Source organism: Eutrigla gurnardus, assembly GCF_963514095.1.
Source record: "Eutrigla gurnardus genome assembly, chromosome: 14".
Lineage (NCBI taxonomy): Eukaryota > Metazoa > Chordata > Actinopteri > Perciformes > Triglidae > Eutrigla > Eutrigla gurnardus.
Genome location: NC_139937.1, coordinates 758,861 through 881,434, shown reverse-complemented (window position 1 = coordinate 881,434; position 122,574 = coordinate 758,861). Strand labels below are relative to the sequence as shown.

The 122,574-nt window shown below is 43.8% G+C and overlaps 1 protein-coding gene across 5 annotated transcripts; it reads right to left on the bottom strand.

The window, feature by feature from the left end:
* Positions 1–1,606: 1,606 nt before the first annotated feature.
* Positions 1,607–94,687, bottom strand: LOC311024687 (CREB-regulated transcription coactivator 2). 5 transcript variants are annotated; one of them, XR_014598316.1, is made up of 17 exons: positions 94,486–94,687; positions 65,110–65,211; positions 62,522–62,638; positions 58,556–58,617; positions 52,842–52,910; positions 48,102–48,208; positions 30,019–30,045; positions 26,210–26,289; positions 26,021–26,067; positions 21,920–22,188; positions 17,349–17,794; positions 5,164–5,400; positions 4,893–5,075; positions 4,197–4,268; positions 3,651–3,855; positions 2,348–3,063; positions 1,607–2,311 (listed from the first exon to the last, which is right to left on the bottom strand). XR_014598316.1 is itself a non-coding variant. In XM_084027211.1 (16 exons), the coding sequence occupies exons 1-16, from the start codon at positions 94,651–94,653 to the stop codon at positions 2,873–2,875; spliced, it is 2,382 nt and encodes a 793-aa protein (XP_083883337.1). In that variant the 5' UTR covers positions 94,654–94,687; the 3' UTR covers positions 1,607–2,872. The 5 variants fall into 5 exon arrangements, 1 of the variants encoding a protein (XP_083883337.1); XR_014598317.1 differs by lacking the exon at positions 30,019–30,045; XR_014598318.1 differs by lacking the exon at positions 52,842–52,910.
* Positions 94,688–122,574: the final 27,887 nt, after the last annotated feature.

The following is a 122,574-nucleotide window of genomic DNA, read 5'->3' as shown; positions in this document are numbered from 1 at the left end:
CTCAGAGAATCCGACCGGACTTTCACTAAACTACGTCATTATGATGCTGCTGATAATTGACAGCTGATGATCCGGTGATTGACGTGCGTCTGCGCTGGAGAAACTATGATAATGGACTACAAAAAGAACGTCATCCACTTCTCCCATGTTGTTGGTTTTATAAACAGCTGGTCCACTGACCGGCTCCAGGTCCAGCAGCTCCTCCTTCCTGTTTGACCATTGGCTGTATTTACATTTCATTTGTGGTTTTAGTTCCGTTTTTGTCAAATTTGTAACATGATTGAAATAAATAAAAAATACCATTCAATTATTATCACTGTTCACACACATTTATCATCACAATTCCAATGACTATATGTCTTCATGAAAGGAATTGTTAAATATGCAAATGCACATATCGTTTGTTTTCATGAACAGCCGAGATGTGTGGCACTTTAAACGTTAAAAGCGTGATCATCTTTCCTTTCGTACAGGAAGGTCCGTTGCATCCTATGCTAAAGGAGCTCTGAAAGGAACCATTGAAACTCCTTTCCTTTGCATTTAGAGAATCCGAACGGCTCTTATCATGACGGCCACTTGTTTACTTCCGGGTCACTTCTTCAGTAAGGAACCTTCCTAAGCAAAATAGACTATTCCACCGCAGCCTGCGTTTCCCCTGGAAAGGAGATCATGTGACAGCAGCAGGAGGCAGAGATTAAAAGCTGCGGTCCAGATGGTCCCTTTCCAACAGCTTCAAAGTGTTTACCGAAACCGTTACAGCTAGTGACGTAATGATGCAATGAGAAGATAAACATGCAGGGAGACCTTCTGATGCATGCTGCTATGGTGGGTGGGTAGCACTGTTGCCTCAGCACAAGGCGTTAAATATCAAAATCGCACAGAAAATGTATGTTGTGTTTGTTGCCAAAACTTCCAATCAGTTGCTAGATGAAGTGACAGCCAGGCATTTCCCATCATGCCCTGCTTCCTACAGCATCTGACTCCTGGCTACTTCAATTTTGTGAGGGTATCTTTGCTCTTGTGTGCAATCTACCCAGCATGCATTGTGCAGCGATTGATACTATTCAGGTCTGGCTCATCTCCAACGAGCCTGTTGTCTTCCTTCATCTTCATCATCATCATCATCCTCCTCCTCCTCCTCCTTTAGAAGAAACATAAATACTTCCGGCACATTAATGATGGACTGAATAAACGCTCAAACATCTCCAGACACACAAATCAAAGTTTCTATCAAAACAACCAAAACATGTTTGTTCTTCATCAATGAAAACACCATATATAACCATTTAAATCAATTTTTGTTTGAATGTTAAATTTATATTTTGGATTTGCTTCAATGCTTATTGTTATTTCTATGAAAATGTGAAATAAATGTGATTAGCAATGTTTTTCTTTTTAAATAAATGTTGACAGGAAAGTTAATAAATAACGTATATTTTCCTGGCTGTTTTGTCTGAATAATTTCGATCCACTCATGCGTTATGATACTAATAAGCAGACTGTTCTATGGTGGTTTGGAACCTCTTCAGTAGTGGAGGAACCTGCTTCCAATGAAAAACCTTCCAGATGTTCTCTTGAGAGAACCACGCTCTCACAAACACAAAACTTCTTCTCTCATCTTAAATATTTATATTAAGAAATTAAATACATACAGATTAAGACCATTTAGGATTAAAAAATAAAACTTCTTTATAGTCATCAAAATAACTGTTTGTTTGTACATAAAAATATGTTACTTTGCTCTGAAAACAGGTGCAGCAAGTGCAGGTAGAGGGGCGGGCCTAAGGGCTGTAAATCACAGTGATGGGCGAAAAGCTTTTTTACTTGGTGATGTCACGGTGTACTCCCAGACTGGCAGATGACTCCATAATAAAAATATGAAAATGTGGCACTTTGGGGGTTTGAGAAGAGAAAGATGCTGCCGCTGTTCTCTGCAGGACACCTGGGCCACTCGAAAAGGTGAAGAAGTTGCCTCTCAGAGTGGAACGCTGCAATCAGCCATGACCAATCAGGACGCTTCGTTCCTCACAAACACAAACGTTACTTCATGAGGACTAGAAAATGATTCTTGTTAAGGCCCTGAAGACATAGAAGTGTCTCATGGTTCACAAGAAAATTGGACTTTTGAACGAGAGACGAGAGATGAGACGATATAGGATTCGATCGCAGATCCTGACAGAAACCCTTCCTATTATTGGGATGATGGTAAATATCACCTCGATATTCTGATTACAGCGAGTATCATGGAATAAACTCACATGGGTGCTATCTTTAAAAATGAATGTATCCTTATTCATGCAGGATATATATCCTGCATGAATAAGGATACATTCATTAGACAAACCACAGCAGGTATATATACCTGCTGTGGTTTGTCTCTGAACACGGACACTAAACGTGATTGTGAACGTTTTCAGAGACGAAGCGTCCTGAATGAAGGCTGAAGGATTTAAAGTGAAACACCATTATTTGGATGAGTTATCTCTGATTCTGCATTATACATAGTGATTGCTGCGTTCCAGTCCTCTGGAGGCCCTCGTCTTTCTGTGGAGTCATTTCCAACACGGGTGGACACAGATCCGTCAGTTCACGTGTAACCGGGTGCATCATTGTTCAAGTGTTGCTGCTTTTAAAGCCAACATTACCGTAGCAACGGATTCCTGCATGTTGACCTTTGGACAAGCTAATGCCTAAAAGAGAAACGTCAGGGGTTTCTGGACTTCAAGCACGACGACAGCGCTTTCACTTTGAGTGCGACCAGATTTGTCCCCACCGGAGACACACTTCTGCAGGCCGAAATCTGCAGTCCTGCTCTCAGCCCTCTGTCCACCTCTGTCTTGTTGGATGTGCTCCTGGAGCCCGGGGTAGGGGGTCACTTCAGCCGATCTGATCGGAAGGAGTCCTCCACAGCCGGATCAGCCAGCATCAGGTCTCCATCCAGCATGTCCAGAGCCAGGGGGTCAATCCTGAGTGGGTCGTCCAGGGAGAAGGGGTCCATCTCAAAGCCGGGAACATGAGACAGAGCACTGGCGATCTCTTTAGACAGACCGGGAGGTGAGTCCCCTGTAGGACGCAGGCGGGACGGTATGTTAGTCTTCACATTGAAAGGAAACATCGAAGGGAAAGGGATGTCCTCTAGGAGGAGTTATGTGTCCCCGTCTACCCCCTCCTCCAGCTGTTGTCCTCTAGGAGGATTTATATGTCCCTGTCTTACCACCTCCTCCAGCTAATGTCCTCTAGGAGGAGTTATATGTCCCTGTCTATCACCTCCTCCAGCTGATGTCCTCTAGGAGTTATATGTCCCTGTCTACCACCTCCTCCAGCTGATGTCCTCTAGAAGGAGTTATATGTCCCTGTCTACCACTTCCTCCAGCTGATGTCATGTAGGAGGAGTTATATGTCCCTGTCTACCACCTCCTCCAGCTGATGTCCTCTAGGAGGAGTTATATGTCCCTGTCTACCACCTCCTCCAGCTGATGTCCTCTAGGAGTTACATGTCCCTATCTACCACCTCCTCCAGCTGATGTCATGTAGGAGGAGTTATATGTCCCTGTCTACCACCTCCTCCAGCTGATGTCCTCTAGGAGGAGTTACATGTCCCTGTCTACCACCTCCTCCAGCTGTCTCTGTGGTGGACTGTATCAACCCACCAGTGAGGATGATGTTGGGCACATTGTGCCGTCCGTCCCCGCTGCTGTAGTTCTGGTTGTGATTGTTGAGGAGATGCTGGTCCCCGGAGTCCTGCAGGTCCAGGTGTCCATGGGTGTTGGATGGGAACCGGTTCTTGTCGGTGGAGCTGCAGTTCAGACCTCTATTGTTCAGAGAAAGACAGTCTCCCTGGTTCTCTGCTGTGAACTGAAGCCAGAACAGAAGAAACCACCTGAGTTTGACCTGAAGACCAGCACAATGTGAAGAAAGTGGACCAGCAGAAAAACCTCTCATGAAGTAAAGAGTGGACAAGCTTGGGTTTTCTGAATCACTTCGGCTGCCAGGTTAATGGTGTCTGCCCCTTTAAATGAATTCTACAGCGTCAACGTAAACCCTCAGACATTTAGAAACACAACACTCAATAAGATTAAGGGAGATTATTTAAAAATGATTTCTTTACATGTATATATTGGAATGAAGTGTGTGACCTGACAGTTAAAATGAAGACAAGATGCTGATGACATCATGTTACACCATGTGATGATTACCTGCTGGTTGGACTTCCCTGTGAGCTGGAGACTCAGGTAGGGGTCATCCAGTAGAGAGTTGAACAAAGAATCCTGGAAAAGTAAATTCCTGGTTTACTTTGATTCAACAAAAATGATCCCTCTTTTTATTTGTTAAACGTTCTGCACTTCATTTGTGTGTGTTTAAAATCAGCAACGTTTACAGTCATACAAATGGGTGAGGATGGAGGCTGCAGCGTAGAGGATATATGGCAGACTAGTGCTGCCTTCACTGTCAGAAACAGAAACATTCTGCTGTAATGAATGTCAATGTGAGCAGTTTGTGTGTTTAATCTATGCATAAAAGTTTCCTCTTCACATGGACAGAGGTGTGCTACACTGTAAAGACAAGCAGCGGGACCACAAGGCCAGATGAACACTGAGTATTTAAGTTGATTTGTTGAGTTGCCTCTTAGTGAAAAGCTCAGTGAATTCAGTTGGGCTTTTATTCTGAGAGGTAAAACGGGAAGGAGTGAAGCTGTATTGTGCTTACTCGTTGATTATGTGCAAAACAACCAGAATTGTTGCCATGTTTTTATTTCATTATCTGCAGATAATACGCAACTTGGCTCCATGTTCAGCTTTTTAACTTGAAATTTGAATGTTTATTTTGTTGCTGCAGCCTGAAGGAGATCTGACTGGTCTTGTTGAAGTGATCTGAGTGTCGTAGTCTCTTACACTGTACAGGTCTGCAGCCAGATTGTGGCTGATCTGTTGGAGCTGAGGAAGGCCGCCAGCTCTGTGCTGATCCGCCTGCTCTACTTCCTGTTTGACGTGACACTGGGAGGACCTCTGCACACAGTGGTCCATAGGACTCTCGTTCTTTATCAGCTGAGAGTTGGCCAGTGGCGGCCTCTGTTGCTGCAGAGAAACACACAGTGATCATCAAGGTGAATGGAAGGTGATAAATGAATCATTGACCAGCGGTGTCCCCTGCCCAGCAACCCACCGATCCAAGGTGCTGCTGCATGTGCTGGTTGTGTGCGTTGCGTAGGTTCTGCAGGTGCAGCTGCTGCATGGACTGGTTGGGCGGTGGCTGCTGGAGGCGGTGCAGCTGTTGGTGGTGGTGTTGGCTGGACTGGGAGCCCTGCAGACCGGGGACAGACTGGTGCTGGTGAGACTGGCTGAGTGGATAGGGAGGGAGTCTCTGGTCCAGAGGCAGTTTACTAGTGTCCAGAGGGACACCCTGTTGGAGGGGTGATAGATTTAAATACCTGACAAATAGTAGTGTAACGATTCATGCGATGCATTGATGAATCGAAAAATGTTTACATTAATACATTTTTACTATTCAGCATAAAATATTATGCAGGACTGCTTTTTAATAGAATAAATATCTTTAATAGGTAATTCTGTGGTCTGTTTATTGTTTCACCTTTCAGAAGAATACAGATAGTCTCACTCGCATTATTGCATGTTTATTTCATGGATATAGAATTTTGGTTAAAACTTACTGAATCGAATCGTGGTTTACAGAATAGAATCGAATCGTTCCAAAAAAATATTTGTCCTTGAATTGAAACGCCAACGACTGAATTGTTAATCGAATCGAAGTGAAGCCAAAGATTCACCCCCCTACTGACAAAGTAAATGCATCAGTTGAGGTTTTACTCAGGCAGAACCAAAGGTTTTACCAGGAGACAGATAATTAATATGGAGGCTAACAATGCCCCCACGATGCTGCAAAACCACAAAATAACAGTGCAGTTAAGATTCACTATCTTAGCTGCATTTATCAACTTCACAAACACTTAATTTGACAACATCACACGTCAACATGTGAATATTTATCACAAGGTCGACACTGGAACAATTTATCATGCAGCCCTAGTTGTATTGGTTTTAAATATTTCCATTATCTTAATAATAGCACTGTCAATAGTAGTGATAGGAGTGTATTTAGGGCCCAAGCACTGACAAAGTCGGGTGAACAATTGAAAGAGTTATTATAGGAGTTATTATTACGACTCTTGTAATGGCTTTTTGGGGGGCTTAGTATTAAAATGTCCTGAGTGAGTTCAAATGAATTGGTATGTTCATGTGGACTGGTGAAAGGCCACTCCCTTCACACCGTATCTCCAATTGACATGAAATTTAGCACACATATGCAGCTGAGTGTGCTCTACAAAATTGCGGTAGGGACTACAAACGTCCGCCTACTGACATTTTCCACCATTTTCAATTTTGTGAAAAACATGTTTTTGCTAATTCACCCTACACCGCTGATCTGATTACTACCAATCATCATTAGACCACCCTGATCAAATGTTAGCAAAAGTTTTTTCAAAATATGGTTGACTTCAGAAGATACTGGCCACATCAGAGGGGCGTGGTCCTAGAAGTCAATACCCATAACTCGATAACCTTTCACGAAACACATACATCATGAGCCTGAATGTGAGGCCTACATACAAGGAAAAGCCTGAACAAAACAAATAACAGAAACAAAGGTCCATGGAATTATTCAAAAACTCTCAAACTAAAGCGAAGATCTCGGAATTTTAAGATAAACTGGCGCTCCACCAAACTGGAAAAATCCCACCTAGTCTGGCAAGACAGACTTAAAATGTATAAGAAGGCTCTCCGTAATGCCAGAGCAGCCTACGACTCACCTTTAATAGAGGAAAATAAAAACAACCCTAGATTTATTTTCAGTACTGTAGCCAGGCTGACAGAGTCACAGCTCTACTGAGCCATGTATTCCTACAGATCAGCTTTACTCATTGCGCTGCTCTCGGGCCTCTTGCAGCTCACCAAGCCTCAATTTGTGGCTCACATCAGTGGTAAAATAATAGCTAAGATAATGCAGCCAATACAAAGAATTAATGAAAGTACCATGAACAGCTCTGCATTCATTGCACAAGATGGCAGTATTGCCAAAACCTGCTCAGACCTACACTACTGTGTTGCCAGTTGTTGCAGCCTTTGCAGTGGCTAAAGGGCAATAGCAATGTGGGACACATAAATACATAGTGGGTTGGTATAGGATGATTTTGAGGATTAAACATTAATATATACATATTTGCAGTGCACTACACCATATGCATTAATTTTTCCCACATAGTATTCAGGCATTTAATAAAATTAACTTATGTTGCTAAAAGTTGGATACTGGCAAAAACTGGCAACACTGCATGCTTGTGGCTGTTTCATTAGGTCACGCTAGCCAGCTACGGTAAACGGAGGATGAAAATGGATCAATTGATTATCAAACAAATTTGCAAACCAGATGGACAGAAACAGTGTGGTGGAAATGAGGAAAATGAAGACTCAGTGCATGTAACAGCAGAAAGTCAATACAAAGATGCCGGAGAGGGAACGAGCGGGCAAACAGCAGATGCCCCGTGTACAAAGAGTGTTAGAGCGATTTTTTGGTTTGATATTATGTTTGATTTATCGCTTAAATAAGCAGGATGAATTTGGTTTGGTTACTTGAGTTACTTGTTTGTTTAATCTGTTTCTATTTTATGAAGACACAATTTGCGTTGATCTGCTGGGGATGCCGGAGTTGGTCTGATGAGTGCACCTGTGCGTATTTAGGAGAGGAATCATGGGGGAATGGGATAGACGGGAAGAGGTACAGTTTTTTGACCGCTCAGTGATCACTTAGTGACAGTTCTTTTGGTTTTACTTATATTTTGTCTTTTGTTTTCCTAATGATAAAATCAAGGCAGCAACGTGGACGGGCGATCTTGGCTTTAATTTTTTGGCACCGAAGGGGCGAGCGTGTCCGAAAGCCACATTCCTGAAGGAACGTGATTAATTTTGTTTGCCACAAAATAAGTCACAAGAAAGAGAAAGGTATGAGCAGTACAAGATGAGCATAGGAAATTCCAAGACAAATGGAGAGATGATTTTTTTATTTGTCCTCCATGAGTCTAACCCTTTGTGTTTACTGTGCAAACAAACCTGCTCCGGTTTCAAATGCAGTAATCTGGAGCGACATTTCCAAAAAAGTCCTGTGCACCCGGGAGTGAACTTCGCAAAAGAAAATTTGAGCAGTTCATTGCCTCGCTTTGTGAGCAGCAAAAGCTTGGGCTCTTTTTGCAAAAAGTGATGTCCTTTTCTGTGAGCACATACACATGCAAGTCAACATTCTCAACCATGAACACTATCAAGAGGAAACAGAGAAACAGACACATGCACATCTCGAGGGCCTCACAAGGATTGCAACAACAGACTACAAATACAACATGAAGAAAGTCGAGGAAATGTGCGCCTGCTTCTGCTCATCCCAGTATTAAGATGAGCCTGATTTTAATTAAGGTTGTATTGGCTGCTTACATATATGTATGTTAGGTGGGATGACAAATAAGTTAACAGATATTATTAGTTGGAGCTTTTGGTATTTTGTAGTCAAGGTGGCTCTCCTGTGGACTTTGTCTTGTAAGTGTGGCTCTACTGGAAAAAATAGTGAGGATCACTGCTGTAGACCTTAGTAGTAATGACTTTCTGAACATTAAAGGTACAATATGTAAGAAATCTAAAGCAACTGGTGGAAAAATTATCCTAATATGTCATAGAGACTCAGGAATAATGATCATATAACATACTGAACTCACCAACAACAACAGTACAGCCAAAATATTCGCATTTAAAAAAATCTTTTGCGGACCGCAAATCATGTTTATGTTTTGAAAACATGTTTTGGCACGTGGCGCCACCCACTGGCGTCTACAAATCATTGCAGTCAGCAGAGTCTCAGCTGCCGAGCAACCACGGGTTGCCAGTTTCGACTGAGCTACAGGCGGAGGCAACGAAACCCAAAAGAGCTCGTTATGATTCACAAAAACGCCAAGATAAAAACCGAGGCAAAGCGAGGGTCTATATAGGGGATGCATTTGAACGGTGGAGACAGTTGAAAGCTGAGAGGAATTTGAAATCGGATGCAGAATTGGCTACACTTCTCCTAGACAGGTAAGTCCCCCGCCCCCCATCAGCCTCGCCGCGGCATCCGAGCGCTCTTTCCCAGCCTTGCGCAGGTTGAAAACCTGGCTGCGCAACACTAGGAAGCAGGAAAGACTTACGCATTACGCTAATCATAACTCTACACTTAGTTAATTAATCGCTGTTGTTAGCAGGCGCCATGAGCTGGATACCGACTCACGGAGCGGCTCCCGGTCGGTCAGAGCGCAGCCGACCCCGGCAGTCACCGAGGATCAACAGCTGAGTGGCAGCGGCGAAGAGGCGGAGGCTCCACTTTTATGTCCGCGTCATAACGCTTTTGGTGCGTGTTTAGAACAGTAGGTTTACTTCAAAATGCGAGCATCAGACGCTGTCAGAGCGTTTATGAACAGTGTTTCAGAGCTCCCCCTAAATGTCTCAGGTAGGCTTTCAGGTAATTTCGCAGCATAACACAGCACCTTCCGGGTAAAAAAGACGTACGGCAAAATCTGGAATGAAAAATGGCACTGTTATTTCATCCCCGAATTCCATTCATAAACACAATATCTAATATCAGTTAACGAGTCGTTTTCCGTTTTTAAAACGAATAACGGGATACGAGTCATTTTTCTGTTTTTCGTTCTTTTATTTTGAAGCGAAACACGGGAAACGACTCGTTATCCGGCCGCCCCCCAGCTTGCTGACGGAGGATACGCCAACAGCTCTGGCAACCTCGAGTCTGGAGGGGAGGGGGTGGAGGGGGAGGCGGATACGACCCGCCGCAGTGTTGAGTGTCGTACCATTTTTGGCCACATTCTTACATATGGCGCCTTTAACATTTAGGACATTTAGCAGATGCTTTTGTCCAAAGCAACTTACAATAAGTATATTTGCCGAAAGCAAGAAACTACCATAAATGATCGCCGAAAAAAGTAAGCGCGAAAAAAAAGAAACAAGTGTTAGGTACTCAGCTGAGTAAAGTAGTAGCTGCTGAGCAAGGATACCTTGAACTTGTTTGAAATGTTTTAGCTACCAGAGACAAAATTACTCACTTCTTGCCTTCAATTGGAACCATTTTACCCTCAAACTCAGAATTCTTAGAAATATCATTAAGACCTGATATATATTTAGACTGCTTTTCTCCAATTGTAGTATAGTATCTTAGCTACTGGAGATATCGCGAGATGCTGTGAGAGATCGCGGGATGCAGAGAGACGGATAGACACGCTAGACTGAGAGCAGGGACATGGTGATTATAATGTGTTAATAAATCGAGTTAATAAGAACCTGACTGATCATTTATGGACAACACAACATTTGGCGACGAGGATGATAGTTTGCTATGAAGTCGAAGGCAACAAGACGACACGGATTTCAGGTCTAATACGCCGGGGAAACGCAGACTGAACCACGAGTGACCACCATGTCGCAGGAGGGACAACAGGCTGCTGCTGCACCAGTGCCGCCGGCGCCTGCTTTCCATGCTCAACTAGCCCCGCCAGTCCCATTGAACCTGGGAGCATCGGACTTGTATACGGAATACACGTTATGGAAGGACTCGTACAATTTCTTCGAAGTTGCGAGTGGGACTGTCAGTGCACAGGACGCGGTCAGAAGAGCCACGTTTCTGCATTGCATTGGTGCGCCGACCCAGAGGATTTTCGCTAATCTACCCGGAGACAAAGGTACGCATGCGCAGGCTGTTGCTGCCCTGGATGTATACTTTACGCCACGGAGAAATGTGGTTTTGGAAAGACACAAGTTTAGACAAAGAGCTCAGTTTCCCGACGAGTCGGTTGATGCTTTTGTGAATGGACTGCGGGAACTAGCGAAATCGTGCGACTTCGGCGCACTGGAGAATGACATGATCAGGGATCAGATTGTGGAGAAATGTGCGATGAAGAGGCTGCGTGACAAACTGTTACAGGAGGATGGACTGGTTTTAGACAAAGCATTGTCAACTGCAAGAGCTTTTGAAGCTGCGCAGACGGAGTCTAGATTATTTTCGGAGGCCAGTGGTCACAGAGCCCGGGACAATCAGGTTCACTTCACGACGAGGAGGAGTCGCGGTGACGACACGAAAATGAAACCTAAAGCACACGGAAGAAGCGAAAGCAGAAATGATGACGGTGAGCATGACAACAGCGACACCAAGTGTTTCAGATGTGGAATGTCGTCCCACAGAGAAGATGAATGTGGAGCTCGGACTGCTACTTGTTTGTACTGTAAAAAAACTGGACATTATGCAAGAGTGTGTAGGAAGAAAATATTTGCACAGGGAGGGAAGAATAGTGACAGAAATAGGGATGAAGAAAAGCCCAAATTTCGTAAACCAGTTAGAGCAGTGCATGAACCTTCTGACTCAGAGTCAGATGAGTTTATTAATGCAGTTGATTCGGAAGGGATTGAAACAGTGAAAGTAAATGGACAAAAGCTAAAAATGGTCATAGACACAGGAAGTGGTAGAAACTTCATAGGAGAAGACCTATTTAGAAGAACATTGTCCAGAAGGACAGAACTACGACCAACCAGAAAGAGGTTTTATGCCTATGCCCAGACAACACCACTTAGATGTGCTGGTTATTTTGAGGCAGAAATTATATGGCAGGACAAGGTAGTGAAAGATGACGTTTATGTCATAGAAGGAAAGGTTGAGGCCTTGCTAGGTAGGAAAGCCAGCTTTGCATTGAAGATACTGAACCCTGGAGAAACTGTGAACACAGTAGGACAGACAGAGAGATTCAGTAATCTAGCAAATGAATTTCATTCACTTTTTAAAGGACTAGGTCAAATTAAAGGTTACAGTCATAAAGTTACAGTCGATGAGAAAGTCTCACCTGTAGCTCAGGGTTTGAGGAGAGTCCCTTATCCAATGTTGGAGGCTGTGAACCAGGAGTTAGACAAGATGCTTGACCAAGGTATAATAGAGGAAGTGAATGAAGGATCAGAATGGGTCTCCAACATACTACTAATTCCAAAGAAAGACACCAAGGAAGTGAGGCTATGTGTAGATCTCAGGGAGGTGAATCATGCTGTGATCAGAGAAAGACATCCAGTACCGACTGTAGACAGCATCTTACATGCTGTGCAGGGAGCAAAAGTGTTTGCCAAGTTAGATGCACGGAAAGGGTTTTGGCAGTGTGACTTAGCCCCTGAATCTAGACACCTGACCACGTTCATTACTCACAGAGGGTGCTACCGCTTCAGAAAAGTTCCCTTTGGATTATCGAGTGCACCGGAAGCCTATCAGAAGGCTATGGACTCGATGCTTTGCGGAATGCAGGGCACCGTCTGTTACATGGATGATGTTGTGATCTTCGGTGAGAATGATGAGCAATTGGAACAAAGAATGAGACAAGTCTTCCAGAGATTCACGGACAGAGGCCTAACCCTGAACAGAGACAAGTGCATATTCGGACTACAGCAGATCGAGATACTTGGTCATGTGATCTCAGCCGAAGGAATTAAACCAGATCTAAGGAAGGTGGAAGCTATCTGTAAAGCACCAAGACCTGAGAATGTACAGCTACTTCGCTCATTCCTAGGCACCTGCGGATTTCTGATGAAGTTCATACCGAGCTATGCAAACCTATCAGAACCTTTAAGGAAGTTGACTCGAAAAGGACAGGAATGGGAGTGGACGACAGAAACAGAGAAATCGTTCCAAGCAATGAAGGACGCGTTGGTAAGTGAGCCATGCCTGGCTTACTTTAAGCTGAATGCACCAACAGTAGTCATCAGTGATGCGAGCCCAGTAGGACTAGGAGCAGTCTTACTTCAAACCCAATCAGATGGACGGAACAAGCCAGTGAGGTATGCGAGCCGTTCATTGACTCCAACCGAGCGCCGCTACTCTCAGATAGAGCGGGAAGCTCTAGGTTGTGTTTGGGCTGTGGAACATTTCAGAACATACCTGTGGGGAGGAAAGTTTACGCTACAAACAGACCACAAGCCCCTCATCTACATGTTCAACCCAGAGAAAGCTACACTATCGCCACCCCGCATACAGAGATTAGGCTTGAGACTACAGCCGTACGACTACAAGATCGAACACATAGTGGGAAAATCCAATGTGGCAGATTCACTGTCAAGACTTCCATTACAAGAGACTGAGGACAATGAGTATGTGGAATTGTATGTCGACAGAGTGTTGTCAGTGACTCTGCATGATGTACAGGCCATAACTCTGGAGGACATTCGCCTGAAAACGGCAGAGGATGAAACACTGATGCAGTTTAAGACGATCGTGGAGACAGGAAAATGGCCAAATCCGGTTCCGGAAACCTTACAGCCATACAACAGGTGTGCAGAAGAGTTATGCACATACGATGGACTTGTACTGAGAGGACACAGGATTGTGTTACCGATAGCAATGACAAAACGAGTACTCAGGATCGGACACGAGACGCATCAGGGTGTGGTACGTACAAAACAGTACCTGAGGGGTAAATTCTATTGGCCTAACATGGATTTGGATGTTGAAAGAGACATTAGAAACTGCTCCGCCTGTGTACTCAATCAGCCGCTCCTGAACGATCAACCCCTCCAACCACTTGACTTACCACCGAGACCTTGGACGAAGTTAGGTATCGATCTGGTAGGTCCTATCCAGAACAAGTTCATATTGACTGTGATAGACTACTATACCTCATTTCCAGAGGCTGTGGTGATATCTGACATATCATCAGCAACTGTCATTGCAGAAATGACAAAGATCTTTTCTCGATTCGGATACCCCCTAGAGGTCGTGACGGATAATGGCAGGCAGTTTGTAGGACAGCTTTTTGAGTCGTTCCTCAAGACGTGTGGAGTCAAACACATTCGTGCATCTCCATATTATCCGAAATCGAATGGGAAAATTGAGAGATTTCACCGATACCTAAAGAAAGCCTTCAGAGCGGCCGAGTGTGAAGGAAAGGTGTGGGGGGAGGAGCTTCCTAAGATTCTGATGGCATATCGTTCAACGCCACACAGAGCGTCGGGGGAGACACCAGCTATGCTGATGTTTGGACGAGACATTCGTACAAAGATTCCAAACGTGGAGAAGGGAGATGACATATCACACAACAGAAAGAAGACAAATGACATCCGACACCATCACCAGGAGTACAGAACCAAAATGAAACAGTACGCTGACCAGAAGAGAAGAGCGAAGGAACACAACTTTGAAGTTGGTGACGTAGTGTACATTGCCAGTATGGAGAACGGAAAGCTGGATTCCATATTCAGAGACACTCGCTATGTGTTACTCAAAAACACATCGGACAATTCTTTCGAACTGATCAACACAGAAGATGGATCAAAGGTCATCAGGAATGTCAAACATCTGCGCCACACTCCAGTGGTAATGGACTTTGATGTTCCGGAGCCAACCGAGGCTCGGGTTCTCAATGACAATCTGGACATGGAGTTCGCTCAGATCACTCCAGCAGTCGAGATTCCACCTGAACCCGACTCTGCCCCTGTTCCAGAATGGCAGGTTGTCACTACCAGGAGTGGCAGGGTTGTTAGAAAGCCCGCACGTTACAGGGACACTTAGTAACTGTAAAGTGACTTTGTAAAAAAAAAAAAAGAAAAAAAAAGAAAGTTATGTTCAACTGTAATAATCATCATATTGAATCTGTTAATGAATGAAAAAAAAAAAAGAGTTGTGAACATTACAGTACAGTGTTATTGTAGGCAACAGTAATAGACAGTTAGTCACAAGGGATTTAATTTGATTGTTTGTAATGAAACCCTTTTATGTTGAAGTAGTACTTTAATTCTAAACAAGGGAGGGATGTAGTATAGTATCTTAGCTACTGGAGATATCGCGAGATGCTGTGAGAGATCGCGGGATGCAGAGAGACGGATAGACACGCTAGACTGAGAGCAGGGACATGGTGATTATAATGTGTTAATAAATCGAGTTAATAAGAACCTGACTGATCATTTATGGACAACACAACACCAATCAACCTTAACCAACTAACGTCAAAGATCTCATAATCAAAACCAACAACCTGTCTCCTAGACCCGATACCAACTAGGCTACTCAAAGAAGTCTTACCCTTAGTTAGCACGTCCTTATTAGATATGTATATATGGTATTTACTGGCGGATTGAACAGTTTTAAATCAGAAAAAATACTGTTCAACACCGTCACCAGTCCCATCAGCCTTGATCCACTATCTGTTAACATGAAGCACACTGCCAGAAACGTAAGCGTCATATTTGATTCAGACTTAAAATATATCCCGCACATCAAAAAAGGTTGTCTAGTCCTGTTTCCTCCTTATCAGAACCATTTCCAAAATCCAAACACACACACACACACACTGCGTGGGGGTGCAACTAAGCAGGGTTCCAGACTAACTTTTTGCATTGGTTGCACTGGTGCGCCTAACTTTTTTTTTTTAGGTTCACCAGCACAAAATTTAGGTGCACCCACCTTTTTCATCGCGTCACCTTTAACGCCAAAAAGTCACTTTTTTATCGCTCTCCTTTTACATAATGACACCCCCTCTATGGCCTATGTTGACTGCAGCACCATCAGCACCCAGAGCAAGCCTTTTCTCCAGCCAATCTGCACACTGATGCCCAAGCGCAGCAAATGCTTGCTTTGTGGCAGCATACATTTCTAAAGGATAAAAATATCATACAGGTCACTAGCCTATAGAGTGCAAATGGAAAAGTGTTTATGTGATCTTAGCCTAGCCTACTTATATTTTCACTTAGGCTATTCATTTTAAAAAATATTAGGAATAGGCTACTATACAATTTGCTATTCATTATCTCTCATGCTGTAATGTGGGCCTTCAAACACTGTGCGTGTCCATGCTCCACCCGACATGTCCAATTAACATGTTGACCGCGGTCCCTTTCCGCAAAATGCAGCAGTAGACAATAACGCACTCTTTGGTAGAGACGTCTGTGTCGCCGAATGACGTGTACGTGGCGTTTCCAACCTCCGCAGCGTCTTGTTCTTCAGTGTGTTGGCATTTTTTTCCATCAGACTAATTTCGGTCTTAAATTTTGTGAACGGCAACTCCTCCTTTGCAATATTGTATGCAACGTTGGATTTTAAAATCATTTCAGCGGACCTGACTGATATAGCCTGAAGCTGAAATGCAGCTGGGAGAGGGGCCACTTTATCAACACACTTATCACGGCATGTAGTATGCTTTTTGGACATATTGCGCTTTTTCAACGTCTCGATGCGAATGTTGTTGACTCTTCCACAAACGCACTATTACCGGCCATATTATGACCGCACTCCCGACAACTGATCCCGGACCGGGAGTCGAACCCGGGACCACCGCATCAAGGACGTTGAGCCTCTGTACATGGGGCGGCTGCCCTAACCACTGCGCCACCGGCCCCGCTGGTTGTTTTCTTAATGAAAAAACGTTCAATATTTCTGTCTCTCTTCATTTTCGAAGAAAATCGAAGCGCTCAGCCTCTTATTGGTTTAGACCACAATACTGTCCGGAGAACACAGAGATGCTGCGCTTGCGATTTTTTCCCCCACCCGAGCAGCATTAGGTGCACCATTGGGACCTACAATTTTTTTCAGTCGCACTCATAAAAAATGGTCGCACACTGGAGCCCTGCTCAGCCTTGCATTCTTCAACAGATAACGTGCTATCGCGTTCTCCCTCATTCCTTTGTTCAATCTCTAAGGGCTTGTCCATCAGTCGGAACTCTCGTATGACGTTATCGCTATCATGATCATGTCCATAATTTTGCCCTACTGCTCCTTCCCCTCCCTCCTTTCTCATCTGTACATAAACACAAACACAGATACACGCACACATATGCTTTGCCTGTGTGATGTAATTAGTTAGTAAGTGAAAAAACAATATAACTGATAATGCTAAAGTTAAATAAAGTGTTCTTTTCTTTAAAAAGCTGCTGTCTGTGGTTATTGCTGTTTAAACAACAGCTGGTTAAGAGGGTCAGAGCTCCCTTGAGACGAGGTCAAAGGTTCGGTTATTGGTCCCTGATCCCAAGATTATTAAATATTCTACGAATATTTATAATACTATCAATAATTACAAATAACCAAACCTGCTCCCTTTTGAATTCAAACAAAAAATGCAGTATTCTATAAAAATTAACATTACATTTCTATTCTGACATCCTAAAGTAAGAAGGCAGACTACTTTATAATGAGTGATTCTAAAGGACTGTCGCTCTAACACAAACATGTTATAACATCTCAGCTCAGTAAATTGGTGGATATCCCATGGGATTTCAAACACGGATTACCTGTGTGATGGAGGATAGCGTCGGGGAGATGGTGGGGGAGAACTGTTTGGAGTGATGCCTCCGGGACTCCCCTCCCATGGGCAGGATGAGTGGCGAGAGCTGTGCCCGTCTCCGTGGCGATGTGCTGAGTGACGGCTGGCCCTGTCCACTGAGCAGTGGCGAGTAGGAGGAGGAGCTGCTGAAGCTGGGATTACTGCTGGACACCGACTGCAGGGAGGAGTTACTGAGGGACGAGTGCAGCGATTGGTTGCTGAGGGAGGATGGAAGGGAGGGGGAGGAGCTGAGGGATGACTGCAGTGAGGGGTTGCTGAGCGACGAGTGCAGGGAAGTGGAGCTCAAAGAGTTGGAGAAGGAGTGGCTGCTGAGCGATGACTGGATGTTGGGGTTGCTTAGTGATGACTGCAAGGAGGGGTTACTGAGTGTGCTCTGTAGAGACCCCAGCAGACCTGCAGAGGCAGAACAGCAGTACTGTCAAAATCCACAGAGACACATAAAAACAATATTCTTTACTTCTTAAAACTAAAACATATGAATAATAATATAAACAGTGAACAATCACTATTTTCACTTCAGGTTTATCTGAAAATCACGATTTGTGATAGCATTCAATCTTATACAATATTAATAAACACAGCAGTATGGTCAGAAAGGTTTATTAACCTCTTAAGCCCTGGCCATATTTTCAGAAAAAAATGCAGAAAAATACATACATGAACGTAAATGAAGAATTACTCCACTTTAAAAACGTTCATATGCATGTCCTTTGACATCTAGGGACTTCAGAGAATGTATTCCCAGTGTAAAAAATGTTGTGTCTGCCACTATGCCTGAGTAAATTGGAATAAACCAGTGGAGAAATGTGAAATGTCTATCCTCGCCTGATTTTCCCCCCTATTTGACAGAGGATAAAACTATGCAAACAATGACTCCATGCAGACAGATGCCATTGATTACCTTCAGCAAGTCCTTGACTACATATTTACCCATTTTGATAGAATTTGAGCAAAGGGCTAAGCCTCCACAAAGGTTTTAGTAAGGATACAACCAGGCGGACACTCACTTTGGCACAGTTTGGCACACTTTGTGCCAAACTGTGCCATATGGATTACTTTCCACTTTCCATGGAAACTGTCTAGAAAATACAACTTATGTCCATTAGACTAGTGTAATGCCATCTACTGGAGCTTTTGGATATAACATTTACCTTGTGCTTCATCAATTTTTACCACTGTGCATAATATATGTATAATTAAAATCAATGAAAACAACAACAAAATGTATCATTTTGTCTCCACATGGGAGTTGTTTTATGAAAACAGTAACAGCTATTAGCAGCAATAATCTAATAAAACAACTGTAGCAACAATTGGAACAAGAACAGAGTAAAAGAGAGTGCAGCAAATGCAACTATTTACATGGCCAAGAATGTCAATGTGCAAGAACGTTGATGTGCAAGTAAACAAAATAGACCACAGCCTCGGCCACGACTGGAGGATGCAGATTGGCGCTGGGAGGAACTGCGTGGTGGGGGGGGCATAATCCACATCCTCATCTCCTTCATGATCACTGTTGCATAAAAACAGAGCAATAGATGTTGAAAGAAATATATTCAGAGGACTGACAAATCACATGCATTTCTAACAGCAGAAAAGCATGTAAATGTATCATTGAAGCAGTAAGAGACAAAACCTACTCAAATAATCAGTACACAAACCTTGATAGAAGAGATGACGCCTCAGATGGAGACACGGGTGGCTGAGTGTCTGGGGGGGGGGGGCTGAGGAGATGATGGGCCTGAAGCCTCACTCTCATCTTCTTGTTGGCTATGAAAATGGTGATAATAATTAGTATTTTGGACAAAATATGTAATGATGTATGTACATTCGACCAAAGGAGACAAAGGTAGTGGAAATGTGTAAAAATATTCAATATAATTGAGTAGCCCTGACCTATACTATATTGTGTTTGCACTTGTATGTACTCTCTCTCTCTCTCTCTCTATATATATATATATATATATATATATATATATATATATATATATATTGTACAGTATTTGGGACGACAGACATAATCCAATGTGTGCAAACCAAGACCAAAAGAGACAAACGCAGTGAAATATCTACAAAAAAAAAAGTATTGAATTGAATTGCCCTGCTTTATACTATACTGTATTTACATATAAATCCTCTTCAGCGTATTTTGTACAGTACAGAGCACAGCCTGTCCAAAAAGGCTGCTAGTTTGGTTACCTGTTAGTATCTGTTAGCATGACGTGATGAATGTTTGTTTGGTTAGCATCTGTTAGCAGGACGCAGTGAAATGAGAAGTGGCAGAAAAGTGGACGTGCGCCATTTTCGCGTTTTTGTTACATGCCAACATAACGTTACATGCTTGGGGTTTGAGGTGTGTTTCATTAGGATGGGCTTTTAGCACAAAAATGAGCCATTAGAAAGAAATACAAATACTTACGCGTGAATGGGATCCACGCGCAGCGTAACTGCTTCTTCCTCCGAGCCGTCTGATGAGTCCGACGAGTCCGAAAATTCAACGTCCGACTCCTCTGTATCTCGGCCAAAATTTCAGCGATGTCCTTGTACTTTTTTGCCATTGTCACATTTGCCACAAGAATCACGTAATACAAAAAACAACAACAACAAAAACACTTACTACCGACTGACGCCTGGTTCACACCGGACGCGGAAGCGCCGCGAATAGACGCGTAGCGGAGCCCGCTTCCATTCGGTGCCCCTGTTAAAGGAGTCATCACCTGGTTTTATACGTATCCAGCCCCCCTTGGATCGCTTTGGATCAATTCGTAAAACTTATTAGAAAAAAAAAAAAACATTTTAATCAAACATTGAGCTTGTTCTGACCCTTTTTCGTACCGCGATTTTATCACGCGAGATTACGCGCGAGGTTTTGACTGGTCCGGATGTGCATTGTATAATATGTAATGAGGCGCGCGTTGATTCGCCGCAGGAAGGACAGAGCCGGGGGGGCTTGCCTGCATGCAGACTCCAAAACATAATGGCGGCGCTTCGGCGATTTCAGGTAGCGGACGGGGCGGGGTTGGGTGGTGAAAGAGGGGTGGGCTTATGCAAGTAGCCGCCACGGTGACGTCACCGAAGGCGCAGAATCAAAATCTCGTGCTTTAGGAATGCACACCCTTGTGTGCTATTCCTGTTCGGAAAAAGAGCAGAAGCGAAAAAACGGCGCCACTTTCAAACTCCAGCCTTTCAGGCAAGTTTCAACTGAGGTCAAACACAGATATGCATGTTTTAACAAGAGAAATTGCGATTTCCAGGTGATGACTCCTTTAAGCGATAGTGTCGTTCACACCAGACGCGGAGCGCCGCGAATAGGCGCGGCCGCCCGCGCCGTGAAGCGATCGTTTCGGCGTCTGCTCTACTTTTTGCGCGTGCCGCGAGCGAACGCATCAATTCTGGCAGGAAATCACACAGAAAAACACAAGACAATCCGGTCAATTTTCAAAATAAAAGCAATTTTCAAAATAAAATACCGCGATTGACAAACGCGATCATATTTGTGTATCTAAACTCGCACTGGGAAACAGGAAGAGACAATACATTTAATAAATGTGAAGAGTAGATATATCTGCACTACTACTGTCTACTACCATACACACTCTCTGTCTGTGTGTGTGTCCCTCTCTCTCTCTCGCTCTCTTTCTCTCTCTCAGAGAGAGAGAGAGAATGGATAAATACAAGAAGTGTACAAACTTCTTGGTTACAGAAACATGGCGTATTAATTTTATGGGGTTTAATGAAAAAAAATAGCTCTGAATGAACAACAGCTGAGCAGAAGCGCTTGTCGACCGCCACGGAGAAATACGCGTCTGGTCTAAACAGGGGGGCAGCGGATCGCGCGCGATTTCCGGCGGCGCAGCGCGCCACGGCGCTTCCGCGTCCGCGTCCAGTGTGAACCAGGCGTAAACCTGCCGAGTTTACACTACAACAACAGCTGGTGACGCTGGTGACAGAGAGTTGGCGCCACCCTACGTGCACTGTTCGTAATGGCGCACTGCAAGGCATATGAGCTATTACTTTTACGCGGAGTTTCAATCTCTGCTGGGTATTGTAGTCCATAGAAGGCTTGGTCTCATTCAATATAGGTGTCCCTCCCCTTTCAAAGGACTACAAACATGGTCGCACCACATTGTGTTCTACGATGATTCAAGGCATTTATTTCCTCGGATCACACTTTTTAAATGTCGCGGATTTCACACAAGGTTTAAAATCATCTCTAAATACTAACGTTTTCACTAAAATGCACGTCCGACCTTGTTTTGTGTAAATTAGAGTATACACTTTGATCAACAATTGAAAGTAAACATCGTTGTCTTGTCTAACTACTTTTTTTTACTGTGTTTATTACTGTCTGGTTTTTTTCGGCCCGCCCGCAGCTGCATTTTTGCTATTTAGCAACAGTTTTTCCAGGAAGGCCCCAGTTGATATCAGCAGTAACTTTAACGGCCCAGTGAGACATCTATGAAAGGTCAAGACTGAGACCATTCAGAACAGGTCTTAGTGTGTATGTCCTGGATGTACCTGATGTGTGGTGGTGGAAGTGGCCATTGCCTCCCTGTGCGTTGGCGGTGTTGATGCCCAGATGAGTGAGAGTGGAGGCCAAGTTCCCTGTACTGCTGCCCCCACTCAGAGAGGAGGACCCTGGGTAGCCGGGCTCATCCTGGTCAAGCGGCGTGGGCAGCGGAGAGGGGAAGTGGAGGCTGGACAGGTCGGGCAGCGAGCCGCCGGTATTGAGGACAGATGGGACGCCGTGAGCTGGCGTGGATGGCTGCTCCGGGGATGTAAAGATACTGTGTGGAAACAGAGGCATTATAACAAAAATATCCTAGTCAGCAGTCAAACATAAATATTTAACTGCAGATCTGGTCTCACTCTGGGATCCTTCCTCTGAGTCTCTCTTCACAGCATGGAGAATGATGGTGTTTGAGTAAAAGATGAGTGAAGAGGAACTAATTATTAAAGCATCCTGACATGACCTTGAAGAATGAATCAGATATCAGATCATGCGGTGTGTGATATGCTGTGAAGACACTGATGTTACCCATGTGAGGGAAATTCCTATTTAATCATGTATTTCTGTGGGCAAATGTCTGTCCTCAATGCGTATTGCAGGACCATTTGTCACCAGGGGCATTGCCAAACAAGCCCATTGATGCAGGATAAGACAATGACCCTTTGATCAAATACAACATCTGGGGACACCTGGAGAAGGGGGGTGCAGGATGTCAGACCTGTATGTAAATAGAACTGTATTATAAGTGGCCACAGAAACAGTGACTTCAGTCATTCCTTTGTCGCACTGGGGAATGGCTCATGCTGCAGCATTAAAAGATCTTCAGATTTGGATATTATGTCTACTGGTATTTCATTGCCAAACTCTCACCTGCACTAGACTAAACTGGTATTTCAGTTGCAACGACACCCATTACATCGAACATGAAAGGTCCCCCATTATACTGATTTTCATCACTTTCACACAGTTGTCAGAGGTTCAACAACACTGGATTCGATATGCATTTCCCCAAACCCATCTGTGGTCTAAAAGTTGCTCAAATGAGCTCTCTTGAGAACAGGCTGCTTCTGTGCCTGCACGTTTAAATCCGTCTGTCATCGCTTACTTGGAGAGCCACAGAGACGATACCGCTTACGCTAGCGGCAGCATGAGCCAATGTTTACGTGGATGTATCGCTATGGCCCTATGTGGCTCAGGTGAAGTTGGGGTCCCGTATGGTTGGGACAGATCCTTTTACGGGTGTCAGTGTCGAGGCAAAGCCAGCTTTGTACTGACTAGGGGTGGGAAAAAAAATCGATATTGCAATATATTGTTGCGCTCTCTGTCGCAATAAATAAATCGATACACTGACGGCAAATATCGATATTTTGGGTCTACGGGTTTTTTTAGACTCCCGTCGGTGCGTCTAAGAGTTTACGGTTCTCCGGAGCGGATCCGCGGGGGCCGCCCGCTGCCCGGTCTGATTGCCTATTTACGGGCAGGATTCCGAGCGGCGCGCTAGAGTTTAGAGGCTCACGGACTCACGGACTCTGGCATCGGGTACCCCGAGGCGGAGGAGGAGGGTCCGCCGACGTGACCCGCCGGCTCCCCGCCGGCTCCCCGCCGGCGCTGCCCTCGTTTCCCCCGCTAGGGCAGCACCGGTTCAAAAATGAGCGTCATGCGCGAATGACGCGAATGAAGCGAATGACGCGAATGAAGCGAATAGTCCAAAATGATCAAGCGGCGCGATACACGCATCTCACGCGATTGTATTCGCTTCTATCGCGTCCGGTGTGAACGCCGCATAAGCGTGGCCGTGTGCTGGCCGGTGCTGTGCTTCAAGCGCTTTTCACACAGCATTGAGCTCTGAGGGCATGAGGCCCGACTTCCCAGGTACTGGATGGGTGAACATAACTCTGCACATAATTGGTTGCATACTGAAATGTGCCCAATATTTCATTTAATTCTGATGTTATTCTTATCTTGTTTAGCTATTGTTAAACTAAAACGGGCCCAAGTTTACATAAAACAAGTTGCTACTGACTTTTCAGTATCAGAAAGCACTGTCCTGGTTTACATAAGACATGTTATTAATGTTCATGCACTTTAATGTGTCCAGCTGGACAGTGTTTATTCATTTGTACATTGTACGAAGTTTTGGAATTTATTTTTTATGCATATTTTTTCTTTTTCAGTCACATATCGTGATATATCGTTGATGAAATTTCTTGCAATATATCGAATATCGCAGATATCGAGTATCGTGATATTATCGTTATCGTGGGCCAAATATCGTCACAGTATCGAATCGTGAGTTACCCGTATCGTCCCACCCCTAGTACTGACCCTCGTTACTGAAGTGGTTAGCACACACATACAAGCTAACACGGACCGTAGCCGGCACATTGTCATTAACAAATGAAACGCAACCACTGTCTCTTCTGTTCTTCTGTAGCTGGGACCGAATATAAGCACTCATGTTGATTTGTACGACCAACAACAGCAATTTGAGTGTCTGCGAGCAACGACCCTGCTATCTCACTGCTGTCTCACCGCAGGACACACCGAACTTCACCTCAGTGAGGAACGCCCCCTCTCGGATATCTCCTATCATCAGAGGAGTTCGGCCTATGCAAATGATTCCCTTCGTTACGTAACGACGGGAGCTGAATCTGAACAGCCTGTAGGAGTGCCGTTGTACCAGTGGGTGGGGCTGCAGAGACCATGCAGGAGTCGCTTGTTTTCCCTCATTCAGGGAGTTGACAGGCTCAGGGAGGACCAGTTTATAGGTGTAGAGACCAGAAAAAAACTGTTTTTTATAATATGTGACCTTTAACATCAAGAGATGACGCACAATATCTTGTGGCGAGTGATCGCCGATTAGTTTGGGATCGGGGACGTTTTGTAGTCGGGGTGAGAGAGAAATCCGGCTGGCACCCGCTGCATTTGAACCGATAATGTTTCATCATTCGTGGCCGTAATAAACACTATTACTGCTTTATACATGTTGTGGAAGTCCCGGACACACCGGGAAACTAAACAGCGTCCTGCCGTTCATAGCGGAGGGGATGTTCCCATTCATTGTCTATGTAAGAAGCCGTGTTATGCCGTCGCAGAGCGGTGAGTTTCCAGAGACGGCGCCGCCCGCAAACTCTCGAAAATCTTTCAAACTGAGCGTTGTCAATCTAAAATAAAGCCAGATTCAGCAACTACATAGCTTATTTCTCGCCTAAAATGTTTTCAGAAACACATTTCGCTGAACTATTTTCGTAAAATAAGAGGGAGATGGGAGGCTGCGAGGGAGAACGATAGAGCTCGGAGGAGCGCAGAGGGGAGGGGTTCCCGCCATACAATTATTGTTGTTGCGGTGGTGGACCATTGACCAAGCACACGGCGCATTGAATCGAAGAAAGCTTGCGTTGATTGGCTGCGAGCAAAACCATAGAAACAGTAATTTTTTCTTGATCTGGGTACAAAAAGAACCGAATGCAGGTATCGTTTGACAGGTGCAGTTTCGATACTACTTGGTATCGGGTTGTTTCGGTCGATACCTGAAAGGTATTGAGTAACGATACCCAGCCCTAATGACAATTCACCCATTCATACACACATTCACACACCGACGGCGGAGTCAACCACGCAGGGTGACAGCCAGCTCGTCAGGAGCAATTTAGGGTGAGGTGTCTTGCTCAGGGACGCCAGACACTCAGCTAGGAGGAGCCGGGGATCGAACCAGCAATCTTGCGGTTGCCAGCCAACCCGCTCTACCTCCTGAGCTAATGCCCCCCCCTTGAATGGCTGTGTGTCTGTCTTCACTGTGGGAACATTTATGTATTACCCTTGTTCCTTGGCTCCATCTGCTCTGTTTAAATGCATCATCTTCAAAAATAAAAGAGAAGCAGAGTGGAGCGCCTCTTCTTGGACACTAGGCGCCATGGTTTGTCATCTTCTTGAGGGCACGATCAGCTGAGACACTACGTGTTGCAGGCTCAACGCATCCATAACGCATCACATCCACAACGCATCCCTAACACATCAATAACGCATCACATCCACAACGCATCCCTAACACATCAATAACGCATCACATCCATAACGCATCGCATCCCTATAGCAGCGGTGACACTCACTTGATGCCAGGGACTTCACAGGACTTGGGTCTGGACAACAGAGGCAACTGGAGAGAGAAAATAAAAGTATTTTTGTCTTTCATTTACATTTTGAATCCCTCAAACATAGCACATATGGCATAGTTGCATTTGATAATGTTAAAACTACTTTGATTGAATTTGAATTAAAGAGAAGAATGATGCCTTCACCTTCTTAGTGTCCCACGGTTTGAGCAGTTTTCCCTCATCCAACACATTTTCTTCTATGGGAGGCACCGGGTACGGAAACACTGAGAACAAACATCCAGACACTCTCATCACATACATGTAACTCAAACTGGAACAGTTTAACATTCAGAATAGGGCTGAACGATTCATCTTGATTTAGAACACTGCAGTTATGGAATTGCAAAAGCTATGGTTTAAGACAGCCTTTATGCAGCGCTAAAATGAGTATCGGATTAGATACTAATTTGCTGTAGTGTTGATACCAACAGTGCCGTCTCTGTCGCCGCCTCCTCCAGTTGATGCTCAACTACACAGCTCCATCTCTTTGTAGCAGCTGAAGACATAAACCCTAGTTCACGTTAACGACACTGAGCTGACTGAACACAGCTACCGCTGCTGCTGGAGGGCCTTTAACACCCGTTTTAGTTGAACATTAACAAAGCAAAAGTGCCATTTGGAAGTATTTAGCATACGAGGCTAACGACCAGGGAAAGGCGAGGGATGTAAACAAGCTGATATGCTAGCAATGCTAAAGTGGTGGTGACGAAGTTGTCGAAGCATCTCAAAGACCGACACCCTGGTCTGTATGGTGACTTTCAAGACTCAGTAAAACTCCCGTTTCAACAGCATTGAAGTTTTAAAGGGTTAAGTCAGTTAAGTTATCATTAAATTAGCAGCAAATAATAAACCGTAACTGTAATGGTGGAGCTAGGCAGTCATCAGTCCTGCCCATCTAACATTAAGAGACGGTGTTAATTTAACAGGATAACACAGTGTTAGCCTGCTCTACCAACTCTATTTGATCAGCAACGATAATATGGTGTCAAGTCACCAGAAACCTGAAATAAACAGGACTGTAGTTGAATCCATCAGCATGGACCAGATCTTGATTCACACTGTGGAGATACCTGCTTCCAACAACTTATTCACCAACTGAACGTACGATAGTTTCTGCTCTGAATAGGCATACATACCATTTTTTTTAGACAGAGTACAAGTACAAGTACTTACATTTGGGCACTTGCCAATATCCAGTAGTACTGATATGAGTACTTTATAATGCCATAACAGTTGTTCAGTGTTTCCCCTAGAATTTTTTTCAGGCCCGGTGGTACCCACCGAAAAAACCCTAAACAGACGAGACGCGTGGGATGGTGTATTGGTGCAGTTGGATTAAGTCAGGTGGCACAGCAAGCAGTCTGCAATTCTGCAATTATTATATTTGCATTCAACATTTTTGTTCAACCAGAGTGTATTCAAGATCACAAGGAGAGAGTGACTTATTAAGGTGCTGGTTGATGGAAATGATCAGGGTCCAGAAAAATATGGCTGGAAAATGATGAGCATCACATTAATAGCTACAGATACTGTAAAACACTACAACGACATATGAGTGCATATATTGTCTTATTTTATCAAGTAAAATATAAGTTATAGGTTTACTCAACAGCAGTTAACTCAAAGTTCCACATCTTATCAAAAACAATCCTCCCCCCTGGGGAGGGGGGGCAAACGGGCTTTGGCCGGTTGTACATACGTCATCACGTCCTAATACTACACACACATGGCGTGATGTTGTTTTTAAGGAGCGCCGTCTCTGCTTATATTTCTCGACAACACTCGACCTGCATCAGCGCATGTGCGCACGAGCGGATCTGTGCGAGCAGGCAGCGCGAGCAGGCAGCGCGAGCGCAGCGGGTTTTGGACGGAGACACACAGCGGCATTTTTATTATGTAAAAATAAATAATAATGTAATGTAATAAAATAAATATTATGGACCCTATGGACCGGTTCCGCTCACACCACGAGTCTGAAGAGTGCAACAGCTTATCAAAATACAGTGTCAACTTTCCGTGTTTTCAACGTAGAAAGCGACATCGTGGTGGTTTAACGAGGCGGAACGGCATCAGAACAACATCAAGCGCGTAAAGTACATGAAGAAGAACGTAGCGGGAGCGCGCGGCGAGGATTGTTGCGGCCGCGCGTCTTGCGGAGCAAGTCTGCTGTGCTGCGCGGAGGCGCTCCTAATGTAAATGATTATTGATTTATGAATGAATTGATAGGTGGCTTATTTTTGGTATATTGATTTTTTTTTTGGCCTGGCGGCAGGCCTGTACAATGGTAGGGGAAACACTGGTTGTTATAAATACTTTGAGAGAGAGAGAGAGAGAGAGAGAGAGAGAGAGAGAGAGGGAGAGAGAGGCTGTGTTTATGTAGCAGTTAGCCCCGACATTAGCAACAGAGAGCGTCAGACTGCGTTACAGCTGTGAATCACATCACCTTGCTCCGCTGCCTTTCTGATGTCGCTGCCATAAAGATCCAATGTTGTAGTATCGGAGCACCATTATGATTATGAGTACAAGTACACGTGCACAGTATCGGACTGTTGCTGGTATCAGTGCATCCCTAGCTCTGAATATCAGTCACAAGTTGAGCTGATATGAATGTGAAACTGAATGTGTTTATTAACCACTATTAATTATAATTGATTTCTAATGGTTCAAGCTCCTCAAAAGGAAGGGTTTTCTTCTTGTCCTTTTTATAAATTAAGTCATTGGGCCCTAGTTTCGTAGACTAGGCGTAGTCAGCGCGCAGCGAACGTGCGCCATGCCGAAGGGGTGTTTCCGCCTGGACTTTGCAAGTTTCGTGCACCGCGCAGGCTCGCGCAGGCACAACTCCCGTCACTCCCACCCGCGCAAGTGGGAAAGAGGGAGGAGAAGAAGGCATGAGTGGGAGATGAGGAGGAGACGAGGCGTGGACTGGGATTAATACAGCTGATTCAGATCCTCTCCAATCAAATGAGCTCCTCTCCTCACCTTTAATGCGTTAGGGGAGGTTCAGTGCAAGTTCCGTCACTTGACAACCCGATGACAGAAGCAGCGCCGCCGCCGCTCCCACCACGCGCATCACACGCTGTGCGTGCGTATCATAATAATAACAATACCGATATTATAAAAAACAGGAGAGAGAGAGGGAGATGTTTAGGTCCCAGAGGCTGAGTTTCCGTTACGCGTGCCTTTGATCTGACGTCAGATGTGACGGGACAATCTATATAGATATAAATTCACGTGTTGATTCAATTAGTTGCATTAAATAGTGTTTGTTGTGATTATTTATTGCATTTAAATATGCCTGGAACTGTGGAAACCTGCCTGTGAGGTCTCGGTGACGTGTACGCACTGCGCGCCGGTCAGCCAAACTTCCACTCCGCCAAACTTCCACTCCGCCAGCTGTAATTCGCCTTGAATGAATGGACTTTATTTGGGCCTTGCGCCTTACGCCAAGAGTAGACTAGGTTGGAGCTGGCGGGCTTTCGGCGAAGTCTCGGTGAGGCTTTTTGCCACGAAACTTCCGCTACGCAGAGCTGAATCTGTGACGCCTCCCCCTGCTGCGCCGCCACACCCATCTTGGCGCAGGCGATCCACCAAACTGCCACACTGACCGTGCGCAAGGCTGCGCGGGTCGAAACTTGCATTACGCCGGCTCCGCCACCCTGCGCTGCACCACGAAACTAGGGCCCACAATCTTTGGGTTTTTTAACTCCTTGACAAAAAACTTTTTTTTAACAGTTAACTGACAAGTATTGAGAATAATCAATAGTTGGAGGGGTAGCCAGAAGTTGTTGGTGAACACATTTCACTGACATTCTTGTATGTTGAATTTGTCAGGTAGAGGTGATGAACCACCACAAACTTTGGATTTAAAATGTTATATATGAGCTCATATAGGCAGATCATGTAGAATCTAATGTTGAGGTGATTTTGTTTGGAGCACCGTGCATACAACTCACTTCTCCTAGTCTCTCCATCACTCTGACCTGCAGGACCACACAGAGAGAGAAAGAGAGAGACAGTTTTTACTGATTTAATATTCACAACAGCCTGATTCTTTATCCAGACTTCAACAAAGAACAGGAAACACATCACATCCACAATGAAGAAGAAAGAAAACCATCATCTGACTGAGACATTGCATCGTTCTCACATCATCATATGAATCAGCTGGATTCACCTAGTAAAAACATTTTAGGTTATAAAGTTAATACTGATAGATTCTGCCTTGCCTTGCACATGTTGTTATTGCTAATTATGAACCTCTAATGACAGAAATTAATGAGTTGATTGACAGATGGATGACACTACCAGTATCTACAATTGGGAGAATTAACACACGAAATATGGATATACTACCAAAATGACTTTATTAATTTCAAAATGTGGAATTACTGGGCTGCATAGCAGAGATCTATTATGTTCTTATTTTTAACAGGTGAGTCTCCTCAGTGGACTGAAATGGAATCCCACAGTGTAAAACAACCTCGTTCCTTATACACACATTCAGTGTTACACTCAAAAAAAGGAAATGTCACTACTGTTGGCTATAAAACATAGTATTATATTTTAATTACTCAAAAACAATGAGTTTTTTACATCAACTTGAGTTAGTTGTGGTGTTTGAAAGTAAAAATATGCAATGTCAGGTTTACTTGGCTGTGTTAGTTTCTCCAACTCAACTCTGTAATGTAAAACGGAAAGCACTTCATAAATAGAGTAGTTTGTCCCTTTGAGGACACCGTCCCCAACAATCTCGTTCACGACCTCCTGAGATTACATTACCTCCGCCATTTTCCTTACAATGCACATGGAGAAATCGGCAGCCATCCTTGAAATAGAGGTAAGTAAACATCTCTTTATTGCCATTACTTAATAAAGCAAGGACAATTTCAGGCAAATTTAACCTGGGGCTATAGTTTCCTAATATTTTAGGTCTAAAAGAATGCATGTGAAGAGCAGTAGTTCTGTCTGTATCGCCACAGCAGTGTGTAAGGGGAGCGGACGGATTTTAGGCTCTTTAGTATATTTACATCCCACAAAACTGCAATTTTTTCAAAGATAATGTGAGATATTCAAACATAGACCAAGTAGTTTGTTCACTTTAAGAAAGCTGAAATGTTTGTTAATGGAGCTGTAATACAAAGTCCCACCGCCAAGACGGTTATTTGGACCGTTTTTAAATTCATGTGCAATAACTTTTAAATAGTTTTATATGAAATACACAAAAGAAAAAGAAAACACGATATGCAGTACGTATTTTGGCCATAAACGGTCGCACATCATTCTGCAGTTACATTGTTACATTTTTCGCGGGGTTTGCTACTTTCATTGTCTTTCGTCTCCAACTATGTTAGCGGTCTCTAGCCGTGCTTCTTTGTACTCGTTATATTGATATGTCCGCGATGGATTCGAGCCTTCGCAACATGTCCAAAAAGGAATTTGAATACTGCCGAAGCCCTGAAGAAAGGCCCGCTTAGTTTCTCTGGCCGCTCTGTGTCTGCACTTCTGCAGCTGCCTCCTCTCCCACTCCCTCTCCTGTTGTTGCTTCAAAAATGACACCGACTTTGGGTCTGACCGGCTGATGATTGGCTATTTACGCCTTCAGCGCAGTCTCGGCGAGGCTTTTTGCCACGAAACTTCCGCTACGCCAAGCTGAATCCGTGACGCCTCCCCCTGCTGCGCCGCCACACCCGTCTTGGCGCAGGCGATCCACCAAACTGCCAAACTGACCGTGCGCAAGGCTGCCCGGGTCGAAACTTGCATTGCGCCGGTTCCGCCACCCTGCGCCGCCCTGCGCTGCGCCACGAAACTAGGGCCCAATGTCTCATTTACACATTCACACATATACATTCAAGAAACAGGAACCAAAAGCACCATCTGTAACATTCTCTCATGATAATAAACGATGTTTGAATATCTTACATTATCTTAAAAAAAAAAAAAAGTACAGTTGCAGTAGGCTAGTACATATATGCACCATATATGTAGTTTATTATTGTTGTTATTATTACTATTTTTCTGCATATTCTTGCTTTGAATGGGAGCAGTTGTAATGCTGCAATTTCTCATTGGGGATCAATACAGTATTTCTGATTCTGATTCATATATTATGCAGTCAGTTGTCCAAATTTAAAGTTAGATTAAATTAACCAAGTTGGCAGTATGGTAGGTTGTGGCTATATAGACACAGATTCAATATTTAACTTTTGTCATTTATCATCACAGTAACAGCATTACATACATTAGCAGCTGCAAACACTCAAACACTCATTGGGTATTTACAGGAATGATTGTAGAATTTAAAATCTAGCAGTCAAAATGACCGCTTATGGCTGTTCTAGCAGTTATGGAATTCCGGCCCTTCTAGTGTTAGGAGGTTATTGTGTAATCAGACAAAATCAATTAATAAATTAATTGCAAATTATATTTTTACTGAAGGGGCAGTGGGTTGGCAAAGTAGGGAAGGCCAGGCAAGGCAGTTGAAGGATCTGTTGCATAGGATGGTCTTTAATGTTTTGACTCTAATCTCACTTTCGTTTGTTTACAGATATGAATGTGGTCTTGTAAAGACTGTGGGAAAACTGTTTCAACAAGAGTCCATCTATTGAAACACTACAGGTTAGCTCATGGCAATTTTGGCCACAGACATCCATACCAATGTGCTTATTCTGATTGCCCGTGTGTATTCAAAACTTGGAATGCTCTTCATAGTCATTTAAGCAGGTCACATATTAATCAAAGTGTGGAAAAATGTGTTACTTCAGCTACATTTAACTGTCAATTGTGTACCAGCACCTACATAGCATCAGCACAAGAGTATTTTTGTCACATCAATAACCATCTCAAGAGCCATGAAACAGTAAATTGTATGTTTCATGGCTGCTCTTTCCAGACAAATGTTTATGGTACTTTCAAGTCCCACAGAAATAGAAAACACACTCCATTTTCTCTTCAAGATTTTAAAGTAGGTATCGTAAACACTAGTGAGACAGAAAATTCAGCAGATGGCGACATTGATAATTCAACTCATGGTGGTGAGTGTAATGTCGATTCTGATAGTGATATAGAAACTGGAACAAAAGAACAGGATTTATCGAAGACTATAGAACTGAAATTAGGATCTCTTTTACTAAAACTTGAAAACTATTTCCATGTTCCACGCACAGCAATAGATGAACTCTTTCCAGACAAATGTTTATGGTACTTTCAAGTCCCACAGAAATAGAAAACACACTCCATTTTCTCTTCAAGATTTTAAAGTAGGTATCGTAAACACTAGTGAGACAGAAAATTCAGCAGATGGCGACATTGATAATTCAACTCATGGTGGTGAGTGTAATGTCGATTCTGATAGTGATATAGAAACTGGAACAAAAGAACAGGATTTATCGAAGACTATAGAACTGAAATTAGGATCTCTTTTACTAAAACTTGAAAACTATTTCCATGTTCCACGCACAGCAATAGATGAACTGCTTGCTGAATTACATTATTTGATAGGATCTGCATCTTTGCCCATATCAGACAAAGCAATTCAAGAAACCTTCAGAAATCACAATGTCTCTGTGGACCAGATTGTGATTAAAGAATTGACCACTGCATTATCTTCATGTAATCCACTGTTAAAAGGCATAGCAAAGGATGGCCCATTAGCTACTGCTCATAAACGCAGCAAATATTACAAAGAAAATTTTGACATCATCAATCCTGTAGAGTACGTACTTGAGTCAAAAACAAGACGAACCTTCCAGTATATTCCTGTTCTGAAAACCTTAGAGCAGATACTCAAACAGAAAGATATACTCAGTAAAGTTGTTGATGGTCATTCAGACCAGCATTCTGTAAATGGGGAGTATAGATGTTATCAAGATGGTTGTCACTTTAAAAATAATGAGTTTCTCACAGGTGAGGAATTAAGAGTCATTGTGCCTTTACATAGATGACTTCGAAATGTGTAATCCTTTAGGGATGTCATGAAAAAACATAAACTTTGTGGGGTTTATTGGATTATAGGGAACTTGCTGCCAGTTGGTCAGTCATCACTGAACTCAATTTATCTTGCATTGCTTTGTAAAAGTGAGGACGTGAAAACATTTGGCTATAAAAAAATATTTGAGCCTTTTCTGTGTGATCTTGTCACATTAGAGCAACAGGGGGTTTTCATTGATCATCTAGGAACATTCATCAGAGGTACTGTTCAGTGTGTAGTGGCTGATAACCTTGGAGCTCATGGATTAGCTGGGTTCGTGGAGAGTTTCTCTGGAGATTTTGTCTGTCGGTTTTGTACTGCTACACGTAGTGAAATTCAGTCGCAGGAGGTCAAAGAGGGTGGCTTCAGTCTCAGAACTAAAGAGCTACATCATGCACATGTAGACTGTGCATGTAAACAAGGTAAACCCTGTAGTGGAGTCAAAACTACTGTGCTTTAGCTGAGAGCCTTTCATTCTTTGAGGTTATGGCAGGTTTCCCCCCAGATCTTGCTCATGACCTTTTTGAGGGGATAGTACCAATTGAACTTGCTGAATGCTTTGGATTGCTGTTAGCCAAGAAGTACTTCACTTTTGATGGTTTAAATGAACTAATTCAGGCTTTCCCATACAAGTGGGGGGATAAAACAAATCGCCCTCATTTATTGCCACGTGCTTTCCAAAGTAAAAAAAATATTGGTGGAATAAGAATTGGTGTTTATTAAGACTAATACCACTGATTGTTGGAAAACAAATTCCAGAGGACGAACCAGCTTGGCAGCTAATATTAGATTTGAAGGATATTGTTGATCTGGTTGTTAGCCCTGTACATACCAATGAATCAATTGCATACTTGGAGACTAAAATATCAGAGCACAGATACAGGTATTGTGTCACGCCGGTGTGGTAATGTCTTGTCTTGGGGTTTTGTCTTGTCATTTCCTGTTTTATTTTGAAAATAACTCCCTTCTCGTTTCAGGTCACTTGCCCTTCCTCATGTGTTCCCTGGTCTGATGTCATCCCTGATCCCTGATTGTTGTCACCTGTTGCTCGTTATCCCTCTGTGTATTTAAGTCTGCGTCTCCCCTTGTCTTGTGCCAGTTCGTCCTTTGTCACGTCAAGACCCACAGCCTTACCAAGCCAAGTTTGTATTTTTGCGTTCCTGTTTTTCCATGTGCATTATTTTTCATAGCCTGTTTTTCCTCCCTGTGGAGCGGTCTTTTGTTTGTTCTTTTTTATATTAGAAATAAAAGCCTTTTTTACTGCCGCTGCCCTGCATCTGAGTCCTCCCTCCATGCCCAAGTCTGACAGAACGAACTGGCCAGTAAGGACCCAGCAGAGCAGCAGCTAAGAAATATGGACCTAGCAGCCTTTTTTTTATGTGGCTCAACGCATGAGCTCCGGGAGGCTACCTATAGACTCCAGTGTCTCCAGGCCGAGCACCGGCATGCTGAGGGAGAGGAGGAGAGGCAGTTGGCCGTGGCGAGGGCCAGGGAGCTGGTTTCCGCCAGCCCGTGGCTCAGGGGCTCATTGCCTGCCTGGGTCAGGGGCTTCCTCCTAACCCCTGAGCTCCAGCCATCCTCAGTCACAGCCATGCCACCAGACTATGTTGTAGCCACCGCACAGCTTCCCGGCTCCGGCCCCGACCCGTTTTGGGGTACTCGCCTGGCCCGGGGAGGGCCAAGGAGCGTCCAGCTGGCTAACCGGCAGTTGGCTCGTCAGTTGCCGGCCTCGAGGAGGGGCGGCACGAGGAAGCGAGCCTCCCCGATTCTGCGCTCATCGGTTCTGACGGGAGTTCGTCCGTCACCAGTTCCACCGGAGGCCCGCCCGTCCAAGCCAACGGTCCAGGCCTTAGCCACAGCCAAGCATCCAGCCCAGGCCTTAGCCACAGCCAAGCATCCAGCCCAGGCCTTAGCCACAGCCAAGCATCCAGCCCAGGCCTTAGCCACAGCCAAGCATCCAGCCCAGGCCTTAGCCACAGCCAAGCATCTAGCCCAGGCCTTAGCCACAGCCAAGCATCCAGCCCACGCCTCGGTCACTGGCCTTCAGTCGGCGGCCCGGTCGACACCTGCCAGTGGTCTTCAGTCGGCGGTCCGGTCGACACCTGCCAGTGGCCTTCAGTCGGCGGTCCGGTCGACACCTGCCAGTGGTCTTCAGTCGGCGGCCCGGTCGACACCTGCCAGTGGTCTTCAGTCGGCGGTCCGGTCGACACCTGCCATTGGCCTTCAGTCGGCGGTCCGGTCAACACCTGCCAGTGGCCTTCAGTCGGCGGTCCGGTCGATACCTGCCAGTGGCCTTCAGTCGGCGGTCCGGTCGATACCTGCCAGTGGTCTTCAGTCGGCGATCCGGTCGACACTCTCCAGTGGTCTTCAGTCGGCGATCCGTCCGTCACCAGTCCCGGCGGAGGATCGTCCGGCACCAGCCCAGACAGGGGACCGTCCCACACCTGCTCCTCGCAGCCTATTGGGGGTTCGCCTGTCACCAGTTCCTGTTCCGACGGGGGACCGTCCCACACCTGCTCCTCGCAGCCTATTGGGGGTTCGCCTGTCACCAGTTCCTGTTCCGACGGGGGACCGTCCCGCGCCTGCTCCACGCAGCCTTCGGGAGGTCCGCTCGTCACCCGTTCCTGTCCAGGCGGGGGGCCGTCCGACGCCTGCTCCACGCAGCCTTCGGGAGGTCCGCTCGTCACCCGTTCCTGTCCAGGCGGGGGGCCGTCCGACGCCTGCTCCACGCAGCCTTCGGGAGGTCCGCTCGTCACCCGTTCCTGTCCAGGCGGGGGGCCGCCCTACGCCTGCTCCACGCAGCCCTCGGGAGGTCCGCTCGTCACCCGTTCCTGTCCAGACGGGGGGCCGTCCGACGCCTGCTCCACGCAGCCCTCGGGAGGTCCGCTCGTCACCCATTCCTGTCCAGACGGGGGGCCGTCCGACGCCTGCTCCACGCAGCCTTCGGGAGGTCCGCTCGTCACCCGTTCCTGTCCAGACGGGGGGCCGTCCGACGCCTGCTCCACGCAGCCTTCGGGAGGTCCGCTCGTCACCCGTTCCTGTCCAGGCGGGGGGCCGCCCTACGCCTGCTCCACGCAGCCCTCGGGAGGTCCGCTCGTCACCCGTTCCTGTCCAGACGGGGGGCCGTCCGACGCCTGCTCCACGCAGCCCTCGGGAGGTCCGCTCGTCACCCGTTCCTGTCCAGACGGGGGGCCGTCCGACGCCTGCTCCACGCAGCCTTCGGGAGGTCCGCTCGTCACCCGTTCCGGTTCCGACGGGGGGCCGTCCGACGCCTGCTCCACGCAGCCTTCGGGAGGTCCGCTCGTCACCCGTTCCTGTCCAGGCGGGGGGCCGCCCGACGCCTGCTCCACGCAGCCCGCGGGAGGTCCGCTCGTCACCCGTTCCTGTCCAGACGGGGGGCCGCCCGACGCCTGCTCCACGCAGCCTTCGGGAGGTCCGCTCGTCACCCGTTCCTGTCCAGACGGGGGGCCGCCCAACGCCTGCTCCACGGAGCCTTCGGGAGGTCCGCTCGTCACCCGTTCCTGTCCAGACGGGGGGCCGCCCTACGCCTACTCCACGCAGCCTTCGGGAGGTCCGCTCGTCACCCGTTCCTGTCCAGACGGGGGGCCGTCCTACGCCTGCTCCGCGTCGCCTTCCTGAGCGGCCACGTCAGCTAGGTCGCCCTCACGCCCGGCCTCCTGAGCGGTTCCGCCCGCTAGGTCGCCCTCACGCCCGGCCTCCTGAGCGGTCCCGCCCGCTAGGTCGCCCTCACGCCCGGCCTCCTGAGCGGTCCCGCCCGCTAGGTCGCCCTCACGCCCGGCCTCCTGAGCGGTCCCGCCCGCTAGGTCGCCCTCACGCCCGGCCTCCTGAGCGGTCCCGCCCGCTAGGTCGCCCTCACGCCCGGCCTCCTGAGCGGTCCCGCCCGCTAGGTCGCCCTCACGCCCGGCCTCCTGAGCGGTCCCGTCCGCTAGGTCGCCCTCATGCCCGGCCTCCTGAGCCCTGCCTCCTGGCCCCCTCCACCCGCCCTACGTATCATGGACCCTAGGGACATCTGGGATCTGTCCCTTAAGGGGGGGGTACTGTCACGCCGGTGTGGTAATGTCAGGTCACTTGCCCTTCCTCATGTGTTCCCTGGTCTGATGTCATCCCTGATCCCTGATTGTTGTCACCTGTTGCTCGTTATCCCTCTGTGTATTTAAGTCTGCGTCTCCCCTTGTCTTGTGCCAGTTCGTCCTTTGTCACGTCAAGAGCCACAGCCTTCCCAAGCCAAGTTTGTATTTTTGCGTTCCTGTTTTTCCATGTGCATTATTTTTCATAACCTGTTTTTCCTCCCTGTGGAGCGGTCTTTTGTTTGTTCTTTTTTATATTAGAAATAAAAGCCTTTTTTACTGCCGCTGCCCTGCATCTGAGTCCTCCCTCCATGCCCAAGTCTGACATATTGCACACTGTTCCCAGAAAGAAAACTGCGACCAAAGCACCACTACCTGGAACATTATCCAGCACTGATCCTTCTCTTTGGTTTGGTTGTTTCTTTCTGGACTCTGAGGTTTGAATCCAAGCACAGTTATTTTAAACAAGTTGTGAGGCATACAAACTGTTTTAAAAACATAACACTGTCTTTGGCCACTAAACATCAGCTCATGAAGCTGTGAAAAAAAACTCTCTTGAGGTTGCACGAGTCTCAACAGTCCCTCTTGATGTCCTGAAAGAGGAGGTAGCAGCTAGCCTCCTTCAAAAGTACCCTGATCTTACTGTTGTTAATCTAGCACAGAATGTCTCTGCTGATGGCATCAACTTCAGAAGTGGCATGATAATAGTGCATGGATTTGTAGGTGGACTGCCAGACTTTGCCGAAATTGTGCAGATGTGCGTTTTGAAAGATGGACTTACCTTCATAGTAAAAAAAAAAATAAGCTCATGGTACAGAAAACACTACAGATCCTTCGAGTTGGATCCTTCTCCAAGGGATGTTTCTGTGATTGAACTGAGTCAACTTGTGGATCGTTACCCCCTCTGTGATTACAAAGTTGGCCCTTTACGGATGGTTACTTTGAAAAGATTCATACATTCTTCAGGTAATATTGAAGGAATCCTTGGGTGTTTTGATCAAAATGCAGTTTTTCTGACTAACCCAAACTTGCACAAGATGTTTAGATACCATGTTCTTCTCTGTACATCCACTGGTTCCGGTACCGGTTAGCATGTCATGTAGCTTGGCATGTAGCTTGGCATAAAGACATTAAATCTGTAGGTGGCAGTAGCATACCTCTGTCAAAGTGAAAAAATAAATCTCACAGTTTAAAAGTTGTCTTATTTACAGTGTATTTTGTGTATTTGAAATACACTTTAATTTAGAAAATACAATGACAATCATTTTAGAAGTTCAATGGCTTGTAGGAGCTATAGTCTGATTTACTGCAAGGGTTATTCTTGACTCTGACAGAAGTAGGCATATCACTTGAAACATTTTGAAGTATTATGTGACTTAGCTTTTCATCACTTAATCTAGTTTATAAAGATGTCACAAAACCTGTTAGTACTGGTGCTCTGCTCTGTTTTACACTAATATTCTCTCTCTCTTTCAGAGTAAGAGTTGGATGTGACGGTGCACACAATGTCTACTCCAGCAAAGCTTTGGATTATCCTAGGAGAAGATAACTGTGTGAAGCTAACTTTGCCTTCTGGAATACCGGACTCTGTGGACAGTCTTAAATTTGAGATTCAAAAACAGTGTGGAATTGATGGAGAGTTCAGACTGCAGTACATGGACATTGATTTTGACCAGTTTATGAACCTGACTTCAACAGCAGATATCCAAGACAAAGGAACGGTAAAAGTGATTATACCAAGTGAGCAGTCGACACAGGCACCCAGCCATACTCCTTAATGCACCTTTTCATGGGGTGGATGACTCTTCTGCAGACACTGATATACTTTCATCCTCTCAGTCAACCACCTCAACTTCAACCTCATCACTAAGATGTCAAGGCTGGCCACGCACCTTCCCTATTCCTCCCTTCTCCTACGAAGTAGAGATGCAGCTGTCAAAGGCGAACCAAGAATTCCTTGCTGAAGGCAAGTGGCTGAACCCAAGTTTCAAAGTCAGGTCAGACATTTTGCAGGCCTTGGCTTCTGAAATAATGAAGTACACAACAGGATACCCTACCTCTGCACAATTAGATGATGTTGCAGAAGCTTTGATCATAAAACATCCATGCTTAAAGGAACAGGGCTCTGTTACTGGATACTACGGTTGGAAAATCAGCTTGAAGTACAAAATGGGCAACTACCGCACTAAACTTAGGGGTTTGGGATGCCCAGAAATAAGCATGAACTCTCTGAAAAACAGAAAGCCTGGTAACTCCTCTTCTCCTAACCAAGGGAAAAAACCCAGGAGAGCTGAAGTCAACTTCTGCCCCCATTACCCAGCTGGAGAAGACAAAGAGAGTCTTGAGAAAGAGCAAGTGGAACTGCTATCTGAGGTCAAGAAAAGGAACAATCATCAAATGATAAAAGAGAAAATGGAGAAAACCTTTGCTCATCGGCGGTATGAGGTGGTTCAAGACATGCCCTTCATTGCAGAATTCAAAAGTAGATGGCCAGATCTTTTTATGGAACATGAGGCAAGTCTTGAATTTGCAGGTCATAAGTAAATTATCTTTGCTTCATGTACTGAATGGGCCTATGCGGTATAGCTTAAAACTGACATCACTATTTAGGAACAAACTGCAATATTTTATGTTTATCCAATTCACTTTTCCTCCTAATCCATTGAAAATATTAATTTCATATTATCCACATAATTAAGTGTTTGTCATTAGGCAATCATTTTGTCTTAAGAAATTACATATTCACTTAAATTTTAAGATGGGTGTTAACCTTCTTCTGTACTTTGTGTTTTTGTCTTGTTGAAATACATACCTAGTTAAGTGCAGAGTTCACGCGCATTACCACCATCCCGCTCATCCCGAAGTTTATGTCGCAGCTGGACCACTACTCTGACAAGTTGGCTAGAGTGCTCCGTAAGAAAGGAGGAGCAGCAGGACGCAAAATCAAAAACATTATGGCTGTCATTGCCCAGGTTTGTGTATAATTACTTGCATACTAATAGATACCTCAGTTGCTGTGGATACTTTGCATAATAAATCTGCCCACCCAAGCACTCTTAAAGTAACACAATTCACATAACAACTGTTGCCTTTCACACTTATTTGCTCTTGCTCGTTGTTGCTAATAATGGCAAGTGCAACTATAGCTAACTCTGATTTTATAAATGTGTGAGTGACCTCTGCATGAAGGCTGGCTGGCCAAATTATATCTGTGTCAGGGATCACTTTCTGGAATTCTACATCTTCTAAATGTCAATGATTTGTTTATACAGTATATTTCCTGTTGTATTTTGTAGAACGACTCCATCACAACAAGGAGAGCTTGCAGCCTCCAAGCACTAGCTTTGTATCTCAATGAAGACCCTGAAAAGCTAGTGAAGGAGTACGGAGTAAGTGTCATCAGTTGTTTTAAAGTTATATTTTCATTCAGGATTGAATAGAGCTAAATATCCTCTCATCAATGTGTCAGATTTTGTAATTGACTCACCAAGATTCAATGCCTCTGTGAAGGGGAGAGGTGTTGAGTTGTACCTCCACATTCACTTTCATTGTGCCTACAAATATCGCAGAATATATGATTTGTACACTTTGACAAACCTATCCATTACGAGTTTGTTAGGATTTCTTTTCCTTTGATAGGGTATTTTTTTCACTTCAGTTCTTAATGATTGTTTTCATTTGACAAACATTGAGAGAACAACACTAAGAATAATTCCCCCCAAAAACAAAACAAAACACATTTACATTCTTGAATATTTCAGTCCTCATTTCCCAGATCCTCCTGTCAATCGCTGTTTGAGTCCTTGTATATAGTCCATTTTTGTTTGCCCTGCATCTCTTGCCCTCTTGTATTTATTTTTATTTAACTGACTTAACCTACTAGTGGAGTCAGTTATCAAGATGAATATTAAAATGGTGCAAGTTTCATGACTTATGTGCTTTCAGTGGGAGAGTTTTTATTAAATGATCTTGTCCCTTTTTGTCTGTTTTTAGAGTGAGGACGCCCTCAGAAGCATTTTTAGCGATGGTCAACATTGGTCAAGATAGGGCTATCAGCCGAATGGCTTATTACTGGCGCGATGGTGCATAGTGTATATCTCGTAAATTACCCCACTAATAATGCATGGAATGTTACCAAACTTCTGCAGTAGTACACATAGGGTCTGTACTCACAAAACAAGGCATTTGAAAGTTTGTAAGTACATCAGGAGTTTATTTAAAAGAACACTTGCCTGATAGCTTCTATCCTCGGCTGCTATGCTACCGCTGCGTCAACAACTCTTCCGTGTTTACCCAGCCGATGCAGTGACGCGAGTTTCACGCGTGAGTTTCGCGCGTACGAAAAAGTTTCGCTGAATTTTTATAAATGCTTGTATTATCAGGTCAACACATTTTTATAAATGCTTGCGTGTTGACCTGATAATACAAGCATTTATAAAAATTCAGCTAAACTTTTTCACACTCTCGCATGAAACTCGCGTCACGGAAACAGCTGGGTAAACACGGAAGTGGCGTCTACGCAGCGGTAGCGTTAGCAGCAGAGGATAGAAGCTATCAGGCAAGTGTTCTTTTAAATAAACTCCTGGTGTACTTACAAACTTCCAAATGCCTTGTTTTGTGAGTACAGACCCTATGTGTACTACTACAGAAGTTTGGTAACATTACATGCATTATTAGTGGGGTAATTTACGAGATATACACACTGTACCATCGCGCTAGTACTAAGCCATTCGGCTGATAGCCCTATCTTAACCAATGCTGACCATCGCTAAAAATGCTTCTGAGGGGGTATTTGGCTTGATGTCATGGTGGAAATGACCTAGGGTGCATTTTACTCCGAACCATCACTTTAAACTTTTTTGTAATTTCTTACTGTTACTGTTTTACCTGAAAGGTAGAAGTTTCAAATTGAACTCTAAAGCAGTGTTGTCAAACAACTGACCTGTGACCAAATGCGTCCTGTTGACGCTTTTGTAAAGTCCTTTGTTAAGATTTTGTTAAATTGGCCCACAGACATAAGATTGTTTGATTGTTTGTTTGTCATGATTTTTCTCATGTGTCAACTTGTGTGTACAGCAGTTTCAGTTGCTATAAGCTGCCTCCCATTGTAGTCAGTGTCAGCCCTACTGGGTAAAAGATTCTGGCAACCTCATGATGTTGAAGCTTGTGACCCACTGCCCAAGAGGCATAGCCCTTGCCATGGCTGGAGCTAAGAGCTTAAAAAATGTTTTGAATTTATTGGCAATATGTTTATTGAAAAATTAATAATCTTGTGGCACTTTATGTTATGTTAAAATTTACTTAAGGGTGCTATTTAAACCTCAGTGGTACTACATTACAAGCATTTAGATTTTTCTGATACTTTTTAAGGGAATTTGAAGAACAAGCATTTTCAGTGGAAGCTAATGACAATACATTACATGTTTAATTAACAATTAGTTAATGTTCATACATACAAAACTAACAATTAGTTAATGTTCATACATACGAAACATGTTAATGCTTTCCAGTGTTTTTGTATAACAGACTGTTTTGAACGGTTATCAACACTTAATAAAAGTGCTGTTTTGAGAAAAGTTGTGATTTTTTTTGTGTTTAAGGCCTTTTCTATTTTTAACATCATTTTATTGGACAAACTAAACTCAGTTAAGACTAACTTAACCACATCAATTTACTCTTACTCAATAACCCTGAATTGCTTTAATGTATATCCAGTTCATTCCCTGAACTTAACTATATCACATAAGTTTAACGTAGGCTTCATACATAAAAATAAAGTAACCCAATTAAGTTTAAGTCACTCAAGCCACTGTTGTACAATATACTTCAATCTATTGAGTACATTTTATGTAAACTGGTTTATTAACATCTACTTAACAAAGTTATGTGGAACCACTTGACAAACCATTTTTAAGTAAATCTAACATATCTTTTTTTTTAGTGTACATTCATAGGGGAAAAAAAATTAAATCCAATTGTAAAGCACATAATAAAGATATGGTATGATGTAAAAAGATACCTGAAATAGCCACATTCATTATCACAGTTCAGCCAGTTCTTTGTAGCAGGAAGATCGGTTGCGACATTTTAGCTGTGGGAAGGCGGTGTTTCCTCAACCTTTCTTCTGGGGATCCACTTTGTAAGAATGCCAAACCATCAGGACCAACATAAGCCTGATGTATAAATTGCGAGTAGATCATCCTTATGTGTAAATGAATGTTCCTGACCATTTTTAGTGCCATATCCACATAAATATTACATGATCTTGAATAAGAAAACCAGCCATTTGGAAGAGATGTACGAGTTAAATATTTCATAAATGGGATCAAATAAATGCAGTGTTAGCAGTTTCTCTTTTTTCTCCTCTCATCAGTTATACAGAATGTACACTAGCATTTTATATTACTTTCAGTTATATAAGCAGGTTGCAATTATCATAACAAATACAAACATTCAGACTGCCTCATGTGGCTCAAAGTAGCACTGCAGAGGGAAATGTTAAATACAAGTCTGTTGAAGATATTCTGCAAATTTATGTTCAAACAGTTTTCAAAAGGCTATCATTTCATTTCAGAGGGAAATTGCAAAACCGCTTGTGCTAGAGCTCATTCTAAGTCTATAATAACACACCTTAGACTGATACAGTATACAGTAGATAATTAATGTGGACATACTGTATGTGACACCTACACATACATACAGTCTCATCAAACCTTTACAATTAAAAACACCAGATTTGTGCACTAAATGCATGGAAACAAGTGGGAATTTATTGATGAATATGAGACAAGAGATCAGCTTTTCAGCTTTTATTTCCAGGTATTTACATCTAGATCTGTTACACAACTTAAAAGATAGCAGCTTTTCTTTAAACCCACCCATTTTTCAAGAGAGCAAAATTATTATGTGACTAACACCTGTGTTTTGTTGCCCAGGTGTGTCCTATTATATTGATTATTCTAATAGGGCTGAATATCTACTCTAATTTTCAGCCTTGGGTTTTGCCTGAGCAGACTGCATTTATAGTTAAAAAGGCATAACCAGCATGAAGACCAGAGCAAAGCAAGCAATTTTAAAGCTGAGAGAAGATGGAAAAAAAATCAGATCAATCACACAACCATTGGCCATTGCCAGTACAACCATTTGGAACGTCCTGATAAAAAATAAACCACATCAAACTGGAAGACCAAGGAAAACATTAGCAGCTGATGACAGAAACAGTGCGAGAGCTGTAAAGAAAAAGCCTAAAACAACGGTCAGTGACATCACCAACAACTTCCAGAGGGTAGGAGTGAACAGGAGAAGGTGTTATGGACTGATGACACAAAGATGAACCTCTACCAAAGTGATGGACAGGCTAATGTGTGGAGAAAGAGAAGATCTGCTCATGGTCTTGAACACACAAGCTCATCTGCGAAACACGGTGAAGGTAATGGCATGGCTTGGGCTTGGATCTTCATTGATGATGTAACACATGATGGCAGCAGCGAAATTAACTCGGAAGTCTACAGAAACATTTTGTCTGACAATTTAAAAAGAAGCAACCAAAGTAATGGGGAGATCCTTCATCATACAGCAAGACAACGACCCAAAACACAACTGCCAAAACAACCAAGGGGTCCAGACTTAAACCCTATTGAGCATGCCTTTACCTGCTAAAGAGGAGACCCCCCCTGAAACAAACAACAGCTGAAAGAGTCTGCGGTGAAAGCCTGGAAAAGCATCACAAAACAAGAATGCAAAAGTTTGGTGATGTCAATGGGTCACAGGTAGGGCTGGGCGATTTGGACAATTTTTAATTTAAACCTCGATTTCTGTCTGTTTTTCTCTAAACAAACAGAAAAGATCAAGGCAAGATTTAAATACATATTTTCCTTATTAACACAATAAACATAAATGAGATTACAAAGAAGTCTAGGCCTATGCGAACAAATCAGTTGTTCAAGAATTAAAAAAACAAAAAAACACTGGGCTGTCATTATTGTGCAAAGATTCTTTTAAATCAAATTGAAAAAAATGTCTCTTGTAGGCCATCCCTAAAAAAGATGTAAAATGAAATACAATAAATAATATGTAGCCTGGGTGGAGAAAGCAGGGATTCAAATAAATTAGTTCCTAAACAAGTGCAGTAATAAATCCGTAAGATAGTTAAACTAAAAGTAACTTGGTTTAATAAAGAGTTAAATGGTTAACTCAGAGATTAAGATAAAAATAATTGTAACAGTAAGGTAAAATGGAAAAATAGAGAATGTGCCTTTATTCTTGTTTGTGTAATTTGATTCACTGCATGTATCTGTCAGTGTCACCTGTTGCGATTGGCCGCGGGTAACCGGGAGGGGCGGGGCTTAAGGAGGAGGGGCGTGAAGACGTGAGAGGGAAGAGAGAGGAGAGATAGGATAGGGCCAAGGAGAAGTAAACGGAGATCGCAAACTGCAAGTATTCTCATTAATTGGTAAAAGGACGTTTGAGTTTGTGGACATTTTTATGTTCTGTCTGACGGGAGCGGTGCATGTGATTGTATGTGGCTGACTTTTGCGCGCTTTCTAGAAAGTGAGAGAGTCGGCTACTACGGAGTCTCTTAAAGCAAAACAAATCTGTGGAGTCTAGAACTGTTTTTAAATCTTGATTTTGCGGTTCAGCCATTTCATAAACTGTAGGAAAGCAAAAATGCAAATTAATCAATTAAATAGAAAAATCGCCCAGCCCTAGTCACAGGCTAGACGCAGTTATTGCAAGCAAAGAATTTGCAACTAAATATTCTACTAAAGTATTATTCACTTTAATCTATTTAAGTTTATCTGTTCCTTTACTTTTCCTCACCTAAAAATGTGTTTTTCTGTTACAAAAGTTGTGTGACAGATCTAGATGTAAATACCTGGAAATAAAAGCTGATCACTTGTCTCATATTAATCTTTTGATGTAAAACCCAAATGTTTTCATTGTACAGCAAAAGTAAAGGAAATGGCCTTGGTGTTCCAATAGTGTCAGAGGGGACTGTATATAGAGACCGTTCATTCATCATGTTAAGGATTTGGATTTGATGGGTGATCAGGAGAATGACTAAGAAGTTATAGACCTTGTAAAAAAATGTGTTTTTCCTTTTGGTACTTTTATGTCATATGTATTGTAGTTGAGAAGCTCAGAGCTTGTAGATTACAGTTTGTTAAAACAGTCTGGATTGATGGGTGTTAGGCTATGCTAACACTGTAGATGCTCCATCAACACTCCAAATAAGGTAATCTTATGGCAGCGACATAAATATGGCAGCGACCTTGTTGTTTGGACCCCAACAGTCTCTGGTTTCTCCACATAGTCTGGTCTGGTCTCTGGACTAATGTGAGCTACTATCTAGACCTCTGGGGGACCACAGACCGTCTCTGGTTTCTCCACATAGTCTGGTCTGGTCTCTGGACTAATGTGAGCTACTATCTAGACCTCTGGGGAACCACAGACAGTCTCTGGTTTCTCCACATAGTCTGGTCTGGTCTCTGGACTAATGTGAGCTACTATCGTAGATCTCTGGGGGAACACAAACAGTCTCTGGATTCTCCACATAGTCTGGTCTGATTTCTGGACTAATGTGAGCTACTATCGTAGACCCCTGGGGGACCACAGACAGTCTCTGGTTTGTCCACATAGTCTGGTCTGGTCTCTGGACTTATGTGAGGTTCTATCGTAGATCTCAACGCTGATAAGGTTATGTGGCATGCGATGCCACCCGGCACAAATTTGCGTCTATGCATTGGCTTTGTATGCAATTCCAGCGAATAATATGCTCCACGTTCAGTGTGAACACACCGTAAGATATTAGATCATATTACACCTGTCCTGATCTGTTCTTTGACTTGGCTACCCACACTTATGAACTCACCTTACATGGCTTCATTAAAGGGAAGATGAAGCTGGTCTTAACTTAAACCAGCAGAAGATATAATGTGTCATTGAGACCAACATTGAGATGTGTTGAGGAGTGCTGCCTTACCGGTGCGTCTGTTGCTCTGGGGGGTCAGGGTGGGTCCTCCGGTAGTGAACGGGTCTCCGGTGGGAGGGTTCATCACACTGGTGTGCAGTGCCGAGTCAGAGTTGGTCCTGAGGAGTGAGAGGCACTCAGTATAAAGGCTTGTAAGCAGAGAGAGAACACAAGCTGAAGGCCAGGTGAGTCTCGATATCAAAGTGTAACAAACTCCTTCCATTCGTCAGGATGCTTTGCTGGATTCTTAGACAGATTACCTGATACCTGTTCACTTTCAGTGTGTTACGTGGGGCGTACCACCAAACCAGACAGCCTATATGTCCCTGGTATAAAGGGGACCAGGGCAGTGCAGTCAAGAAGAATGATAAGGTCAGAAAAATATTTAAACACATTTAATGCTAAAAGCAACACTATTGCTGCTAGTAAGACCAGAGAGGAATGTTGGGAGAACATTCATGTGTGAAAATGTTTATTTAGCCACTCTTATTAAAACTTTTTCTCTTGTCAGGCCCGCATGCGGGCCGTTTTGCAGTAGTTTCGCATTCATTCTGTTTACTCGCATATTATTTTTATGTGTCTGAGTCATATTACACATCATTTGAAAGCTACGAGTCTCGCAAATCGAAAAAGTACGCCGTTTTATGCTCACGGAAAACACATCAAAAGCAAACACAGCATGTGTGCAAGGAGTGCACAGAAAAATAACAACAACATGACAGGAGTTCCCTACCTTTCGAGCTGTCTCGAAGTCCATAAAGAACAAGTTGCATGCTAATCCTTATATCCAGAGAACGGTAAGAGTCCAACGAACAAAAGTAGCTACTTCGTTTAGTCCCACGAGCACGCGATCTCCGGTAATCATCCATAACACGCCATGTGTTGACGTTGTGAGTTTCTGAACAAAAGATTGTTTATAGCTGTTTATCGCTAGTTATCGCTCTTCGATGACGGACTTTGCTAACTCCGTGTAGCGCTACTTCCTGGCGACAAAACAAGCCCCCTTCGATGATTCTGCGATCCCAATTGGCCGAAAAAACTGTCCATCAAGAGAGCCAGTGCGTCACTGCCTCTCGGCTGACCAACCACGAGAATCCCCAGGCAGAGAGCCAATAGGCAGAGGAGTACATTTTTGACTGACAGGTCTTATAGCCAATGAGTTTACGATTCCAGCGGTATGTTACATGAGGGGAGGGGGCTTGAGGCTGAGAGCGCAGCAGCCCAGAAAGGTCAGACTGTGACCTGCAGATATGATAGTTATGCAGCGTCTCATTACAGAAGGCTGTTATGTAAAGAAACATTAAAAAAATGTTGGTTTTATTAGTAGTAGTTGTAAAACTGGTGAAATAAACAACAAAAAAAAGTAGAATTATATACCTAAAAATACCCATAATCTCATTTGGAACACTTCATTCAACTTTTAGGCCTATCTATAACAGCCACAGCGAACTTGTTTCATTCAAAAAGAAAAATAATTTAGGCGAGGCAAAAAAAATGCAATTTCCACTATGTTTGAGCTGCAGTAACTCAGTGTCAGTAACACTTAGAGTAAATCTGACACCTGCAGAAGAAAATTCAAAGGGTTATCTTTCAGGAATGCTCAGCTTTGTGCCTGTAGTCATAGGGGTTCAAAAACACTAACCATTTTACTTTGGGTATGTCGTTTTCAGCCTTTTCTTCAAAAATAGGACGGCTTTGCAAGAGGTTGTCAAACATGACACCTGCTCATTCTAAAGTTCTGACATTGTGGCCTGATGCAGACATGGAAATCTACAGAAAGCTTGTTGATTGAATACTTTCTGTGACCTAAGCCAATAGATTCATCAAAAATCTAATCTGCATTCTATTAGCAGCAAAAATGACAGTGGAAAAACAGCCAACAGATATTCATAGTAAGAATTCATACTACTTAAGAGCGAACTATTGATGTAAATGTAATGATACTGTATATCAGTGTTTCCCCTACAATGTTATTGGAACGGCAGCCCACTATTCCTATGGAGCCCCCCGCCAGGCCAGGAAAGGTCAAACTAAAACGTTTCAACTGCAAAAAAAAGAAAAAAGAAAGAAATATTAGGGATGCACCGATACCGGGTACTCATAATTGAAATACTCCGACACAACGGTACCGACACCACTGCAACTGCAACAATAACCTGATGAACAAACATGTAACATCATCATTTATCAGCGGCTGCAGTATGAAGCTAAACAGTCTAGTGAGTCTCCACCACATCAGTTAATTTAGCTGAGTTGTCAGCTGTGTATCTGCTGATAGAATCTGTCAGGGTTTCACCGACGAGCTACAGCCGTTAGCATGTAGCATTAGAGACAGGGGTGAATGCAGCAGTCCAGTCCATGTCAGTGAATAAACGCTACAACTAGACTCAATCTAAGTTCCCGTGTTGCTGTCAGAAGCTGAAAACTTTGGCTGCTCCAGCTGCAGCACACTTAAGATGGGCTTACCTTTAACGTGGACCAGCACAATTCTACTGACAAAAGACTGATTAATAATAGTGTGACCTATTAATGTAAACTTCATGATGAATAATATAGTGAACTCTTAAGGTTAATGTAATAATTCATAATATAGTTATAACTATTAGGGCCCTAGTTTGGTGGCGGAGCCGGCGCAATGCAAGTTTCGACCCGCGCAGCCTTGCGCACGGTCAGTTTGGCAGTTTGGTGGATCGCCTGCGCCAAGATGGGTGTGGCGGCGCAGCAGGGGGAGGCGTCACAGATTCAGCTTGGCGTAGCGGAAGTTTCGTGGCAAAAAGCCTCGCCGAGACTGCGCTGAAAGCTCGCCAGCTCCGACCTGGTCTACTCTCGGTGCAAGGCGCAAGGCGTAAATAAAGTCCATTCATTCAAGGTGGATCACAGCTGGCGGAGTGGAAGTTTGGCTGACGGCGCGCAGTGCGCACATGTCACCGAGACCTCACAGGCAGGTTTCCACAGTTCCAGGCACATTTAAATGCAATAAATAATCACAACAAACACTACTTAATGCAACTAATTGAATCAGCATGTGAATTTATATCTATATTGATTGTCCCGTCACATCTGACGTCAGATCAAAGGCGGATGGCACACGTAACGGAAACTCAGCCTCTCGGACCAAAACATCTCCCTCTCTCTCTCCTGTTTTTTATTATATCGGCATTGTTATTATTATGATACGCACGCACAGCGCGTGATGCGCGTGGTGGGAGCACCGGCGCTGCTTCTGTCATCGGGTTGTCAAGTGACGGAACTTGCACTGAACCTCCCCTAACGCATTAAAGGTGAGGAGAGGAGCTCATTTGATTGGTGAAGATCTGAATCGGCTGTATTAATCCCAGTCCACGCCTCGTCTCCTCCTCATCTCCCACTCACGCCTTCTTCTCCTCCCTCTTTCCCACTTGCACGGGTGGGAGTGACGGGAGGTGTGCCTGCGCGAGCCTGCGCGGTGCACGAAACTTGCAAAGTCCAGGCAGACACACCCCGTCGGCGTGGCGCAGGTGCGCTGAGAGCTGACTGCGCCTGGTCTACGAAACTAGGGCCCTTAATGTTAATGTCATGATAAATAATATTGTGAACTACTAATGTAAACATCACACTGATTAATAATATAGTGAAATATTAATGTAAATGTCATAATTAATAATATAGTGAACTATTAATGTATATGTCATGATTAATAATACAGTGAACTATAAATGTATACATCATGATTAATAATATAGTGAACTATTAATCATGATGTATACATCATGATTAATAATATAGTGAACTATTAATGTAAACATCATGATTAATAAAATAGTGAGCCATTATTGTACGTTATGATTAATTATAAAGTGAACTATTAATGTGTACGTCATGATTAATAATATAGTGAACTATTAATCATGATGTATACATCATGATTAATAGTTCACTATATTATAGTGAACTATTAATGTAAACATCATGATTAATAAAATAGTGAGCTATTATTGTACGTTATGATTAATTATAAAGTGAACTATTAATGTGTACGTCATGATAAATAATATAGTGGACTATTAATGTAAACATCATGATAAGTAATATAGTGAACTACTAATGTATACGTCATTATTAATAATACAATGAACTATTAATGTATATGTCATGATTAATAATATAGTGAACTATTAATGTAAACATCATGATAAATAATATAGTGAACTATTAATGTATACGTCATGATTAATAATATAGTGAACTATTAATGTAAACATCATGATAAATAATATAGTGAACTATTAATGTATACGTCATGATTAATATTATAGTGAACTATTAATGTATATGTCATGATTAATAATATAGTGTAATATGGTGTAACTACTAATGTAATTGTCAGATGAGAATCTGGATCTATTGACAATAAAGCAATTGCAATGTGAAACTCTGGTCTGGACCAGGTGTAGGTCTGCAGCATTAATTACCATGGTGATCTACATACACCCACACAGTGAGCTGTCTTGGTGGTACACCCCTCTTGTCCTAGAGATTGATTTATATAACAAGACCTCAGGTTGTAAATCACATAACTGGAATATGATGACAGATGTATCAAATAGATTTTGTCGAGCAAGTCAGCAACAGAAAGAATAAATAAAACTTTTGATCAGACTCATTCTCATTGTGACATTTCTATGCTGAACAGGACTTCTTCCACTCTGAAGGTGGGAGCTGGAGGAAGGCCAGCAAAGGAAGGACAAAAGGGAGATGAGGATGAGGATTCACCTGTTGAGTGCAGTGGTGGGGAGACGAAACAACTGGCTTTTATCCCCGGGGAAGTTTCCGGACCAATTCCTTTTCATGATCGACAAGAACAAAACGTTACTTTCCTCCACCGAGCAAGAATATAAAAAAGAGGACGAAGCAATGTGGAGAATAAGAAAAATAACGTGGGCTCTGAAAGCAGGCGAAGGAGAAAGATGGAGGCAGCGAGCGAAGGACAGAGGGAGGCTGGCATGTCACCCGATGGCGCTAATGCAAATATAATATCTGGTGATCTTACTGTTTAATACCTCACAGCATCAAGTGTCCAAAGGCAAAAAACAACATATTTCAAGTGTATCAGTGCATTTTGTACATGACATCAAAATGGAATACAATTAAAATAGTCCGATACAATGCCTGATCAACAGATTCCCAGTTCACTGTGAAAATCATTCAAAGTCATGACAGAACAGATTGCACTACAGAACAAACCCCTCACCGTGTGTTCTTTTCATGCCCAGCTGCTGTTATCCATCAGTGTTCTGACATGTATCTGGTGCCTCTTGCTGGCTTATTAACCAAACACATCCTCAATGATTTTGCTGGAGGCCTGTATTTGACTTAAATTCCTCAGTATGTCCTCAACTTTCAACCTTCACAACATCTCTAGAGTGAACTACGCATTTTTAGTTTAGTCAATTCCTAGTTTGAAACACAAATTAAATACAATTAAATCCATACTGGTTTTCTATTACGACCAGGTAGCAAATCATTTGGTGCTATCATTAGTTACAATTATTATCTGCAGTTTTGTTCTCAAGCACATAATAAATAGTGCGTTGTTTCATAATATTCAGTTCACTTTACAACTGTAAGCACTTATGTATCTTAACTGTAGCATGAAGGTTGGCCTAAAGCTAAACCTGAGCCCTGGTTTAATGACAGAACTCGTACAGCTAGACAGGAGGGCCAAAGAACGCAGAGCTGAACACAAATGGAAGAAGGACAAGCTGCAGGTTTCCTTTCAAATATTAAAGGACTGCTAGCGTTGTTACCAGAACACCTTTAAAGCATTATTGTTTCAAATCCTAATAACCCACATGTGTTATTCAAAACCATTGACTGCCCCACAGTCTGTCTGTTTGGAAGCTTCCCCTGAAATGTGAAATAACTTCCTGCACTTTTTTATTCATAAGGTCGTTGCCACAAGGGCTCTGATGTCAGCCCCTGGCCCTCTGTCTCTGTCCCTTGCCTGACTGTTCAACCAGTTTGAGCCTGTGACTCTGGCGCTGTTAGAGGAGGTGGTTGGCCATATTACGCCTTCAGGTTCCACTTGTGATGCTGTCCCTCCTCACTTATTAAAAAAGGTTCTTTCCAGTATCGGTTCTTGCCATTATTAACATCTTCCAGTGTTGTTCCTGCTCATTTTAAACATGCAGTAGTACAACCTCTGATCAAGAAACCTGGCCTCGACCAAACTGTGTTGGCTAATTTTAGGCCTATCTCTAAGCTGCATTTTTTTAAAATCTAAAGTCTTGGAGAAAATTGTTTATGCCCAGCTGAATTTCTTTCTGGATGAGCATGATATCCTGGAGGTGTTTCATTCTGGCTTTAAAACCCTGCATAGCACTGAGTCAGCTTTGTTAAGGGTCTTCAATGACATTCTCCTGGCTACTGATTCCGGTGACTATGTAATTCTTGTCCTGCTTGACCTAACTGCTGCCTGTGATATAGTGGCACACAACATTTTAATATCCCGTTTACAGTAGCTAGTGGGCATTTGTGGTAGTACTCTGGAATGGTTTCGGTTATATCTGGCAGATAGAACCTTGTCTGTAAGCAATGCTGGTTCTGAGTCCTCCTCCACTCCCATGTCATACGGGGTTCCACAGGGCTCAATTTCAGGGCCAATCCCATTCTCTCTGTATTTGCTTCTTCTGGGTTCCATTCTCTTTCCACTGTTATGCGGATGACAGTCAGATTAATGTACCACTAACGAAAAATGATGCCCTGTCAATTAAGCCACTTCCATTATGTCTTGATGACATTAAAGCCTGGATGTCCCTAAATTTCCTAAAGTTTAATAAAAAGAAGACAGAAGTAATGGTTTTTGGCCCCTGCGGCACCTGTAACGCCCCCCCCCCCCTATTAACTTGGGCCCTTTGGTACAGCATGGTGAGCCACTGTTACAAATCTGGGTTTTAAGATGGACAATGATTTTAAATTGGATGGGCAAATTAGTGCAGTGGTAAAGAGCACCTTTTTCATCGAAGAAAACTGGCAATGGTGAAACCCATCCTCTCAACTGAGCACTTTGAAACAGTAGTCCATGCCTTAATTTCATCTCGGCTGGACTACTGTAATGCTCTTTATCTTGGAGTCAGCCAGTCCAGTTTGTAAAAAAATGTAGCTACTCACTTTTTAAGTGAAACATGGAGGAGAGAGCACATCACTCCTATTCTGGCCTCCCTCTACTGGCTGCCTGTGAACTTTACATTTCATTTTAAGATTATTATATTTGTTTTTAAATCCTTAAATTAGACAGGCCCCTTCACTGCCCATTTTTTAAAATTATCTTAAAACCCTCCTGTACTTGGCTTTTAACCCAGCTTGACTTTTTTCTTGTTTTATTGTCTTTATTGTATTGTTTTTACATTTACATTTACATTTAGGTCATTTAGCAGACGCTTTTGTCCAAAGCGACTTACAATAAGTACATTTGTCAAAAGAAGGAAACAAAGAAACCACAACGTATCATTGCCGATAAAGTAAGAGCTAAAAATAGAACAAGTGTTAGGTCCTCATCTGAGTAAAGTAGTACTTCAAGAGCAACAGTGCTACGATCAGAGTGCTATAGGTGTAAGGGTTTTTTTTTGGGGGGGGGGGGGGGGGGGGGGAGCTGTTGTAGAAACGATCTCACCTCCACTTTGCGGTCTGCTCTCATATCGCAACCAAACCCCTTTGTGTTCAATTTTTACCTGCTATCTGTGCAGTTTATGTGTCTGCCTGATTGTACAAGGCCTAGTGTCAGTCACTGCAGGCTGTGTTTCTCTCTAGTTTAACTCCGATCATTTCATTTAGTTATATTCATCTTTACAGAGGCTAATGGCCGCTATGTTTACTTTGATGCTCTAAACACACTAATGTGTCTTTTAAGATATAATTTATCAATTGTTCATGCATATTGTATTTCATTTATGCAAGTGGTGTATATCTGAGTGTTGCCAGTTTTTTAATGTTTTTTAGCCTATTGTTAACAACGTGAAGTGAAATACTCACACTAAGATCCCAAAGCACATAAGTGTGCACATTGAAACCCATTCAAATCACAAATATTTATCAACAAATATAAATAAATGTGAATGTGGTCACATTCGGAATTTATACATTTTGTATAGCTTGCTTCTACATACACACTTATGTGCTGAGGAGATTTGCTATTTTAAAGAAGCATCTAAGGGACACACTGCTCTAACAATCCCATCTCTCTATCTTCGTTGCATTCTTGCTAAATTCCAGTTGTGTCTTTGTTAGCAACTTTAGCTTAATAGTTAGCTTAGCAGTTACGTTGGCGTTCACATTCCTCTCTTTCTCTCCTGCCCGGTGTGTCCATTGGGCGCGAGACACACGCATTTCAACCTGTTCACATGCTCACACGCTACATCTATTATTTCTCACGTAGAAAAATTACGGGATAATTAAAAAAAACGTATTTTACAAAAATAGTTCACTGAAATTTTTTTCTGAAAACATTTTACGCGAGAAATAAGCTATGCAGTTGCAGAATCTGTCTTTATTTTAGATCGACAATGGTCAGTGTAAAAGATTTTTTTCGAGAGCTTGTGGGAGGCGGCGCCCCGTCTCTCGAAACTCGCCGCAACGCAAATTAATTGCACAGCTTATTACATAGACAATGAATGGGAAGCGTGGAAACAACGCTGCCTGTGGACACGTATACCTTCAGCCAAAATCTCAAGCTAAACTAAGTTAAAAACTTTAATGATTTGGAAGTGCAGCTCTGAACCAACATACTCAGTCGGCCACCGCCGTAACTAGCCAGCTAATGCTACCTGTAGCTGGTGCGGACCGACATAGTGTAGCTTCTCCTAGCCGTCCCCCGGTAAACCTCGAGCAGCCAGCAGGCTGGGGAAATTTCTATATAAAATGTCATTGATATTGAATTTAATATCCCGTCATGAGGATTCATAGCGATCATAAAGGGTGCTTGTTTATCAGCCACAAGCCAAGTGGAAAATACCTTGTGGTTTCACTGTCTGCATGTATCAGTACAGAGGCATCACGTCTCCTTTTACCTTCGACTAGTTAACTTGACTTCTCCTCAGTGTAAGTGTTCTGGATTATTTGATTGGTCGGGACGAGGAGGTTACCATGATGTGATGTGCTTGCTAGATGTAACGTGTTTAGAAGGTTTCTTCTTTCCCATGTCGAGAGATTCAAAACTAAATTAAAAAGCCTGTGTACTGGTTTAGCAATTATGGTCTCAACACCGTGGTGCACCCCTTCATACTGCGGTATAGCTGTGATGCAGTAATTGCTGCAGCCCTACTTCTGATCGTCATAGATACCAACAAGTCTTATGGCTTCAATCTGATGTAGATCTTTATTAGGAAGACATTGAAGAAGATATTGGGGAACAAGGCCCACTGTTGGATTTAAGAAAACATGAACACAATAGAAGACGAGCATAGAGCTCTGCTTCTGTTGAATGGAGGCAGTTTAAGCCTCAACACAGCAGAACCAAACACGGATAGCACCTAAAAACTGCTGGAGGAAGGACTCAAGCTGCCAGAGTGTAGGACATGTGGGAAACTGCCGGAGGATGGACTAGAGGACATTTGTCAGACTAGTGTGTTGTAATGTGACTGTGGACCAAGGCCAGTCTCTCTCTGAAGGGTAACAGTCTTGTTAAAAGAAAAGCACGCAGGAGAAATGAAACCAATGGAAATTGGTTGTAGAAAAAGCGAACAAAAAAAGAAAGAAAGAGACATATGTCCAGACAGAAGGAAGGATAAAAGAACTAGCTCAGGTCTAAAACCAACTTCCTGTTAGTTGTCTAGGGTTAGTGGCTACTGCCACAGTAGGGTCCATGAAAACCTCTGTGAAGCCTCAGTGTCACCTGGAAGCTGCCCTCAGCTGGAGGGTCAGTGGTTGCTCAAGGACACTGCAGCAGGATGACAGGTTTTGCGTGTGTTGAGCTTCAGCTGAAGGGCAGTCTTTCTAGTAACTGTCAAAGTCCTTATTTTGTCTCCACAACTTCAAAATTTTAATGATGCTTTCTATCATAAATGTCTCCCTTTGTCTCCCTGTAGCGTTTCAGTGCCTCAGAGCCACAAACCGAAGCAGTGAGGAGTCAAATATGATAATAAACTTGAACACTGCTTATAATATCACCAAAGAAGAGCAACTTGTGTTGATTTTTAAACAATTGAGATTTTTGTGATTTGTTTGTGTTGAGAATTAAATTAAGAAAAAACATGTATCTCAGTCTCAATAGTCATTTGCATTATGTGACAAGAAATTGCCAGTGTAATATGTGTATTATTGTGGTGCCAAAAGGTGCAGAGAACAACTTTGGGTGCACCTTAATCATGTGCTGGTACACCTTAATGAAAACGTTAGGCGTAACAGTGCGACCACCGTGTCACTAATGCTTCAGAAAGGTTTTCAGGGGAAAAACAAAGAGTCACGCCTCTGGACCAGTTATCAGACAGTACCTTCTCCAGCTGGGGTCAGGAGGCGGGGACAGGTAGGCAGAGTTATATGGCGAACTGTCCATCTGAGGAGACAACTGGTTAAGGAAACAGCAAGAGAAACCAGTTTTTAAAAAGGACCTTATGCTCATGGAAACACTATCAACAAAAAATCAACATTCATATGAACAACTGTGGTTGCTAATATGATTAAAACTACACGTTTCATCCTTCTCCACTGACTTCTATATGGGGTCAGTTCAGTCTCATTAATAATGAATGCACAGAGAAGGATTTACAAATGTATTTTGTGATTTATATATAAATGACTCTCTTCTCACAAATACATTTCAATACACACACAAATGTGTCTTGTTTTTCATAAATATATTATTATTATTTTTATTTTTTTTGCAATTTTCATCAAAAATGTATTTGTATGTTGTAACATTTATATACAAACTGTTAAATTTGAATTTACAAGACGCTTTTCAATTGTGAACTTGTTTGCATTTGTGTGTGAACTGGTCTATATTTGTGTGTGGATTTTTGAGACTCTCCTGACATGGCTGGATTCACAAATGCATTTTTTTCAACAAGGAACTCTCTGTAGCCAATCAGATGCCTCCCTCGTTTTCAGCCAATCACATGACTGCATTCTCACGAGGGGTACCTCACCATGGCCAGAGTACAGCTTTTTCTCTGCGCATTTGCGTAAGCTAACTAGTTAGACAACGGATCATAAGCTAACTTAGCTAGCAAAATATGATCCTACTAACATCAGAAAACATAACCGTATCGGTCATTTGCTTGCTAAAGCTTACCTGTTGTTAATGCATGCAAAAATAAGTTACAAGCAAACCATAATAACTAATAGGTAAATTGCTTACTACATTGGTTTCAAATTGCTGACTATAAGAGCTAGCTAATGGATTTAGCTAGCTACAAACAAGCTAACGTTGGCTAGAGAGAGAATAAAATCACTTTTTTAAATACTTTTTGTTCTTATTTCTTTTACCGAAAAGCAACGCAAAATGCGCAGAGAAAAAGCTGTACTCTGGCCATGTTGAGGTACCCCGCGTGGGTTTGTATATAAATGTAACAACATACAAATACATTTTTGATAAAAAATTGCAAATATTTTTTTAATTCATATATTTATGGATTTATATTACATTTATTTAAAACTAGACACATTTGTGTGTGGATCAGAAATGTGTTTGTGAAACTTATTTTTGTTTATGGATTTATTTTAAATTTGTGTGTGTATTGAAATGTATTTGTGAGAAGAGAGTCATTTGTATATAAATCACAAAATACATTTGTGAATCCTTCTCTGTGCATTCATTATTAATGAGACTGAACTGACCCCATACTTCTAGGGAAGAATGATGAACAGTCAAATAAGCTCTGTCACAAATTATCCATCTACGTCTCTTCTGGGCAGTTGGGTCACATGACACTGATCAACACGTTTTCAGTCTGTCACACTTTCTACGAAGAGAAAGTGTGACTGCTGTTTAATAATGATTTAACAACTTTAAATATTCATTCAAAAAACAACTTGAACCAAAATAAGCTGATTTGTTCAGATGATTCAGGAATTAAGAAGTCCATCAGTCACTCATTAAAACTTTGTCCTCTCGTATTTTCACCTCCACAAACACTAAACCCTAAACTGCATTTCCAGACTGAATTATCGAAACGTTTGACTGGAAACAGCGAATGCAAATGATCAAAAACAAAACCTCTAACCTTCATGAAAGCTATCCACATGAAAGCTGCTGCAGTAAATGGAAATTAAACATCTTTAAAAATCAATCAACCTTTATAAAAATGAAATAGACCCATCTCTACATCGTCACAGACTCTCTGGACTGTGTCTTGACAACTGAAGTTTGAAGTAAATTTTAAAAGCACTTCAGGTGACTGAAATCTAATTAGAGCACAACACTTCTTAGTTAATGAAAAGACTCCTCAACAACACTGGGACTCGTGTCTTTCTCAGTATTTAATACTACGTCTACTTCTAATATTTGCCGTAGTATATTAGCAGTAATAGTAAGACTATCAGTAGAAGAAGTATTACCAGTAGTAGTAATATTAATAGTAGGCTAGTAGTATTTACAATAGAAGTTATATTACCAGTAGTAGTAATATTGACAGTATTAGTAATATTAACAGTAGCAGTAATATTAGCAGTAGTAGTAATAATATTAGCAGTAGTAATTTAAAGAGTAGTAGTAATATTAACAGTAGTAGTAGTTTTAACAATAGTAGCAATATTAACAATACTATAAATATGAACATTAATATAATATATTAATATTAACAGCAGTAGAAATGGTAACAGTAGAAGTAATATTAGCAGTAGTAGTAATAGTAAGAGTAGTAGTAGTACTAGCAGTAGTAGTAATAATAGCATTACTAGTAATAACAGTAGTAGTAATATTAACAGTAGTAGTAACATTAGCAGTAGTTGTAATGTTATCGGTAGTAGTAATATTAACAGTAGAAGTAACATTAGCAGTAGGAGTATTATTAAGAGTAGTTGTAATATTAGCAGTAGTAGTAATATTAGCAGTAGTAGTAATGATAACAGTAGTAGTAATATTATCAGAAGTAGTAACATTAACAGTAGTAGTTATGACAGTAGCAATAATATTTGCAGTAGTAGTAATATGAGCAGTAGTAGTTATATTAGCAGTAGTTGTAATATTTGCAGTAGTAGTAATGATAACAGTAGTAGTAATATTAGCAGTAGTAGTAATGATAACAGTAGTAGTAATATTATCAGAAGTAGTAACATTAACAGTAGTAGTTATGACAGTAGCAATAATATTTGCAGTAGTAGTAACAGTAGAAGTAATATTAACAGTAGTAGTAATATTAGCACTAGTACCAATATTAACGTAGCAATAATTAGCAGTAGTAGTAATATTAACAGTAGCAGTAGTAGTAATATTAGCAGTAGTAGTTCTATTAGTAGTAGTTATATTAGCAGTAGTAGTGATATTAACAGTAGGAGTAGTTGTAATATTAATAGTAATAGTAATATTAAGAGTAGTAGTAATATTAGCAGTAGTAGTTATATTAAAGGTCCCATATTATACTGTTTTTCATCACTTTCACACAGCTGTCAGAGGTCCAACAACACTGTATTCGATATGCATTTCCCCAAGCCCATCCCTGGTCATAGATTTCAGCTGTTTAAAAGTTGCTCAAATGAGCCCTGCTGAGAACAGGCTGCTTCTGTGCCTGCACCTTTAAATTTGTTCTGTCCGACCGGAGGCAGCAGTGAAGACACACCAGAGCGTGTGAGACAGAGGGAGGAATGTCTCCAGCTTCACTCGCACCAGGACTTATTCACGGAGCACCAGGCGGATCACCCAGCACCATGTCGATGTAAGTCGAGCTGCGCTCTCCCCGCTGTTTTGCGAAACGCCCCCTCTCGGATATCTCCTATCAACAGAGTAGTTCGGCCTGTGCAAATGACTCCTTTCGTTACATAACAACGGGAGCTGAATCTGAACAGCCTGTAGGAGCGCCATTGTAACAGTGGGGGGGCTGCAGAGACCATGCAGGAGTCACTTGTTTTCCTCATTCTGGGAGTTGCCAGGCTCAGGGAGGACCAGTTAATAGGTGTAGAGACCAGAGAAAACCTGTTTTTCATAATATGGGACCTTTAACAATTGTAGTTATATTAGCAGTAGTCGTAATATTACGTAGCAGTAATATTACATACATATGTTTTTCCACACTATCATTACAATCTACAGAGAAACTAAATGTACACAATGTATCAATGAGTGGATTTATCCACCGTTGAAAGTAGTCCCCATCAAAGTCACTAATTAATTGACTGAATTACTGAAGAAACATATTCTTATTCATAGTCTTCAGTCGGAACCAATGACACACAGACAGGAAGGTTGTTGGTTTGAAAACATGCAATAACCTAACAGCGTTTGACAGTGAACTGAAGGATACTTGTCGGTTGCGGTACGGTCGGACTGGTGAGATGAAACGGCGGTCCCTCTGGACTCGCTCCACCAGACCGTGATGCCGAGTGGACCGATTGGACTCCAGAGTGGAGTGGAAGGAGCCCTAAGAGACAGAGATCCAATGAGGTTTTTGTTTTGTCATGATAATTTATTCAACATGTCTAATATTCCTCACTTGATGAAAAAAAAAACAGTTACCACAGACAGAGAAATACAACTATCAGAGGTGATTAACGGGATCCAGAGAGCGACCATGTTCGGTACACGTGCAACCAAAAATCCGCGAAAAGTGCGACTAGATATTTTCCTTGGTCGCACCGGTGCACCAACATTTAGCTGGGATGTATTCCAGAAAGCAGGTTTTGTTAACCCTTAAAAAGGGATACTCTAATTTTTTCCGTTCCAGAAAGAGTGTGAACTCAAAAAATGTGCCGTCCTTTCCTCGTCAACCATCGATAGGGAAATAAAAGTGATTGTAGCAGCTTTACGTCAGGAGAGGATTTTGATTGCTTAGTAGAATTACCATTACCATTTTTCCTCACAAGCAACCGATTTACATTTTCAACATTTCAATCCCGACCAGATTCTTTGCAGAGCTCTTTAGATTTTTTGCGAATTGGAGTTTTCTGAAATGTTTAAGAACATTTCTGTGTTGAATTAGACGCTTATACTTACTGTTTAACATGTGAAATATGATTAAAATCATATGCCTTATTTGCGCAATATTATTATGCTTAATTTTCAGCTGCAGCCACATTCTTGTTGTCCCTGTGGGATTACACCCATTTAAAATGACTGTTTGAACACCTTGCTTCTTCCGTTGCTAACCGTTACACCACAGTGTCACACTACACACTACACACCCGGAAACATTATCAACTTTAGATCAATCGACCGTTTCATTCAGTTATACGCATTAAGTCGGGCCGTAAATGTCTGTTGGTCAACTCAGAGTTCAGGGTTAGGTTCAGAGTTGGTTGAGCCTGCTTTCTGAAACGGGCCCCAGGTCTGTCCATGGGTGAATTTTTTTTTTCTCCCCACCAGCAAACATAGAAGAAGAAATACCACGGTCTGAGCCAATCAGAGGCAGAGTAGGGCCGGGCCTTTGTCTCCGATTGGCTCTGACCACGCACCGTCTCTTCTTGGGTGAAAAGTAATCAGGCAGAGTGACTTTAGCGACAAAAATGAAGACAACTGTTGATCGTTTTTTTGCACCTTTATTCCTGTTTATAGTCATTTACATAATGTGTTCAGAAATTACCAGTGTCTATGGAAACTGTAAAGAAAAGGTACAATATGTGTATTATTGCGGTGCAAAAGGCGCAGTGAAACACTTTGGGTGCACCTTAATGATGTGTTGGTGCAGCTAAATGAAAAAGTTGGGCTCACCAGTGTAACCAATGTAAAAGGATAGTCTGGAGCCCTGGTGGTTTTATTATTACTCGCTTGTAAAACCATCTTCTGTGGGTTACATGGATTTGAATTTTCAGATTTTTTTTTAAATATTGAGATTTTTTTTCTTCACGTTTTCATTTTTTTTAATTAAGCTGTTAAACACAGCTTAATTATGCTGGGGGACTGTCCGACGCCTGCTCCACACAGCCTTCCAGGGGTTCACCCGTCACCCAACGCCTGCTCCACGCAGCCTTCAGGCCCCACTGGGTCGGCCTCCTTCGCGGCCTCCCGAGCGGCCCGATCTGCCTGGTCGCCCTCCTGCTCGGCCTCCCGAGCGGCCCCGCCTGCTGGGTCGTCCTCCTGCTCCGCCTCCTGAGCGGCCCCGCCCACTAGGTCGCCCTCCTGCCCGGCCTCCTGAGCCCCTACTCAAGGTCCCTTCAACCCACCCTGAGTACCCTGAGCCCCTCCACCCACGTTGCGTATCCTGAGCCACCTCAAATTTTGGTACAGAAGCCTTTGCTGTTGACGATTGGGAGGATGCCATGATTGTCGTTACCACGGCAATGCTTTTTCACCATATAAGAGGAAGTGATGTTTCCAGTAGGTTGCTACATCAGCAAATGTCCTAAACACATGTTTTTCTCCAGGCTCTGGCCTATGTGCTGTATGACTAACACCCCTGGTGTAGATATTTATTTCTCGACACAGTTTTTGCACTTTACTTTCAAATATTAACTTATAAAGAAGTTGGTCGTTTTAACTCATGTATAGAAATCTACTAGTAGTTGATACGCACTGTGCACTTGATTTGTTCAAGTTTTCAAACATTAAAGGGCTTTCCATAGCAATTTGCACCCACCTGTTTGTTTGTGAAGCCTACTTAAGTGACTGTTCTGATAAATTGCTTTGAAATACATGTTCATTAAATGCAAAATGTAAATTAAATGCACATTATGCCAAAAAGAGCTCTGAAATCGGAATGATATCTGTATTTGCAGATATCCAAGTACATGTACCAGAATCAGATCAAAATGGATCATCCATCTCTTGTAGTTATAGAATGAGAAATAGTAAAAAAACAAGTAAGATTATTAGTTATACCACTACAGCAGTCAGTAACAAAAAAGTTCAATAAAAACAAAAGAAATATACAATGATAGTATGGTTGTTGTCAGTCACCTGGAAGTCCTGAGGGCTCCGGCCGATCTGGTTGACATTGGGTAGTGAACCACCATAGTATGGACCCTGACTCCTGGCAAGACGGAGCTTCTGGGCCTGAAGCTGACGGGACAAAGACAAAGAAGAAGAAAAGACATAACAAAATTGAAGAGTATTATTAATACATTTTACACAATGATTAAACAATGATTAAAATATTTATATATATATATATATGTGTGTGTATATATGCTGACTTCCACCTCCTGTTGCAACGTGGTGTTGCGATGGAAGAGAGAGTTCTTAAGGCGGCGCCGGTTTATATAGCTCACGGCTGCTCCCGGGGACCCCCTGGGGTACCTGTGGTTGTCAGCCAATAGGGCACCAGTTGTGTGACGTTGCACTTCGCACCTAGGTGCGAGGTGAAACCAAAATGGCAGTTGTAGTTTTTTATCTCCTTTAGGGATGCAAACAATTAATCGATTATCGATTAATTGTCGATAAGAAATTACTTGATTAAAATAAATTAATTGCAATTAATTGCGTTTTGAACCCGTAATTCCCCGCCAGTCCACGTGAGGGCGCGCTTGACGCCAGACGTACTTGACGCACACCGGCACCGCCGTAGTCTAATTTCAGCCGCCATAGTCTCGATGTTCGCCCAAAATTATTTTATCAAGGCAAATGGACTTAACTAGCGGCTCTAATGATAGGCCTAAACAGGAGGGCAGCAGCTGTTATTATAAGGGGAAATCCTCGTGGCTGGTTTGGCGTATCAACATTCTGTTTTCCCCCGTTGCCATGGCAAGGCATCCCCCACGCCGACGCCCCCTCAGCTGGCGAGTTTGACGGCGCATATAGCCCCGTTCACATAGGTCGCTACTCGCTTTCTCGCTGAATTCTACTCACTGGCAAAAAAAAAAAAACTCACTGCCACCGCCGGCGGCTAGTTTCAAGCGGCAACTCTCTGTGGAACTCTCTGTTGACATCAACTGTCAATCATCTCTATTCTACATTCCAATTGGTACTCACTACACTCGCATCGCAGAAAGTTAAAGTTATTTTCTCTCCGTCCCCGCCCACATCACATCGCCTGTCCTGACCACATTCCGCTAGAACACATTCACATATTTATTTAGTAGGGACTACGGATGCAAATTAGCATCTTTGCTATAATCCGGCATATTTACAGAGATATGTAATTATCGATGTTCATTAATGTGCACTGTCCCTATCCAAAAATAAAGCATTGCCATTGACATTGACATTCATTGACAGTTGTCGCTCAGAGATGGGCGAGTGGCGACGTATGTGAACGGGGTTTTAGTCAAACCCAAAACACCAAGGAAGGCTGAGGAATAGTCCCCCACTTATATTAATAATAATAGTTATAATAAACTAATAGTTAGGGGTGGGACGATACGGGTAACTCACGATTCGATACTGTGGCGATATTTGGCCCACGATAACGATAATATCACGATACACGATATCTGCGATATTCGATATATTGCAAGAAATTTCATCAACGATATATCACGATATGTGACTGAAAAAGAAAAAATATGCATAAAAAATAAATTCCAAAACTTCGTACAATGTACAAATGAATAAACACTGTCCAGCTGGACACATTAAAGTGCATGAACATTAATAACATGTCTTATGTAAACCAGGACAGTGCTTTCTGATACTGAAAAGTCAGTAGCAACAATATTAAGACTGCTGGCCATTAATTTCCTGAAAATCACAAATTAACCCCTTATCCCTGATGAAAGAGACCCGCCTGTGACAAGCAACTTGCAGCACAAGCAAGTCTGCAGGCCACTGATGCAAAACATATTCTGACACCAATGGAGATGTTTCAATGGGCAAAAGAAAACATTAAGAACATTATTCTTCTTTGTTAATGCAGAAGATATTAAAAAACACGAGGAAACGTACGAAGTGGAGAGACGTTCCGCCTCGGCCAAAACGATCAGAGGAACAAGATCGCATCATTGCTTTATACCAATTTCCAAAAATAATATACGGTTGAAAAGGATATCACAGTATACAATATACAAAATTCACAGATGTCGATTAGGGCTTTGACTCCGAACTTCGTTATTCGAATATAATTCGAATATCAAAAAATATATATATATTCGAACGAATATTAGGCAGCCCTTAATATTCAAACCTGTTATGGGCATTGTTTTTTGTAAATGTCTTTGCTTGAACGTTGTTTTCAATTCAGATTCCGAGGCTTTTTCATGCCTGGTGAAGTTGTGTGAATCGCGAGCTCATTAGCAAGGCTATCATTGGTCATCTGGGCTCCTATAGGTGACGTTAGCGTCTTGGTTTGCGTCCCGAGAAACGTAAACTCTAAGACGCGCCGCCCGGAATGCTGCCGGTAAATAGGCAAACAAACCCCGACTAACAGTTGGCACTGACGGCCCCGATAATGTCTGAACATGTGAATCACCTGGTATTTTTGGTGAATAACTTAAAAAAGTCTGTAGCCAAATAAACTGCAGCCAGCCAGATCTTTATGTGAGCGAAATAATTTGTTAATGGGCCGTTAATGGCTGGTAGGATGGGGTTTTGTTTTTAGGCTTTTTGATGGCTTATTTATCTTTATTTTGATGAAACCGAACCGCATACACAGCTTGTGTCTGACCTTAAATAAATAAAGGTTCGGAAAACATCGTTGCCTGCCTATTGACGTTGACTGATACATTGCCCTCTGGTGGACAAAACGTATACAACTTAAGTACCATACCATAACATATAGGTCTTATTGAAGGCATTTAATGGTCAAAATATTATAAATAAATATTCAAATATATTCGAATATTAATATTAATAAACAAACGAACTTCGAATATGATTTTTGGGCAAAAGTCAAAGCACTAATGTCGATGCAGGACAACAATCGAATTCAGAACACTTGGATACGGAACACCTGGAGGCAGAACACTCAGCCACAAAACTACATTTTCCAGCCAGGAAAATACATTGCCTGTATCTATGATGATGACTGGTTCATTGGAAACATTGTTGAACGTTCAGATGACCATGGTGACGTTTTTGTGAAATTATGTCACTGCTTCCACAATTTCTTGGATAATAGTTAAAGACACTAATATCTATTATCCAAGACATTGGAAGCAGGCCTTCAAAATTTCTACAGTGTATATCTGTTACTAATAGCCTCCAGACATGGAATATCAGGGGTGTAGCTCAATGATAACCTAGTATGGTAGGTACTTAAACTTCTCCTTGTTGAAATTAAGTAGCAAATTTAAAGAGTTGCTGAGCTCCCATTTTTGCAGATAAAAGACTTCTATCACTTCTGCCTCTATCTCTGGTGTTACCTTAAACATTCTACTGTAATGGGAATTTTGGATGTTTGTACTTTATAATCAGAATATTTGTCAGGCTGACTCGATCCGCATCTCCTCATCTGACTGTTATGCTATGACGAAAATGAATGCCTGTTTGTAGATGATATGAACATGAGTGCCACATTGACATAAGATAATTTCAGGACTATGCTGCTGTGTTCTGTAAATCTTGACCTTGCCTGTACATCTTGTCTTTGTAAGATAGGACATGATCCGTCCTTTGGTTCCTCCTCCTTAAAAGGGAGATTGTTGTTGGACTCAGGGTCGTTCCTGCTGATTCTGAACCTTTGCATCAGAAGGCAGGGGTGAACCTCCTCTGCAGATGAGAATACTTAGTGGAATAAACCTCGGAGAAAAAGCTGATTCTGGTTGTTGATCTTTATTGGGCAGATTCATTTTTCCACAACACTACAAAATATGGTCTCTCTCAGATTATTAGTTTCACAGATATTAAGGCTCAAAAATGGAAGTGAACACATCTTTGCCCAACTTCAGAGTCATATTCCAAAAAACTGACAACAAGTACCAGGTCCAAACTTACTACTTTTGAAAGATCAAATTCTTGTTAAAATCATATTAAAAAATCGGGAGGGTGTTTTGCCTCAATTTGCCGCACTGATTTTTTAAAATCCTGATATTGGTAGGGTTTTTGTGGCCGTCTTTGGTACTGCATGTCCTAATAGTCAACTAATAAACATCACAGCAGGGCAATTGAATTGTGTTTTTTACCATTTACCTAAATGTGACTAAATGCTACTGATAAATTTAGCCTTACGAAAACATAAAAATGTACCACAGTTGTAGTTACAGAGGCAATAAGTCCTTGAATGTGAGTTGAACATGCTGAAAGCAGCTTTTAATGTCTTAAACCATGAACAAACATAGCATAATATTGAAGACTGTACATTTTGTTATACTTTAAGTATATACATACACAGTCTAGGGTGCATCAAAAAACCCAATTTTTGAATTTTGATATGGCTGGGTGCTAAAAGTGTTCCAATATATGTAGAAACAACACATGCAAAATATTTTTCCAATACATGATGATTTAGGGGTGCCACCGCACAGCTGTTTTTGTTGGATTGTGGTAAACAGTGCTCAATGGTCGCCGTAGAGCTCTGACGGAACAAAGACTGCTGCCCAATAGGGCTGTGTTCAAAAAATCGATCCGCGATCCGATATCGATTCACGCTCAAAAAGCACGATATCGATCCAAAAATGTCTGGATCGATCTTTTCCAGGTGACTAAAGGCACTATTTTCTTTGACGCGCAAGGCGCACTATAAAAAGCGAGTGCCGGCTTAACGAAACCGAAACCGAAACTTAAGCTAGCGAGATGGCTGAAGCGGCACCACTAAAATCACCTTCTGGAATGAAGGCTGATGTTTGGCAAAACTTCGGATTCAGACGTTACGAGGACAAAGACGAACTAGACAGAACAAAAGCAGGTAAGTCGACTTTTCTCGCCCCGCTTCTTTTTCCTGCTCCCTCTCTCTCTCTCTCTCTCTCTGTATGGCATTTCACAAGTCTCTGGTTGTCAAAGACTGGGTACAGGGGTTCTTGTAGTTTTCTAATATAGAGGGCCACTTTGTCTATGGGACAGTATTTATTTGCATTATGTCTGTAAATAGATCGATATCGAATCGAATCGGATCGAATCGTGGATCGAATCGGATCGTGACCTTATGAATCGGAATCGGATCGATCCAGGAAATTCGGATCGATTCCCAGCCCTACTGCCCAAGAAAACTGAGGTTATCTTTAAATATGTGTGTTGGGTATGTATACTCTTATTACATATTACTAGTGGTGTCTTTGTATATTTCCATACTTTGAATGAAATGTAGTCATATTTATAGGTATTTGGTGCTCATTACATCTAGCTAATGTTAGCTAGCAACAGTTTGCTAACCACAGTTAGCTAGCTATGTTAGCTAGGCTATTACGCGTAACATCAACAGTATTCTAGAGTAGACATTAGACAATATCACATTCAGAGTATTGATGTCTCATGTTTATTGCGAGTAGCATTGTAGTTGTTACATTAACATTTTAAATAAAGGTATATTTGCGAACACAGCTAGCTACTCTGGTAGTGATGTAACGGTAAGTTATCATTGTAATGATTAAGTTAGACTATGTTAGAGAATGTACAGCTAAAATTTTAGGCTTATTCAAGCATGGTTTATCATAATTGAGTGATATATGCTAAGATATGATTTTAAACACTATCCTTGTCCCCACCCCACACTCTTAGAAATAAGGGTTCCAATAGGGTTCTTTCACAATGGCTGAGGTTCTACCTGGAACCATTTGCTTCTGAAAAACCCTTTCCCGAAGAAAGGGTTTTTCAAGGGTTCTTGGTAACACTAATGGTTCCAGTAAGAACCATTTTGATCGAGAGAACCCTTTAAAACCCCTTTCCTGAATAAAAGGTTTTAAAAGGGTTCTTGGTAACGCTAAGGGTTCCAGTAAGAACTATTTTGATCCAGAGAACCGTTTTTGGAAGAAAGAGTTTGTTGGGATTGTTGAAAGCATGGGTATAAGATCCTGTGTCACTAGGGACATACTTCCTGATAACACTTACCAATAATGGTGCAAAATACAATTCCTTATGACTACTGATACAAATACTTTTCATATCCATTTTTTTGTTTATTTGTTCTTCTCCAGATCCTGTTGATCAAACTGCAACATAATTGCCCATCTTGCGATTTGAACACCTAGAGCTGTGCGATATTACGATATATATGATAGTACGATATAAAAATGTCTACCGTAGGATATAACCCTCTGTCGTTTATATCGTAATTTTAACGTGTAGGCTACTTGTTTAGCACTGTTGCTACACGCATTTCCACTGCATGCGTCTCCGCTGCGTTGCGTCTCCGCCACGCCAGCGGAGCAGATACGTTTCACTTTAGTCTATGGGTCAATCCCCACCAGGTCCGCTGCGCTGCGTGTCCGCTGCGTGTCCGCTGCGTCTCAGCTCCGGCAGTCCGCAGCTCTCCGCAACAAATACGGACTTCTATTTCTGGCGGATGCCGGACCACGGCGCAGCAATTCAGCACAGTTAAAAATATAGCGAAACAGGAAGTTCGGTACATACTCAACAATAAAACTTTTCAAAATAAAACACTTGTGTTAATAAAACCACTTGACTACGTCAAAAAAAGTATTGTACTCCTTCCTTGGGAACACTGACCTTTGTATCGCTTGGTTGCTGTGTTTACACATATCTTTAACTGCAGCGCGCGATTACGTATTTATCGCGAACGACGGACTGTGCCGTGGCGGACTCAAACGCATCCTGTGGGGATTGGCGGACGGCTGCGAGGCCTACTGGCTGTCCCAAGATATTTCTTTTTTTATATTTACATAAAAGCTTGTAATAGTTTTCGTTGCAAAAAGTCACGAATAAAAGGAAAGAAGAAAGTGCCATTCATTTGCCTTTCATTCACATGGTTATCAAAAATAGTGCTAAGATGTGATTTATTTATTTATTTATATATATATATAATTCTAAGAAAAAATACTATATCGGGATATATATCGTTATCGGGATATAAAATTAGCTATATCGGGATATAATATTTTGTCCATATCGCACAGCACTACTGCCACCCAGTCTAAAGTCACTGGCAGTAGTGACTGAGCTAAACTGCTAGCTGGGTGGAGTCATCAGGTCCACCATACTAGTCTATCACCTTACACATTCTGATCAGACATACAAATAATGGCAGTCCTGAAACTGAAATGTTCTGTTACCAAATTATTTTCACAACCATTAATTATAAGAAAGCAAGACCTTCATCAGCCAATCTTGTTGACCCAGGCAAAGATTAGCTGTGACTGGGATTTTAACCCCCACCCTCCAAATCTGTACCATTACCCACTGAGCTATCCAGCAGAATGTGTAGATCAGGGCCTCCTCTGACTCGCCACACTCACTCACACAGCCAGGTTGACAGCTCCTTCATGTCAGTGGTCAGACAGAGTGAACTGATCATGTGTCTGTTTAGCTCTGTCTGTACAAACTGTGACTCTTGCTTTTAGGTCACAGGTTCAATTCCCATGTTGACAGATATCATACCTTGCTGACTGCACTTCCAGACAATTAGCTCAGTTGGCTAGGAGCTGGTTCTTTGTGCCAGACGATGTGGGTTCAAGCCCCAGCAAGGGTGATAGTGGTAATATATCAAAATACCTGGTAGTCTTTGTGTAACAAATGTACAACATTTTAGAGTCATGGTAGATGATGTTTGACAAGAATTTTTATCCCAAAAACGGATTTATTTATTTTTTTTACAGTGTTTTCAAATCTGCCTGCGCAACAGTGAATGGCTTACTCAATTTGTGAAGCCACAGTTGAGTTGCCATTTTGCCAATTAGCTCGGTGTGATAGACAATGGTCTTTGGTTCCAGAAATTGTGGATTTCAGCCTCAACTGGTGCAAACTGTGCAACATTACAATGTCAACTGTCTTGCCTTCCTATTCTCCTGTTTGTTGCTCAGAATTGCCTAAAGTTGCCAAAAAATAGTCCGGACCCGACCCATTGCTGCGCAGCAGCTATAATTGTGTTTATTTTATAAAGTTTAGTTACACTACCCCCTTCTTCAGGAGGAAATTGACACACAGCAAAGAAGGGGAATTGAACCCTGGGTCCCTACAGCAAGGATATAACCCCTCTTTCTGGGGCATCTAAGTGAGCTATACTACTCACTGGACAAAGGCTTTTGAAAGTTTGTTACAAGTCACGTGATCTAGAGATACAGTTTGAAGTTGTGAGTTCAAGGCCTGGTTGATGAAGAGTGACCATGTTAATGCCTACTGAGATGATGTGTAGATTAGTTAGACAGACAATTAAACACTTATTTTACAGACAATTTTACTCATGTATTTGTCTCCTACTCATACTTTTCCATGATCGGCCTCATCCCATGGCTGCTGCACCCTGCTTACTGGCTTAGTCAAGTTGTGAAGCTGCACAAAAGTTCAGTGATAAAGAAAGGTCTTTGATGTCAGAGGCCAAGCCTTAACTGATGAAAAAATCATATTGTAACACTGACTTTGGGGCTACTACATCAGGGTTTGTTGATGCCGGGAATTGAACCTTGATCTCCCAGGGGAAAGGCAAGGTTTGGTGTGTTGGGCCTGTGAGCTGGCAGAATGGCTGCTGTCATGTGTGAGTTAAGAGCTGGTTGTCCCATGGATTGCACCATATAGTCTGGTCTTCCCCCTCTACAAACCAGGTGTGACATACCAATAGTGATTACTGCGAACAGAACAGAACAAAGAAGAACAGAAGAGAGAGAGAACAGAAGAAACTTCAGAGAATCAAGGTGAGCTAAATATAATATCTTATTTCAGCATGCTTGACCCTAGCTGAGGACTTTTATGGTGAAAGGTGGACTAAGCAGTTGTTTCTTGTTATGTTTTGTTCGTTTGCTTGTTTGTTTGTTTTCTTGTAGAAATGACTCACACAGCTTGGACGAAAGCCGAAGTGTGCCATTGGCTTGAAAAAGAGGGTTTTGCTGAGATTTCCATTATTGTTACAATATGTAACATTTTGAGTACTTGTAACATAACACTGAAAAATATTTTATCATTATTTAAATCAATGTGAAAACGTTGTTGGGTTCCCTCACTTTCTCATGATTCTGTTCCACTGTCACGATAACTACAGTATGTACTCTGATTCCTTTCATTGGACCATGCATAATTTTATTGTTTGTAGATAGCTTACAATAAGCACAGTAAATGCACCTTGGATTGATGGAACTAAAACTCTTTTTTGTCTCCCCTTTCTGCCATGTCACCGTTGCTGGAGATTACACAAATCCACGACTAGACAGCATGATGTGTCTGGCCTGTCATGTTGCTGATTCCACTGGACCTATGCTGACTTTTGACCTGTTCTCCCCTGGGACCTACACAGTTGGACTATCTTTAAATAAATGTTTTTCTCATTAAAATGTTTTGAATGTTTGTTCAATGTCAACATGATAAAATGACCACAATATAATAAACGTATCTGATCTGTAGAATACAATATGGTTCTTTATAGAACCCTCAGAGGACAAGACAGTTATTTGTGAAAACCTTTGAAAAGGGATGTTTTTAGATCCCCCTGTGTGAGGTCTAGATGAAACCCTTGAAACATGAAAGGGTTCTTGGTGGAACTCCTTTTGTAGGTTCTAGATGAAACCCTTGAAAAACAAAAGGGTTCTTAGTGGAATTCCCTGTGTGGGTTCTAGATGAAACCCTTGAAAAACGAAAGGGTTCTTAGTGGAACTCCCTGTGTAGGTTCTAGACATAACCCTTGAAAAACGAAAGGGTTCTTAGTGGAACTCCCTTTGTGGGTTCTAGATAAAACCCTTGAAAAATGAAAGGGTTCTTAGTGGAACTCCCCATGTGGGTTCTAGACGTAACCCTTGAAAAATGAAAGGGTTCTTAGTGGAACTCCCTGTTTGGGTTCTAGATGAAACCCTTGGAAAATGAAAGGGTTCTTGGTGGAACCCCCAGTATGGGTTCTTTGTAGAACCTCTTATGGGGGTTCTGGGTGGAACCTTACACACACAGTTCTAGGTATAACCCGTTATGTGGGGTTCTCGGTAGAACCTTCCAAAAGGGTTCCATGTGGAACCTTTATAAAAGGTTCTACCTGGAGCCAAAAAGGGTTCTCCTATGAGGACAAGCCGAAGAACCTTATATGGTTCTACTTAGCACTTTTATTTCTAAGAGTGCAGGATCCATCTCTCTTTAGATGCTGCCCTCACCACCTGGTCCCTGCCAGACTAGCAGTCGCAGCCTGGTCTTTGGTCTGGGCCCCAGCATCACCAGTGAGGATGGCATCATCACTGGCGCCAAGCTGCCAACTGGTCGTCAGCTCTTACGCTGCATGCTTTCAAAGCAACCTGGTGCAGATGGAGCGTTGACACAGTTTGAGGCAGCCAAGGTTGTCCTGGAGCAGGTGCGGCCATTTTACAAGAAGGCCAACATTCCTATGGCGAGCGACAAGCGCACGTGCCACAAGTTGGTAGACTTGGTTAATGCCAACAACAAACTGGAAAATCTCCAAGGCCAAGCGCTCCAGTGAGGCTACAGCAAAACAACTTGAGAAAATGGAGTGCAGACTTGATGCCACATTTCCGCTGTGGCCTCCAAATGTTGAAAAGCTGATAGATAACTCGGAAGACCTAGATTTCCTGGCCAGCATGAAGACCGACAGAGTGGCCACATTTGGTGTTTTGGACAAGAAGCAGCAGCTCAAGGTGAAACGGCGAGAGAAGCGTCAAGCGGCCGCAGCAGCCAGGCAGTCCCGGTGTGAATAGGAGCTGGAGGAGATGTCGGCAATGTCCAGCTTGGTGTTGGAAAGTGATGAGGAGTCAGAGGAGGATACCAACACAGTCTGTCCACCATCTGAGGACGAACCATCTCTCAAGTGTAAGAAGACTAGAACAAACGTCTTCATTCCACATGACATCCTTAGCCGACAAAGTGTCGTGTCACTGCCCACATAGCAGTGACATTTGGCCCAGATTTGGCATGAAGCTGGCACAGGTGGCATTCAGTCAGCACTGGCATAAGGCATGTGAACCAAACATGGTGGCACTGTCTTGACTAGGGTTGTCACAAGAACCGATACTTCGGTACCAATTCGATGCCGACACGAAAAAAATAATTCGATACTTGCTTTTTTCTGGTAAAGTCAGAACCGAATATACAACTTTTCACTCGGCGAGCCGTGTCGATTCTTGGCGGAACTGACGGGGGCAGTATACGCGTGTGAGCAGCACAGAGCAGTAAGCGGCGCTGAAGAAGAAAACTTGCCGTCTTCGAAAAAAATGGCTTCAGCAGGTGGGAGCGAAAGCACAACACGTCGGCTCGTCGACAAGACAGGTGCGAAGAGTCGCGTGTGGGATTTTGCATTCGAGGCGGATGAATCCGGAGCAATTCTTGATTCAAACAAGCCGACATGCAAAAAGTGCCTCATGACCATATTTATAAGCACAGTATTGTTTGTTTTTATACTGGATGACTATAGGTCTGTTGGCAGCTGGTACTGCAATTTAAATTCTGTGCAAAAAGATCTTAAAGCACAGTGGTGTTAAATACTTGACAGTTTGAAGCAGTTTTCAATAAATTAGTGAATTTAAAAGTACATGGGTCCTGTTGTTTTTTTTTTTTTTAATTGTGGTATCGAATTAGTATCGAGAATCGTGGAAATTCACAGGTATTGGTATCGACTACTGAAATTCTGGTCTCGTGACAACCCTAGTCTTGTCTCTGGCAGACAAGATCTGGGCCAGTTGTTGAGTGTAGTTTTCGGCCCACATATCAAATCAGAACGCTGGGCCACATAATGTGAGGGTGGACTAACCACCCTTCAAATGAAGTTTGAGATATTTTTGAGTGAGTTGTTGTTTAACCCTCTGGGGTCTGGGGTATAATTGGCCGTTTTTTAACTATTTTTGATTTTGCCGTTATATTTAACCTTAAAAACTATTTACCTTGACCTACCTTTGGTGTCATTATTTTCAGCACAACCTCATATGTGTGACTGTACAGTTATTTTTTCATTTGAACACAATGGACCTAAAATCACAAAAAAAACATAAAATCAGAGAACGAAAAAGTTAGATTTTTTTACTGTGAAAACCAGAAAAACATTTTTATTAATGAAGAGCTGCTCCACATTCAGCAGTCTCCTCATTGACTCACAAAAAAATGACACCAAACACTACATAACACACTAACTAGCCCCGCCCCTTCCGCTAGACTTGAAAAAAAGACGCACGAGAGGGAGAGAGAGAGAGAGTGAAACATGCCACTTATCGTATTGAACCAAAAAGAGAGAGCGCGAGAGAGAGCGCGAGAGAGAGCGCGAGAGAGAGCGCGAGAGACGCGAGAGAGAGCGCGAGAACGGCCCAGTTGACGTCACCGGAAACACAATTCCGTCTCTGGCTGTCGAGTGAGTCCACCTGCCGGCATTGTTGACTGTGCCCACGCACGCCGGTGAGGCATCCAACAAAGACGTGGTGAGTGAAATGCATCTATTTTATGTTTCCGATAACGTTTGTTTTTGAGACAGTGTGTTGGCAGTTGGCATACAAAGACAATTTCTGAGTCTAGCTTGAATGTTATCAAGGCACTAACGTCTAGCTAGGTGGCTAACGATTAGCGTTAGCCACATCCGGCTCAGGAAAGCATGGACTGCACTGTTTAGCTGTTAAACTTTTCGGCTGGCCTGGAAATGACAAATTGCCTTAACTCCAACATAATTGGATTTAGTCGAAGACTCACAGTTATACGAATATTCAAATGCATGCTATAATATCTTAAAGGAAAACACCACCGCATTTCCATACTGAACTATGTTCTGCTCTGATCTTAGACGAGGTGATACATACCTCCCTCTCCTCTGTGCGTGCACTCAATGGCTCTTGCGCGCACTCCGTGCAGCGCTAATTTGCTAGCATGTAGCTTGGCCCAGTATATTCCTTAGGATCCAAAGGGGGGTGAAGTTAGAAGCGACCAAGCACTTCCACGTTGTCCCTATTTAAATACGGTTACGTGAGTAGTTACACGACCCAAGTTTGGTTACACAAAATGAAACATGCCAATGTTTCTAAGCGGATAACAAGGGTAACTATATAGTATGGCGGAATAACAACTGGAAGCACTTCGACGTCGGCGCAGTAATATCATCACTCCGCTCCCCCTCTTACTTCCGTCAATAGAACCTACGTGACCTGCACGCCGTCGCCTTCACTACCTGTAGTAGTTTGTGCACAGTTGAGGAAGCATCAGGTTGTAGTAAGATAGTTTGTGAACAATCAAACATCATGGTTATAACGTGCATCGTACAGGGTTGTGAAAACAAGCAGAAGGTATATAGTCCCGTCATGTTTTGAGTGATGATATTACTGCGCCGACGTCGAAGTGCTTCCAGTTGTTATTCCGCCATACTATATAGTTATCCTTGTTATCCGCTTAGAAAAATTGGCATGTTTCATTTTGTGTAACCAAACTTGGGTCGTGTAACTACTCACGTAACCGTATTTAAATAGGGACAACGTGGAAGTGCTTGGTCGCTTCTAACTTCACCCCCCTTTGGATCCTCAGGAATATACTGGGCCAAGCTACATGTTAGCAAATTAGCGCTGCACGGAGTGCGCGCAAGAGCCATTGAGTGCACGCACAGAGGAGAGGGAGGTATGTATCACCTCGTCTAACATCAGAGCAGAACATAGTTCAGTATGGAAATGCGGTGGTGTTTTCCTTTAAATTTGTCACTTGTGCCAGTTGCTGTGTCTGGTTTCACATATTGTGAGACTGAATGGTTATGTCCAGTCGTCCCGTGCATTATTAAACAAACATGAGAGTGGAGCATCAAATCTTTCTGTGCAGCAACGTCGAAATACAGGACAGGCAGGTTGGACGTGGTTTTAACCTGCTGTACAGATGCCGTCTTTGCATGCCTGTTTACTGTGCATATAAGTTTAGTGATATGCAGTTGGTTATGTCTTTGAAAGCTCAGGTCATATAAACTTATTGAATGGATGAACTGTGTGATTTTAGCTGCATGATCCTAGATTTACACTGATTTATTTCAATGTGAAAACTTTCACAATGTTGCTGTAGTGTGTTGCAGTGCCTCTGTTTCAATGAAGTATTTATATAAATAATTTTCAAGCAAATTGTGTTTACACAGTACTATGTTGTTTTTAACTGTTTGAGGTCTGCGCAGCCATGTACAGTATTACTGAAAATATCTGTTTTTTTCTTTCTTTTTTCCAGATGACTACAATGCAGCTGGGCTTTAACTCCCTCAAGCTGTCGATCACACTGACCTTGGAAGTGATGGAGGGTACTCTCCAATTTCATTCAAAAGAAAAAGGTTGTATGCCATTTCAATTGTTGTTTTTTAATCTGTGATGCACAACATTTTAAAATAGTCTAATTTTTAATGAAATTATTCAATTGTTTTTAGACGCAAGAACATTTTATTCCCTGGAGAGGAAGATGACGACGATGAGAATGATGAGATGAAAGGCATCAGGAACTTGACAGTCAAGAAAAGGGTAAGAAGCATCAATCCCTATTTAAATGATCTATTTTGTTACAACAGATAGTAGTACTAAGCAGGGCTCCAGAGTGCGACCATTTTGGTATATGCGGCCAAAATTTTTATGAGTGCGACTGAAAAAAATTGTAGGTCGCACTGGTGCACCTAACGCTGCTCGGGTGAAAAAAAAAATCATAAGCGCAGCATCTCTTTATGTTCTCCTGACGGTATCGTGGTCTAAACCAATAAGAGACAGAGCTCGGGCGGGTCCTTGCCTCTGATTGGCTGTGGTCCTTTTCACTGCTGTAAATTGTGTCAGTTCGAAAATGCGAGCGAGCAGAGCAGGTACTCCTTTTCTTTGAAAATGAAGAGAGGCAGAAAGCCTCGCCCCGAGACTAATTAAAAAGCCCAAAAATATGCGTTCAGACAGGACTGGTTGAAGCAATTTCCCTGGCTGATGTACGATGAAGAAAGGGACTCAATGTACTGCATTTATTATCGGGAGTGCGGTCAGCATTTGGCCGGTAATAGTGCATTTGTGGAAGAGTCAACAACATTTCGCATCGAGACATTGAAAAAGCGCAATATGTCCAATAAGCATACTACATGCCGTGATAAGTGTGTTAATAAAGTGGCCCCTCATCCAGCTGCATTTCAGCGTCAGGCTGTATCAATCACGTCCGCTGAGGAATCTGAAATGATTATAAAATTCAACGTCGCATACAATATTGCAAAGGAGGAGTTGCCGTTCACTAAATTTAAGTCCGAAATTATTCTGATGAAAAAAATGCCGACACACTAAAGGAACAAGACAGCTGCGGAGGTTGGAAACGCCACGTACACGTCATTCATGATTGACGGCGACACAGACGTCTCTACGAAGGAGTGCGTTATTGTCTACTGACGCATTTTGCATAGAGGGAGGCCGGTCAACATGTTAATTGGACATGTCGTGTGGAGCATGGACACGCACAGTGTTTGAAGGCCCACATTACAGCATGAGAGATCATGAATAGGAAATTGTATAGTAGCCTATTCCTAATATTATTATTAAAAATGAATAGCCTAAGTAAAAATATAATTAGGCTAGGCTAAGATCACATAAACAGTTTTCCATTTGCAATCTATAGACTACTGACCTGTATGATCTTTTTATTCTTGAGGAATTTATGCTGCCACAAAGCAAGCATTTACTGCGCTTGGGCATCAGTGTGCAGATTGGCTGGAGAAAACGGTTCCTCTGGGTGCTGATGGTGCTGCAGTTAACCTAGGCCATAAGGGGGTGTCATTATGTAAAAGGAGAGCGATAAAAAGGTGACTTTTTGGCGTTAAAGGCGACGCGATGAAAAATGTGGGTGCACCTAAATTTTGTGCTGGTGCACCTAAAAAAAAAAGTTAGGCGCACCAGTGCAACCAATGCAAAAAGTTAGTCTGGAGCCCTGCTAAGATTTGATTTGATTTTTTTAACAGATTGGATTCATTGCTGAATGCTGCAATGATCCCTGGGCATATCCACCTTGCTGACAGTCGTGACCTCCATTAGAGCAACCGCTGACCGTCTTTAAATGTGCAGAGAACTGGTTCATGTGTCACAGGGCAGAGTTTTGTTTTATCATTGTTTGTGTTGATTTTGGTTTGCTATGTTTACATTATTCCAGTTGTGTTTTGCATGTTTATTCATTTTTTTCTTTTAACCTTGGTTTTATTGTATGCTTTTATTTTAAATTGGTATTTGTGTGTGTTGATGCTGTTTTTTTACTTCCGCCACTGTGACCCCACTCCTGGTCCTGGTTCATGCACTGACGGTGCTCATAAAGGGGCAGAGTCCTGGTTCATGGACTAGTATTTAAATGTGCAGAGTCCTGGTTCATGGACTAGTATCTAAATGTGCAGAGTCCTGGTTCATGGACTAGTATCTAAATGTGCAGAGTCCTGGTTCATAGACTAGTATCTAAATGTGCAGAGTCCTGGTTCATGTACTGACAGTATTTAAATGTGAAGAGTCCTGGTTCATGGTTTCAATCTTAAAAATGCATGTGTACTGCGTGTGATGGGTTTGAAAATAAATAAACATTTGTACTCGTACTTGTTGAAGCTTTTTTTTTTAAATCTGGATCATATATGTAATCAAATATGGCACATAAATTAAGTGGCTGAGTTAAGGTTTAATTAAGGCTGATATCAGGAACCACATCTGAAAATGGCTTGGCCTAGAATAGGGCCAGTTCTGGTTGTACAGTTTGGCTGAGTTATGGGCCTTATGTGGCCCATGTTTTGGATGCCGGATGTGGGCCACTAAAGGACCGTAATTCATTGCTGTATGTGGGCCGAGTGCAAGTGGGTTGTGTGGCCCATCACTGGGCCAGACCAGTTTTGCTATGTGGGTGGCTACAAGGTTGAAGATGTCACCAACGCAACAGGCTGCCTTCACACGTGGCCTGATCACAGAGTCAGGCGGTGATTGTAGACATCTCTCTGCATCCTACGCAACAGCTGACCGAGCAAGATGCCAAGTGCTGGAGACAATCAGTGAGGAACAGCACAATCAGGGGACACCACCTCCATTGTGCACCCTACACTGGGACAGCAAGTTAACACCGATGCTCAGCAATGTGCGCCAGTTGGAGTAGCGTCTTACAGTCGTGGTTGGAGATGCAGAGCGGCTAAAACTGCTTGGTGTCCCGGCGTATGAAAAGCAGACCAATGAGGCCTGTGGATCGATCATTGCCCGGTTGACATGCAAGTTGCTGCAGGACTGGCGCTGCACTGACCAGGTTGTCAACATGGCATTTGACACCACCCCGTCAAACACTGGACATCTCACGGCAGCCTGCATTGCCATACAGCTCTCATTGGGCCGACCACTGCTTTGGTCTGGGTGCAGGCACCACATTGGTGAGGTCCTCCTGAACCAGGTTTTCACAGACCTGAAGGTGGAGTCATCACGCTCGCCAGTGGTTACCTTGTTCACACGTCTGAGAGAGAACTGGAATCTGCTACCACAAGAATCCAGCAGCCAATGGTCTCGTTACATTCCTGGCAACACCAAGCAAGCATTCCTGGGCAAGTTACGTGCTGAACTTGTCACGTGTGCAAAAGAAGTGATTGACTACAAGCAAGGTGACTACTGTGAGTTTGTGCAGCTGTGTCTTGTGTTTCTGGATGCAGATGGTGAAGAGCAGACTGCAGTGACATTTAGACATTTACATTTACATTTAGGTCATTTAGCAGACGCTTTTGTCCAAAGCGACTTACAATAAGTACATTTGTCAAAAGAAGGAAACAAGGAAACCACAACGTATCATTGCTGATTAGGGTTGCACGGTATACTAATTTGGTACCGGGGTACTGAGGCATTTAAAACGGTACTATATTGCATTTGGACGGGACCAGTACTTGCAGCGCCGCCGGCAGCGCCCGCAACAGCGCGGCGAACTCGCCACGTGACGTCACTGCATTGTAACTACAGCTGGGAGGACGAGGAGCGAGCCCGCAGCTTGGGGAGATAAAAAAGAAAAAACAAGCAAGCCGGAGGAAACCGCTAGCAAGTTAGCGAGCAGCGTGGACTGGAGCAACAAACGGAGCAGGAGGAAAGCTTGGAGAGAGCAGAGACGGAGAGGGAGAGGGAGGGGGGGAGCACGGAGAGGAGACTGGCTGCTGCAACCGTCACCACGCCGCAACTTGCGGACAAACCAGCGCCGCGAAGTGCGATATAGCCGTACTTTAGCTTAAAACAAATGCGCAAGGCGAGCAGTTAACGCCGATTAAAACATGCATGGCTAACGGCGGAAACACCTCCGACTTCGCCAAACACTTAAAGGAACAAGCACCCAGACCTGCACACAGATCTCAGGGAACGACAGGTCATTTACTCAGGAAGAAAAGCCACATTCAGTGCTAAAAGCAAGCGCCACCGCCCTTCACTCTTAACAAAAGTAGCTCTGGAAGAAAAAAAATAGAGCTGGTTTATTTATATTATTATATTTTATATTATATTATTGTATTTATATTTTAACATTTATAAAATTGTGTGCATTAGAAAAGCTTGTCTTTGTGGTATTTTATTTTATTTGCTGATTAATATGTTATTGTTCTAAGATTTTCTATTAAAATAAAGTCAGTAATGACATTTTTTGCGTTCACTTTTTATTTGAAAAATTATCGAAAAGTACCGAAACACATGTTGGTACCGGTACCGGTACCAAAATGTTGGTATCGTGTCAACACTATTGCTGATAAAGTAAGAGCTAAAAATAGAACAAGTGTTAGGTCCTCATCTGAGTAAACTAGTACTTCAAGAACAACAGTGCTATGATCAGAGTGCTATAGGTAAGGGTTATTTATTTATTTTATTTTTTTTGGGGGGGGGGGGGGGGTGTTAGTGGGTCGTGCTATGTAGAGTCGAGGTGAAGTCTGAACAGGTGAGTCTTGAGCCTTTTTCGGAAAATGGCAAATGACTCAGCTGTCCTGACATTAGTCGGGAGTTCGTTCCACCACTGAGGCGCCAGAACAGAGAAGAGTCTGGACTTTGCTGAGCGACATTTGTTTGATTTCAGCGATGGTGGTCCCAGCCGGCCAGCTGAAGTAGAGGAGCGAAGTGCTCGCTTCGGGGCATGAGGTTTGACCAGTGTTTGAAGGTAGATGGGTGCTGTTCCATTGATGGCCCTGAAGGCCAGTGTCATCGTCTTGAATTGGATGCGTGCCGCAACAGGGAGCCAGTGGAGGTCACGGAGGAGGGGTTTAATTGCAGAGGCCGGGAGTCCGGCCAGGAGAGAGTTGCAGTAGTCAAGGCGGGAGATGACCAGTGCTTGGAACAAGAGTTGCGTTGCATCCTTTGTGAGGAAGGTCCGAATCCTGCGGATATTGTCTGCAGGATCGGGCCACAGCAGTGATGTTGGGGGTGCAGGATAGCTGGTCATCGAGGATTACACCCAGGTTCCTCGCAGTTGATGACGGCAATACTGTGATGCCCTCGACAGTGACCGACAGGTCCATGCGAGGGCAGTCTTTCCCTGGCATGAAGAGGAGTTCGGTTTTATTCAGGTTAAGGTTCAGGTGATGTGCAGTTGTCCAGACAGAGATGTCAGCCAGACAGTCCGAGATGCGAGTTGCAATGTGAGTGTCAGAGGACGGGGGAAAAGAGAGGAACAGCTGGGTGTCATCTGTGTAGCAATGGTAGGAGAATCCATGCGATGTGATAACAGAACCTAGTGATCTGGTGTATAGTGAGAACAGAAGTGGTCCTAATACTGAGCCTTGAGGGACACCCGTGTCCAGAGAACAGGGTTTGGACATAGAGCCATTCCATGTGACCTGAAAGGTGCGATTTGTCAGGTATGATGTAAACCAGGTGAGAGCAGAGTCAGTTATGCCAAGTTCAGCCAGAGTGGAGAGGAGGATTTGGTGGTTGACTGTGTCGAATGCAGCAGATAGGTCGAGGAGAACGAGAACGGAGGAGTGGGACGAGGCTCTGGCGTCTCGCAGGGACTCGGTCACTGTGAGGAGGGCCGTCTCAGTGGAGTGAGCAGTCCTGAATCCTGATTGATTAGGGTCTAGGAGGTTGTTAAGTGAGAGATAGGATGACAGTTGGTTGTAGGCGGCACATTCCAAGGTTTTAGAGAGGAATGAAAGAAGAGATACAGGTCTGTAGCTTTGGATGTCAGTAGCGTCTAGGGTGGGATTTTTAAGGAGAGGCTTCACGGTAGCTGTCTTAAAATCCGCTGGAATGACACCTGAGGTGAGGGAGGAGTTGATCAGGGTGGTGAGGAATGGCAAGATGTCGTGTGAGATGTCTTGGAGAAGAGAGGAGGGAATCGGGTCGAGGGAGCAGGTGGTGGCACGGTTAGATGTAACAAGTGCGTGAACGTCTTCAGAGGTGAGGGGGCTAAAGCTGGTAAGACCATCAGAGTTGAGAGTTGGGGGAGATGTCTTCTGGGAGGGAATAGGCGTGAATGAGGAGCTGATGTCATTTACTTTCTTGGTAAAGTAAGTAGCAAAGTCATCGGCAGTAAGGGAGGAAGGGGGGGAGGGGTAGGAGGGGTGAGGAGGAGGAGAACACGGAGAAGAGTTTCCTGGGGTTGGAGGCAGAAGAGTTGATCTTTGCCAGGTAGAAGGCAGATTTAGCTGCCGAAACAGTTGAGGTGAAGTTAGAGAGGAGGTGGTGGTAGTGAGTAAGGTCCTCATGCTGGCCCGATTTCTTCCATTTTCTCTCTGACGCTCGCAACAATGATCTGTTGGTTCGCAGAGGTTCAGACAGCCAGGGAGGGGAGGGAGATGATCGCGCAGGTCGTGAGATTGGGGGACAGAGAGTGTCCAAAGAAGAGGAGAGTGAGGACATCAGGATGGAGGAGGCTTCCTCAGTAGGCATTAAAGGGGACATATTATGCAAAACTGACTTTTTCCTTGCTTTAGTTTGTATATTTGCGTATCCGGGGTGTCTCCCGACCCCTTAAACATGAGTTTTGACAACTAAGTCAATATTTAGTAACTGGCAGAGTCAGGAATTTAGTCTCTACCGTTTGGAGCCGTTTGGATTTTGACCGTATTGTGACGTCACAATCCGGTGTTTTGCATATTCTTGCATAGTCATTGCATTTTCATGGCATATCCCCGCCCACATTACGCCGGCTACCTGAACAAGGATCCGCCATTTTTTCTTACTCGCTTCACTTGTACTCGACAGCCTAACCGCCACCATGTACAAGCCGAAAGCCAAGCACTGCTGCTCTGTCATCGGATGCACGGGTCCTCATATGGGTCCACGGGGCCGCCTGGTGCCGGGGTCGTCTGGAGCTCGCCATGAGTCCGTCAGGCCCGAGAGTTCGGCCGGGGTTTTGAGCCTATAATCGGGGGGGTTACCGGCAGAGTTCCCGGTTCTCCGGTGCGGACTCTTGTGGCCCTGGGCGGGCCGGTGTTTTAGTGAGGACCACGGGCTTTTCACCATGGTCTGGGGGCATCAGGGCCGAGAGTTCGGCTGGGTTTTTGCGTCTATTTACCTGCGGGAATCCCCGCAACGCGTCCGAGGGTTTACGGGTCTATGGACGGAGCCGAAGTCCGGCTTCGCTGTGCGTAATTGTGTCGTGGCGCGGAGCTGGACCGGCCGGTGCTTAAGTGAGCTGCACGGGCTTTTCACACAGCCTTGGGGGCACAAGTGGCCCGAGTTTGGCCGTGTTCAGCTGTCTGTTTCCCGGCTGGTTTGCGTGCGGCGCGTCTTGGCGTTTCGCGTTCGACGGAGAGTCCGCCTGTGTGGACTCTTGTGGACCTGGGCGGGCCTGTGTGTTAGTGAGGACCGCGGGCTTTTCACCATGGTCTGGGGGCATCAGGGCCGAGAGTTCGGCTGGGTTCTTGTGTCTATTTACCTGCGGGAATCCCCGCGACGCGTCCGAGTGTTTTACGGGTCTACGGACGGAGCAGAAGTCCGGCTTCGCGGTGCGTCATTGTGGCGCGGCGCGGAGCTGGACCGGTCGGTGCTTGGGTGAGGTGCATGGGCTTTTCACACAGCCTTGTGGGCACAAGTGGCCCGAGTTCGGCCGTGTTCAGCTGTCTGTCTCCCGGCTGGTTTGCGTGCGGCGCGTCTTGGCGTTTCGCGTTCGACGGAGAGTCCGCCTGTGTGGACTCTTGTGGACCTGGGCGGGCCTGTGTGTTAGTGAGGACCGCGGGCTTTTCACCATGGTCTGGGGGCATCAGGGCCGAGAGTTCGGCTGGGTTCTTGTGTCTATTTACCTGCGGGAATCCCCGCGACGCGTCCGAGTGTTTTACGGGTCTACGGACGGAGCAGAAGTCCGGCTTCGCGGTGCGTCATTGTGGCGCGGCGCGGAGCTGGACCGGCCGGTGCTTGGGTGAGGTGCATGGGCTTTTCACACAGCCTTGTGGGCACAAGTGGCCCGAGTTCGGCCGTGTTCAGCTGTCTGTCTCCCGGCTGGTTTGCGTGCTGCGCGTCTTGGCGTTTCGCGTTCGACGGAGAGTCCGCCTGTGTGGACTCGCGTGGGGCTGGGCGGGCCGGTGTTTGACCGATGTCCGAGGGCTTTTCAGCAAGCTCTGACGGTGAGAGTCCCGACAGTTCGGCGTGGTTGAGGTCTCTATTTAACGTCTGGATTCCCCGCAACGCGTCCGAGGGTCTACGGGTCTGCGGCGGAGCAGAAGTCCGGCTTCGCGGTGCGTAATTGTGGCTTGGCGCGGACCTGGACCGGCCGGAGCGTGACTGAGCTGCAAGGGCTTTTCGCCCGGGTCTGAGGGCACGGGTCCCGACATTCTGGCCCGGTTCGATTGCCTGTATACGGGCAGGATTCTCGGTGGCGAGTCCGGCAGCCATTTCTCCCCCGAATCAACCGTTGTTATGGTTACAAAATGGCGTCCTCACGTCTTACGCCCGGCAGGAAGAGGTGGGCGGTGCCAAGACCGTTTGGGCGGCGCACGCAGTAGCTCATTAGCATTTAGAGGGAAAGTCACTGAATCCGGCCGCTGAAAGCAGGGCTGTCAAACTGGTATGTTGAGAACCCTGCTGTGCTCAATCCTTGGGTTTTTTCGACCAAAGCATGTTACTATCATTCCATTTAGACATCAAAGACCCATGTCAACAAGCAGAAATGAGCATAATATGTCTCCTTTAAGGAGAACTGTTCTGAGGATGGTAGCGAGGAGATAACAGTTGAGGAGAGAGCGGAGGGAGTGAGGGATTTCAGGTTGCGGCGGCTGGTGACCATTCGAGGTGTAGAGGGGGGGGATGTGGTGGGCTCCATGGGGAGGGAGAAAGTCACAAAGTGGTGGTCGGACACGGTGAGCGGGGTAACAGAGAGTGCCGAGATGCCACAGGATCTTGTGAAGACAAGGTCAAGTTGGTTCCCGGCCCGGTGAGTTGGTGGAGAGGGGGAGAGTGTAAGGTCAAATGCGGAAAAGAAGTCAATGAATTAAGATGAGCGCAGCTTTCCCGAGTGGATGTTGAAGTCACCGAGGACAGTGACCTTCAACTGACCGGGAGCGCTCCACAAGGCACGATGGATGGCCAAGCTGCTCTACACTCTCAAGTTGGCCTTGATGGAGGAGCATATCGCATTGCTTCCCCAGGGGACAATCACCACACGGCAGCAGACCTGTGCCGAAAATTCAAGCAATTTCCAACTTCATCACGCACATCTATGCAAAGTGGTGGCTGACCTGCGAGAAAGCTGTAGATGCTGCCTGGAATGACCTGACACTCTACCACCACCTGCAGGCATACAAGGCTGTAGATGAGGGCATTGCAGCATCAGCGATCAACGCACTAGAGAGGCATCGCTGGTACCTGACAGGTGAGATGCCAACCCTGGCTCTCTGCAGCAGCAAGGTGCCCATTGATGACAAGCGTGCACTTGCCAGTGTGATCTTGGAGCACAAGCCAGTTGATCTCCCCATGCAAGTCCCCCAGCAGCACTTTGGCACTGGCTTTGGCAAGCCAAAGTTCCCCACCCTCTTGCCAACCACCAGCTTGGCCGACCTCGCCAATACTGATTGCTGGTTTGGGATGTACCAGCTGCACATTGATCCAGCATTTTTGTCTCTTGATGTGAAGGAATGGGCTACCAATGCTGCGTTCAAAAAAAGTGAGGTCAATGTACATGCAATGAATGTGGTCAATGACTGTGCCGAGCGTGGCGTCAAGCTCACATCCGACTTTGTCGCAGTGGCCAGGAAGGAGCAGCACCTGCAGAATGTGCTGCAGGCAGTTGAACATGACCGCAGCCAACAGCAAAACCTTCACTGCGGCAAGCACAAACTAATCCCTGAATAAGAGGGTTACTCTTTGGTGGCAAGTGGGGAGACATTCTGGCACAGTTTAGTTAATGTCAGCTCTTATCATTAGGCCCTGTGAGTTGCCAGTTAGTTAGCCAATAGAGATGGTTTGTTCTTTTATGTGTGTCAGTATTGCCCTTGTCTTTAACAATAAAGTCAAATAAACTTTATGTGTGTCCGACATCTATCACTGCTGCACAAAACGGATAAGCCACGTGAACATGTCCCATTGACCTCCATTCATTTTGTCAATCGGACAAATGAATGGAGAATGTTGAAAGTTGAATTCTTAGAAATGCCCAAGTTGCCCAAAAGGGCAAGCAAACTAATTTTACTTTGATTACCCTATAGAACATGTTACTGTATAAAAGTTCCCTGTTCTCAACATTTCTGGGTCAACTTTTTGGCAATTAGGCTAAAAATTGCAAATTTTTCGAAATTTCACAGAAGTTTGTGGGTGGTACCCCTAAACCTCAATGGATTTCCTCAAAACTTTGCAAAAGTCATTTTTATGTTAATTGGAACAAAATGCAATGCCAGCCAAATTGATGCACCCTAATACACACAGATAACACAACCAAATCAAATATTAATCTTAATTTGAGCAAAAAGATTTTACATTCCAGTAGAAAAGTCTCCAAAGTTTGATATTGAATAACAGCTTGTCTCTATGCTCACTATGAGACAATATGCAAGTTGTGTGTATGATCAGAAATGGTGGATAGGAAGTATCAGAGATGTTTCAGAGCAAGATGAAGATGTACTGGTTCAGTTCATGCTCCCACATGGCCCTGCCAAGAGTTTCTACTGGCCAAGAAGAGAAGACATGTGTAATGTCCCACTGCAGCATAGAATTGCAAGGATTGACGTTCCCTCTACAGAAACTGGGCGCATGTATGCCATCAAAAAAGATGAGCACAAAAGAGCAGAGATGTACATTAGACAATTTGTAAAGTGACTGCCAAATTAATGAATGTGACTAAGGAATTGGATCTAAAAGATGAAAAAATGTTTGATCCTTTATAGTGAGATTAAAGACAATTTCAAACTTTGGAAACTTTTGTACTGTAATGTAAAATCTTTATGGTCAAATTAAGATTATTATTTGATTTGGTTGTGTAATCTATGTGTATGTTTATACTTAAAGTATGAAAAATGTGCAGTCTTCAATATTATGCTATCATATGTTTGTTCATGGTTTAAGACATTCAAAGCTGCTTTCAGCATGTTCAACTCACATTCAAGGACTTATTGCCTCTGTAACTACAACTGTGGTACATTTTTATGTTTTCGTAAGGCTAAATTTATCAGTAGCATTTAGTCACATGTAAGTCTTTGGTAAATGGTAACAAACACAATTGAATTGCCCTGCTGTGATGTTTATTAGTAGGCTATTAGGACATGCAGTACCAAAAACGGCCACAAAAACCCCACCAATATCAGGATTTTAAAAAATCACTGCGACAAATTGAGGCAAAACACCCTCCCGATTTTTTAATATGATTTCAACAAGGATTAGAATTTTCAAAGAAAGTAAGTTTGGACCTGATACTTGTTGTCAGTTTTTTGGAATATGGCTCTGAAGTTGGGCAAAGATGTGTTAACTTTCATTTTTGAGCCTTAATATCTGTGAAACTAATCATCTAAGAGAGACCATATTTTGTAGAATGTTTAATCTATCACCAGAGATAGAGGCAGAAGTGATAAAAGTCTTTTATCTGCAAAAATGGGAGCTCAGCAACTCTTTAAATTTGCTACTTCATTTCAACAAGGAGAAGTTTAAGTACCTACCATACTAGGTTATACTTGAGCTACACCCCTGATATTGCATGTCTGGAGGCTATTAGTAACAGATATACACTGTAGAAATGTTGAAGGCCACAGGTGGGATAGTTTTCCAGATATTGCTGTTTAAAAATGGTTTTTCAGAGTATGATGCCAAAAAACGTCTAAACTACCCTTCATTCAATGATGTTTCATGAGAAAACTGTTGACAGTAGAGACCTAATATTTTGGATTTTTCCTAGTAACAAGTGTGTCTTTGTACTAGAATTTTTACAGGACATTCTGAGATGGTCAGGTGGGAGGCATTTGATGAAATGACACGGAATGAGCCTCAAAGTTAGAAGCCACACACAATCACACAAGAACTCATACTTCCAGCGACAGTTGAAATGTGCTTAATCTGTGTTACGATTATGAGGGGGTTGTTGAAAAATGCTCTCCCTTGTAAGGGGTCCCTGGCCCCCAAAAAACTTGAGAACCCCTGCTCTAGAGCAACAAAATGCAAGACTTTACATTCCTAGAACCAAACCAGCACCACTGGTCCTCTAGGAATAGCTGCACAGCAACAACAGACCATAGTTTCTCATTCTCCAGCACCGTGCCTTACGGTTAAACAAAAGGACTCACAGCTGTCATGTTCTCCTTCATTTACATTTGAAAGGTGCTTGAATGTGTACGGAGGATAGATACAGAATGTTTTTGTCTATTTATTTATGGGTTTGTTTCCCAACTATTTGAAATAGTTTCAATCTATTCAAAGGAAAAGAGACAGTTAGGTAGGGTTGGGCGGTATGAGCAAAATCTTATATCACGGTATGAATAATTTCATATCACGGTAAAGGTATATATCACGGTAGGGTTTTTCCCCCTGTAAATTCAATTAATGGCTTAAAAATAACCATACTGTCGCATTTGATCATTTTCCTCTTTTATTTTAATTTTCTCACAGCAGCATAACATTATTTTAAAGAAAGTATAATAATATAATAAATAAGAAGCCACAAAGAATGTGCAAATGTCTGGTAAACATTTGAACTCCAGCTTTAACTTAAGCTATAGTGTGTGTACAAATGTAAACACAGAGCTCCATCTTAATAAGAAATAAAAATAACAAATGAGAAAAAGTATGCGTCGTGATGGCCTCCGTTATCTCCCTCCATCGATGTGATTTATTGTCATACGGGGTGCCTTTGGCGAAAGACTCATAATACTGCTTCGCATGTTTTAACTTTAAGTGGTGGAACAGGTTACCGGTCTTTCCACCTGCAGCAGCAACAGTCGCGCGACACTCTTTGCAGAGTATCGCTTTTTGTTCGTTGTCGGATTTTCTAAATCCGAAAAAGTTCCACACAACAGACGTAGCGCCCTTTTTCGGAACAAGTTCCTCCTCTTCGTCATGGGTGGGTCGCGCTGCCTCCGTTTCCTCGTGACGTTCACTCTCCACCTCCGCCATGATTGTTATTACTCAGGTAAAGCTGTTTCTTCTTCGTCGTGCACATGCAACCACGCAAGCAGTCTGCTGCAATGCCTGCAGTGCCCCGTGTGTCGAGGCGGTGTAATTACAGTGACTCAGAGCGATGCCGCAGACATCTGCGCTTTCTCCGGTATAAACGGTATTGCAAAATCTCTACCGGTAGACACTTTTATACCGTCACACGGTATAATACCGTCATACCGCCCAACCCTACGGTTAGGTAGTTGTTCGTATTTTTTTTAATTAGAATTTATTTGGCAATTTTGTTTGTGAAGCTGATCAATACTCCGCACATGACATCAGTAGCTAATCAATACTTCTCTCCTCAGACATGATCACTGATGACTAGAGAAGCTGACTTCTTCTCATTGATCATGTAAACATCCAGACCTGATCATTGATTGACATCCCATAAAATGATATTTGCAGCACATTCAATGATTCTGAATCTTCACTATTATAGTGAACTAGACAGCTTTTTACATACATTTATCCCGATGATACATTTATCCTAACGATGATTCACCAAGATCAACTTATTGTGAGTGGGGCTTATTGTGAGTCATTTTTAATTGGGATCTGTGATCAAATCCTGTATGGTGCATCCCCCCCCCACTGAGACCACCTAGCTAAACAGCTGATCAAAGAAACAAAACTGAAAGAAGCAACATTGCATTAAAGACAGGAAGTCTCTCTCTCACACATACACACCAAAATGCATTCAGAAGCCGTTTTTTCTCTCATTCGCCTACTGACACCAGACTGTTTGACCAATTTGACAAGAGCATGGGCTACTGTCCAACCAACCAATCAGAAGATGTCAGCCATACAATTCTTAAACCATCAACATAATGTTGAAACAAATAGTTTAAAAACGTCAGTTACATGAGTTACATTGGTATGAATATTAGACCTGAGACGTTCTGGTGAGGATTTAGTACATGAAGAAGTTACCTACGCCGGGCTTCTGCTGCCTGTCCTCACTTTACCTTTGACCAGGACAGTCACAATTTGCATTCTCTTAAGTGCATTCTTGAAATGATGCTAGTCAAATACGCACACACACACACACACACACATACACACACACACACACACATATACATATATATATATATATATATGTATATATATAGCTGTATTTGCTGTGTTGCCCCGCTGACAGCTCCTGAGCCACATGCACTGAAACAACACATCCTGTTGAGGCTAACGGAGCTAATAGCCAGTTAGCATTAGTTTCAGTGAAATCACCTGTACACTTTACGCGACTAACTGAAGCAACAGAAAAGTACGATAGCTCTCTGTACCACGTTCCGGTTTACACATGTAAACCGTCACAACAAAAAATTCAAATATTTATGTAACTTTCTTGATAAGACTATAAAGTACCGCCTTTAAATGCGTAGTTACAAAGGGCATAGCTCCAATTCACCAAACACCCATCCTTAAAAACAAACTAGTAAATCAGGTGCAAGTTAACATTATCGGTTTTGAAACTTTGATTGTGGTATGCGTGTAACTTGAAGGCCGATGTTCTTGGAAGTAAAGCATCCTTTTGCGTTATACTTGTTCGGCAGGACGCCCGCCTCCGCGGCGAGCGAGCAGGGTGACAGCGCAACATAGTAAACAAGCCAACTTAGCCCTCGTAGCTAATGCCTGCTAACTCTACGCTACCGACGTATCGGAAATGGACAACAAGGGATAACAACATGTTCTGCTAACACCACACAGCAACCCAAAGTGAGACACTTTGTCGTGTTACATTGTTATTCACTATGAATGCACAGATTCTTAGCAGAGCCCCATGCAGAGGCAGCAGATAACATTATCTTGGAGCTTGACAAGCCTGGCAAGGCCTCTCTTCCTCCGGGCAGCTCGTCTCCTTCTGCCTCCGTCTCAGACTTACCCTTGTCGAGGTGATGTCCATCATAACCTCCTGGAAGGCAGCTGTCTCCTCGGCCTGTCGCTGGGTATGCAGCGCTATCTTCTCGCTAAACTTTCGGGGGTTGGAAGCCCCGGACCCGGTACCCGAGGTGGGTCCGGGTCCACAGCCGCCTGTCCCCGTCGCAGACATCTTCGCCGAGAGGACTGGACGACTTGACGTAGTGGAATGATTTTCACCAAAGGGAGGTTAAAAAGTAAGACGTCTCACTCCGCAGCCCTTCCTGGGGACAGCAAATGTCACCCACCGTGTGCTTTCGCTTTAGCAATAGAAGAGTCAATAACATACATGCCCTTCAAATACAAAACTACTCAATATAAAAAGTAATTACACGAGTGACGTATTTAATTAATTTGCCTCCCGGTTCAATTTCATATGGGTACCCACTCACAATTCCACAGATTGCATGTCCTGATGGAGCCACTTCCATATAAATATTTAATAAAAAGAAAAAAGATGAGTACGTTTCCAATGTTAAATTGTGTTCTACTGCATCAGAACTCAGAAGTCATCACATAAAATAAAGTTATAAAGATATTTACGTTATTATTGATAATATTATTATTATTAACAATAAATGTAGACATAATACACTGAACACAAATGTAAATGCAACACTGTTTTTGCTCCAATTTTTCATGAGCTGAAATCCAAGATTTCAGAATTTTTCTACATACACTTAAGGTCAGTGAGCAGTCCTTTGCTGAGATATCCATCCACATGACAGCTGTGGCATGTCAAGATGCTGATTAGACAGCATGAGATGTGCAGTTTATCCACCGCCACCATGGGCCCCTCAACATTGACCCACATGACACCTTACACGCCATGTCTGCCATCTGCCCAGTACAAAACCGGGATTCATTCGTGAAAACAACACTTCTCCAAAGTGCCAGACACCATTCAAGGTGAGCATTCGCCCCTCAAATCAGCTACAACGTCGAATTGGAGTCAAATCAAAACCCTGTTGGACCACATGCAGATGAGCTTCCCTGAGAGGCTTTCTGACAGTTTGAACAGAAATTCTTTGGTTATGTAAACCTTGTTGGATGAACTGCAGAATTCTCGGAAACAACTTATAGTAGCAACAGCTTATAGTAGAGAAATGAACATTTAGTTCACGGGCAACAGCTTTAGCTTTGGACATTCCTAGCATGCTAATTACAAGCTGTCTCAAAACTTATGACATCTGTAGCATCGTGCTGCTTCATAAAACTTCACATTTTAGAGTTCTTTCATCTTGAGCCTAAGGCACAGCCTAAGGCACACCTGTGCAATAGTCATGCTGTAAAATGTGCAAATTTTTTTGCGCGCATGTGAATTTTAAATCCCACGAGTGACTCATCTGTCTAATATAGACGAGCTCTGATTTCTGTGGCGAGAGCTTGAGTGCGCCCCCCTGTCGGCAGATCTCTACGGTGGCGCATTGCTGTCACGCTAAAAAAAAAAAAGGCACAGTATCAAGTAATTACGTGAAAGTTTCTTGTTATAACAATATCTTTTTCACGTTTTAACAAGATAAGCATCACGTTATTACATAAAATGATCACGTTATTTCATGATAATGATATTTTCACGTTATAACATGAAAATATCACGTTATTTCAAGATATATTTTCACGTGTTTACAAGATATTTATTACGTTATTACATGAAATTATCACGTTATTTCATGATAATTATTTTTTTCACGTTATAACATGAAAATATCACGTTATTTCAAGATATGATATTTTCACGTTTTTACAAGATATGTATCACGTTATTACACAAAACTGTCATGTTATTTCAAGATAATGACATGGAACGCCGGTTCACAGAAATAAATGCAAGTCGAGGAGATAAAACGGCCTGACGCGCAAAGAAGGAATGCCGTTTCTCCAAGTGGACGACCACTCATATTGTACAGCATTCCACAACTGTTTGCCAGTACAGATCACTTGAAAACTGTACAACCTCAACAAGTACAACTATGCCGAGAGGAATTCCTGCCGAGAGGACCATTTCCATGCGAAGAGACTGTTTTTGACATTTGCTGCCTGTCTCATAATGGCAGAAAATCATCTGCACACACCCTCTACTGCAGATGAAGCCATTGAACTGTACCTTTTTTTGCGAGCATACATCCATACTCTGCTGTAAGGGGAGACATACTGACCAAAACACATTTGGGTTGTCTTTTGCCCGTTTTTATGTTCTCTTTCAGACAGGACAAATAATGTTCAAACTAAGTCTTTATTTTCACTTAACTTTGTGACAATAGGCATTCTAGCTGTGTTTTTTTCCCTGGTATTGCATGCATCCTAAAAGAGTTACAAATTACCCCATGATTTCTGGAGTATTGAGGCAGGACTGTAATGTCAACTGTTGATTTGGTTTGTTTTGAACATTTAATATATGAGGAATAGCAAGATCCCAACCATAATATTTTTGTTTTAATTTATTGATCTATTTTGCTTACACTGTAGTTTACCAAGTAATGTATACAAGAATTCAGTGTGGTTATGTTTTCTTTTTTATAGAATAAAACAAACTTAAATATGACACAAAATAAACTCTTGTGTTTCCCAACATTATGGTGCAATATGATCAATGAAAAAATGAGCGATAAGTGCAAGTCTACATTTATTTTGTAGTAACATGTATAGCAACCATTGTAGTATCACATTGCTGCCTCTGGTAACTCATCAACATGTATTACCTGATAAAACAACAGGTTTACTCTTGTATACAACAAGAGTATAGAAATAGATTTGTGCTCAATTAACATTGAAATCAATCGGTCTTGAACTCACAGCACTCTGGAACTCATCAAAATGAATTACCTCATAAAAAAACAAGCTTAGATATAAACAAACAACAGCAGCACAACCTCATACATATACAGGTATTGAGCGTATCGCTCTCTGTGGGAACTCATCAACAGGTGGAAATAGATTTGAGCTCAACCAACATTGAAATCAGTCACACAAAAAAGTGGTCAAGTCTTGAACTCTGCCCTCTGAAACTCAACATGTTGAAAGTAACAGGCTTGTTTTGCACAAAATATGTCTACCTCCACCTCTCAAACAGATGTCCAAAAATATCAGCTGTATTTAACCATCTGTACTGAAATTTACCTTCTGCTTCTGTTACACTCAGACAGATGAGATACATACCATAATAAATACTATGGTGAATGTATAGGTGCTTTTATCACTCAGTATGCTGTCAAATTCAGTGCATAGTTCAGGATAGGTAGCATATGTCCATGGCAGTTCCAAAACGGCACCACATGTATGAGCTACAGGTCGTCGTGCCAGTCCATCTACTGCGGTGAACATGATCTCAATCTTGTTAACACAGATTATATCTGACCCTGTGACGAATCTTAACATCCTTCTGAGACCTGCATCTTCCAATCCTCTAATGTATTGTTGAAGGAAACGAAAGCTCTGGTTCTCTGCTTGAGTTGAAGGAGAGGCATCAAGTAGCTTCAAAAGCTTTTTAGTTGTTGGCTTTTTGTCGTCATACATGTGCAAGACATATTGTGGGCTTGCGAAAGCTTCTTTTAGGGAGGAACCAGCTATTATGGACATCTTCTCAGATGCATATCTTGGCTTTTGGATTAATTGTTTTTGTGCAACTTTTAGCAGGATGCTTTTTAAATTCTGTTGTGTTGGATATGCTGTTACATCCAAACGGTCCAAAAGGTCAATCAGCTCCTCCCTGTCCTCCTCTGAAATACCTTCTTTTAAGGCCGTGGTGATCAGATTCCTGTCTGAGTGACTTACATACAGAAGAACACTTTCAAAAAGCACATCATCTGACACTTCATTTTTCACCAAAAATAAGTGCCATTGTGAAAGCAGGGGAAAGACAACAGGGAAAATATCCATGGTCTTGAAATCCTTTCAGTAGAATTCGGCAAATGGATTTCCACTCCTCTTCTAGCCACTTAGGACACAGAGATGGAACCCTCATGTCCTCCCCTTCAGCTGTGTGGTCCATAAGCTCTGTCCAGAAGGCAGTATACTTCTCTTGAGACACCATCTATGTCAGCTCCTTTTTCATCTATGTAAGTGTATGTCAGGTGGTGTTTGAGAAGTGCTGAATCCTTGAATTGGCCTATCATCTCCTCCAGAAGATTGACCCTATGAAGTTTTATGGTGATATTCACAACATCATATGAAGCTGTAGAACTACTTGCAACATCACCTACAAATGCTGACTCTGAAGTAATGTTTGCTGTGTATGTTGGGGGTGAGGAGGGGGAGGGGGTAGGTTGATATGGCAATGTGTCATCCATTTGGCCAGCCATTTCTTCTCCAATATAGGGACCAAGTATCACATCTGAGGTGTCTAGGTCTATGTATGCCTCTATATAAGGAAAAGGTTGCTCATCTTCATTCATTTGTACTACATCCATGTTCACATTTTCCCCACCACATTCTTCATCATCCTCCGGGTAAAAGGTAAAATCTCAACACTCCCATTCTTAGTATGCTGTACAGTTCTCCAACTGTAATGGCTTCATCAAAAATAGCTTCCTCCTGATAGTCTAATATGTCATGACTAAATGTTTCATATTTTCCTGCTTTATTTTCTCCTTGTGGGAAGAAAATGTCTTTGGCATACTGTAATATGTCTGCTTTTTTGGATTCTTTGGGGACATCAAGGGTCCTAGTCCCCCCCCCCCCCGTCTGTTTGTATGATTCATATCATTATTATTACGAACATTCACATGGATAACCGCAAATATAATTACTTTTACGCATGAAAAAAACGCTTAGCACCGACACTACTATCGCCAGACCACTGATAAAGATAACTCTCTCTGCGCCAGACTATCGCCCAAAGGCTGTAGCCTATAGGCCAAATCAGAGTCTATAACTGTAGGCTACAACCGTAGATAATGATGTGCTATTGCCATCTAGTGGATAGTCTACTTTGTAGTAAATACACTTTCATATGGGAACTAACTGTTTCCCTGCTTCACACAGTCTCACAAAAACCCATGGGTTTGTTCTCATCATTTATGACTAAGGCTATTATCCATGTTGTTTGAGTAAAACTGGATATTTCACTTTGGTTATCATAGGCAGCCAGTCAAACCGGTAAACAGACCTGTGGATAATGCTGGGCTAAAAGGCCGGCCAACGGTCTAACGTTAGGCTATTGGCATTGCATAGACCCTGCTAGGTCAAAAGGTTTCACGTATTAGGCTATCTTTAATTGTTGGAGAACAGTGTTACGTATTCTACAATTCAGTTCTAGCGTGATTTTACTTACTTACTTACTTATGGTTTATTTGATAGGGACAGATACAAGTCATGTGGATTGTGCAACAATCCAACAGAAAGCATCATAGCATTTATAGCCTTAGCTTTCTCCCTCATAGTCAGCGTGTAGCTGCTTACCATTACTGGGCTGGTTAGCAAAATGAACCAGCAGCCACCGTAAGCTAACCACACACAATGTTTGAATTAGACGGTGGGTGTAAAGGAAAAACACACACTTACATGTTCTTGCTCCATTCGAAGAAGACATTCTTCGGGTACTCCATGAACTCGCAGAAATCTGGAAAGTGGAGAATCCACATTCTGAGCCATGCCGACATTCACTCACTGGAACACTAGCGGCCAGTTGGAGAAGCATGACTTGAAGGACTAGGCCTATTACTTGAATTCTAAGCTAGAATATCTTATCTTGAAATAACATGATGATTTAATGTAATAACGTAATAAATATCTTGTAAAAACGTGAAAATATCATATCTTGAAATAACGTGATATTTTCATGTTATAACGTAAAAATATAATTATCATGAAATAACGTGATAATGTCATGTAATAATGTAATAAATATCTTGTAAAAACTTGAAAATATCATATCTTGAAATAATGTGATATTTTCATGTTATAACGTGAAAATATAATTATTATGAAATAACGTGATAATTTCATGTAACAACGTGATGCTTATCTTGTTAAAACGTGAAAAAGATATTGTTATAACAAGAAACTTTCACGTAATTACTTGATATTGAGCCTTTTTTTTTTTTTTAGTGTGACAGCAATGCGCCACCGTAGATCTCAGCTACTACCTCAGATAAAATGTATTATCAACTTTACATTGCAGTAAATAATAAACGCTCACACTTTATAGTTTGGTGAGAACTAGCAGGGGCAGATTCGGTTATTTATAGCTAATTATTAATATCAATAGAATTATTGATATTAATAGGATTACTAATATAATTAATAAATAACGGGGCACCATCCTGAAATTAGGGAAAAGATAACCTAACCTGTACTCAGTCTCATATAAAGGGGTTTGTGCTCAAATGCCGATAATTAATAACTATTAGCATATGAGTACAAACAGTTGAAGGATTTGTGAATTCTTTGCAGAGAAGAGGTTGATATGATTCATTCTTATACAACATTAATAAACACAGCAGTATGTTCAAATGGGGTTTATTAACAATAAACAAATAAACATACAAGGGTAAGTTGGCTATCTAACTAAATACTATACAAGTGTGTGTGTGTGAGTGTGTGTGTGTCTGTGCATGTGTAATAAAGGTGAGGGAGAGAGAGAGAGGGAGTGCCAGTTGGACTACAGCCACTAGGTGGCGCTATTCTTCTGGGCGTTCAGAGATGGAACAGCTGAACAAAGGAAGAGGGAGGCCCCTAGCAGACGCTATCTTACGGAGGCGACTTCGAAGGACTTGATCACGTAGAGCTGTAGGTGGAGGCCTCTACGCGATCCACAAAGCACGTGGGCGTTATGTGCGGGGGTGTGCGTGTAACAAGATGGCGGCTGTGGGTGTCGACCAGTCAGCCATGTGGAGTGGGGGTGTACTTTTTGGGAGGCCGTGTGGCCCTGCCTGAAGAACAAGTTTCTATATTATGTGTATAATTAGTGTAATATATGTAGTGCTGTTAGGAAAGTTGGATTAGTGAGCATGCAAACTGTCTGTTCTAGATCACTAACAAGCCCTATTTCTAAGATTTCCCACATTTCTAAGATTTGTCTAATTTCTAAGATTTTTCTCAAAATGAAACCCTAAGGTCCCACATTTCTTAAAGTCCCAGTCGGCAATTCCGGCAGATCGAGTCACTCTGTCAGATTTTGAAAGTTTACAACTCTCACGCTCCTCCCCAAGACCACCGAGCTCCTTCCCCTCGACTTCATGCCCTTTGAAATCCCTTAGATCACGCCACCTTTGAAACACGGGTCCGATTTTGACTCTCGTTTTATCACGGGCCGTCGCAATCTTTCTTTCTTTCCTTCTTTTCCACCGGTGTTTTCTTTTCCTTGGTTGTTTTGGACCTCCTTGTTTCGTTTTTTAACTAAGGAATTGGAAGCTTGTTGCTACTTCCCTCCGCCTCCGCCCGTGATAGTGGAATGACCCGAAGGGGGAGGGGCTCTGTGTGTGCGCATGAACACAGCCCTGCATGCTGATTGGATAGGATGATCCGCACCTCTTTTTTTTTCTAAAACCGGATGATTTATGTTGTTCTATCGGAGCATAGTGTAGGCTTCGGTGAATATGATCAAAAAAATGTTGCCGACTGGGACTTTAAATTGAGTGTCAGCGCAGTCTTGGAGTGAAGTCAGGAGTACATTTCACTCCTTGTTTTACAGGGGTCTGTACTACGAAGCAGGATTTGGATCAGGAAGTTTTGATTTATTCGGAGGGAGTTTTATCTGAATAAATTTGTCAGTTTACGGCATTTGGCCGCATCCTCCTCCAGCGCCTTAATTTTTTTCTCTCTCTCTCCCTCTCGGCACCGCCTTTTCTTTTTTTTTACCCGGGGGGTTGGGGTCCATGGTTTACAGTACTAGTCGAAGCCTCGACTCTCCCTCTCTGCTCGGCGCTCGCTACACACACACCGCGACTGCAGCATCAGTGTCACACACACCCCTTCCTCCGCACGCTGTCTTGGGGCGGGTGTTAATCAAAACAAACCAATCGCCTTGTCCTCCTCACATGCTACTGGCCTGAGTGGCCTCTGATTGGCCAGGCCTGCATCTCTGACTTAGAAAAAAAAAAGTCAGATAGCCGCGGCGCCGGCTGACTGGCAGACTTAAAAAAAAAAAAAAAGAGAGAGAGAGACGCAGGCCAGCAGGCCAATCATAGGCCGGCGCTTCGGGAAACCTCCCGGTTCTCCCGATGGCCAGTCCGGGCCTGGTGTCTGGGACCAGTAAAGAGACGTCTTTGGAACGACGAGAACTACTTTGATCCCCCAGGCCACCTGAGTTAACAAAAATCGAGAGAGCGCAAGGAACTCAGGTAAGACAAATAAAATTAAACAGTATATACGAAAACGACAATAAAAATACAAAAACATAAAAAGAAAAAGAAAAAAAACAAGAAATGTTTTTCTTATATAGAGTAAAATACATTAAATAGAATAAAATAGAATAAAGTAAACTAGACATAAATAAAATAAGATGGGTAACAGCTGTACTTGTTGCGGCCAGAACACTAAAGCTGAGGAATAACAGTATACAGGAGATGCAAAATGCATGCAGACAAAGGATAATGACAACATAAAACATCTTAAACTATGGAAAACCAAATATGGGTTTTGGGGAAGACTAAATGTGGAAGAAACTAACAGATGGGGAGCAGGAAGATAAGGAAAGGAGACTAGAGCAGGAGAGAAAAGAAAAAGAAACACAAACAGACAAATTCTAATCTTTATCCTGTTCTTTATTCTCGCCGAGAACAACGGAGAGATGATGACGAAGTCCCTCTGGGTCCGACGCCTGTCCCTCCCCCTACCCGGATCAGCCTCGTCTGCGGCCACCTCCACTCCACCCCGGGCCGGCACATGTTCCGGCCTCCTCCGAACCGCCAGAAGCCTCCACTCCGCAAATACCAGGGCACCCATGGGACGCAGAACATTGGGGTAAAACCCCTAGCGGTAAGACATTCAATCCTCTTACTTCATCACATACAGAGAAACAAGGAAAAGGAGAAGATAAGTGACTCTTTTGTTTTGATGATGACGATGATGATGATGATGATGATGATTGGAGGAGTGATTGCAATGTGTTTTTCCAAGAGGGTGCACCGAGAGGGTGCACCGAGAAAGCGGGGTGGATGGCGGATAGGAGGAGGATGAGGAGGGAGAGGAGGGGGCGCGGAGGGGAGCAGATCGACAGGAACGATGTTTGCTATAATTGTGGTAAAACTGGACATTGGGTGAGAGACTGCAGGTCCGGAGGGGCAAGAGGCGGAGGCAGAGGACTCAGACGGAGTAAGATGCTGGAGGCTTAACTAAATCAAAGTCAGACGGACTTAGGGCCCTAGTTTCGTAGACTAGGTGCAGTCAGCGCGCAGCTAACCTGCGCAACACCAACGGGGTGTGTCCGCCTGGACTTTGCAAGTTTCGTGCACTGCGCAGGCTAGTGCAGGCACCCAACCTCACAGAACTCAACCACAAGTCCATCACCCGCCTAGCAAACTCCATAGCACAAGACATCACTCACCTGCTGAACCAATATATCATCCCACTACCCTCAGGGCGCAGGTACAGAACAATGAAGTTCAGGAGGGCTCGGCTGGGGAAAAGCCTGATCCCCGCAGCCATAGCTGCCCTTAATAGCAGGCCCCGCTGATCTGTCTGTCCGCTGTCATGTAAAGTGTCTGTTGTTATTGTTGTTTATGTCATATATTGTTGGTGTGCATGTAGTGTCTGTTGTCGTCTGTGATGTGTAATGTACTGTCAAGTGAAGACAAATCTCCCTACGGGACAAATAAATCTAAATCTAATCGATTACGCTGGCGCGTTTGGCTGCCGCTGCTCACTGAGTCTGTCTCCTACTGTTTTAGAACACTGTCTAATGCAATCTGGAAAATGCCCTTACTTGGGATCATTTGGATTGTTTATACCCATCAAAGTTTGACGAACCTGAAAAGCCCTCTATCATTGTTTCCACAAACTTCCACGAACTTGACTGGAGTCCACCGTGAGAGGTTTTTCCTGGCAGCTGCTCCATGGTCTGGTCTGTCCTCCTATGTCTGACTGTTTTCCATCTATGGGACCCTGCGGCAAACTGGCTACCTTGCCGGCCAGCGGCTAGCGAGGCTAGGTGGCATCCGTCCTTCATTGGCATGGCATTCAGGTATTCCTCCGCAGAACTCCACAAACTCAACTCTGCAGTCTCTCCTGGACTTAACATCCCCATCATAAATGAACTCAGAACTTTGCGTCGCCCCCGTTATGCCCACCGGAGTACACGCAGAAACTTTGTTTACCACCAGCAACCTGAGCAGTGCGTTCCTTCGGTCTGGATGCCCGTTGCACAACTGACACGTCATCAGAGCGCTGCCACCAAGAGACTATTTCACTCCAAGCTGGACAGAAAACGTGGAGTGGATTACCCTACTCCGGCCCCTACAGAGACACTCCACTACCACCATCCCAGCACCCCCTGTTAAAATTGAACTTTAAATGCACAATTCCTCAATAATAAGGCATCTTTTATTCATGACCATATTATCAACGAGGAGATACACTTCATGTGCCTAGTTGAAACCTGGCAACAACCAGATGTTTACACTAGTCTTAATTAAGCATGTGCCACTGGCTACACCTACCTCAGCAAGGCCCGCACCACTGGCCGCGGTGGTGGCCTTGCCGTTGTGCACCGGGTAGACTTTCAGTTGTCCCCCCTGCCCCTGCCTGTCCACTCCTCATTTCAATGTCTTGCATTCATCCATCCATCCATTGTCTACCGCTTATCCTGTATTTTAGGGTCGCGGGGGGGCTGGAGCCAATCCCAGCTGTCATTGGGCGAAGGCAGGGTACACCCTGGACAGGTCGCCAGTCTATCGCAGGGCCGACATGTAGAGACAAACAACCATTCACGCTCACATTCACACCTACGGGCAATTTAGAGTCACCAATTAACCTATCCCCATCCTGCATGTCTTTGGACTGTGGGAGGAAGCCGGAGAACCCGGAGAGAACCCACGCTTACATGGGGAGAACATACAAACTCCACACAGAAGGAACCCGGGCCGACCCGGGAATCGAACCCAGGACCCTCTTGCTGTGAGGCGAGAGTGCTACCCACTACACCACCGTGCAGCGTCTTGCATTCAATTCAATTTTATTTATAGTGTCAAATCACAACAGAAGTAATCTCAGGACACTTAACACATTGAGCAGGATTAGAATACGCTCAAAATTTCAAGGGTCAACACAATTTCAAAGTCCCAACAACACCCAGGGGCAAGCGTTACAGCGACAGTGGCGAGAAAAAACGGCCTTAATAGGCTTTTAGGCAGAAATCTCGTGCAGCCCAGGCCCTTGGGTTCCAACTGCATTTGGTGTTGGTAGTATGGTAGTAGTAGCATTAACAGTAGTGGTGGTATTAACAGAAGCAATAGTATCAACAGTAGTAGTCCATGGCAGCAGGCACAGCCACGCCGAGATGGATCCATCCCAACCACGTCGGCGTAGACCAAAAAGCAGGAGTAGTTGAGCAGTCACACAGCGGGCAGGTGGAGCTACAATGTGGTGTTTCCAGCGTCAGGCCAGTAAGCAGTCTGCATCAGTCAGCACCTCAGTGGACTCTGCTGGACCAGAAAGCATAGCCAGACTCCCGGGAGTGATCCCGGGAGTAGTCAAGTTAGTGACAGTAGAGATGCTGATTTTAGTCAATTACTTTAATTAAAAATACTGCCGGTAAGAGGCAAACAAGACCACAACATCGGTGCAGTCCGGATCAGGTTCCACCACGGTCCAGGGAGACCTTCTAGGCAAGAGAGCACAGGGACTCCGGGGGAACATACACAGAGAGAGCGCGAGAGAGAGCGAGAGAGAGAGAGGCTCAGTGTGTCACTATAATCTCCCAGCAGTCTAGGCCTATAGCAGCTTAACGAAGAGCTGGCTCAGGGCAAACCTGAGCCAGCCCTAGCTATAAGCGGTGTCAAAGAGAAATGTTTTAAGCCTACTCTTAAATGTGGGAACAGTGTCTGCCTCACGAACCAGAACCGGAAGACGGTTCCACAGAAGAGGAGCTTGATGGCTGAAAGCTCTGGCCCCTGTTCTAATTTTGGAGACTTTAGGAACTACAAGTAACCCTTTATTCTGAGAGCGTAGTGCTCTAGGAGGACAGTAGGGTTTAATGAGCTCTTTAAGATATGATGGTGCCTGTCCATTAAGAGCCTTGTATGTGAGGAGAAGGATTTTAAATTCTATTCTGGATTTTACTGGGAGCCAGTGCAGAGAAGCTAATACAGGAGAAATGTGATCCCTTCTTCTGGTTTTAGTCAGAACACGAGCTGCAGCATTCTGGACCAGCTGGAGAGATTTAAGAGATTTATTCTGATAATAAAGCCTGATAATAAAGAATTACAATAGTCCAGCCTTGAGGTAACAAATGCATGGACGAGTTTTTCTGCATCTTTTTGAGACAGCATTGGCCTAATTTTAGTAATGTTACGCAGGTGAAAGTAGGCTGTCCTTGTAGTTTGTTTAATATAAGAGTCAAAGGACAGGTCCTGATCAAACATAACTCCAAGGTTTCTTACAGTAGCATTTGAGGCGATGGCAATCCTATCAATAGTCGCTATATCTTTAGACAGCGAGCTTCGGAGGAGTTTAGGCCCAAGTACAATAACTTCCGTTTTATCAGAGTTTAACATCAGGAAATTGCAGGTCATCCAGGATTTTATGTCATCAACACATGCCTGGAGTTTAACTAGCTGATTGGTTTCTTCAGGCTTGATCGATAGATATAATTCAGTATCATCAGCATAACAATGGAAGTTTATAGTGTCCTCTAATAATGTTGCCTAAAGGAAGCATATATAAGTTGAAAAGAATTGGTCCGAGCACAGAACCTTGAGGAACACCGTATTTAACTTCAGTGTGCCTGGAGGATTTTTCATTAACATGCACAAACTGAGATCGATTGGATAAATAGGACTTAAACCAGCTTAATGCGGTTCCTTTGATGCCAATTAATTTTTCCAGTCTACATATAAGAATCTCATGGTTAATGGTGTCAAATGCAGCACTGAGATCTAGCAGAACAAGTACAGAAACCAGTCCTTTGTCAGAAGCAATAAGAAGGTCATTTGTAATTTTCACCAGAGCTGTCTCTGTACTATGATGTACTCTAAATCCTGACTGGAAGTCCTCAAGTAGACTGTTATTGTTAAGAAAGTCACACAGCTGATTGGCAACTACTTTCTCAAGGATCTTAGAGAGAAAAGGAAGATTTGATATTGGTCTGTAGTTTGATAAAACCCCTGGATCTAGAGTAGGCTTCTTAAGAAGAGGTTTAATTACAGCTACTTTAAATGACTGTGGCACATAGCCTGTTAATAAAGACACATTGATCATATCTAATAGCGACGCGCTAACTAAGGGTAAGACTTCTTTCAGTAGCCTGGTTGGTATCGGGTCTAGGAGAGGGGTTGAAGGTTTAGAACAGGGATGCCAGGGTTACGGCCCGCGGGTGATAAGGGGAGAATATTTTTTTAAATTATTATTTTATCTTTTTTTTTTAATATATACCGTAAATCCTCTAATACTGGCCTGCATTCTATTACCGGCCAGTCTCTAACATTGGACAGGGCAAGTGTCGACAGGCAGCGTTATTTCCATACTTCCCATTCATTGTCAGGTTCGTGTCGCGAAGATTTTGGCTGAGGCTATATTAAAGGATTTACGGTATGCCCTGCAATGCATTCGACTCACAGCGAGTGTGGAGAGACGGTGCGCCGCTCCCTCCCGCAAGCTCTCGAAAATCTTTTAAACTGAATGTTGTTGATCTAAAATAAAGACAGATTCAGCAACTGCATAGCTTATTTCTCGCTTAAAATGTTTTCAGAAACACGTTTCGGTGAACTATTGTCGTAAAATAAGAGAACGTTTCCAAACGAGCCGCCATGTTGGTCGGTTTGAAATCCGGGAGCAGACAGGACAGCTTTGAAAGCGATCGTCCAATCAGGTGCAGCCATGTAGTGTGCACGTGATTGTATGAAGGAGAGCGCCTGTCAATCATCCTCCTTTGTAATGTATGTAATTTAGGCCTCATTGTGAGGCTATTTTGGTGCCAATGCAATTTCTTTTTGATGTGTAGGCCTTCATGAATAATTTCAAATAGCCTACCTATCCATGTGTTGAGTCAATGTTTGGCCTTTTCAGTCCAAAAGTGTAATCTGGCCCCCTGAGGTCTCACTTGAAAAAAATCTGGCCCCCTGTCCAATTTCACCCTGGCATCCCTGGTTTAGAAGAAGAGATCATTGACGTTAGTTGGTTTAGGTTGATTGGAGAAAAGCTGTCTAAATATATATCAGGTCTTAATGCTAGTTCTAAAACTCCTGAGTTTGAGGGTAACGCGGTTCCAATTGAAGGCAAGATGCAAGTAATTTTGTCACGGATTGCTAGAATTTTATCATTAAAAAAGTTCATAAAGTCGTTACTACTCTAGGAATGCATGGCTCAGTAGAGCTGTGACTCTTTGTCAGCCTGGCTACAGCACTGAAAAGAAATCTAGGGTTGTTTTTATTTTCCTCTATTAAAGATGAGTAGGAGGCTGCTCTGGCATTACGGAGAGCCTTCTTATACGTTTTAAGACAGTCCTGCCAGACTAGGCGGGATTCTTCCAGTTTGGTGGAGCGCCAGATGGTTTCAAGTTTATGCCATTTTTGTTTTAATTTAGGAGTTTGGGAGTTATACCAGGGAGCTAACTTCCTATGCTTTATAGTTTTCTGTTTTAGCGGAGCAACAGAGTCGAGAGTCGTTCGCAGTAGGGTTCCAGATTCATCTATAAGAGAATCGATCTGGGAGGGACTAAGATTAACATAGAAGTCCTCCGTTTCATTAAGACATGGAAGTGAACTCAAGACTGGCGGAATTACTTCCTTAAACTTAGCTACTGCTCTATCCGATAGACACCGAGAGGAGTAGCTTTTTCCTAGAGGAGCGAATGGCTGCAACTCCTCCTCCACGTCTGCTGCCTCGAGATATATGAGTATTAATATGGCTGGGAGGACTAGCTTCGTTTAAGCAAACATAGTCTTCATCACGCAGCCAGGTTTCAGTCAGGCAGAATAAATCAATATGATTATCTGATATTAAATCATTGACTAATACTGCTTTAGATGAGAGAGATCTAATGTTTAAGAGTCCACATTTAATTCTCTTATTTTGTTTTACTACATCGGAAGTGCTCATTTTTATTAGGTTTTCATGTGAAATCTCTCTTCTGTTGGATGAAATTAATTTGGTTGGTCGGGGGACAGACACCGTTCTTATGTGGTTTTGGTTTTGGGTGGGTGACTGCTCTAAAGGAGGCGCAGAGAAGTGTGTAAGACTGCAACTCTGCTTCCTGGTCTCAACACTGGTTTGTCATGTTTTAGGACTACCAATGAGATCAGCGATGTTTCTAGATAGGAGAGCAGCTCCATCCAAAGTGGGGTGGATGCCATCTCTCCTGATCAGACCAGGTTTTCCCTAGAAAGGCTGCCAATTATTAACGAAGCCCACATCGTTATCTGGACACCACCTCGACAGCCAGCGGTGGAAAGATGACATGCGGCTATACATGTCATCACTAGTAAAGTTTGGCAGGGGACCAGAGAAAGTCCGACATTGTTTTTGCATATTCGCACACCGAGCCAACATTCATTTTAGTGACCTCCGATTGGCGTAATCGGGTGTCATTAACACTGACGTGAATAACAATCTTATTGTATTTACGCTTATCCTTAGCCAGCAGTTTCAATTGAGCTTCGATGTCGCCCGCTCTGGCCCCTGGGACACATTTGACTATGGTCGCTGGTGTCGCTATTTTCACGTGTCTCACTATGGAGCTGCCAATGACCAGAGTTGGCTTCTCAGCGGGTGTGTCACTGAGTGGGGAAAAACGATTAGACACGTGAACATGGTGGTTAACCGTGGGCTTCGGTTTAGAACTATGCCTCCTTTGGACATTCACCCAGCCTCCCGGCTGCTCGGGGTTTGCCGGGGGACGGCTAGCTGCTACGCTATGTCGGTCCGCACCGTGTACAGCTAGCGTCAGCTGGCTGGTTACAGCGGCAGCCGACGGAAGATTGTTGGTGCGGAGCCGCGCTTCCAAATCATTTATCCTCGCCTCCAAAGCAAAAAGTGAACTACATTTATTACATGTACCATTATCAGTAAAGGAGGCAGAGTAGTAGCTGAACATCAGACACACCGGGCAGGAGAGAAGAGAAGGAGGACAGGGAAAGAGAGAAGCCATCGTAGCCGCTAGGCTAGCTGTTGCGCTAAAACACGTCAATGTCCCAACACACTCCAGAGGCCAAACTCTTGATTTGTTGATCACCAACTCCACCTCCGTTAACAATCTTGCAGTGCACGACCTGGGCGTGTCTGACCATAAGGCCATTTCAATGGAGCTACCCACCCTGTCCCCCCTCAGTAAGCCAAGCAGACAAATCAGTTTCAGGAACCTTAAAAACATCAACCCTGTCACCCTGACTACTGACCTCCGCCATCTCTCCACTGCCAACTTCAGTCACTGAATCTGTGGATCTCTACAATTCATCACTCAGCACCCTCCTGGACCGCCATGCCCCAGTTAAGCCCAGAACCATCACCTTCACACGCTCAGCCCCCTGGTACACCAGTGAGTTGCGGCTACAGAAGAGAGCAGGGCGTGTCCTTGAACGCCGTTTCAAGGACTCAGGACTTGCTGTTCACAAGCTAGCCTACCGGGAACATCAAAAGGCCTACAGCAAGTCCCTCAGTGACACACGGTCCCGGTTCTACTCCCACATAATCAACAATAGCCCTGGTAACTCCAAGCTACTTTTTTCAACCATAAATCATCTCCTCAAACCTCAGACCCCTCTACACTCAGATAACACGCAGGAGCGGTGCAACAGCTTCCTCTCCTTCTTTAAAACCAAAGTAGAAAACATCCGCTCCCTTCTCTCCAGCCCCCCTGCCCTCCAGCACCCCTGCCTCCCCGATCCCCCTTTTCTCTAACCCTCCCGCTCTATCTTCTCCCCAGCCCCTCTGCCCCCCCAGTCACATCCACTGACCCTAAATCTGGGATTACTCAGCTCCTCTGCTGTTTCACGGACATCACTCAGCATGAGATTGAAAACATCCTAAGGAAGATGAAGCCCTCCACCTGTGACCTGGACCCATTTCCCTCAGCCCTGATAAAAAGTCATTCCTCTGCAATAAGTCCCATGATCACCAAAATCATCAATCAGTGCCTCCGGTCCGGCCATGTCCCAACATCTCTGAAAACTGCTGTCATCAAACCACTACTCAAAAAGCCCAGCCTTGACCCCGAAGCACCTGCCAACTACCGCCCCATCTCCAACCTCCCTTTCCTGTCAAAGGTGTTGGAAAAGGTAGTTTCTGCCTAACTCCATAACCACCTCATAACAAACAGTCTTTTTGAGAAGTTCCAGTCTGGTTTCCACTCTGGCCACAGTACAGAAACTGCCCTGGTCAGGGTCACAAATGACCTGCTGATGACGGCTGATGCTGGCTCTCCATCACTTCTCATCCTTCTCGACCTCACCGCAGCATTTGACACAGTGGACCACCACATCCTCCTACACCGCCTCCACTCCTCCATTGGACTCTCTGACACTACCCTGGCCTGGTTCACATCATACCTCACGGACAGGACAGAGTATGTATCCCTGGGTGGGGCTAAATCGGACACACACTCTGTCACTTGTGGTGTCCCTCAGGGAATCAGTCCTTGACCCCACCCTCTTCACGCTGTACATGCTCCCCCTTGGTCGTGTCATCAGCCGGAATGGAATATCTTTCAGCTGGTGGAAGAGCCTTCTCCTACCGTGCTCCTTTTTAATGAAATGGCCTCCCACTTGACATCAAACAAGCTACATCCGTTACAAATTTTAAGTCCCGTCTTAAAACCCTATATTTTGGTTGTAACTAATTCTTCATTGTTTTATCATTTCCCTCTGATGTTTTTTATTATTGTTTTATAGTCTGCTATTATTGTTTTTATGTTTTTACTGTTGTTTTATAGTCTGTTATTATTGTACTGGATTTGTTGTAAAGTGTATTGAGACCATGTACCATGGTGATTTTGCACTTTAAATAATAAATTGATTGATTGATTGATTGATTGCTACGCTGATGACACCCAACTCTATATCAAAACAAATCCAACCCCCTCTGCAGCCCTTTCCACACTTTCCACCTGCCTGGAGGAGATAAAGGCGTGGATGACGGCTAACTTCCTGCAAATAAACAGCTCAAAAACGGAAGCCATTCTTGTTGGCACTCCACACCAGACCCGGTCATCCACTATCACCAGCTTCACCTTCTCCGGCCACAACATCCACCTCTCATCCTCAGTCAAAAACCTCGGTGTCAGAATGGACCCTCACCTGACTTTTGAGGCCCACATTAAACATCTGTACAAAACCTCCACCTCAGCAACATTGCAATACTCCGCCCCATACTCACTCTCCTCGATGCCGAAAAACTTGTCCACGCCTTTGTCTCCTCCAGGCTGGACTACTGCAACACACTCCTCATCGGGATCCCCAGCAAGAACATCCAGCAGCTGCAGTACATACAGAACTGTGCTGCCAGGATCCTGATGGGGGTGCAGAAGTACCACCACATCACACCCATCCTCAAATCCCTCCACTGGCTTCCTGTCCAGTACAGGATTGAATTCAAAGTTTCCCTTCTGTCCCACCAGTGCCTCCATGACACTGCCCCCCTATACCTCAAACAACTTATCACCCCCCATTCCTCCTCACGCCATCTCCGCTCTGGACAAGCCAACCTCCCCCAGCCTCTGAGGACAAGGCTTTGAACAATGGGCGACCGCACCTTCTGTTCAGCTGCACCCAGTCTGTGGAATGCACTTCCTGTCCATCTAAGGGCCCCACAGACTGTGGACTCTTTTAAAAAAGGCCTTAAAAGGTCTATTATGCTGTTTCTTATCCTTTTTTGTTGTTGTTTTATGTGCATTGTAGCACTTTGAGGTCACTGAGCTAATGGAAAGTGCGCTATAAATAAAATGTATTATTATTATAATTATTAATCTAATCTAAATCCCAACCGCGCAAGTGGGAAAGAAGGAGGAGAAGAAGGCGTGAGTGGGAGACGAGGAGGAGACAAGGCGTGGACTGGGATTAACACAGCCGATTCAGATCTTCACCAATCAAATGAGCTCCTCTCCTCACCTTTAATGTGTTAGGGGAGGTGCAGTGCAAGTTTCGTCACTTGACAACCCAATGACAGAAGCAGCGCCGCCGCTTCCACCATACACATCACGCGCTGTGTGTGCGTATAGTGATAATAATTATAATGCCGATATTATATCACTATAGAAATTGTAGGCACATTTTAGGCATGTCTATCACAAAACAGGGTCAGGGCGCATAGCAGTAGACATATTAGACGAGCCGGCCGGGCCATTCATCATCATCACTGTCTTCATCATCTGCACTCCACAGCTGCACCGGATTCCCCGTCCAACACCAGAACGGCGGGACACCGGGACCTCGCGTGCCGCTCAGACCAGCTGCAGCCCCAACTCCAGTTCCAGCTCGCGGCAAAGTTGCGCATTTACACTGACAACAGGCTGCCAAGGCGTGTTAACAGGCATTAGCTGCTGTATTTTTTTTAACGATTTTTTCAGGCATAGACGCATTTTATTAGCAGTGGATAGATATGAAAAACAGGAGAGAGATGTTTTGGTCCGAGAGGTCCTAGTTTCAGCTGTGTTAATTCAGTCAGGCTGAGTTTCTGTTACGCGTGCCATCCGCCTTTGATCTGACGTCAGATGTGACGGGACAATCTATATAGATAGAAATTCACGTGTTGATTCAATTAGTTGCATTAAATAGTGTTTGTTGTGATTATTTATTGCATTTAAATGTGCCTGGAACTGTGGAAACCTGCCTGTGAGGTCTTGGTGACGTGTGCGCACTGCGCACCGGTCAGCCAGACTGCCACTCCGCCAGCTGTAATTCGCCTTACGCCAAGAGTAGACTAGGTTGGAGCTGGCGGGCTTACGGCGCAGTCTCGGCAGGCTTTTTGTCACGGTTCTTCCGGGACAGTCTGGGGTTTTTGTGCCTGTTTGTGTGTTTTTCCCTGTCTGTCTTCCCGCTCCTTTCCTCTCCCTCACCAGCCCCTCCTCGGGGTTTGTCCGGTGGGCGTGCCGGCAGCCGGGACAGAGTAGGCGCACCTGTTCCCATTCGCTGTAGCTCATCAGCTCCAGCCTACTTAACCCTGGTCTCTCCACCACTTCATCGCCAGATGATTCAGTCCCTACGGTGATGTTGACGTGGCTTAGGGAGAGACATAGGGAGAGGTCCCTTAGGCCCCCTCCTGCTTACCCTCAGCCCCAAGGACCCTCTGCGGCGCCTCCCCACTCCACTGCCGCGCCTCCTCCCCCTGTCCAGCTGGCAGAGGAGCCGATGCAGCTGGGCCGGATGCACCTTTCACCTTTCACCTTTCAACTAAGGCGTAGGCTAAAGGCCTGTACTGTGGGGAGCCCAGTCACGGCCTTCCCCTTTGCCCCCTTCGGCCAAAAGCCCGGGCTCATCATGCGACCTACGGTGATGTTGACGTGCTCCGTATCGCTCTCTTTTGTAAACCTGAACGTACTTCCGTGTACCATAGCTGTTTCCGCTAACGCCTGTCTTGTGGCTTTGCTCTCCAGGAAATCCCCAGCGCCTCTCCTCTGGACTCCTGCCTGCCTACCTGCCTGCTCGTCTCCTCGGCTGTCTACTGCCGACCTGCCTGCACGGCCACGTCACCCGCACCAGCTCGCTGCACTATTACCTGTTGTAAATAAACACTTTAAACCTGCCACTCAGCCTCTGGTCTCTCAGTCCAGGTCCACAGACAAACACAACAGAATCATCTGGCCACATGGACCCGGCCGAGACGGAGCACCTCTGCAACGCCCTCTCGGCCCAAGGAGTTATGGTGGGCCATCACGAGCAGGCCCTCCACGAGGTCATGGAGGCGCTCCGAGGACTTACCGCCCACATCACCCAGCTGGGCACCCGCCTGGACCAAGTCTGTAGCCCACAGACAAGCACCGCTGCTGGACCTAACCCGCCACCGGCAAATCCATCGCCGCCACCCGCTGCCTCAGTGAATAGTTCCCCCTCTTCACGTGAGGCATTCATTCCCATTCCAGCGAGGTATTCTGGTGAGTTAGGTCATTGTGGTAGATTTTTACATCAGTGCTCTTTAGTCTTTGACCAGCAGCCCAGTACCTATTCCTCTGACCGAGCTAAAATAGCCTTTATCCTTAGCCTGTTAGAGGGTAGAGCATCCCAGTGGGCGGTAGCCACCTCCAAGTCTCAGGCCCCATTCCGTAATTCCTTTTGTTTGTTCACTGCAGAGCTACTTAAAATCTTTGACCAACCCGTTCAGGGCAGAGAGACTGCTAGCCGGTTGCTAGCGCTACGTCAAGGGCCCAGTTCTGTTCCAGCCTGTTACGGCCCCTGCCCATTCCCCATTGACCCTGGTCGCACATCGCCGTGGACTTCGTCACAGGACTGCCGCCCTCGGAAGGAAACACGTTCATCCTCATCATTGTGGACCGGTTCTCGAAGGCTGTCCACTATGTCCCCCTACCCAAACTCCCCTTTGCCTTGGAGACTGCCAACCATCTGGTCCACAATGTGTTCAGGCTCCATGGTCTCCCCCTGGACATTGTGTCGGATCGTGGTCCACAATTCATCTCACAGGTCTGGAAGGCCTTCTGCTCGGCGATCGGGGCATTGGTCAGCCTCACATCCGGTTATCATCCACAATCAAACGGACAGACGGAGCGGGCTAACCAGGACCTGGAGGCTGCTCTGCGCTGCATCTCTGCCAGTCACCCTGCCTCCTGGTCCACTCATCTCCCTTGGGTGGAGTACGCCCACAACTCCCTCATCAGCTCCGCCACGGGTATGTCACCATTCATGGCCTCTAATGGTTTTCAACCCCCCTTATTTCCTGAGCAGGAGAGTGAGGTGGCAGTCCCGTCCATCCGGGACCACATGAGGCGGTGCCGGCAGGTGTGGCAGGCAGCCCGCGCTGCCAGCGCCTGTCTGACAGGCACCGCAGACTGGCCCCTGACTATGCTCCGGGCCAGAATGTGTGGCTTTTGTCAAAGGACCTGCCCCTCCAGACGGACTCTCGCAAACTGGCACCCAGGTACATTGGCCCCTTTGAGATCATCAAGATGATCAACCCCATGGTGGCCCGGCTCAAGCTCCCAGCCTCTCTCAAGGTTCATCCATCATTTCACGTGTCTCTGCTTAAGCCCGTCTCCTCCAGCCTCTTTGGATCCCACCTCAGAGGTGGATTTGACTTGGATTGACAATGTCTCAGCTCCGCTTCTCCTAGATATTGTTACTCAAGATGTTCATTACACTTAATCTAAATTGTCAGTGCATTACTTGAAACAAATTGGAGTAATTTAAGAACATTTAAGGTGTAGCAAAAGTGTTTGGCTATGTTTGTGTACAAACTGATTATTTTACTTAACCAAATCAGATGCTATTTTGCTTTAAATTACCACAATTATGTTTAGTGAGAGCCTTCTACATAAAGGGAGACAAATTAGGATGGAAAAAATGTATCTAATTGTGTCACTGATCAAGCTTTAATACATGAAAATAATGCAACTACAATTTCAAACACTTTCCAGCACTTTATTCAAAACCCAACAACTGCAATTGAAGCATTTCCAAGGATTTCCAGCACTCATACAGACCCTGTCCTTAATAGCTGAGTGGGCTCTGAAAGTAGAAGAAAGGGAAGGAGTATGAGTAATATCTTTGTCTTCATTTGGACTTCACAATAGTCACAGAAATTGTGTGCATGATGATAACAGCATGATTTTCCCAGCATTACTGTAGCATTCTGACCCTTCTGAATGAACTGCATAATTCATACACAACACACATACACAGTGTAATGTTAGGTTTCCAAAGCACTGTAGCAGTCTGGTCTGTACACATGTAGCCTATTTTCAGTCTGCTGTGTTGCCAATGACGTAACGCTAATAAACTCTGAACAGGTTTATGTTAGTTTAAACAGTTATGGTATAATGTACGTCAGATTAATTACCTTGTAAATCAAACCATGGACCGCAAAATTTGTAAACAAAGCCAGCGACCGCTAGCCCGCTAGCTGCTTAACACGCAAGTCAATGGAGCCGAGTTAGCTACCGTTAGCACGGCCGCGGCTCAATTAGAGATCGCTACAGCCTGGTTTTCAGTACGTGACAATTCATATAGTTAGCTAGCACGATATGTTGGTTGGCGTTCATATGGTCCTTAAACAACATTAGACAATGGTAAACTTACATTTTTGACGTGAAAGTCAGAGTGCAGAGTTCAGCTTCACTCATGTTATTCCATCCATTGACATTGAAGGTCTCACACGCAGTTTCTGTACTACTGATGCAAAACAAAGTAGCTTTCATGTCACCAGCACGGCATCTCAATTGTATGACAATACTAATGGCGCAGCCACATTTGACAAAAGAACTGTGAAATGTTGCAATCTTCGTTCAATATATTTATGAGGAGACGGTGGATTGACTTTAGCTTGACTTTATTCCCACGTCATAACTCAACACACGTGCATGCTCCTTCTCACTTCCTGTATCTCTTCATCAGTACGCGTGCGTACTGACGTATGCAATTAACAATTAACAGTTAACAATATTTAACTGTAATATTTCACAATAAATTATTGTATTAGCACTTTACAGGCTTTAACTGTAATAATCACAATATGATACTGTAATTTAGAATTTACTGTGAAATCGATGAAGACACAGTAAATTACTGTGAAAAAACTGATACCAGGATTACACAACATTTTACTGTATTGTTTCACAGTAAAATACTATATTCAAAGCATCCTCTGTGATAACACAACAAATTACTGTAAAACTTTAACCGTGCTGCATTGTGGGATCAAGAAGAGGGAAACGATGGATCGATGCAGTTCTCTTCAATGGTGGATACTGTTTGGAGCCGACACACCATAGAAGAACTCAAAGGTAAGGTTAACATCATTAGCCTAAAATATTAGACAGCTTGTCACAACTGTCTATTAGTTGTGTGAGTTAGTAAATGAACGATCTTTTGGATCAAGGTAACTCATGCTCCACTTTTTTGGCTGTTAAGTCATTTCAAAGCCGTTTTTCTCCGCGAAGCTTTGCCTCACAGAGAAGTAACGTATATCTTTGAAAAGTTCAAATCATGTGTATTTGTGTAATGGTCTCCGCATGTCGTTAGGAGGCACAGTGTGTGAGTTATTCGACCGAGAATACGCTGTGTTTTTGCCGCGAATTAGCATGAAAGTCAAAGCAAGCTAACGTTAGCCTCCAGCTGCAGCAACTAACTCATTTCAAAGCTGTTTTTCTCCGCGAAGCTTTGCCTCACAGAGAAGTAACTTATATCCATGGTTGTCTTTGCTTATTGTTTACAGGTGCTGTTTGGGCATTAACCCAGAGATGGGTCCACGTCGAAGAAGAAGCATGGAGCCATCAATCCAAATGTGAGCACTCTACAAAGAAAGCTTGTTGACTTCGAGTGGTCAGTTTAAATGTGAAATTGTTGCGTAGTTAATTTCAGAATGTTCATATTGTATATGTTCACAAGTTGTTGATTGTTAAATAGTTTTTATAATTATTAAAAATTTAAAATGAGTATTGTCTTTGTTTCCTTTGTTCTTGTTTTTACTTTTAATTTAGCAAATCCAAAGCATGTTTGTGTGGTAAAATCACAGTTGAGTCAAGTTTGCAATATTTTACTGTATTATTTAAATTGTAAATTAACAGTAAATTACTGGCTACTGAGTTGCATTACTTTTACAGTAAAAATTACTGTAATTTACATACAGCTACATACTGCTATATCACAGTAATTCCATGGGCATGGCAACTGTGAAGTTACAGTATATATCTGTAGTTGCATTGTATTTTACTGTGAAATATTTACAGTATATTATTGTGAAACATAAGCAGTACATTACTGTGAAATATTTATAATAAATTACTGTGAAATTACTGTAAAAGTAATGCAGTAATTTACTGTAAATTTACGGTGAAAAATTTTACAGTGAGGTTTACGTGACATCTCCCCCTTTTAGTCTGGAGTTTCCTACCTTATTGAACAAAACAACTGTATCTATAAAAAAACACTCCTTTTCTATTTATCAATATTATTCTTTTCAAACTTACTGTTTATGTAATACAAATGAACAAGCAAATATAAACAAACATTCTGCTCAGACCTTTCTCTTTTCTTTTCCTTTTAACATAACTGGTCTGTAAATATTTATAAACATTACTAGTTAACACATGTCTTCTGACTAGTCCATCCATCCATCCATCCATTTTCTTCCGCTTATCCGGGACCGGGTCGCGGGGGCAGCTGCCTGAGCAGGGACGCCCAGACTTCCCTCTCCCCGGACACTTCCCCCAGCTCCTCCGGGAGGACCCCAAGGCGTTCCCAGGCCAGCCCGGTGACATAGTCACTCCAGCATGTCCTGGGTCTTCCTCGGGGTCTCCTCCCGGTGGGGCATGCCTGGAACACCTCCCGAGGGAGGCGTCCAGGGGGCATCCGATACAGATGCCCGAGCCACCTCAACTGGCTCCTCTCGATGTGGAGGAGCAGCGCCTCTACTCCGAGCTCCTCCCGTGTGACGGAGCTCCTCACTCCTCGCCCCGCCACCCTGCGGAGGAAGCTCATTTCGGCCGCTTGTATCCGGGATCTTAGTCTTTCGGTCATGACCCAAAGTTCATGCCCATAGGTGAGGGTAGCAACGTAGATTGACCGGTAAATTGAGAGCTTCGCCTTTCGGCTCAGCTCTCTCTTCACCACGACGGACCGATACAACGACCGCATTACTGCAGCCGCTGCACCGATCCGCCTGTCAATCTCACGTTCCATCCTTCCCTCACTCGTGAACAAGACCCCAAGATACTTAAACTCCTCCACTTGAGGCAGGAACTCCCCCCCAACCTGGAGGGAGCAAGCCACCTTTTTCCGGTCGAGAACCATGGCCTCAGATTTGGAGGTGCTAATCCTCATCCCGGCTGCTTCACACTCGGCTGCAAACCGCCCCAGGGCATGCTGGAGGTCCTGGCTCGAAGGAGCCAACAAGGCCACATCGTCCGCAAAAAGCAGGGATGAAATCCAGTGGCTCCCGAACCAGATCCCCTCCGGCCCACGGCTGCGCCTAGAAATCCTGTCCATAAAAATAATGAACAGAACCGGTGACAAAGGGCAGCCCTGCCGGAGTCCAACATGCACCTGGAACAGGTCTGACTTACTGCCGGCAATGCAAACCAAGCTCCTGCTCCGGTCATACAGGGACCGAACAGCCCTTAGCAGAGGGCCCCTGGCCCCGTACTCCCGAAGTACCTCCCACAGAATGCCACGAGGGACACGGTCGAATGCCTTGTCCAAGTCCACAAAACACATGTGGACTGCTTGGGCAAACTCCCATGAACCCTTGAGCACCCTGCGGAGGGTATAGAGCTATGTCTTCTGACTAGTAAGTCAGCTTAACAACAGGTTTGACAGCACGTCCAGAGCGTGTCCTCACAACTCTGGGTGACGATGTTAAGCTACCAGTCTCAGAGTCAGTTTGGGTTGGACTGGTGGCGGATGCCATGCTACCCGGTGGGGTTGAGACTTCTGGTGACTGTGTCGGAGTGTCGTTCCTTTCTTGGTTGACGATCTGCAGGTGTCTCCGGTTTCGTCTGGTGGTGTCTCCTTGTACCGTTTTCACCACAAATGAATGTGGAGTGGAACACAAAGCCTGGATCACCCCAGTCTCCCTCCATGTCTTCTCTGAGTCCGTTTTCAGTCGCACTCTGTCACCGACACCTAAGACAGGAAGCGGCTTTGCTGTGTATCTCCTGTTGTAGGTGTATTTGTAGGCCTGCTTAGCTTTGGCATCAGTTTGCCTGACTGTAGACAGATTAGGCCATGCCGGTCTCAGCTGATGGTGGAGCTTGGGGACTGTGGTGCGCAGTCTCCTTCCTGGCTGGGCTTTCTTTTGTTGGCTCTGTGGCCGTGTCCCTGTAGATCAGGAGTGCTAGCTAGGGGTCTTGTTGCCTAAGGATGCTTTTAGCAGTCCTGACAGCTCGCTCCGCCATCCCGTTAGCTCTGGAATAGTATGGGCTTGATGTAGTATGCTGGATGTCATACTTGGATGTGGAAACCTGGAACTGCCGTGAGTCTATCTCTTATTTCCTCCTCCTTCTCATGAAAGTCACAGTGAGCTGCGAGTTCATACAGGTGTCTAATGTACTGTTCAACGGACTCCCCCGCTTCTTGTGTCCGCGAGTGAAAATGTGCTCTCTCGAAAATCACGTTCCTTTTCGGCACAAAGTGCTCGTCAAACAGCGTCAGTACATAGTCAAAATCCTCTTCCTCGTCATCCTCCAAGATGAATGATTTGTACACTTGTTCGGCCTCCGGGCCCATAGCATAAATCAACGCGCTGACCTGGACATCGGCTGGCTCTCTGCTAAGCTTCGTTGCTCCTTGGTACCTGGAAAAGCGTTGTTTCCAATCGGGCCAGTCCTCCAGCTTAGCGAAGTTAAGCTGCTCCGGCGCAGGAACTTTGCCATCCTGAGCGATTTTCTCCAGTGAAACTACGTTCTCGAGTCAGCGTGCCGTATCGGTTCACTTCTGACACCATGTGAAGTGTTGCAATCTTCGTTCAATATATTTACGAGGAGACGGTGGATTGACTTTAGCTTGACTTTATTCCCACGTCATAACTCAACACACGTGCATGCTCCTTCTCACTTCCTGTATCTCTTCAACAGTACGCGTGCTTACTGCCGTATGCTCAATCAAAGATCGTAACAGGTTTACGTGACAAGAACTTGCAACAAATTGAATCCATCCACACTTTTGCCACACAAACAAGACGGTGATTAACATGACTGCTTAGCTAAAACTGAGGAGATTGTTTTACCAAGGGCAGACCTGACTGATACACCACTCACGCATCCAGACATAACAATGTTTGTTGACGGTTCCTGCAGTAAAAA

Coding starts and splice junctions, on each gene's coding strand:
- LOC311024687 (XM_084027211.1), bottom strand. CDS start 94,653: ATGTCTGCGACGGGGACAGGCGGCTGTGGACCCGGACCCACCTCGGGT. Junction 5,076..5,163: donor TGCAGCAGCACCTTGGATCG/GTGGGTTGCTGG, acceptor GTTTCTCTGCAG/CAACAGAGGCCGCCACTGGC. Junction 3,856..4,196: donor CAGGGAAGTCCAACCAGCAG/GTAATCATCACA, acceptor TTCTGGCTTCAG/TTCACAGCAGAGAACCAGGG.